The sequence below is a fragment of the Eriocheir sinensis genome, unplaced genomic scaffold (genome assembly GCF_024679095.1).
Source record: "Eriocheir sinensis breed Jianghai 21 unplaced genomic scaffold, ASM2467909v1 Scaffold464, whole genome shotgun sequence".
NCBI classification, from domain to species: domain Eukaryota; kingdom Metazoa; phylum Arthropoda; class Malacostraca; order Decapoda; family Varunidae; genus Eriocheir; species Eriocheir sinensis.
Genome location: NW_026111792.1, coordinates 225001 through 342500, shown reverse-complemented (window position 1 = coordinate 342500; position 117500 = coordinate 225001). Strand labels below are relative to the sequence as shown.

Genomic DNA, 117500 nt, shown 5'->3' with positions numbered 1-117500 from the left:
TGCAAGGTGTGTGTGTGGTGGGGGGTGTTGGGTGTGGTTCTTGCAATGTGTGTGTGTGGGGGGTGTATTTGGGTGTGGATTTCTTGCAATGTGTGTGTGTGTGGGGGTGTTGGGTGTGGATTTCTTGCAATGTGTGTGTGTGGGGGGGGTAGGTGGGTGTGGATTTCTCGCAATGTGTGTGTGTGGGGGGGGGTATGTGGGTGTGGATTTCTTGCAATGTGTGGGTGTGGGGGTATGTGGGTGTGGTTCTTGCAATGTGTGTGTGTGGGGGGTATGTGGATGTGGATTTCTTGCAATGTGTGTGTGTGGGGGGTATTGGGTGTGGTTCTTGCAATGTGTGTGTGTGTGTGGGGGTGTTGGGTGTGGATTTCTTGCAATGTGTGTGTGGGGGAGGGGGGTATTTGGGTGTGGATTTCTTGCAATGTGTGTGTGTGGGGGGTGGGTATTTGGGTGTGGATTTCTTGCAATGTGTGTGTGTGGGGGGGGTATTTGGGTGTGGATTTCTTGCAATGTGTGTGTGTGGGGGGGTGTATTTGGGTGTGGATTTCTTGCAATGTGTGTGTGTGTGGGGGGTATGTGGGTGTGGTTTACTTGCAATGTGTGTGTGTGTGGGGGGTATGTGGGTGTGGATTTCTTGCAATGTGTGTGTGTGGGGGGGGTGTATGTGGGTATGGATTTCTTGCAATGTGTGTGTGTGTGGGGGGGGGGGGTATTTGGGTGTGGATTTCTTGCAATGTGTGTGTGTGTGGGGGGTATTTGGGTGTGGATTTCTTGCAATGTGTGTGTGTGTGTGGGGGTTTTTGGGTGTGGTTTTTGCAATGTGTGTGTGTGTGGGGGGTGTTGGGTGTGGTTCTTGCAATGTGTGTGTGTGGGGGGTATTTGGGTGTGGATTTCTTGCATGTGTGTGTGTGTGGGGGGGTATGTGGGTGTGGTTCTTGCAATGTGTGTGTGTGTGGGGGGTATGTGGGTGTGGTTCTTGCAATGTGTGTGTGTGTGGGTGTGTTGGGCGTGGATTTCTTGCAATGTGTGTGTGTGGGGGGTGTTGGGTGTGGATTTCTTGCAATGTGTGTGTGTGTGGGGGGGGGGGGGTATTTGGGTGTGGATTTCTTGCAATGTGTGTGTGTGTGTGGGTGTATTTGGGTGTGGATTTCTTGCAAAGTGTGTGTGTGTGGGTGTATTTGGGTGTGGATTTCTTGCAATGTGTGTGTGTGTGGGGTGTTGGGTGTGGATTTCTTGCAAAGTGTGTGTGTGTGGGTGTATTTGGGTGTGGTTCTTGCAATGTGTGTGTGTGTGGGTGTGTTGGGTGTGGATTTCTTGCAATGTGTGTGTGGGGGGTGTTGGGTGTGGATTTCTTGCAATGTGTGTGTGTGGGGGTATTTGGGTGTGGATTTCTTGCAATGTGTGTGTGTGGGGGGGTGTTGGGTGTGGATTTCTTGCAATGTGTGTGTGTGTGGGGGGTTTGGGTGTGGTTCTTGCAATGTGTGTGTGTGTTGGGTGTGGATTTCTTGCAATGTGTGTGTGTGAGGGGGGGGTATTTGGGTGTGGATTTCTTGCAATGTGTGTGTGTGTGGAGGAGGGGGGGGGGGTATGTGGGTGTGGATTCCTTGCAATGTGTGTGTGTATTTTTTTCTTGCAATGTGTGTGTGTGTGTGTGTGTGTGTGTGTGTGTGTGTGTGTGTGTGTGTGTGTGTGTGTGTATGGGGCGGATGTCTTTCTTGCATCACAGAGGTGATTGTCTCTGGAATGGTGGCATACATTCCACGTACTTTCTCTACTCCTCATGCTAAAAATCCTTGGTTTAATCATGCTTGTTATCGTGCTATGAAAGATAGAGAGGCAGCTCACAAAAGGTTCCAGAGCCTTCGAACTCCCATTAACTTTAATCTATACATTTCAGCCCGGAATCGTGCCAAATCTATTCTCCGACTTACCAAAACTTCTTTTATAAATAGAAAATGTCAACACCTTGCTTCTTCTAATTCTTCCCGTGACTTCTAGCATCTAACCAAAAAGATCTCCTCCAATCTCACTTCTTCCTCTTTCCCTCCTATCTTTAACCCTGACGGCAGCACTACCGTCTCATCTGTCTCTAAGGCTGAACTCTTCGCTCAAACTTTCTGTAAGAACTCCACCTTGGACGATTCTGGGCATATTCCTCCTACTCATCCCAATCTGACTCCTTTATGCCTGTTATTAAGATTCTTCCTAATGATGTTTTCTATGCCCTCTCTGGCCTCAACTCTCAGAAGGCATATGGACCTGATGGAGTGCCTCCTATTGTCCTTACAAACTGTGCTTCTGTGCTGACACCCTGCCTGGTCAAACTCTTTCGTCTCTGCCTATCATCATCTATCTTTCCTTCCTGCTGGAAGTATGCCTTTGTACAGCCTGTGCCTAAGAAGGGTGACCGCTCCAATCCCTCAAACGACCGCCCAATAGCTTTACTTTCAAGTCTATCTAAAGCTTTTGAATCAATCCTTAACCGGAAGATTCAAAAGCACCTTTCCACTTCTAATCTTCTTTCTCATCGCCAGTATGGATTCCGCAAGGGGCGTTCTACTGGCGATCTTCTTGCTCTCTTAACGGACTCTTGGTCATCCTCTCTTAGCAGTTTCGGTGAAACTTTCTCTGTTGCGCTAGACATATCGAAAGCCTTCGATAGAGTCTGGCACCAGTCTTTGCTTTCTAAACTGCCCTCTTTCGGATTCTATCCCTCTCTGTTCCTTTATCTCCAGTTTCCTTCCGGCCGTTCTATCTCTGGGATGGTAGACGGTCACTGCTCTTCCCCTAAAGCTATCAACAGTGGCGTTCCACAGGGCTCTGTCCTATCACCCACCCTCTTCCTGTTATTCATCAATGATCTTCTTTTCATAACAAACTGTCCTGTCCACTCGTACGCCGACGACTCCACTCTGCATTATTCAACTTCTTTCAATAGAAGACCATCACAACAGGAAGTACACGACTCCAGACTGGAGGCTGCAGAACGCTTAACCTCAGACCTTGCTATCATTTCCGATTGGGGCAGAAGGAGCCTTGTGTCCTTCAATGCCTCAAAAACTCAATTTATCCACCTATCAACTCTACACAATCTTCCAAACACCTATCCCCTATTCTTCGACAACACTCAGCTGTCACCTTCTTCAGCACTAAACATCCTCGGTCTATCCTTAACTCAAAACCTCAACTGGAAACTTCATATCTCCTCTCTCGCTAAATCAGCTTCCTCGAGGTTGGGCGGTCTGTATCGTCTCCGCCAGTTATTCTCCCCCGCGCAGTTGCTATCCATATACAGGGACCTTGTCTGCCCTCGTATGGAGTATGCATCTCACGTGTGGGGGGGCTACACCCACACAGCTCTTCTGGACAGAGTGGAGGCTAAGACTCTTCGTCTCATCAGCTCTCCTCCTCCTACTGATAGTCTTCTAGCTCTTAAATTCCGCCGCGATGTTGCCTCTCTTTCTATCTTCTATCGATATTTCCACGCTGACTGCTCTTCTGAACTTGCTAACTGCACGCCTCCTCCCCTCCCACGGCCCCGCTGCACACGACTCATGCTCATCCCTATACTGTCCAAACCCCTTATGCAAGAGTTAACCAGCATCTTAACTCTTTCATCCCTCACGCTGGTAAACTCTGGAACAATCTTCCTTCATATGTATTTCCTACTGCCTACGACTTGAACTCTTTCAAGAGGACACCTCTCCTTCCGAATCTGACCTTGCTTTTGGCCACCTCTTCTGATTCTTTTTTTAGGAGCAGCGATTAGCGGGCTTTTTTTTATTATTGTTTTTTTTTGTGCCCTTAAGCTGCCTCCTTTGTTGTAAAAAAAAAAAAATATCAACTGTTGAAAATAAAGTAACAGCCCGAGGAGCAAGGGACGATGTTCCGTCAGTGTTCCCAGATAGCTTAGCTCGTCACAGTTATCAGTTATGTGTTCCAGCTGTATGTTATAATGTGTCAGACATCAGTAACATCAGTAGAAAAATCTCAACTGTTGAAAATGTGTGTGTTCTCACGAAAAAAATAACATATATTTGATAAAACTGTGTAAATAAAAGGTAAGTAATTTTTTTTTACAGCTAAAGAGACAGCTCAAGGGCGTAAATAAAAAAAATTAAAAAAAGGACCGCTACTCACTGCTCCCTAACAGAGGTTAAAGGAGTGTCCAAAATCAGAGGTCAATTTCGGAAGGAGAGGTGTCCTGATACCCTCCTCTTGAAAGAGTTCAACTCGTAGGCAGGAGGAAATACAGATGAAGGAAGATTGTTCCAGAGTATACCAGCGTGAGGGATGAAAGAGTGAAGATGCTGGTTAACTCTTGCATAAGGGGTTTGGACAGTATAGGGATGAGCATGAGTAGAAAGTTGTGTGCAGCGGGGCCGCGGGAGGAGGGGAGGCATGCAGTTAGCAAGTTCAAAAGAGCAGTCAGCATAAAAATATCAATAGAAGATAGAAAGAGAGGCAACATGGCGGCGGAATTTGAGAGGTAGAAGACTATCAGTAGGAGGAGGAGAGCTGATGAGACGAGGAGCCTTTGATTCCACTCTGTCAAGGAGAGCTGTGTGAGTGGACCCCCCCCCCCCCCACACACACACACATGTGATGCTTACTCCATACGAGGGCGGACAAGACTCCTGTAAATGGACAGCAACTGTGCGGGGGAAAAGAACTGGCGGAGACGATACAAAACGCCCAGCCTCGAGGAAGCTGATTTAGTAAGAGATGAGATATGAAGTTTCCAGTTGAGATTTTGAGTTAAGGATAGACCGAGGATGTTTAGTGTTGAGGAAGGTGATAGCTGAGTGTTGTCAAAGAATAAGGGATAGTTGATTGGAAGATTGTGTCGGGTGGATAGGTGGAGAAACTGTGTTTTTGAGGCGTTGAAGGACACCAGGTTCCTCTTGCCCCAATCGGAAATAATTGTAAGGTCTGCGGCTAAGCGTTCTGTTGCCTCCAGCCTTGAATCGTTAAGTTCCTGTAGGGTGGGTCTTCTATTAAAAGAAGTTGAGTAATGCAGAGTGGAATCATAGGACAGTTCGTTTTGGAAAGAAGATCATCAATGAACAACAGAAAGAGAGTGGGAGATAGGACAGAACCCTGTGGGACACCACTTTTAATAGGTTTAGGGGAAGAACAGTGACCGTCTACCACAGCAGAAATAGAACGATCAAAAAGGAAACTGGAGATAAAGGTACAGAGAAAAGGAGAGAAACCGTGGAAGGGTTGTTTGGAAAGCAAAGATTTGTGCCAGACCCTATCAAAAGCCTTAGATATGTCCAGCGCAATAGCAAAGGTTTCACCGAAACGGCTAAGACAGGATGGCCAAGAGTCAGTTGGGAAGGCAAGGAGATCACCAGTAGAACGTCCCTTGCGGAACCCATACTGGCGATCAGATAGAAGGTCAGAAGTGGAAAGGTGCTTTTGAATTTTCCGGTTAAGGATTGATTCAAAAGCTTTAGCGGTCACCCTTCTTAGGTACCGGCATACTTCCAGCAGGAAGGAGAGGTAGGTGTTGACAGGCAGAGGCGAAAGAGTTTGACCAGGCAGGGTGACAGCACGGAGGCACAGTTTCTAAGGACAATAGGAGGCACTCCATCAGGTCCATAATCCTTCTGAGGATTGAGGCCAGAGAGGGCATAGAAAACATCATTTTGAAGAATCTTTATAACAGGCATAAAGGAGTCAGAGGGGGGATGAGTAGGAGGAATATGCCCCAGAGTCGTCCAGAATGGAGTTTTTTTTTAATAGTTTCAGAGAAGAGTTCAGCCTTAGAGATAGATGAGACGGCAGTGTTGCCGTCAGGACTGAGGAGTGGAGTGAAAGATGAAGAAGTGCAGTTGGAGGAGATGTTTTTGGCTAGATGCCAGAAGTCACAGGAAGAGTTAGAGAAAGCAAGGTTTTGGCATTTTCTATTAATGAAAGAGTTTTTGGTTAGTCGGAGAATAGATTTGGCACGATTCCGGGCAGAAATGTAAAGTTCATAATTAGCATTAGTTTGAAGACTCTGGTACCTTTTGTGAGCTGCCTCTCTATCACTGACAGCACGAGAACAAGCGTGATTAACCAAGGCTTTTTAGCGTGAGGAGTAGAGAAAGAACGTGGAATGTATGCCTCCATTCCAGAGACAATCACCTCTGTGATACGCTGAGCTCACACCGAGTGATCTCTATCCTGGAAGCAATAATCATTCCACGGGAAATCGGAAAAGTACATCCTCAGGTCGTCCCACCGAGCTGAAGCAAAATGCCAGAAGCATCGCCTTTTCGGTGGGTCCAGAGGGTGTACAGGAGCGATAGGACAGTCAAGAGCTGGCAATACCAGGCCTGGCTGAGCGCGCGCTGTGATTGGTCCTAATTTCCCGTGGAGACGAGGTATTCCAGACTTGGCGAATATGCGTCCCATCTTGCGCTGTTGGGGTGGGCAGGTATCGGTACCAGATTCCTCGGTACCGGTACCAGATTTCTCGGATTTATTTATCGGATTTATTGATAACTCTTCATGTCCGATTCTTTTTTTTTTAGGTAGCTTATAAATATTGTTATTGTTATTAGACTATGATCGAGTACATCCATAATAACTATACATGCATTTTAAAAAAAAAATCAATTCATTCAGAGAGAGAGAGAGAGAGAGAGAGAGAGAGAGAGAGAGAGAGAGAGAGAGAGTACAACAGAAAATACATCCTAGTTTAGGGCAGAAATAAATGAGAGGAAAAATTCCACAGTGTGTGTGTGTGTGTGTGTGTGTGTGTGTGTGTGTGTGAGAGAGAGAGAGAGAGAGAGAGAGAGAGAGAGAGAGAGAGAGAGAGAGAGAGAGAGAGAGAGAGAGAGAGAGAGAGAGAGAGAGAGAGAGAGAGAGAGAGAGAGAGAGAGAGAGAGAGAGTGAGAGAGAGAGGCACTGCTTCAGGCTCAGGCTGTGGCACGGGCACTGGTTCAGGCTCAGGCTCTGGCACGGGCACTGGTTCAGGCTCAGGCTCTGGCACGGGCACTGGTTCAGGCTCAGGCTCTGGCACGGGCACTGGTTCAGGCTCAGGCTCTGGCACGGGCACTGGTTCAGGCTCAGGCTCTGGCACGGGCACTGGTTCAGGCTCAGGCTCTGGCACGGGCACTGGTTCAGGCTCAGGCTCTGGCACAGGCACTGATTCAGGCTCAGGCTCAGACACGGGCACTGGTTCAGGCTCAGGCTCTGGCATGGGCACTGGTTCAGGCTCAGGCTCTGGCACGGGCACTGGTTCAGGCTCAGGCTCTGGCACGGGCACTGGTTCAGGCTCAGGGTTTGGCAGGTGCACTGGTTCAGGCTCAGACTCAGGCACGGGCACTGGTTCAGGCTCAGGCTCTGGCATGAGCACTGGTTCAGGCTCAGGCTCTGGCACGGGCATTGGTTCAGGGTCAGACTCAGGTACGGGCAGAGTCTTCAGGCTAAGGCTTTGGCACGGGCACTTGTTCAGGCTCAGCCCTAGGGACGGGCACTGGTTCAGGCTCAGGCTCTGGCACGGGCACTGGCTCAGGCTCAGGCTCAGGCACGGGCACTTGTTCAGGCTCTGGCACGGGCGCTTGTTCAGGCTCAGGCTCTGGCACGGGCGCTTGTTCAGGCTTAGGCTCTGGCACGGGCAATGGTTCAGGTTCAGGCTCTGGCACGGGCACTGGTTCAGGCTCAGGCTCAGGCTCAGGCACAAGGACTGGTCCAGGCTCATGCTCTTGCACGGTTACTGGTTCAGGCTCAGGCTCTGGCAAGGGCACTGGTTCAGGCTCAGGCTCTGGCACGGGCACGGGCACTGGTTCAGGCTCAGGCTCTGGCACGGGCACTGGTTCAGGCATTGGCACGGGCACTGGTTCAGGCTCAGGCTCAGGCACGGGCACTGGTTCAGGCTCAGTGTCTGGCAAGGGCATTGATTCAGGCTCAGGTTCTGGCACGGGCACTGTTTCAGGCTCAGGCTCTGGCACGGGCACTGGTTCAGGCTAGGGCTCTGGCACGGGCACTGGTTCAGGCTCAGGTTCAGGCACGGTAACTGGTTCAGGCTCAGACTTTGGCACGGGCACTGGTTCAGGCTCAGGCTCTGGCATGGGCACTGGTTCAGGCTCAGGCTCTGGCACGGGAACTGGTTCAGGCTCAGGCTCTGGCACGGGCACTGGTTCAGGCTCAGGCTCTGGCATGGGCACTGGTTCAGGCTCAGGCTCTGGCACGGGCACTGGTTCAGGCATTGGCACGGGCACTGGTTCAGGCTCAGGCTAAGGCACGGGCACTGGTTCAGGCTCAGGCTCTGGCACGGGCACTGGTTCAGGCTCAGGCTCTGGCACAGGCACTGGTTCAGGCTCAGGTTCTGGCACAGGCACTGGTTCAGGCTCAGGTTCTTGCACAGGCACTGGTTCAGGCTCAGGCTTTGGCACGGGCACTGGTTCAGGCTCAGGCTCTGGCACGGACACTTGTTCAGGCTCAGGCTCTGGCACGGGCACTGGTTCAGGCTCAGGCTCTGGCACGGGCACTGGTTCAGGCTCTGGCTCAGGCAAGGGCACTGGTTCAGGCTCAGGCTCTGGCACGGGCACTGGTTCAGGCTCAGGCTCTGGCACGGGCACTGGTTCAGGCTCAGGCTCTGGCACGGGCACTGGTTCAGGCTCAGGCTTTGGCACGGGCACTGGTTCAGGCTCAGGCTTTGGCACGGGCACTGGTTCAGGCTCAGGCTCAGGCACGGGCACTGGTTCAGGCTCAGGCTCTGGCACGGGCACTGGTTCAGGCTCAGGCTCTGGCACGGGCACTGGTTCAGGCTCAGACTCTGGCACGGGCACTGGTTCAGGCTCAGGCTCAGGCACGGCACGAGTTCAGGCTCAGGCTCTGGCACGGGCACTCGTTCAGACTCAGGCTCAGGCACGGGCACTGGTTCAGGCTCAGGCTCTGGCACGGGCACTGGTTCAGGCTCAGGCTCTGGCACGGGCACTGGTTCAGGCTCAGGCTCTGGCACGGGCACTGGTTCAGGCTCAGGCTCTGGCACGGGCACTGGTTCAGGCTCAGGCTCTGGCAGGGGCACTGGTTCAGGCTCAGGCTCTGGCACAGGCACTGATTCAGCCTCAGGCTCAGACACGGGCACTGGTTCAGGCTCAGGCTCTGGCATGGGCACTGGTTCAGGCTCAGGCTCTGGCACGGGCACTGGTTCAGGCTCAGGCTCAGACACGGGCACTGGTTCAGGCTCAGGCTCAGACACGGGCACTGGTTCAGGCTCAGGCTCTGGCACGGGCACTGGTTCAGGCTCAGGCTCTGGCACGGGCACTGGTTCAGGCTCAGGCTCAGTCACGGGCACTGGTTCAGGCTCAGGCTCTGGCACTGGCACTGGTTCAGGCTCAGGCTCTGGCACGGGCACTGGTTCAGGCTCAGGCTCTGGCACGGGCACTGGTTCAGGCTCAGGCTCTGGCACGGGCACTGGTTCAGGCTCAGGCTCTGGCACGGGCACTGGTTCAGGCTCAGGCTCTGGCACAGCACTGGTTCAGGCTCAGGCTCAGGCACGGGCACTGGTTCAGGCTCAGGCTCTGGCACGGGCACTGGTTCAGGCTCAGGCTCTGGCACGGGCACTGGTTCAGGCTCAGGCTCTGGCACAGGCACTGGTTCAGGCTCAGGCTCTGGCACGGGCACTGGTTCAGGATCAGGCTCTGCACGGGCACTGGTTCAGGCTCAGGCTCTGGCACGGGCACTGGTTCAGGCTCAGGCTCTGGCACGGGCACTGGTTCAGGCTCTGGCACGGGCACTGGTTCAGGCTCAGGCTCTGGCACGGGCACTGGTTCAGGCTCAGGCTCTGGCACGGGCACTGGTTCAGGCTCAGGCTCTGGCACGGGCACTGGTTCAGGCTCAGGCTCAGGCACAGGGACTGGTACAGGCTCAGGCTCTGGCACGGGCACTGGTTCAGGCTCAGGCTCTGGCACGGGCACTGGTTCAGGCTCAGGCTCTGGCACTGGCACGGGCACTGGTTCAGGCTCAGGCTCTGGCACGGGCACTGGTTCAGGCATTGGCACGGGCACTGGTTCAGGCTCAGGCTCTGGCACGGGCACTGGTTCAGGCTCAGGCTCTGGCACGGGCACTGGTTCAGGCTCAGGCTCTGGCACGGGCACTGGTTCAGGCTCAGGCTCTGGCACGGGCACTGGTTCAGGCTCAGGCTCTGGCACGGGCACTGGTTCAGGCTCAGGCTCTGGCACAGGCACGGGCACTGGTTCAGGCTCAGGCTCTGGCACGGGCACTGGTTCAGGCTCAGGTTCTGGCACGGGCACTGGTTCAGGCTCAGGCTCTGGCACGGGCACTGGTTCAGGCTCAGGCTCTGGCACGGGCACTGGTTCAGGCTCAGGCTCTGGCACGGGCACTGGTTCAGGCTCAGGCTCTGGCACGGGCACTGGTTCAGGCTCAGGCTCTGGCACGGGCACTGGTTCAGGCTCAGGCTCTGGCACGGGCACTGGTTCAGGCTCAGGCTCTGGCACAGGCACTGGTTCAGGCTCAGGCTCTGGCACGGGCACTGGTTCAGGCTCAGGCTCTGGCACGGGCACTGGTTCAGGCTCAGGCTCTGGCACGGGCACTGGTTCAGGCTCAGGCTCTGGCACGGGCACTGGTTCAGGCTCAGGCTCTGGCACGGGCACTGGTTCAGGCTCAGGCTCTGGCACGGGCACTGGTTCAGGCTCAGGCTCTGGCATGGGCACTGGTTCAGGCTCAGGCTAAGGCACGGGCATTGGTTCAGGCTCAGGCTCTGGCACGGGCATTGGTTCAGGCTCAGGCTCTGGCACGGGCACTGGTTCAGGCTCAGGCTCTGGCACGGGCACACAACCTCATCCCGCACCGCAATTGAAACCAGAATCACATCATAATCCTCTTCACCCTTTCCATCCTTCCTTCAAGCCTTCCATCTCCTGCAACAAAATTCAGTTCACTCTTTCGTACTTGCTCCAATAATTGCGTTTTCTTTATTTCAAATGTAAAATACATCCTTGAAGTTTTTGTCGCGCTTCATTGCAACGTTACATACCACGTAGGGTGCCGCCTGACAACATACCAAGCCTAACCTATATGAGGACTGAACGTCTCGGAACACAACTCTGACAGTAGCTACTTGATGACATAATACATGATCAATGAAAGCGCACCCATCCATCCAAAACTGCCATGCTGACAGTAAACCAATCAACAGCACGGGGCTGTCAGGCTCCAGGTGGATCCTCCCAGAACGGGGGGGACTCTCGCCACTGAAGGCCGGCGTGACTATATATTTGCATTTTCAACTTTGTGACTGCGGGTTTGGCTTTAAAATATAGGAGCGGAGCGCGCGCGTTCTACTAAACTCACGGCGGCACCAATGAGTGTTTTCTATACTTTTGCACTTTAAACATTTTGTGTGTGATGGTCGAAAATATTATGTGTGGGAGCGAGTGAGTGAGTGAGTGAGTGAGTGTGTTTGAAGGCCAGCGAGAATATGGACATGTGTACATATTATTGCTGCCCTGTGAAAAATGAAAAGATAACAAAATAAACTTCAAATATAGACAATTACATTTTTAATAATCTTTGGTCACTAGGACGGCGAAAATTTTATGTAGGGGCGACCGAGCGAGTGTGTGTTTGAGGACAGACGGAAATATGTTAAAAAGAATAAAATAACAACTATACATTTTACATTTTGCCTCTTAAGCCATAGAGTGATTACAAACATTCATATTTATATAAACAAACAACTACATTTTACCTACATTTTAACTTTTATAACATATAGAAAATATTAACATTCATACTTATATAAACAACCACATATTTAATACCCTGAGTGACAGCGAGAACACCCGTAGCGTTAGGAATATATGTGTCCACCTCCTATTCATCTCCATAACAACTACATATTTAAAGTACAAGCGGCAGCGAGCAGGAACGGCCGCAGCGTAGCAACACACATGTTCAGCCCAGTTCTGGAATCCCCGTGTGACACAGCGGGTCGTTAGGGATTAAATAAGTATAACATATTATGTAAGGCAATACGTCTGTCCGCTGAGTGGCTCATAGTGACAAGTTGCTGATGCTCGCGAGTGTTGTCATCCGGGAATTGTTGACAGTGAAACAGAAATACAAGGATGGAAGGGAATGGCGCGGCCCTCGTTGGCAACATGGGTTAGTTATGAGAGAGAGAGAGAGAGAGAGAGAGAGAGAGAGAGAGAGAGAGAGAGAGAGAGAGAGAGAGAGAGAGAGAGAGAGAGAGAGAGAGAGAGAGAGAGAGAATGCTCTAATATATTTTCTTAAGCGAGTATGAAGCCGACAGCCGTAGCAAAAAGTTTAATTAAGAATACGCCGTTCAAGGGAGGCTGCGATGTAGTTTACTATTGGAAGGGACGAAAGAGTGAAGATTCTGGTTAACCCTTTCATTTGGACACGAAGAAGGGGGCGTGGTGTCGCTAGGGCAGGATAATGGGGCTGGACTAGGCTATATGGGTCCCAGCGCGTGGCGGCCATGTTCCACGTCGCCCGGCCCTCCTCCCCTCCTCTACCTCCCCGCTCTCTTCTCTGAGGAAACATCACCTCTTGTGATGTGATTGGTCCGCTCGCGGGCGACCCCGGCGTTGTGTTCTGCCTTCAGCGTCATTTTCCTGCCTCCCTTTATGCACGGACGAACCGCCAGCAGCCATAAGTGACTGTTAATGTGTCCCCAGGGCACTGACGAGGTCCAGAGGAGGCATGGGCCTGAGACTGAGAGTCAGGGAGCGGGGTGCGGAGCGAGGGAGACGGAAGGGTGTCGCCCGGCGGCGGGCAGGTCACCAGAGGCCACTTTGTGCTTTATATTTCACCCATTACTGTGCCGGTACTGGCGCAAATCACACCGAGACGAGGTAATGTGAGCTTCAGGCCAATGGTGACACCTCGCCGAGCAGCAGCAGAGGACGGGCAGGGCAGCGGAGGGACGAGGCGGTGTGGCGGCGGTGGCGGAGGGCGGGGCGACTGCGGAGCGGCAGTCGGTGACGTGACGGTGATGGCCGCTTCGCTGTGACTCAGTCACGGGTATACACTCGCCAATATATATATATATATATATATATATATATATATATATATATATATATATATATATATATATATATATATATATTTATATTGTGTGTGTTGCAGTAGCGTGGCGGCTTTCTTGTGGCTGCAGGCTTTTGGCACTCCTCCTAGTGGGTGTTGTGTTAAAAAAAAACATCAGCATGAAGATGACGGAGGACCGGTAAGCTTGTGAGTGCCCCTGGCATGGCGGGGCACTTGTGGGGCGGCCATTTTACAGTGTGAGGCAAGGCAGCGCGATGGAGCCCCGCAGGGTGTGCAGTGCTCGCCGCGCCCCGTCGTCGCTCCGGTGTTGGTCAGCTGACACGGTCATCTCGGAGTGTCCCGTGGCGTCCAGTGACTCTGTAATCTGCACGTTGATGGGGTGACACAGCAACAGCCTTTGAACTCTAATGACACCTCGTGAGGCGACACACACACACACACACACACACACACACTGTCCCCACCTCCGCCACACTCTTCAAAACGGACGGAACAGTAATAACAATAATAACAGGAAGTATGCCTTCGTACAGCCTGTGCCTAAGAAGGGTGACAGTTCCAATCTCTCAAACTACCGTCCTATAGCTTTACTTTCTTGTCTATCTAAAGCTTTTCAATCAATCCTTAACCGGAAGATTCAAAAGCACCTTTCCACTTCTGACCGCCAGTATGGGTTCCGCAAGGGGCGTTCTACTGGTGATTTTCTTGCCTTCCTAACGGACTCTTGGTCATCCTCTCTTAGCCGTTTCGGTAAAACCTTTGATATTGCGCTGGGCATATCAAAAGTTTTGATAGGGTCTGGCACAAATCTTTGCTTTCCAAACTACCCTCCTACGGTTTCTATCCGTCTCTCTGTACCTTTATCTCCAGTATCCTTTCTTACCGTTCTATGCCTGCTGTGGTAGACGGTCACTGTTCTTCCCTTAAACCTATTAACAGTGGTGTCCCACAGGGTTCTGTCCTATCTCCCACTCTCTTTCTGTTGTTCGTTGATGATCTTCTTTCCAAAACGATCTGTCCTATCCATTCCTACGCCGATGACTCCACTCTGCATTACTCAACTTCTTTTAATAGAAGACCCAACCTCAGTGGCGTACCCAAAAAAGTTGAAAAGGGGGGGGGCCAATATATATATATATATATATATATATATATATATATATATATATATATATATATATATATATATATATATATATATATATATATATATATATATATATATATATATATATATATATATATATATATATATATATATATATATATATATATATATATATATATATATATATATATATATATATATATATATATATATATATATATATATATATATATATATATATATATATATATATATATATATATATATATATATATATATATATATATATATATATATATATATATATATATATATATATATATATATATATATATATATATATATATATATATATATATATATATATATATATATATATATATATATATATATATATATATGGGTAGGTCGAAGTGATAGCGTACTGGACCCACATTCGCCGCGTGATGGACGACGCGGGTTCAAATCCTCACGCTACCACTGGGATTTTTCAGTCACCGCCGAGTGCCTTAAAACTTCCCACATGCTGTCCTGAAGACCACCCATCAACCCGGACTCTAGAGGAAGCCGTCCAAGCGAATCAAGAACGAGTTCGGGGGCAGTATGAACCAATGCAAGATGGCGCCACTATAAACACTCGCCTGCGCCAGAACGGGCTGGGCCGACCATCAGGCCCCACCTGGAAGAAGCCTTGGGCCGACCATCTGGCCCCACCGGGAAGATGCCTACCGGCGCAGTAGGAAACAACTTAAAAAAAAAAAAAAATATATATATATATATATATATATATATATATATATATATATATATATATATATATATATATATATATATATATATATATATGTTCTGCGTCTAGTATTTTTCAAAGCAAGGGATTCCATGTATACAGCTTGGGAATTCGGGTTAGACCGTTAGGCTAAATTTATTATTACATATACATACATATGATACATTTTACATTTCCGTTAGGCTAAATTACTAATCATTATTACATATACATACATATTTTATTATTACCTATACATATGTTTTACATTTACGTTAAGCTAAATTAATTATCATTATTACATATACATACATATTTCAGCATAACATATACATACATATTTTATTATTACATATACATACATATTTCATTATTACCTACACATACGTTTTACATTTACTCTAGGCTAAACTAATTATCATTACTATATATACATACATATTTCAGCATAACATATACATACATATGGCTGGCAAAGCCAACACCCGTTGGATTTGCGTTGGATTGGATGCTGTCTGTGCCCTAGATGGTGTCATGTGCAGTGTGCTCATTTGTCTGGAATTAAGCAGGAGAATATACCTAAAATTAATTGGATGTGCAACCCATGCCTCCATAAAGCGTCTCTGGCTACCATAATTGTAGAAAAACTGGATGAATTCAAGCAAGAATTAGCTAAGGAAATATCTGTGATTAAAAGGATGAGGCTGAATCAAGGGCTGTGAGGGTGCAGGAGGAGCTGGGATCAGTTGTTGACACCCAGGGGACATCTAGCTCATAATATAACCAGGCAGCTTAGAAGTAATTCTAGGGGAGTAACAGAGGACGGGCTAAGAATCTTCTATACTAACAGCAGGAGCCTCAGAAACAAGATAGACTCAAGTCATAGAACATTTTCACCAACACCCGCGCGTGTCGTAGCTCCTCACACTTTTTTTTTTACGTCTTGGCCTATTGCGCCGGTAGGCTTCTTCCAGTGGATCCTGAATATATATATATATATATATATATATATATATATATATCTATATATATATATATATATATATATATATATATATATCTATATATATATATATATATATATATTCATGGTTTTGAATGCCCTGCCTTATTCTGTTAGGCTATTATTATTATTATATTATCCCCATACATCGCTTACTCTTCCAGCCAGACAAATTCAGAGACAACCACTGGAAAGCAGAAATAACTGGCTGACTATCCTTATTATTATCATCATTCTTATTATTACAATGATAATTCTTCATCAGCTCTTCTTATCATTATTGTTATTATTATTATATATATGTGTGATACTTCAGTCACTTAACGACGATTTCGGTGTTCAATATAAAATGAGAATAATATTTAAGATAGTGATAATACTACTAATAATAATACACACACACACACACACACACACACACACACACACACACACACACACACACACACATAATAATAATAATAATAATAATAATCATACTAATAATAACAAGAATACTAGTATTTAGTATTATTATTATTATTATTATTATTATTATTATTATTATTATTATTATTATTATTATTATTATTATTATTATTATTATTATTATTATTATTATTATTATTATTATTATTATTATTATTATTATTATTATTATTATTATTATTATTATTATTATTATTATTATTATTATTATTATTATTATTATTATTATTATTATTATTATTATTATTATAAATTTTATCATTATTATTATTATTATTATTATTATTATTATTATTATTATTATTATTATTATTATTATTGTTGCTATTATTATTATTATAATAATAATAATACAAAAGCATGCGACGAAGACGTTTCCATGACGAGCTTGTTTTGTTTACGTCTCGCACTTAGGCGTCTCCCCTCTCACCTACCTACGATACCGTTCAGCGAGATTCATGCTACAACAAACACTTAGGCGTCTCCCCTCTCACCTACCTACGATACCGTTCAGCGAGATTCATGCTACAACAAACACTTAGGCGTCTCCCCTCTCACCTACCCACGATACCGTTCAGCGAGATTCATGCTACAACAAACACTTAGGCGTCTCCCCTCTCACCTACCTACGATACCGTTCAGCGAGATTCATGCTACAACAAACACTTAGGCGTCTCCCCTCTCACCTACCTACGATACCGTTCAGCGAGATTCATGCTACAACAAACACTTAGGCGTCTCCCCTCTCACCTACCTACGATACCGTTCAGGGAGATTCATGCTACAACAAACATTTACATTCAAGTTTTTAACGTCACGTGATAAAGTACAGTTCCTTAGCTTCAACATTATGCAAAAATGTGTTCTTTATAGTAAATAACGTCTGCTACAAGCAAAGCAATTCATCTGCTACAGTCATTTGAAACACAAGGCGCCGTCATTCACAGTACCACGCGTGGCTGGAGCTGGGTAATCAAAACTCCATCATTACCCACAGTGGCACTATATATGCCGGCATGGCTGGAGATCTTGTGGGCGGGGTCCCGGGGGTCTTGTCTCCTTGTGGGGTCCCCCCCCCCAACACTAGCTTCTACAAATGAGTATGGCAACAAATGGGGGCTTCCAAATGGACCATTCGAAGGACGGCGGGTACCTTTGTTGGGGGCCTGGTGGGCGTCTTCTTTTATAACCCCAACACCCCTTTCCTTAGATACGTCACTAAATTTAGCCATTAGACTTGAGCCTGTATCATGGCACCCCCTGCAAGCTTTCACCCGGGGAGGACCCCCCCCCATACTACTCCACTGTCCTTCCTCCTGGAAGTATGCCTTCATACAGCCTGTGCCTAAGAAGGGTGACCGTTCCAATCCCTCAAACTACCCCCCTATAGCTTTACTTTCTTGTCGATCTAAAGCTTTTGAATCAATCCTTAGCCGGAAGATTTAAAAGCACCTTTCCACTTCTGACCTACTATCTGATCGCCAGTATGGGCTCCGCAAGGGGCGTTTTACTGGTGATCACCTTGCCTTCCTAACTGACTCTTGGTCATCCTCTCTTAACCGTTTCGGTGAAACCTTTGCTATTGCGCTGGACATATCAAAAGCTTATGATAGGGTCTGGCACAAATCTTTGCTTTTCAAACTACCCTCCTACGGTTTCTGTCCTTCTTTCTGTGCCTTTATCTCCAGTTTCCTTTCTGACCGTTCTATTTCTGCCGTGGTAGACGGTCACTGTTCTTCCCCTAAACCTATACAGTGGTGTCCAATAGGGTTCTGTCCTATCTCCCACTCTTTTTCTGTTGTTCATTGATGATCTTTCCAAAACGAACTGTCCTATCCATTCCTACGCCGATGATTCCACTCTGCATTACTCAACTTCTTTTAATAGAAGACCCACCCTACAGGAACTTAACGATTCAAGGCTGGAGGCAACAAAACGCTTAGCCTCAGACCTTACAATTATATCCGATTGGGGCAAGAGGAACCTGGTGTCACTCAACGCCTCAAAAAAACAGTTTCTCCACCTATTCACTCGACACAATCTTCCAAACAACTATCCCCTATTCTTTGACAACACTCAGCTATCACTTTCCTCAACACTAAACAACCTCGGTCTATCCTTAACTCAACATCTCAACTGGAAACTTCATATCTCATCTCTTACTAAATAAGCTTCCTCGAGGCTGGACTTTCTGAACCGTCTCCGCCAGTTCTTCTCCCCCGCACAGTTGCTATCCATTTAGAGGGGCCTTGTCCGCCCTCGTATGGAGTATGCATCTCATGTGTGTGTGTGTGGGGGGGGGGGGGGGGTCCACTCACATAGCTGTCCTTGACAGAGTGTTCCACATAATGAAAATTAAAACGAAGGATTCGAACCCGGGCCTTCTGATCAGAAGTCAGGGCAGCAAACCGACCAGACCACCGATGGGCTAAAAGGTTACCGCGCCTGAGGCCACTTCTGCGGCCATTACCTGACGCCCCAGCCCCGCACTGTGGACATGAAGGTGAAGGTAACCCCGCCCACACCCGTGACTGACGGAAACGCATTTAATCAAACCCTTACGGTGTGTAAATACATTAGAGAAACTGTATTAACACAGTGATAAACATCCCAAATGAACAACACTGAGTGCCAGGATTCGAACCCGGGCCTTCTGATCAGAAGTCAGTTGTTAATACAGTTTCTCTAATGTACTTACACACCGTATGTGCCCTAAGGGTTTGATTAAGTGCGTTTCCGTCAGTCACGGGTGTGGGCGGGGTTACCTTCACCTTCATGTCCACAGTGCGGGCTGGGGCGTCAGGTAATGGCCGCAGAAATGGTCTCTGGCGCGGTAACCTTTTAGCCCATCGGTGGTCTGGTCGGTTTGCTGCCCTGACTTCTGATCAGAAGGCCCGGGTTCGAATCCTGGCACTCGGTGGTGTTCATTTGGGATGTTTTTAACTGTGTTAATACAGTTTCTCTAAAGTTAATCCTCAGTACAGTGTTTGAAAGGGACACTTTTATGTCATCTCTGACTCCTAGACATGACCGTAACTTGTTTTAATCAAGCACAGTGCTGAGAATCCCTGTTCACAGCGGTATGTAAAAGGAAACATCAAGAGGTTCCGAGCACATTTATTTGCTAGAGTACGGTAAGAACTTGCCATTGTTGATCAAAATCTTGTCAGTGACAAACTCTCAAAACTTATCTTTGCAGCTATAAATTAAAATGATAATATGATTCTTAGGATAAAGAACGTCATGTGCAGCTACATCTTTAATCTGGTAATATTTCGTAAAGAATCCTACCATTCTCCTCCTCTTTTTGTTTTTAAAGTCGACTTTGTAAATCCAAAACACGCACATTTACACACCTGTTCTGCACACAAGACGGAATAAAAAGTAATGTGACCAGCCGGTATTGTTGAAGACCTACAAATAAATTAGGAAAAAGCAAGAGAGCCAAACACCCGAAGAATCACTCTAACACCCGAGGAATCACTCTGCCGTCTGCGACGAATTCTAAATATTTATCTGGTTAAAGTTAATCGACGATGGCAGCTTTACAACTGAGCGAGCGGCTATGACACTTATGTTTGTACTAGACAACGTGAGCAGGTACCGTGTTGCTTAATCCTAGATTGGTCCAAGTGTGTTTGTGTGTGTGTGTGTGTGTGTGTGTGTGTGTGTGACCACGACAAATGCAGACCTTGTCATTTGGGAACACGTAACACAAATATATTTGGACGTACATCACATGTAAAAAATACAGACTTTGGTGGTAACAAATGCAGACTTTGCAGACTTTGGTCATTCTGGAAGTGTGTATAATAAATGCAGACTTTGGTCATTCTGGAAGTGTGCATAGCAGACTTTGGTCATTCTGGAACACGTGACGAACGTCACACATCCTTTAGACGCTATAAAATTAAGTCTCGAAAATGTTTCTGATTCTTGGTTGGCATCAGGTAAACCAATTTCATCCCTGACCTGCAAGGGAGAGCGCATCGCGAACGTAGTGTGAGAGTCGCCCAGATGAAGAACCAAGCGGCGGCTAAATTAATCTACGTGGTGGTGAACACGGACGTGTTTTACATGGACAACTACGATCTCGTTATTTGCCACCGCTTTTTCTGGAAAATGAAACCTCTTAAGAAACAATTTCCGCGCGTGAAGATATGTTTAATCGGTTTTGCAAATAAAAAAGAAAAGGAAGCGGTAGAGATAAAATTAATCAGATTAATCGGAATACTTAATTATTTGATTAAACGTAACACTTTTTTACAGTGCTCTAGTCACGTTCTATTAAACAAAGATCGGGGAGGTAAGCCATTTGACGCAACGACACCTCCTCCTGAAACACTTGAAGGCCCTTTACTGTTTTTGTCAGATCGCAATTGTCTGAAACGTGGAACAGACGCCTGCAAATCTAGCCAAAGTTGGATTTTATTACTTGGGTAATATTCCTTTTATATATTGGTTCAACAATATTTTTGGCAATATTAATGATTCAACATTTATTACTTCTATTTTTCAACATTTACTACTTCTATTATTACTCTTACAGGTGTGGGTGACAACGTGAGGTGCTATCATTGTGGTCTTTCGCTGAGAAACTGGCGTAAAGGCGATCCCTTAATAGAACACATATACCACAATCCAGATTGTTACTTCATGCAGTTCACCAATGATCCTCTCTTCATCGAACAGGTTAGTATTGAACAATTTCGTTCAATACACGCGTGTCAAACAACATATGTTACACGCGCTCGTTATTTATTTTAATTTGTTAAGTGTTCGTTATGCACGACAGCGTCTGATTCCGCTAACATCGTCGGCAGTGTGTTGGATGCATCGGACGGTTTAGGAATCTGTCGACGTGTAGAACAAAGTCTCCGATTCACTCTGTCGTTCAAAGCCAGACGTTCACCACCAGCCGAAGAAGACCTAAGATGCCACCATGACACGACAGAAGAATAAACTAAAACAATCTGTAAATTCTTATTTTATTTATTACACATAATCATTGCAATGCTTCTTCTTATCTTGTCAGGAGTCCATCCAACGGCTCTGTTTACTTGTGCATCAATTCGAGTATATTCTGAATCAAGAGTGAGATTTCTGGTCTGTGTTTAATTGCAGAGTTGGTCATCATGAACAGCGTCCGTTGAATCGTGTTGTCGAGCGCTAAGGTTTGAAAAGTGGATTTATCAACGCAGTCCCCGAATGTCGAAGAATTTGCAGAATAGATGATGTTGTAAACAATAACACATTCGTCGCACTCTGTACACTCTGCCGTAGGGTAGGAGTATAACAATCCTGTACGACTTGCCGTCGAGACAAAGTCACACTTTGTTCACAAAGATAGCAGACTCAGACTTCTGTTGTATGGAGAGTAGGGTGGGTCCAACACCCCGATGCGAGTAGCTTGAGTAGACTCCTTCTGTCGTCCCACTGCGAGCTTGAGTAAACTCCTTCTGTCGTCCCACATCAGTCTCCTTCAAAGTCACATTCACATAACTGTAATGCAATATGTCAATATTAGTTAATTATTAAAACAAAAGACTAGCATTCACCTAGATATACGAAAGCGAAAGGGATCAGCAACACGCAGCGCAGGCACAGGCCACAGCAGGCAGAGCGATGGAGAGCAGACCAACACCCCGAAGCCGAATGCTGATGGTCACTGTCGCTTCACACACTGCACTGGACCAAATGTTGCTAATGCGAGACGGACGTTTCCGACAAAGTCTCACACCCAACTTTCCGAATATACGTTTCCGACAAAGTCAAGCGACATCTCAGACAAAAGCACGCATTCACCTAACACTCAGCATTGAGACAAACTCAAACATCAACACACACCGGAATTGGTCACCGCTGTAGATAAACGGCCACATTTACCAAACGGAATCGGTCACCGCCTCCGAATCAAATCAACCACTCAGAATCGGTCTACGTTGCAGACAAAGTCACGCATTCACCAGCGTCTCAGAATTGGTCTATATTACAAACGAAGTCACGCATTCACCAACGTCAGAATTGGTCTACATTACACACGAAGTCACGCATTCACCAACGTCTCAGAATTGGTTTACATTACAGACGAAGTCACGCATTCACATTACAGACGAAGTCACGCATTCACCAACGTCTCAGAATTGGTCTACATTACAGACGAAGTCACGCATTCACCAACGTCTCAGAATTGGTCTACATTACAGACGAAGTCACGCATTCACATTACAGACGAAGTCACGCATTCACCAACGTCTCAGAATTGGTCTACATTGCAGACAAAGTCACGCATTCACCAACGTCTCAGAATTGGTCTATACATTGCAGACAAAGTCACGCATTCACCAACGTCTCAGAATTGGTCTACATTGCAGACAAAGTCACGCATTCACCAACGTCTCAGAATTGGTTTACATTGCAGACAAAGTCACGCATTCACCAACGTCTCAGAATTGGTTTACATTGCAGACAAAGTCACGCATTCACCAACGTCTCAGAATTGGTCTACATTGCAGACAAAGTCACGCATTCACCCATTGCAGACAAAGTCACGCATTGACCAACGTCTCAGGTGTGGCTATAGGGAAAGCTTTACCTTTTCCGAGACACATCAAGAAATTGTTTTTGTTCCCAAAACACTCGTTGCCGAAGGACAGTGCATGTAAGCATAGTAGCTCGCTGCTGCTGCTGCATGTGTGCTGCTTCGTAGCTTGTTAGTGAATGTAAGCATCTACTACATCTTAACTCTATTCTACATCTTATCTTCAAATATTCATAGGCAAGAGTTCAAATGAATTTATAATAGTACCCCCTGAAAAGCATACGAATGGTTGACTTTGTCTTATATATCGACCGATTCTGAGACGCATGAAAAAAACAAAATTGAATTTATAATAGTAAATCCTGAAAAAGTAAAATTGAATTTATAATAGTACTACGCGCACACTAAGTTTATGGACATCGTGTACTGCCCACGAAATGTCATGAACGTGAAGAGAAAGCGCGTCGTTTTCCGCCTGTCTTCCCACCTCGTGTTAATCGACGGTCTGTATGTACACAACGATAACACCGCCGCCACCGTCAACGAAAGCGGCAGCGGCACCGAGAGTCGAGCGTCTTCCGGGCAACACCGTCGCTGTTTCAAGCATCTCTCGTCAAATCCGTGTTGGAATCTAACAAAACCGATATTCAGACTTTTACGATTCTTTGGTAGAAAAGATAGGTTGAGTCGATATTACAACCTGAAAATAAAATATAACAATATAAAATTAAACAACTTCTCAACGCCATTAATCCTCATCTTAACAACAACAACAGAATTAAGAAACACTTGTTGGACAAATACAAAATTTCCAGTCAGAATTGGTTAATGTTTTGAGAACAAACAGAGGGACGGTAACGGAGATTACGAAATGTCAGATGCGAATGACACGCTGACGCCAAACGCAGCAGCCTACCTTAACGTTTTCTTCTGGAGTTCGGATATGGTCGTTTTGTACTTCAGTAATAGTTTTAGGTTTTCTTTGTAGTGTTGAAATAGACTGATTGAAAATGGATAGATTCCGTATCCTGTCGTAAAACACTCCGTCAGATACTGGCCCGACGAATTCTTGTCTGATTTGTCTGTTGTGGCGGCAACGTTGATGTTCTTGCAACCGTTGTGTGATTTCTTCACGAGACATATCGAATGATAGTCCACAACGGTTTTTATCGACGGTTCTTTCTTGATGTGTTGAACCAGATTAGAGTGTTCCTACCGTTACAAGTATATTTAGAATAGTATGCCCTAAGCATGCGAGTTTGTATGAATGTCTGACGACTCTGATGAATGTGCGACTTTGTCACGTACGTCGACCTATTCTCCAAAAAGTTATCATTGTTTGTCTGTTCTCTCTCAGTGTGACGTAACCGTGACGACGCCATGACATGAGGCAACGCAGGAGGCGGGGCATGGGGCGGCGACTAAAAAGGCTTGACAAATCAAGGAATCAATATTACAACAAAGTTATTACAATAACTAGACATTGCATAAAACAAAAATTCCAGATTAACTAAGTTTGCTGCTTGACTTCAATGCAATAGTTTATAAGTTTGCTTTGAAACGAGTTGTTTCATCGTATAGTTTTAAGTTTGCTTTGAAACGAGTTGTTTCATTGTATAGTTTTAAGTTGCTTTCAAACGAGTTGGCAGACAAAGTCACGCATTCACCAGCGTCTCAGAATTGGTCTATATTACAAACGAAGTCACGCATTCACCAACGTCAGAATTGGTCTACATTACAGACGAAGTCGCGGATTCACCAACGTCTCAGAATTGGTTTACATTACAGACGAAATCACGCATTCACATTACAGACGAAGTCACGCATTCACCAACGTCTCAGAATTGGTCTACATTACAGACGAAGTCACGCATTCACCAACGTCTCTGAATTGGTCTACATTACAGACGAAGTCACGCATTCACCAACGTCTCAGAATCGGTCTACATTACAGACGAGGTCACGCATTCACATTTACAGACGAAGTCACGCATTCACATTTATAGACGAAGTCACGCATTCACCAACGTCTCAGAATTGGTCTACATTACAGACAAAGTCACGCATTCACCAACGTCTCAGAATTGGTCTACATTGCAGACAAAGTCGTATATGTTATCATCGAGATAACGCTCTCCGTATTCCCTGTCGAATTCTTGGTCGTTCAGAACCGACATATTGTGAAGAATTTAACAAAAAGCATGCCAACCCGAACGAAGAAATTACCTTAAATCAACTATTAAAAGATATTCCTCATAACGAAGATGAAAATAAGAAAATAATAGTTTTGGTCAAAAAACATAGAAGAGTTTATTAAGGCATGGAAGGCATCGATCGGCGATGATAACTCTGATAAAAAAACGATGACAGAACTATATCTCAACGAAGCCGTAGACGCGGCATAGAATATTTATTTCTCTTTTTCTAGCAACGTTTCCTTTTACAAATCAACGCTGAGGAGTCTCAAAAATTTGAAGGAGTGTGTCAACACTTGTATGCATCTACTACATCTTAACTCTATTCTACATCTTATCTTCAAATATTCATAGGCAAGAGTTCAAATGAATTTATAATAGTACCCCCTGAAAAGCACACGACTGCTTGACTTTGTCTTATATATCGACCGATTCTGAGACGCATGAAAAAAACAAAATTGAATTAATAATAGTAACTCCTGAAAAAGTAAAATTGAATTTATAATAGTACCCCTTAGAGTGTAAATGAAATACACTGTAGACAAATTTCATTAGTGAATGCGTGACTTTGTCTGCAATGTAGACCGATTCTGACACATTGGTGAATGCATGACTTTGTCTGCAATGTAGACCAATTCTGAGACGTTGGTGAATGCGTGACTTTGTCTGCAATATAGACCAATTCTGAGACGTTGGTGAATGCGTGACTTTGTCTGCAATATAGACCAATTCTGAGACGTTGGTGAATGCGTGACTTTGTCTGCAATATAGACCAATTCGGAGACGTTGGTGAATTCAATTCTGAGACGTTGGTGAATGCGTGACTTTGTCTGCAATCTAGACCAATTCTGAGACGTTGGTGAATGCGTGACTTTGTCTGCAAGAAGAAGTCTTAACTTACATTTGCATGCGCGAAGAGAGACCCATGCAAATGTCACACACAACTAGAGAGTTGCTGCGAACAGATTCAGAGAGAACAGAATATAGCTAAGATACGATTCTGAATTCTGTAGTGTGTGACACATTCAAGATGTATAGTATTGGTGCTTGTCTGAAATCTGTTAGCACTGTACGACAAGGACGAGAAGGTCTCACATTCACTGGGCAACTTACTCTTCAAACAGATTCTGATAGAATAGATTCTGAATAGAGTTGTCATCGTCACGTTAGACTTTGTCATGTGAGTCTGTACATTCCGATGTTAGGTAGGCAAGAGTTCTTCAACAAAGAAGAAGTCTTAACTTACATTTGCATGCGCGAAGAGAGACCCATGCAAATGTCACACACAACTAGAGAGTTGCTGCGAACAGATTCAGATAGAATATAGTTAAGATACGATTCTGAACTCTGTAGTGTGTGACACATTCAAGAGGTATAGTATTGGTGCAGGTCATCTCGACTTATGCAAAACATGTAGAGATACATTGGACGGGCATGTAGCAATTACTACATCTTAACTCGAGTGAATGTGAGTTTGTTTGTCTTGTGTAGAGTTGCATTGCATTGTTGGGAGTTGCATTGTTGGACGCACTAGAGCGACAGAGAATACTCGGTTTTGTCATCGGACTCGAATATTGACAGACAGTGCAAGAGATAAACTTTTTAAGTTATCGAATTCAAAAGAGTAATAGACAGTGTAAGTGAAAATGTGTAGTCATGCTCGGACAACACTCACCTCCAATTCTCGGACAACAACGTGGAACGACCGTGTGTGACACACATACCCACACACGTAATACAGACATGTGTAAGTGACACAAATACACACACCAGAATCTTTTTTATAATGTAAAATAAAACAAATCATATTACACACAGAAATTTTATTTCTTAACCCTAGGTGGTCACGAACAGACGTGATCTGCAACGAGACGTTGGTGAATGCGTGACTTTGTCTGCAATCTAGACCAATTCTGAGACGTTGGTGAATGCGTGACTTTGTCTGCAATCTAGACCTCTGCAATCTAGACCAATTCTGAGACGTTGGTGAATGCGTGACTTTGTCTGCAATCTAGACCAATTCTGAGACGTTGGTGAATGCGTGACTTTGTCTGCAATGTAGACTCCTGACAAGATAAGAAGAAGCATTGCAATGATTATGTGTAATAAATAAAAATAAGAATTTACAGATTGTTTTAGTTTATTCTTCTGTCGTGTCATGGTGGCATCTTAGGTCTTCTTCGGCTGGTGGCGAACGTCTGACTTTGTACAACGGAGTGAATCGGAGACTTTGTTCTACACGTCGACAGATTCCGTCATGAGATTTGTTCTACAGAGTCTGAGACTTTGCTCCACCGATGTCTGTCATTTGATTGTCTAACTTAGTATGACGGAGAGTGAATGTGAGACTTTGTTCTACATGTTTACAGATTCCTAAACCGTGTGAATGTGCCGTCATGTGGCATATTAAGCCTTCGGCGAACGTCTGACTCTGTATGACGGAGTGAATGTGAGACTTTGTTCAACATGTCGACAGATTGTGGCATCTTAGGCCTTCGGCCTAAGATGCCACATTTTTGGATCGTAAGATCATCGAACAACGGCACAATGATATCTTTCAAATCGTTATTCAGAACCGATTCGTGACTGTCGTTCAATTTAGTTTCATTTTCTCGGTTGAGTGTGTATAGATTTGTTTTACGACGTCGTTCGATGATCCTGTTGACGCACTCTATCGTTTTAACGACAACGGGATGATCGTTTCGAAGGATGCAATTGTTCGTGTCCGATGTTCTGTCGTTGACGAATGCTTTGAGATCGATTCTAGCAGAGAAAATCATCCACGTGATAACCAGACGCGTCACACAGTCTCGCGTCTGAGCGGGAAAGTAAAGTTCACACTTGATGAAAATTAAATTTTTTATGCTTATGTTGAATCGGATCCTATCGTTCACTTCAACGTGTTTGTTAAACGCTCGTAACTTGATGTAGTCGGATTGAAAATTTGAAAACGTCTGTTCGGTAATCGAGGGGGAAGGGATAATTAATGTTTTGTCGGCAACGTACTCAGTCTAGACTTTGGTGGTGAGTTAAGATAAGGTGAGTTAAGAAGTCTAGTACAATCAACACTATTCAGAATCTGTTCAATCTGTGCGAACAGATTCGTGGTGTCTGTCAGTGTCAGATAAGATTCTGAGTTGCAGATGTTGCTAGTTGTGTGAATGCGAGACTTTATGTCAGCAGTAGACTGATTCTGAATACTATACGAGTGTTGCATGCTTATTCCCTCAGACTTTTCTGACTTGTCACTTTGTCTCAGAGAATGCTGCAGATGTTGTGTGAATATGAGACTTTGTGTCAGTGGTAAACGTATTCTGAATACTATACGTGTTGTTGCATGACTTAAACCCTCAAGAGTTGGTGGTGAATGCGAGACTTTGTGTCAGCTGTAGACGGATTCTGAATACTATTGTGTGACCTGCGTGATTCTGAATACAAATCTTACTTTGTCTCAGAGTTGGATCAAATGGGGAGAGGCCGAGAAACGAACGAACGTACGTACGTTTTTCCGGTAACGAGATGTCATGACACCGCTACCGCGTGGCGTGGCGTGGCGCATGGGCGCGGAAATCACGTGTGAGGACTCTTACGAATCTGACTCTAAAAATATTATCGCCTCATCTTACACAAAACCGAACGAATCTGACTCTAAAAATATTCTCGCCTCATCAATCTGACTCTAAAAATATTCTCGCCTCATCTTACACAAAACCGAACATACAATACTACCGTGTCGGAACACACGCGCGCGTGTATTGGAAGCCAGAATACACACATCTCTGAATATACATCACCGCGTGTATTGGAAGCCAGAACACACACATCTCTGTATATACATCACCGCGTGTATTGGAAGTCAGAACACACACATCTCTGTATATACATCACCGCGTGTATTGGAAGCCAGAACACACACATCTCTGTATATACATCACCGCGTGTATTGGAAGCCAGAACACACACAACTCTGTATATACACCACCGCGTGTATTGGAAGCCAGAACACACACATCTCTGTATATACATCACCGCGTGTATTGGAAGCCAGAACACACACATCTTTGTATATACATCACCGCGTGTATTGGAAGCCAGAACACACACATCTCTGTATATACATCACCGCGTGTATTGGAAGCCAGAACACACACATCTCTGTATATACATCACCGCGTGTATTGGAAGCCAGAACACACACATCTCTGTATATACATCACCGCGTGTATTGGAAGCCAGAACACACACATCTGTTTATACATCACCGCGTGTATTGGAAGCCAGAACACACACATCTCTGTATATACATCACCGCGTGTATTGGAAGTCAGAACACACACATCTCTGTATATACATCACCGCGTGTATTGGAAGACAGAACACACACATCTCTGTATATACATCACCGCGTGTATTGGAAGACAGAACACACACTACTCTGTATATACATCACCGCGTGTATTGGAAGCCAGAACACACACATCTCTGTATATACATCACCGCGTGTATTGGAAGCCAGAACACACACATCTCTGTATATACATCACCGCGTGTATTGGAAGTCAGAACACACACATCTCTGTATATACATCACCGCGTGTATTGGAAGCCAGAACACACACATCTCTGTATATACACCACCGCGTGTATTGGAAGTCAGAACACACACATCTCTGTATATACATCACCGCGTGTATTGGAAGCCAGAACACACACATCTCTGTATATACATCACCGCGTGTATTGGAAGCCAGAACACACACATCTCTGTATATACACCACCGCGTGTATTGGAAGCCAGAACACACACATCTCTGTATATACACCACCGCGTGGATTGGAAGTCAGAACACACACATCTCTGTATATACATCACCGCGTGTATTGGAAGTCAGAACACACATCTCTGTATATACATCACCGCGTGTATTGGAAGTCAGAACACACACATCTCTGTATATACATCACCGCGTGTATTGGAAGTCAGAACACACACATCTCTGTATATACACCACCGCGTGTATTGGAAGCCAGAACACACACATCTCTGTATATACATCACCGCGTGTATTGGAAGCCAGAACACACATCTTTGTATATACACCACCGCGTGTATTGGAAGCCAGAACACACACATCTTTGTATATACACCACCGCGTGTATTGGAAGCCAGAACACACACATCTCTGTATATACACCACCGCGTGTATTGGAAGCCAGAACACACACATCTCTGTATATACATCACCGCGTGTATTGGAAGTCAGAACACACACATCTCTGTATATACATCACCGCGTGTATTGGAAGTCAGAACACACACATCTCTGTATATACATCACCGCGTGTATTGGAAGTCAGAACACACACATCTCTGTATATACACCACCGCGTGTATTAGCCAGAACACACACATCTCTGTATATACATCACCGCGTGTATTGGAAGACAGAACACACACATCTCTGTATATACAACACCGCGTGTATTGGAAGCCAGAACACACACATCTCTGTATATACACCACCGCGTGTATTGGAGGACAGAACAGACACATCTCTGTATATACATCACCGCGTGTATTGGAAGTCAGAACACACACATCTCTGTATATACATCACCGCGTGTATTGGAAGCCAGAACACACACATCTCTGTATATACACCACCGCGTGTATTGGAAGCCAGAACACACACATCTCTGTATATACATCACCGCGTGTATTGGAAGCCAGAACACACACATCTCTGTATATACACCACCGCGTGTATTGGAAGCCAGAACACACACACACATCTCAATTCAGTTTAGTATAATCCAGAAAGTACATTGGCTATATGGTATGATCATATTTTTACAAGTCTAATATGTGTGTGTATGTGTGTAACGCGCGTACGGAGAGTGGGGTCCGAAATTGGATGGGGGTCGTGACATATGGCAGGTACCCGGTTGTGCATTTATGTTCCTGTAGGACTCAGAGGGAGGCAGTTAACGAGCCTGAGAGAGTGGGGTCCAAAATTGCACGGGGTCGTGACATATAGCAGCAGGTACTCGGTTGTGTATTCATGTTCATGTAGGGAAGGAGTTGACGAGCCTGAGAGAGTGGGGTCCAAATTTGCACGGGGGTCATGACATATAGCAGGTACTCGGTTGCGCATTTCTATTCCTGTAGACTCAGAGGGAGGGCCTGGGAACGGGGTCCAAATTGTCACAGGGGTAGTGGCAAGTACTCTTGGCTGTGTATTTCTGTTCATGTAGAATTCGGAAGTGATACTCAGACGTGTGTTTCTGTTCAAGGAAGGAGTTGACGCGTCTGGGAGAGTGGGGTCCAAATTTCCACGGGGGTCGTGACATACAGCAGGTGTTCAGTTGTGTTTCTATTCACGTAGGACTCGGGAGATTGGGGTCCAAATTTTCACGGGGGTCGTGACATATAGCAGGTACTCAGTTGTGTGTTTCTGTTCATGTAGGACTCGGGTCCAAATTTTCACGGGGGTCGTGACATATAGCAGGTACTCAGTTGTGTGTTTCTGTTCATGTAGGACTCAACGTGAAGGAGTTGACGAGCCTGAGAGAGTGGGGTCCAAATTTACACGGGGGTCGTGACATACAGCAGGTACTCATTTTTGTGTTTCTGTTCAAGTAGGACTCAGCGTGAAGGAGTTGAGGAGTATTTGCACGGGGGCCGTGACATAGGAGTCTGGGAGAGTGGGGTCCAAATTTGCACGGGGGTCGTGACATATATCAGACGAGCCTGGGAGAGTGGGGTCCAAATTTGCATGGGGGTCGGTCCAGCATTAAACGGGTCACAAAGACATGTCTAAAACGTACACTTGAAAAACGATTTAAGTATAATATACGACATACACTCTTCTCAGAACATGACGCACTTACTAATTCAGAGCGGTACACTGTGCACGTTCGTTCGGTATTCACATGTTGCTACTCATCACACACGATCACATAATTGACGGGATGTTCACTAGGTCCAGTGACGGACGGAATTCTTCACACTTCGTGCACTAAAGGTTTGAACAGATTATTGAATTTATATTTACAGACCTTATTGAAGTTCAATCGCAGGCCAGACGCCAGGAGGCGTGAGTTCAGTTGTGTGTTCACATGTGAGCGACGTCTTACTTACTAAAGAGACTTCTCTTCTTGCTTGTTGACATTTGCATCTGCGTGATGTACTTTGATCCATGTCTGTCATTTTAGATCGTATTTAATTGTCATGTCGGTAAACGAACCCGTGCATATGAAAGACCACACATCCAATTAAATAATTCAACCACACATGCAATCACATAATTCACGAGAAACTGCTCTTGACTCGTCATACGAAGCCGTACACGAAAACGAGAGCAATCTCTCAATTACAAAAGTAAACCCATATTGTAAAAATAATACACTGATATATTTTGTTTCATCTTTAATACACCAAGACATTTAAATTAACAAAACATCTCTAAATGTACGTAACAACGGCACAATGATATCTTTCAAATCGTTATTCAGAACCGATTCGTGACTGTCGTTCAATTTAGTTTCATTTTCTCGGTTGAGTGTGTATAGATTTGTTTTACGACGTCGTTCGATGATCCTGTTGACCCACTCTATCGTTTTAACGACAACGGGATGATCGTTTCGAAGGATGCAATTGTTCGTGTCCGATGTTCTGTCGTTGACGAATGCTTTGAGATCGATTCTCACACACATCCATGACCGAGTTGACAAATGAAGTCAAATTGTATTGGTGAAAAATAAACAATAAATACGGACTTAACATTTTATTTTACTCTTACTGTCCGATACATTCCCATTCAGTCTTTCATACGGAGACATTTCTTCATTTGTTTGATGATTGATTTTTTAATGCATGTCGAAGGTTTTGATCTGGCCTTACGAAACGAAAAACAAAACAATTAAAGATTACGTCAGCAACATATCCATCCAAGCATGCAACGAATCAAAAGAGGAACGGCGAAAATTCCAATAACTTACATTTTGATGAATCATCGTTTTTACATTTTGTTACCATAACATGTTTGATATGCTAGTTCTGCAATGTAATTTTTATTCTACAGATATTTCTGAGTTATGGTACCTGGTCCCCTCCTTTTCAAAGGATATTATACACTCGATGGTGTGGGTATCATGGGGCACCACCCCACTCATTGGAGATAGGTTTTTACTCAGAAGCCTCCAGGCTTATAATGTTTTTCTGCTGCCTTGCTGGCTTGTTTTCTTGTCTTTTTCTTCTTCCTCTTTTCGTTCTTGGTTCTGCTTGTCCTCTTTTCCTTCCACTCAAGATAATCTATGAAGTTGGAGGGCCTCTTGAACCCAAGCGAGGTCACTGTGCCCAAAGTTATGCTCCAGGATTGTGACCTGGGACACAAAGACAGTCCTATGTAGGCCACAAAATTTGTCTTTTGAAGCCTTCCTCCAGACCTTTCCGTGTAGTCGCTCATTTCTGTTCTGTGTCCTCCCCTTCAGGCACTTCTCCAGCAGCTCTGGTCTTGTGAGGTCACGGTACACCGTCCTGGTGAGGCTGAGGTTGTCGTATGATATGTGGGACAAGTAAATCCTCTTGTCAGTGTGTGGTGCTGGTCTCTCCCCTTGTGCCAGGCTTCTCTGCACCCAGCACCATGAGGATTGACTCTTGGGGCACAGCCCATGTTATTCATTTTTGGTGGCAGTGTGGTGATAACAGCTGGCCATTATTGCTGACCTCATGCTACCAACAGTCTCATGCTTGCCTCTGACAGCCTTTGTGTAGTATTTTTTTTTTTACAACAAAGGAGGCAGCTCAAAGGCACACACAAAAAAGTAAAACAATAATAAAAAAAAAGCCCGCTACTCGCTGCTCCTAAAAAAGAAACAAAAGAGGTGTCCAAAAGCAAGGTCAAGCTCGGGAGGAGAGGTGTCCTGATACCCTCCTCTTGAAAGAGTTCAAGTCGTAGGCAGGAGGAAATACAGATGAAGGAAGATTGTTCCAGAGTTTACCTGCGTGAGGGATGAACGAGTGAAGATGCCGGTTAACTCTTGCATGAGGGGTTTGGACAGTATAGGGATGAGCATGAGTAGAAAGTCGAGTGCAGCGGGGCCGCGGGAGGGAGGGGAGGCATGCAGTTAGCAAGTTCAGAAGAGCAGTCAGCATGGAAATATCAATAGAAGATAGAAAGAGAGGCAACATTGCGGTGGAATTTAAGAGGTAGAAGACTATCAGTAGGAGGAGGAGAGCTGATGAGACGAAGAGCCTTAGCCTCCACTCTGTCCAGAAGAGCTGTGTGAGTGGAACCCCCCCCCCCCCACACACACACATGAGATGCATACTCCATACAAGGGCAGACAAGGCCCCTGTATATGGACAGCAACTGTGCGGGGGAGAAGAACTGGCGGAGACGATACAGAACGCCCAGCCTCGAGGAAGCTGATTTAGTAAGAGATGAGATATGAAGTTTCCAGTTGAGATTTTGAGTTAAGGACAGACCGAGGATGTTTAGTGTTGAGGAAGGTGATAGCTGGGTGTTGTCAAAGAATAGGGGATAGTTGTTTGGAAGATTGTGTTGAGTGGATAGGTGGAGAAACTGCATTTTTGAGGAGAGCTTGTCAATAACTTCGTCAGTCAGCTGCTTTGCAGCTACATATATTGAAAAACTGCCTAAAAATCATATAAATAACGTAATAAACACATATCACCTTTGTTCTAGAGCGCGGTCTGGTAGCCTGGAAACATACACAGGTAACTCTCGATTTATGTGAGTATTGTGTCCTTGAAGAGGTCGCGTAAATCAAAAACAATGTAAATCAAACAAGAGGTAGGTTTCTATCGAAAAATAAATATTCACTTCATTCAGTGGAGAGAGAGAGAGAGAGAGAGAGAGAGAGAGAGAGAGAGAGAGAGAGAGAATATCCATATCACCAAGATATCCACTCAGGCACTCAGCCTCAGCCTCACTCGTGTGAGGAAGAAATGAGGGACACCATGAGCGACTGGCTAGTATTAGTACCGGTACCGAGCAGTCTGGTACTGGTACCGTACCGTATAGCTGGTACCGTTAGTACCGGTACTGGTACCGGTTCCTGCACACTCTTATTGTTGAGTAGCGTGGCAGCGTGGGTACTGTATCGTTGTTCAAGTGGTGCGTGGGAAGAACTGAGCTCAGCTGTGTGGCCACGGCACCGTGTGAGTCCAGTTGCGTGAGACAACTGGTGGCCACTCCATAAAATATCGCATATAAGCGGAAAAAAAACGTGTAAATTAAACATTTATTTGGATTTTGGACCCCGCGTTATTTCAAAAACGCGTAAACCAAACTCGCGTAAATCGCGAGTTACCTGTACGTATTCCCAGGTCTTTCTCTGCCTCTGTGGTGGATAGAGGAGTGTTTCCCATGTGGTATTGATGTGCTGGATATCCCCTTCCAAGGTGCAGGACTTTACATTTTTCTTCATTGAATTGTAGCAGCCACTTTGTTCCATTCCTGTATCTTGATGATGTCTTCTGGTAGGAAATCCACAGTCAAGGGGTTAAAGAAGTATTGATCTTAGAAAAACTCTTGCAGTGATCTGTGACACCCGGAAGGGGTGGGGCTCAGGGGACAAGTGGCCTGGTGTCTTCTGTGGTTATGAGCAGACACATGTTCATTGTTTTTCCCGGTGTTTCAGCTGCAGATCTAACCTCACGCTGCACCGCTGGGCCCACCACATGCGCCTACCACTGCACCGCCTGCAACAAACACTGGAAGTTCCACGCAAGCTACACCTACCACATGAAGAAGGTAAGGGAGGGCCAAGGGACCACTCACATCCACTGCCATGGCCTTGGAGAGTTAGGGTGTGGCTTGGAGACTGTTTTGGCACCTGTTTCAACTCATCTTAAATGAGGGTTCACATTTACCTGATTTGATAGACGTAAATGTGGTTGATGCATTAATAAAAAAGGGGAGTCTTGCAGCAAATGAATGATCTGTAATTTCATGAATAGATTGGAAAGAACAAGAATCATTGAGCAATCAGTTCAGTTATTGAAGAGTCTGTCAGTGATGTTTGTCAGCTTTGTAACCAGAAACAGTGAAGGTGCGAGCATTGTGTAATCCCTTGGGGCCTATTTATCTATAGGGACCCACAAATATTTACAAATTAATGAATAAAGAATATTGTTAATCACTATTGTCAGTTAATCTAATCAAAGTGTGTATATGCAGGAGGGCCACACTATTGTGCTCCTGAACATAATCCAGCCTCAGAATACATGAGGCGGCAGTGTTTGTAAGCTTCACTTTGTCTCGTCAGTTCCACGGGAGCAGCGGTGTGGCGGGTGCCGGCCGGTGGTGTGCTCTGCGTCAGCACTCCCTGACCTGCCGCGTCCACCACACTCAGAGGTAAACCAGGGGTGTTGTGAGCCCTAACAGTGGACAGTAAGATGAGCCGTTGCATCTTTAATGAAGACTGAATTTATTCAACAAAGTTTGTTCATGAATATAAATAATACATATTTTTTTCTTGACAATTCATGTTGTCCTTTGATAGAACAATATTTAAAACAATGGTTAACATAATTTTATTTTGATGAAACAAAAGAATATTAAACACTAAACAATGCCTTTTGCTTCTATTTGATACTAGCTATTGATAGTGTTACGAATGTGCTGTATGTGAATGATTGTATGTATAATGTGATGAAATTGTAGCATGATGCAATGTTAGCTCAGCATGGTGCAACTCTACTTGTTGGGACAAGAGAGACAGGAGGGGGCCCGGGGCCGCCGGGCCGCCGGGCAGGAAGTGCTGAGTCGAGCAGTGGGGGAGCAAGGGTGGCTGAGGAGTTGTAGTGGAGAAGACGCGTGTCTGGGCTTGAGAGAGTGTTGAGCTGCTCCGCTCGCGAGCTGTGTGCATCCGTGTGTGCGTGTCTGCCGTGCCCCTGTACTGTGCCTGATTAACTAACTGTTCTGTGCCTTGAAAGTTGCTGTACTCTGTACTGTGTGAGGAACCTGTCATTAAACTAGAACTTAGTGTTGAACGTGTATCCTTTGTGCCCTGCCTCGTTCCCTCCTCCTCTCGGTGTTCTGTGTGGGCCGCTGTGAGTGACTGGTGCCCGTGTGGTTGTTCTGGTGAGGATCACGCCACCCGCCTGCCCGTGTATGGTGTGTGGTAGGGGGGGTGGCGTAACATTTGGTGTCAGGAGTGGGATAAGTGAACAGTGAAGCGCGCCGAGTGTCATGGCGTCCCCCAGTGATCGCCGTGAGGGTGAGGAGACGGGCAAGGCCGAGGCTGACGTGGGTGAGGTGAAGCCGGGCCAGATGGACTTGTTCGCTGCCATGTTGGCCAGTCTGAGGCAGGAATTGGATCAGAGAACAGAGAGGGCAGAACAGAGGGCAGACGAGAGGGCACGCGAGCAGGCTCAGAGGACAGAAGAGAGGGCACGCGAGCAGGCTCAGAGGGCAGAAGAGAGGGCTCGCGAGCAGGCTTTGAGGGCAGAAGAGAGGGCAGACGAGCAGGCCCGCCATCTTGCCGAGGTCCTCCAGAGGTGTTTCTCGTCGCTGAAGGTGGAAACCCAGCAGTACACCGACCAGGGCTGCGACAGCGCGAGGAGTGAACGGCTGGAGGAGGTGCGGACCCAGGAAGGCGAGGTTCGAGGCCTGAGGGAGGCGGAGAGGCAGCTGCGAGAGGTGGCACCGTCGCACGCGGAGGAAGAAGGCTCAGTTCTGGCAGGTAGCGCCGGGGCGGCGGTCCTGCAGGGGCCTATCTGGGGCCCCTGGCAAGGACTCCTGGAGCCTGGTAGCGTCGTGGCGGAACCAGTAGCTGCCGCAGGAGGTTGGGGAGCCCCCGCCTCGTTGCCTCCCTCACCCCCTCCCTCTCCTCCATGCCAGCCGGCTCGCAGGTCACGTAGTCCGCTCTCTCTCCCATGGCAGCAGCGAGAGGTGGCAACGTGGTGCGGGGAGGAACAAGAAGCGTCACGTGTGCTGGTGGCGGGTGCACGGGTGGCGGTGGCGGACTGGCGGGGCTCCGCGTGGGGTCCCTGGCAAGGGCCCCTGAAGCCCGGTGGCGTCGTGGCGGAGCCGGTGGAGGCTGCAGGAGGTAGGGGAGCCGTCGGAGCCGCTCCCTTGGGTCCAGCTGGTGGTGGAGTCGGACCCATTAACCCTGCCTCGTTGCCTCTCTCACCGCCTCCCTCTCCGCCATGCTGGCCGGCTTGCAGCCCACGTGGTCCGCCCGCTCCTCTCTGCGGCCCCTCGGCCTCACCGTGCTCAGGGAGGCTTAAGCCAGCGGGGCACGACGGGAAGTTGGCATGGGAGGCCCAGTTCAAGATGCCAGCTGCTGCCCAGGGCTGGGGCGAGGATGAGAAGGCGCTGCTGCTGACGACAGCGCTACGGGGCTCAGTGGACGAGCCAGGCCGCTTGGTGGGGAGCGCCGAGAGGACCTTGGGGCGGCCTGACATGCTGGCCGCTACGCGACTCCAGGACGCGCCACAGAGGCTGTGTGGCGTCACGGGGCACTGCGTGCAGTCTGAGGGCCCAGTGGAGGCTCGTATCGGCGTAGGCAGCGCTGTGGAGCGCCGGCCGATGGACGTCGCCGATCGAGACGAGCCGTGCGTGCTGGGCCTCGACTACCTGCCGCAGGGCGAGGCCTGTGCCGACCTTGGACGGGAGCTGGAGAGGCTGCGCGGACAGGCGCCTTTGCTCCCGAAGGTCGGCTGTGCAGAGGTAGTCGCGGCGGAGCGACTGCACCTTGCCCCGGGGACGGAGGCCAGGGTCCTGTGTTGCCGGTCGGATGCGATGCCAGCGGAAGGCACGGTGGAGTCCACGGAGGGCCTGCAGCTGCCTGATGGTGTGGCAGCCGGACGGAGTCTCGAAGGAGCGGGGGGGGAGTCAGTCACGGTGCTGGTGGCTAACTCCTCCGACGAGGCTCGGAAAGTACCCGCTGGTGCCAAGCTGGGCACCTGTGAAGAGGTGGAGCAACAAGAGGAGGCGTCGGGGAGTGCGGAGTCGGCCGCTGTGAGGCCGCTGCCCGACTTCCTGGAGGATTCGGCGCACCGGAGCGCCGCTCACCTGAAGGAGGCGCAGACGGAGAAAATGCGCCACACCCTGGCCCAGTACGCGGACGTGTTCAGCGGGGGTGGATTGGTTCTACTGGGCTGCACGGGGTTGGTGAAGCACAACATCAGCACGGGAAATGGTGCGCCCACCAGGTGCCCGCCCCGACGTGTCGTGCCGGCCAGGCGGGAGGAACTGCAGCGCGCCGTCAACGAGCTGGCGGCGCAGGGGGTGATGGAGCGGACAGACAGTCCGTGGCCCACAGCAGTCGTCCTGGTCCTCCTGGATATGAAGAAGGACGGCACGCAGCTCTTCTGTGCGGACTGTCGGGCGCTGAGGGACGAGACTGGCGAGGACTCTCACCCCCTGCCGTGGACCGACGACGCGCTGACGAGGGCCTTGGAGTTCGGGGCATTGACGACGATCAGCGGCCTAGCGGCGGCCGCCCCGCCCTGCCATGACCTCCGGGGCCGGATGGCGAAGGTGAAGATGAAGGCAGCGTCGATGAAGGTGAGCCCGGAGGGTCTCCGTGGCTCGTGCGGGGGCTGTGGCAAGAGGGGGCATAGTTGCAGTCGGTGCCTGGGGGAGCGAAGGACGCGTTCCCTTGACCGGCCGAGCCCCGATGCCCACCAGCCTCGCTGCAAGGACTGTGGCCAGTCTGGCCACCGCTCGAGCGCCTGCCCCAGGCCCAGGGACGCGGCGCGGGCGGAAAGCGCGGACGGGCTGGAGAAGGGAGCCGACTTCCAGCCGTCTCCCGCCCTCGAGCCCCGCCTTGAGTAAGCTGCCGCCGCCCGACCAGCGTGTTGCCAGTGGGAGGCTTAGCGGTTGTAGCCACGACGCGTGACAGTATACACCGGGGGCTGAGGAGTGCTCGGCACGGCCTGACCCGGGGTAGTGTGTGCTGCTGGAGGGGCCAGTGGAGGCTCGTATCGGCGTAGGCAGCGCTGTGGAGCGCCGGCCGATGGACGTCGCCGATCGAGACGAGCCGTGCTTGCTGGGCCTCGACTACCTGACGCAGGCCAGTAAGGCTCGTGGTGGCCTCGGACGGGAGCTGGAGAGGGTGACCGGAGAGGTGCCCTTTGCTCCCAGGAGGTTTTCGAGCATGGCTGCGTGGGGAGGTAGTCACGGCTGAGCGAGGGCACCTTGCCCCGAGGGTGGAGGCCAGGAGCCGGTGTCGACTGTCCCGAGCGTCACTTGGAGTGGATGGCGTGGAAGAGCCCACTGAGGACTGGCGGGTGGTCGACGGCGTGGCTGACAGGCGGAGCCCCTTGGGGGCGCGAGAAGAGACTGTGGAGGACGTGGTGGAGGACAGACTGATTTATGTGTATTGCATGTATTTTTCTGTGTTCAATGTTCGGCCGGGAGCTCAGGCTACCGGTGGATTTGGCCACGGGGCGGCCCCCCGACGTGAGCTTGCCCACCGTCACCTCTGGCTTAGCAGCGGCACTGCAGGAAAGCCTGGCTGAGGTGCACCGACGCGTACGGGGCAAGCTCAAGGTGGCAGGCCAGGCCATGAAGGAGACATACGAGCCGATACGACCGGCGCAAGAGGGACGTGAGCCCCAGCAGCGGCGAAGGGGACGTGTCAGAGGTCGACCAAGGGGCGAGCGAGAACATGGGCGGTGCGGGCGAAGCGGCAGATGTCAGTGACGACCCTGAGCAAGTACTTGGGGCCGACGACGCGGCTCTGGGTGCCACCGCCTGCCTGCCGCCGCCCGCATCCCAGCGGCGCCCTCGGCGAGAGAGGCGTCGGCCGGGATGGTTAAGAGACTTTAGTGATGTCCCAGGGGACTGATTAGTTTGATTATTTCATGTGTTTTGTTGTTGAATGTTCGGGCAGCCGGGTCGACTGCCTTCTGAAGGGGGGGGATAGTGTTACGAATGTGCTGTATGTGAATGATTGTATGTATAATGTGATGAAATTGTAGCATGATGCAATGTTAGCTCAGCATGGTGCAACTCTACTTGTTGGGACAAGAGAGACCGGAGGGGGCCAGGGGCCAGGCCGCCGGGCAGGAAGTGCTGAGTCGAGCAGTGGGGGAGCAAGGGTGGCTGAGGAGTTGTAGTGGAGAAGACGCGTGTCTGGGCTTGAGAGAGTGTTGAGCTGCTCCGCTCGCGAGCTGTGTGCATCCGTGTGTGCGTGTCTGCCGTGCCCCTGTACTGTGCCTGATTAACTAACTGTTCTGTGCCTTGAAAGTTGCTGTACTCTGTACTGTGTGAGGAACCTGTCATTAAACTAGAACTTAGTGTTGAACGTGTATCCTTTGTGCCCTGCCTCGTTCCCTCCTCCTCTCGGTGTTCTGTGTGGGCCGCTGTGAGTGACTGGTGCCCGTGTGGTTGTTCTGGTGAGGATCACGCCACCCGCCTGCCCGTGTATGGTGTGTGGTAGGGGGGGTGGCGTAACAATATGTTTTGATGCAACAAACATTGGTGTGTTGAGCAAAGTGTTCACTGTTACCTTGTCTGCTCCCCTGAAGACCACCGGAGTGCTCACCGCTTCTTCTTGTTACCATTTAAACTTGTTTTTATATCAGACTATTCTGACTCCTACAAGTGGTGGGTTAATAATAAAACAGTTTTCCTCTAGAAAGGTTTCAGTACATTTTCTGTAACCAGCTACTCTTTACTCTTGGCCTTGAATAATAATAAAATAAATATACTTTTATTCAAGCATGTATGGTGGGAAAAGTGGGCAAATTCTTAGTACTCTATTTGATCAATAAAATGTTAGTATGAATTGGAGAGCGGGAAAATGCTCAATAGTTGTCACTTTTGCAGCACAGGGCAGGAGGCAGCTTTGGAAGACATGCAGGGGGTGGCAGGGAGGTCATGAAGCCACTCCCTGACAGTGCACCAGGTGAGTCTAAAGTGACAGCACCACAGCTCATCAAGGTGTTATAGGTGTGTGTGTGTGTGTGTGTGTGTGTGTGTGTGTGCCTAGGCTGGGTGCAACAGGGTGAGATGGGAAGCGAGCATCATGGTCATCATCATAGTTAATTTTAGGGTACCTTCAAATACATGACTGGCAGCAACTAATAGTGAAAATCAATAAAGGAAGGGCTGAATAAATTAGACATAACCCATCTGCTGTGATTGGTACAGACTTGCTTTTCACCGTTAGCCTGGTATCATATACTTCCAGGTCTTTCTCTGTCTCTGTGGTGGATAGTGGAGTGTTTCCCATGTGGTATTGGTGTGCTGGATATCCCCTCCCAAGGTGCACGACTTTACTTTTTTTTTCATTGAATTGTAGCAGCCACTTTTTGTTCCATTCCTGTTGCTTGGTGATGTCTTCTTGTAGGAAATCCGCACTCAAGGGGTTAAGCCGGGAGTGGAAATTTGAGGCTCAGGAACGTGCCAAAGCTGCAGTTCAAACTCTTGTCTTCAGTGGCCCAAGCTGCTACACCTCCTTCCTCTTGGAGCTGATGCAAGGCTGTGATGAGAAATATTGTACACCCATGTCATCACCAAGTCACCCGCAGGTTGTGGCTCCCTGCTCAGCCCTGCCCACCTCAGCAAGCAAGGAACTGACAGCCTTGTCCTGCTGTCAGAGATGAGGAAGATTCAAGTGTACCCACCTCCAAACACCTCCCACCAGGCGCCTCCTGCGGGGGAGATCATTGTGGAGGTGTTGGAGGACACGGATGCAGAGTACCAGTGCATCATCTTGATGGAGGACGCTGCCGTGGCCCACTTCACCATGACGGACACTGCTGCCATATGGAACACCTCAGGCCGCCAGTGTAAGTGTTCTCTGTCAGTGTTGTAGTTAGGTTAGGTTAAGTTTGAGGTATCTTCAAACACATGATAGCCAGCACCTTATGGTATTAATCAACAAAGAATAACCTCACTTTGTTGTATAGAAAGTGGGTGTTCATCACCCTGGCATTTGTATCTGTCACCTCACTTCTTGAGCCTGTGGTGGGTAGAGCTTGGTACCCAGAGGTACTGCTAGTGTGACATCCAGGTCACCACAGTTTACCTTCTCTAGATTCTCCCAGGTGTTCATTTCCTGACCTTCCTGAAAGGGGAGCATGAAGAGTTTGGTAGGCTGGGTGCCGACTGCCCCAGGCTGGGATTGAACCCAGGCCTGCTGGCTCATAGGCATGCCAACCACTACACTGCTAAGGTGCCACTAAGTAGGCAAGGGTAAGAATAAGCAGCAAATTATCACCATATCTATAATACTTGGTTTTATTCATAAAAACTACAAAATTGGTCATCTGTGTAAATGAGTATATCATAACAATAACCTTTATAGAATATACATAAGGGAAACTTAAATAGCAAAATAATTGTTTAGCATCAGTTATTCTGGCCCCAGTGATGCCTTGTAGCACATGCCTCTCTGTGTCCTCTTTAGAAGTCCAGTAGTCGTGTAATGCCGGGATGTGAAGGCCGGAGAAGAAACTTAGAAGTATAAGGAAAAGACGTAGCTTAAGTCATTATAAGTGATAACAAGTAGTTGTAAGTGAGCATAAGTAGTTGTAAGTATTTATAAGTCACTGTAAGGCCATCATAGATGTGTAAGAAAATGTAAGTAGGTATTCTTGATCACAACCTATAACAGAGTACACCCCCCCCCCTCAGACAACAAATACACAATATTGCGCAATGCCACGCCAAGACTTCCCGCCAGAGAATTTAGCGTCTGTCGTCCCTCCCTTTCCCCCCCTTCCCCCTACCAGCCCACGCACCTCGGAATTGTTACCAGCCCTTGCTTGTCAATCCCCTATCAGTTAAAGTCATCCACCCTTACATAGATTTTTTCCGCTGCTCCACATTAAATTTCGTCACCTTGCACGTTAAGTGACCGTACCCATATATAAACTACCCTAGTTTTCCCTTCATTTTGAATTAAAACGTGATAGATTATAAATCAGCTACTTGGCCCCCTTGTCTGCGCAACGGGGCTGCCCCAGGACGGGTATAAAAACACGGGGCAGCGTTTCCCGGGCAGACTCGAGGCTCACCCGCTGTGTTTTACAGGTATGTACGTGGCTCTCCCACTTTCGCCCCCCATTTGTTCCCCCCTACGTGATCCCCAGTTCAATTACCATCTCCCCTTTAGCCAATGTGTATCTTAATTACCCTGTAAATGCATTTCTGATCCCAGTAAACGAAATAAGGAGACTCGAGGCTCATCCGCTGTGTTTTACAGGTCCGGGCGACCCACTCCCTCTGCCACACACACCCCACACACACCTACACGAACCCGCGTATCCATCCCGATGTGTTCTTTTAGTTGTTGATCTCAATAATTCTCTTCTTTCCGCAGTAGGAGCTGTAGGAGATAGCCCTGTATGCGTTCTTGGAGCCATACCAGGGGTAGGAAATGGGGAGTCGAGTCCCCCTTAAAATTCCCTCCTGTACTCCTATTGCGGGAAGAATTGTGGGAGTATATAGGCCAGTAATCTGTGCTTTATCTGTAGTGTAGGACGTGTTAGTGAAATAAGAGGCTGTATGTTTGTCTTTACGACGGAGATGGTTCTCGTCGTGTATGGGCTGTAACGTTCCCCTTCTCTGAGTCTCTTTCATACATCATATGTACCTGGTTTTACAACAATTGTACACCCGCCCAAGGGTAAAGATTTCGTGGAGAATCCTCAGCCTTATTCTGGTTACCATTGTGATAGGAGAAAACTACAAATCAGTCGTGTGTCCATTCGCCCATTTCCGTCAGTTTCGGGTAAATCATGCCTTCTATGAGGAATTAATTGTAAACCATGTCGTCAGGTATGCCTATGTATTACCTTCTAAACTAAGTCACAGGAATAAATGTAAGCACTCCTATATATAGGCCTTTATTTCTTGTCACTCCCCGTTGTGAGATTTGTCCGGCCGGCTGTGAGTTAAACTAACCATTTACCGCCCCCGAGTCTGCCCCGCTCACCTCGCTACCCTGCCCAAGGGATCAGAGTCTCACTCTGGGTCATTTTAATCCCTTATTAAATCCTTAGTCCTTTATATACACATACTCTTAAGGCTCCCAGTGAGCTACCGGTGACATAGTTCATCGGTAGATCTCTGGGTGGTAACAAAACTACCCCAGGGTGAGTCCCCCTTGTTTTTCCCCAGATATCCATTAGTTGAACTTCCTTTTTTTTTACATCATTTAGTGCCCCGAATTTCCGGGCACGACAGTCAGTAGTCAGAAGTGTGGTACAAATAGACAGAGGAGCAGCTTTTTTGACATTCAGCAAGTCTTCTGTTCCAGAATATTTGCACCCAGTAGCTGCCACACCATTACCATTTAAGTAATACTTGACACCATGAGTGGTTAGGTTGGGAAACTGGCCTTTGAGCTCTGGCACACTTCAGGTTGCTGACTGATGGTGGTATTGAGAAAGAAGGGTGACAATAATAACCAGGCAGCTTAGAAGTAATTCTGGAGGAGTAACAGAGGACGGGCTAAGAATCTTCTATACTAACAGCAGGAGCCTCAGAAACAAGATAGACTTACTAAGGGGTGAAGCTTGTTCAGAAAATTTTGACATAATAGCGATCACTGAGACATGGATAGACTTTGCTAATAGAAATTTTAGGTCAGAATTTGAAATAACGGGTTATCAGATGTTTCACAAAGACAGAAGGGGCAGAAAGGGAGGTGGAGTTGCGCTATATGTTAAAGACTCACTTAAATGTTTAGTTAACAACTCAGTCAAAACTAACATGGATTCAGAATCAGTTTGGGTGGACGTTTACAAAGGGAAAGAAAAACTAACTCTAGGAGTTATATACAGGCCACCCAACCTTAACAGGCAGGACACGAGTATATTACTACAGGAGATTGGCAGGGCGAGTATGAGTAGAAATGTCTGCGTAATGGGGGACTTTAATTATAGGAATATAGACTGGGAAGATCTAGTGGGTGACCTGGAAGCCGAGGACTTTCTTGAAGTTATACAAGATAATTTCCTTAAGCAGGTAGTTACTGAGCCTACCAGAGGAGATAACATATTAGACTTAGTCCTAACCAATAATGGGAACTTGCTACGTGAGTTGGAGGTGGGCGGAGGTTAGGAAATAGTGATCACAGAACGGTTCGTTTTAGGTTAGACTGGGCGGTAACCCGTGATCCAAACCCAGTGTTAGTGCCAGATTTTAGAAGAGCAAACTACGAGGGCTTCGAAGATATCTTGAAGGGGTAAACTGGGATAATTTAGGGATTCATGAGGGCCAGAACTGCGGATTGGAGAGCCAGGAGAACCAGGTAGAAATGTCTTACAATAATTTAGTTAGAGTAATAGTAGAGGGGCAAGAACAGCATATACCACAGCGAACACTTAGAAAAGAAAACAATGATCCTAAGTGGATGACTCGTGGACTAAAACACGAGATTGGGTTAAAGAAGGGAATTTATCAGAAAATAAAGAATGGGAAACACATCTCAGGGGCCGGTACGTCGAACTATCTAGATTAGTTAAGAAAAACACCAGGATAGCAAAAAAGAACTATGAGATCAAAGTAGCAAATGAGGCGAAAAGTAATCCTAAGGGCTTCTTTCAGATGTATAGAACAAAAACACGGGAGAAAATTGGACCGCTGAAATCAAACACAGGGGAGCTAGTAGAAAATTACGAAAATATGAGCACATTGTTGAACGACTACTTCCTTTCAGTATTCACACAGGAGGATCGAACGACTATACCGGAAAGAGTTCAGGTGTACGAGGGCGGGATGGCGATAAATTGAGGGATATAATCATTACCAGGCAAGTAGTTCAGGATGAGATAGATAAGCTTAAGAAGAACAAGTCGCCAGGTCCTGACGGGATATTTCGAGGGTATTAAAGGAGCTAGGTGATATAATCAGTGATCACCAACCGACATCTTTAAGATGTCGGTAAATACTGGCTATGTGCCGAGCCTATGGAAAGTAGCTAATGTGACGCCGATTTTTAAAAGGGGACAGGTCAGTTGCTTCAAACTATCGCCCAATTAGCTTAACATCGGTTATAGGAAGATGCTGGAGTCCATAATAGCCAGGAACATTCGGGAGCATTTAGAGAAACATAGCTTAATTCACGACTCGCAGCATGGGTTCACAAAGGTAGGTCATGCCTCACCAATCTCTTGTCCTTCTACAATAAAGTATTTGAGGCGGTTGACAGAGATGAAAATTATGATGTAATCTATCTTGATTTTAGTAAAGCGTTTGACAAAGTTCCTCACCAACGACTGTTGCTTAAATTACAGGCTCACGGAGTAGAGGGTAAAGTTTTGAACTGGGTCAAGGCGTGGCTTAGCAATAGGAAGCAAAGAGTGCAAATCAATGGTAAAAGATCTGACTGGGGATGTGTTACGAGTGGGGTCCCACAAGGTTCGGTATTAGGTCCACTTTTGTTTATTATTTATATCAATGACTTAGACACAGGAATTAGTAGTGATGTTAGTAAATTTGCAGATGATACCAAGATCGGTAGAGTAATTGAGTCGGATCAGGACGCTAGTATTCTCCAAGGTGAACTCAACAGATTATATGACTGGGCGGATAAATGGCAGATGGAGTTCAATGTAGGGAAGTGCAGTATTCTGAGTGTAGGTAGGAACAACCCTCACATAACTATTGCTTAAATGACACTCTCATAAGTAGGTCTGGGTGCGAGAGGATTTAGGGTCTTAGTGAGCTCTGATCTCCGTCCAAGGGCACAATGCATTCAAGCTAGAAATCGAGCTAATAGGGTACTGGGATTTATTTCAAGGAGCGTAAGCAACAGAAGCCCCAAAGTCTTCCTCAAACTATATTTAGCATTAGTTAGACCTCATCTTGACTATGCGGTTCAGTTCTGGTCACCCTACTATAGAATGGATATCAAAATGTTAGAATCGGTGCAGAGGAGGATGACTAAGATGATTCAGGGGTTGAGAAACTTGCCATACGAGGAAAGACTCAAACAGTTAAACTTGCATTCTCTAGAAAGGCGAAGGGTGCGTGGAGACATGATCGAGGTTTATAAATGGATGAAGGGCTTTAATAAGGGAGACATTCATAAGGTTTTGTTGGTAAGAGAACCGGGTAGGACACGAAGTAACGGGTTTAAACTGGATAAATTCAGATTCAACAGGGACATAGGCAAAAATTGGTTTACTAACAGGGTGGTGGATGAGTGGAATAGGCTTAGCAGTCATGTGGTGAGTGCCAATACAATTGTCACATTCAAAAATAGACTAGATAAATTCATGGACAGCGATATTAGGTGGGGTTAGATACACGGGAGCTTAGGGTCAAAGGAGCTGCCTCGTACAGGCCTACCGGCCTCTTGCAGACTCCTGCGTTCTTATGTTCTTATGTTCTTATGTTCCCTTTGAATGGTCCTTACAGATGTTGTCTATTGTCTGGTACTGTTGTCCTGATCAGCACTGGTGACAGGACATGTAGACGAAGCTAATACTCATTCTTGAGCTTGTAAGATCTCTTCTATATTTCACAGAGGCAGACAGTGACATGGAACGGGTATAAGATGGCGAAAGGCAGTAATGTATGGGAGATGATGATCCAGGCCGAGATGCCGCAGAAGTTGAGTTGTGTCTGGTGGGCGGGCATCAACGATGGACGTCTGGAAGGAGCTGACCGTCCACACGGCAAGACTTCACACCAGGAGGAAGGTAACCTGGAACAAAGCATGCCAAGATGAGATGTCCTCGCACACAGATACCTATTGTGTTTTTTTATTCATATATTATTGCCAGAATGACATTTAAGAAACCCCATTGATATCTTAATTGTAGTTTCCATTTCACTTTATGCATCCTCCTCAGAAAAGTAACCCTAGTTTAAAATGAGAGCTGCCAGAGCTCACAAGAGGTATGATGGAGGAGGCAATATAATGTTGTCACCCTGAGTGGCCAAATGTACAGCAAGGGCAGAGTGGGAAGCTAGATAAAGCCTCAAGAAAGGTAGACTTAGGGTAAGGTGGGGTAAGTTGCCCCCTTTAAGAGAGATTGCCTGTTGTAGCCACATTTTTTGCAATAGAATTTTAAAAAAAGTTTGTTGAAAGTTTAGTTTAGTATATATCTATGGTATATATTATATCCACTCATTATGATTTACACCTTATTATGATGACAATTTAAAAAAAATAATAAAGGGGGCTTCTTACCCCGCATGTGGGGTAAAACGCCCACTGGGTAGGCCTTTTACCCCACTCTGGCTTACAATAATAAAACTCACAGAAACATAAGGAAAATAGTTTTTTCACATTATAGAAATATAATATGTGTTCCCTTTTTGAAAACTATACCCTATAAATCTCTCTTGATGTGAAATATAGGAACACAATCAAATTTGTGTCTCCTAATGAACAGAATGTAAAACTAAACAGATAATTAATATATAAAAGGTATCCCCTTCTTTTAGACTAGTAATATTAGACTAGCTTCCCTTTCTTCTGAATTTTTGTAACAAAAGGAACATCTATTTTCATGAAAAATATATGGAACTAAATATTCAATTAGTTTGATAAAGTATGTCCTTTCTGTTGCATATTGATATCTGAAACAGTTAAAAACACCAACATCCTTATAGACTCAACTCTCAAACTCAAGTGTTCACTTATGGATGCCTTTCAAAAACTTAAACAAATTATATTTATAGCAATACTGTAATGCCTAATCAGACTCGCAGTTTTGACATACGTACAGATCTAGGCCTACTCCAGTTGTACATTCTGCATGTGGCCAATTTCTACAACCCTGACATCGGACCCATTTTTCTGAAGGTCTGCTATTAGCAAATAGTTCCCCACACACCAAACAAAGCCATTTGCCAATTTCCTGATAATGCGGTAAAAGGCCCACATGTGGGGTAAAAGGCCTCCCTGTGAGCAACTTACCCCAAAGGCACAGGGGGCCTTTTACCCTGGAAACTCATATATATACACAAAATGTCACCATCTTTCCTACAAGTAAGTAGACAGAGTATAATCACATGCAATATGGTCTAGACATCTTATTTAGAGCAATTATCCATAGCCATCAGGCTAACTCTAAAGTTCTTTGTTGTTAATTAGGTATCATTAAAATCACTGAAAACTTACAAGAAATTAGTCAAAAAGAAGAAATGTCCCATTGTGGCCAGAGCAACGGTCCATTGTTTACTCCAGTAGTTCCTGTGAGCACAGAGAGTTGGCGTTGCCTACTTGATCATGTGACTGCTTGAGAAAAGAAAGAAAGACAAAACCAAGGGAGGCCTTTCACCCCAGGGGGGCATCTTACCCATAGCTGGGCGTTATCGCGATAAGTTATCGCGATACTTTATCGCTGATAACAAAATTGGGTTATCGGCCATCCGCTACTTATTTGAATATATATCGGTATCTTCGTTACTTTTGTAACCAAACTAGCGATAATCGCTACTTTTTTTCCGCCTCCCAGAAAAAAACGTTGTCTCCTCCCTACTGCGCATGCGTGGCCGGGCGCCCGGTGTTGTATGAAAAAACTTCGGGGTATGAAATATCTTCGGTGAAGAGATTTCATACATAGATCATCAACATTAAAACACTAGGTTATTTTTTATGTTAGACTAAAAAATCAATATATCAAAGAGAAAAATCAGTTAACTTTGCCCAAAAAATTATTATTCACTCTCAAATTTGATATTCCATATTCGTTTGTGAGCATGCCATAGTATTGAAGGCACCCGGTGTTGTGTTATTTGGTGTCCCATCGTCAAAAGCTGGCGCTTTTGTTTACAAACACTGGTCCCTCGTGAACTGTGCATGTTCAGACCAGTAAGCGTAGCCCTAGTACGTCTCATAATGCTTTTTTTAACACATTAAGAGTTGCTGGAAGGCTGAATCAGACATACAGTACCACCATCTTTGCTGTTTCTAGAACGACACTCTGTACATATAAATACAACTCGTACAGGGTGTTGTTCTAGAAACAGCGGAGATGGTGGTAGTGGTACTGGTCTGATTCGGCCTTCCAGCAACTCTTAATTACGGTTATAAAGCTTTGTAACACTGTACAGGTCTACGATTGCTGGTCTGAGCATGCGCAGTCCACGAGAGACCAGTGTTTTGACGGTGGGGACGCCAAATAATACAACACCGGTTCAGGCGTTTCTAGTATTACCGTCCATAGGTACGTACGTGTCAATGTGTGATTTTCAGGTTTTGTAAGTTTTCTAAAATACAGATAATGGAAATTTGAATTCATGTATGTTTTTTATTTGAAATATCAATATAGTATCGTTTTCGCCTATCGGACTTCTCGCTAGCTAGTGTCGGAGCTGTGGATTTATATCGGGTATCGGTTATCGGTTATCGCCTATATTTGTGTCTCCAGTTAACGAATATCGGTTATCACCGATAAGGTTTTCCATTATCAGTTATCGGTTATCGGGAATAAGGTTTTCTGTTATCGTGCCCAGCTATGATCTTACCCCCCCAACCTTACCCTACTAAATATTGAGGTCACCAGCCTGAGTCTTGGGTGTCTAGCCATCATGGACTGGACTAGGTGATAGGAGGAAGTTATGAGGTTATGGAGGAGAAAAGTAATGCTCATTGAATTGGAATAGTTTGTTAAACATTTATCTACTTTCCACTAATATGACAACTTCCTGTTCCCACCTAGCCCAGTTCAAGGTAGCTTCTAACATTCGGTATCTAAGTTAGGGCCGGCAGTGTGAATCCTTCATTAATAAGAGAATCATATTTGCATATCTCTGTTGTACATTCTCACTGACACAAGCCAGCAGGTGTAGATGTGTTTGTACATTGCTGGACCATTGAGTTTATTTTCATTAAGTGGTGCAAAATTGTTTTCCAGGCCATCCAGGATGAAGGTGGTCTGCAGGGTGGTCTGACGGCACAGCAGCATCATCAACTATCAACCCTGAGGAGAGATGCGTCATTAGCTGGCAGGGCTCACAGCACGGACAGTGGACAGCCAGTGGGCATGGCAATCAATTTTGAAGTGTTTCCTACAACTTGTAGCTGTGTCACCGATGAGCCCAACACCCTGAAAACGTTTCTTGCTTTAAAAGATGTAAATGGTAATGTCTCAAACAATATGGAGGATGCAGTTATTTGGGATGGAGAAAAACTACATGGAGTCATACAGTTATCATGAAGAGGTCACTAGTGAAGAGAATGAAGTGCTAAGCTTGGAAGTTCTCAGTGTAACAGCAGATGAATTAAATAAAGCTGTGCAAGGAATGAGTGAAGGAAAAGCAGGAAGAGGAGATGGCCTAGTTAAAGATGCTAGTGATTTCATACCTATTAAATTTAGTAGAAGTTCTGCATTGTAAGTAACACATCAAACCAATCACATCAATACACTTTACCATTTGGTGCTGTAAAATTAAATAAACCTTAAAGACAGTATTTGATCATCTTAAGGAACCCTCCTGGCAGAAGCTGTAGAGGAACTGTGAATGAGGAGAGCTGAGCCATGGGGAGCAGTGAGTATGTGGCTGCCTGTGTACTTGGCTGACAACCCTCATCCATGCTGGCTCCAGTTTCCTATTATATATGTGAGGGTTAGAATAGCTTCCTTTGTGCTAGGGGGGAGGGTGGACAGTGCTAGGAGGAAGGAATGATAACTTTAATGTGTTGTGTAAGGATGGGAGGGAGAAAGGAATGAAAGCTTGTATCAGAGGTTTGGTGTGGGTGTAACAGTCATGGATGTATATTGTGGAATGGTTGAATGGGTGAAGTGTGGTGCTCTGAGATGGTTTAACCCCTTGACTGCAGATTTCCTACAAGAAGACCTCACCAAGCTACAGGAATGGAACAAAAAGTGGCTGCTACAATTCAATGAAGAAAATGTAAAGTCCTGCACCTTGGGAGGAGAAATCCAGCATATCAGTACCATTTGGGAAACACTCCACTATCCACCACAAGGCAGAGAAAGGCCTGGGAGTATGTGTTACCAGGCTACCAGTGAAGGCGAAATATGTGCCAATTGGGTTAAACATGTGATGGGCACGAGGGAGGGTGTTAGAGGCGGACCACTAGAGAAATGGATCAATAGAGTGTGGACAAGTATGAGAGAGTTGGTAGATGAGGGACTAAGTGTGCTGAGAGATATAAAAGGGAAAGCTGGAGATATACTGTTGTGGCCACCCCCTTGAGGGAAGCTCTCATAGGGGAACAAACACTGTGTCAGATACAGTAAAAAAAGAACTCAAATTTGATAAGAATGTAAGGAGTTTCCAAGAGGCCGCCACCACTGACCCTTGTGCTGAAGCCTTGTGAATTGGTGTGAATTTATATTAGCTTAATAGCCTACATGTGCACTGTGTCCATACACTTAGCAATGATTAGGTTCAAGCATTGGAGCAGTATCATGACATTAGTGAATCCTACTATGGTTAAAATAACACTAAAATAAACTTCCATTAGTGAGCAGGTTTTAAAGTTAGGATAAGTGTCAGAAAATAAGTGTCTGCAGCCATGGATCAGCAAAGGAAGAGATCGCCTGGCTGCTGCTCGCCTGGTAGTTCCCAAAAGGTCTATAGTATTCTTTTTACAGCATAGGAGGCAGCTGAAGGCAAAACAATATGACGAGAAGCATGCAACTCACTGTCCCGATAATGTTAGCAAAGGGACGAGCTTGAGTGGAAAATCTTGTGCTGTGAGGGGAAAAATCTTGCAGTAGTCAAGTCTTTTTCAATGGAGTTACACCATTTATCTTTCCTCACTATGATACAGAATAAGGGCTGTCCAATGGAACAAGCTGCCCACCTCAATACTACTGCTATATATGAGATATTTTTAAGAAGTCAACAAAGTCACAGCCCATGCATACTGTCTTCCAAGAAAGTAATCAAATTTCTGTACAGTTCTAGTTCACAATGAATTATTCTTCATATTTATTTTGCAAGTAATTATTCTTATACATTGTAACATCACCTATAGGATTGAATTAAATCTACTCCATGTACATATATACTATATATATATATATATATATATATATATATATATATATATATATATATATATATATATATATATATATATATATATATATATATATATATATATATATATATATATATATATATATATATATATATATATATATATATATATATATATATATATATATATATATATATATATATATATATATATATATATATATATATATATATATATATATATATATATAGTCACTCTTGCTCATGTGTCAATCACTCTTTTGCGGATTCGCACTTATACCCAGATTCTCTAGATACACGCGGGATGCAGCTGACGCTAAATAGGGAAGGCAGAGAGGAGGGAGGGAGGCAGAGGAGGGGGAAGGGAGAGGAGGGAGGAAGGCAGAGAGGAGGGAGGGAGGCAGAGAGGAGGGGGGAAGGGAGGGAGAGGGAGGAGGAGAGGAGGGAGGCAGGGAGGAGGGAGGGAGGAGGGAGGAGGGAAGGAGGAGGGAGGAAGGCAGAAAGGAGGGAGGGGAGGCAGAGGAGGGGGAGGGAGGAGGGAGGGAGGAGGCAGAGAGGGGAAGGGAGGGAGGGAGGAGAGAGGCAGAGGGAGGGAGGAGGCAGAGAGGAAGGGGAGAGGAGGAGGAGGGAGGAAGGCAGAGAGGAGGGAGGAGGGAGGCAGAGAGGAAGGGGGAAGGGAGAGAGGAGGGAGGAAGGCAGAGGAGGGAGGGAGGGAGGCAGAGGAGGGGGAAGGGAGAGGAGGAGGAAGGCAGAGAGGGAGGGAGGAGGGAGGCAGAGGAGGGGGAAGGGAGAGAGGAGGAGGAGGGCAGAGAGGAGGGAGGGAGGCAGAGAGGAGGGGGGAAGGGAGAGAGGAGGGAGGAAGGCAGAGAGGAGGGAGGGAGGGAGGCAGAGAGGAGGGAGGGAGGCAGAGAGGAGGGGGGAAGGCAGAGAGGAGGGAGGGAGGGAGGCAGAGAGGAGGGGGGAAGGGAGAGAGGAGGGAGGCGGGGCAATGGACGTTAGGTTGCTCCTGAGTGACGTCACGGTTAGACTGTGACGTCATGCTTTCCTATTGGCCAGCAGCTCACTCAGGGACGACTGCTATTGGTCGAGATTTTCTCATAGCAACATTATCCTAAAAAAAAAAATTCACGCGCCGCCACACTGCAGTGTTGCCAGATTGGGCTACTTATCGCAAATTGGGCTACTTTTGGGTCTTCTGTGCTACTAAATTTTGACCCCAGGGTGAGTGTTGATTACATATTGTTGTCTAACAAGGTCTTGTCTCATTTCAGTCATTAAAAAGAACGAAAAAAACATGTTTTATATGACGTGTCAGAGGTGACTTCCCCAAATGCATATTTTCCCATAGGGTTATAGTCCCGCCGTTCGCGGTTTCGCGCATCGCGCCGAAGTCCGGGAACGAAATCCCTGAACGGCGGGGATGACTGTCTATATATATATATATATATATATATATATATATATATATATATATATATATATATATATATATATATATATATATAGATATATATATATATATATATATATATATATAGATAGATAGATAGATAGATAGATAGATAGATAGATAGATAGATATAGATAGATAGATAGATAGATATAGATAGATAGATATAGATATAGATATAGATAGATATATAGATATAGATAGATAGATAGATAGATAGATAGATAGATAGATATAGATAGATTATATTAGCAGGACCACAATCGAAATACGTCCTTTCTTGTGTTATCTGGGGAGTGTGCAATGTAGGCTGTGAAATACAGTCAGGTATAACTAACCAATAATAATAATAATCAATCAATCAATCAATCAATTCTTCGGTGGCCGCTGGGAAATCCGTGACGTAATGTGTTAACCATTGAGGCAGCGACCTATTACTGGGCATCCAATAATTGTTTGTCATTGTTCAAACTTTTATTTTCCTCTTCCAAAATATTTCTACGTGATATATACATGCACAAGAAGGGAGGAGAACGCCTTGACAGGAGGAAGGAAATATCTCTGGTCCGTATTCTCAGTGACAACAAAAACATTCATTGGGTGCGCGGTAGATTAATCTCAGTAATTGTTTGTTTTCTTCATATCCACACTGCAGAACCCTTGACACACTACTGCTATCGGCTCATCAAACTTCTCAATGGTTTGTGGTCATTTCGTCCACACGTCAATTCGCCCACATGTAAGAGTCAGTTCGCCCACATGTAAGTCAATTCGCCCACACGTTTCACGTCACGTCTACATTGTTGAAGTAGTCATATAGTACCATGTCATTGGTGGGTACCGCGAGAGGCCACCACCAGGGCAGTGCAGCAGTAGAAGTCTTGTAGGTGCTTTTAACGAGTGGTAAATAGAGAATTAAAAAAAGAAAAGCTATATGTAAGTTTATTAAATCCATGTGCCGAATACAAATATATAATTAAAACCTTTAAGACCTACTTAAATAACCTTTACTAATACATGCAAGATTCAGCTGCACACTGGGCCATTGAGATGAGCGCAAGCTTTCAGCAGTTGATCATATGATGACCTCTCGCCCCTTACATGCTCATCCCAAAGGGTGAATATTCTACATTGCACTATTTTCTCTCGTTTACAAATAAATAAAACAGCGAGAATGATCAGCTACATTTTTATTATCAACAGTGTTACTCATTGTATTGAAGTGTAATTGTTACAAGTCCCAGTGAAACACGGGTAATTTACGATAACTGAAAGAATATAGCTCAAGATTTTTGGGCACAATAGCTTATTCACTGCATGCTGAGAATGAGAATACTCCATCGAAACGCGCGGTAAACGAGTGAGAGGTAAATGAACCATCGGTAACCTTGGGCGAAATGACTCCATAGTGTGGGCGAAATGACTCCATAGTGTGGGCGAAATGACTCCATAGTGTGGGCGAAATGACTCCATAGTGTGGGTGAAATGACTCCATGGTGTGGGCGAAATGACTCCATGGTGTGGGCGAAATGACTCCATAGTGTGGGCGAAATGACTCCATGGTGTGGGCGAAATGACTCCATGGTGTGGGAGAAATGACTCCATGGTGTGGGCGAAATGACTCCATGGTGTGGGAGAAATGACTCCATGGTGTGGGTGAAATGACTCCATGGTGTGGGAGAAATGACTCCATGGTGTGGGCGAAATGACTCCATGGTGTGGGCGAAATGACTCCATGGTGTGGGTGAAATGACTCCATGGTGTGGGTGAAATGACTCCATGGTGTGGGCGAAATGACTCCATGGTGTGGGCGAAATGACTCCATGGTGTGGGTGAAATGACTCCATGGTGTGGGCGAAATGACTCCATAGTGTGGGCGAAATGACTCCATGGTGTGGGCGAAATGACTCCATGGTGTGGGCGAAATGACTCCATGGTGTGGGTGAAATGACTCCATGGTGTGGGCGAAATGACTCCATGGTGTGGGTGAAATGACTCCATGGTGTGGGCGAAATGACTCCATGGTGTGGGTGAAATGACTCCATGGTGTGGGTGAAATGACTCCATGGTGTGGGTGAAATGACTCCATGGTGTGGGTGAAATGACTCCATGGTGTGGGCGAAATGACTCCATGGTGTGGGCGAAATGACTCCATGGTGTGGGCGAAATGACTCCATGGTGTGGGCGAAATGACTCCATGGTGTGGGCGAAATGACTCCATGGTGTGGGCGAAATGACTCCATGGTGTGGGCGAAATGACTCCATAGTGTGGGCGAAATGACTCCATGGTGTGGGCAAAATGACTCCATGGTGTGGGAGAAATGACTCCATGGTGTGGGCGAAATGACTCCATGGTGTGGGCGAAATGACTCCATGGTGTGGGCGAAATGACTCCATGGTGTGGGAGAAATGACTCCATGGTGTGGGCGAAATGACTCCATTGTGTGGGCGAAATGACTCCATGGTGTGGGCGAAATGACTCCATGGTGTGGGCGAAATGACTCCATAGTGTGGGCGAAATGACTCCATGGTGTGGGCGAAATGACTCCATGGTGTGGGAGAAATGACTCCATGGTGTGGGCGAAATGACTCCATGGTGTGGGCGAAATGACTCCATGGTGTGGGCGAAATGACTCCATGGTGTGGGCGAAATGACTCCATGGTGTGGGCAGAAATGACTCCATGGTGTGGGCAGAAATGACTCCATAGTGTGGGCGAAATGACTCCATGGTGTGGGCGAAATGACTCCATGGTGTGGGCGAAATGACTCCATGGTGTGGGCGAAATGACTCCATGGTGTGGGCGAAATGACTCCATGGTGTGGGCGAAATGACTCCATGGTGTGGGCGAAATGACTCCAAGGTGTGGGCAGAAATGACTCCATGGTGTGGGCGAAATGACTCCATGGTGTGGGCAGAAATGACTCCATAGTGTGGGCGAAATGACCCATGGTGTGGGCGAAATGACTCCATGGTGTGGGCGAAATGACTCCATGGTGTGGGCGAAATGACTCCATGGTGTGGGCGAAATGACTCCATGGTGTGGGCAAAATGACTCCATGGTGTGGGCGAAATGACTCCATAGTGTGGGAGAAATGAAATGACTCCATGGTGTGGGCAAAATGACTCCCATAGTGTGGGCGAAATGACTCCATGGTGGGCGAAATTATAGTGTGTGTGGACATTAAAGTGTGGAAATTATAATATTAATAACAATAATATGATAACATGATATAAAGGAATATAATAGAGATAAAAGCAACAATAAACCATTATATTCTCCTAACCATTATATTCTCCGTATTTTAAACCATTTTATTCTCCCGTATTTTAAACCATTATATTCTCCCGTATTTTAAACCATTATATTCTCCCGTATTTTAAACCATTATATTCTCCGTATTTTAAACCATTATATTCTCCCGTATTTTAAACCATTATATTCTCCCGTATTTTAAACCATTATATTCTCCCGTATTTTAAACCATTATATTCTCCCGTATTTTAAACCATTATATTCTCCCGTATTTTAAACCATTATATTCTCCAGTATTTTAAACCATTATATTCTCCAGTATTTTAAACCATTATATTCTCCCGTATTTTAAACCATTATATTCTCCCGTATTTTAAACCATTATATTCTCCCGTATTTTAAACCATTATATTCTCCCGTATTCTAAACTGTTATATTCTCCTGTATTTTAATCCATTATATTCTCCCTTTTCTCTTTCTTTAATACGTACAAACTAAGGTAAATATCAATCAACAAAGAGAGGCCAAGTTCATCATCTCTTCTCTAGTGTTCCTTTTCTTTTCCTTCGTTATTATATACAAACAAATAAGACAAACAACAATCAACAAAGACACGAAATCACTACCTTACATTGAGATCGTCGTCGTTGCTGTTATTTTGGTATTTAGGTGCAAACACAACAAGAGTTAACTCGGTTTCGGAGTCTACGTACAGTTAGTAATATAAGGGTTAGTTTTTTACGTTTAATTCTACGGTGTTTCCCTGTTAGTTTCATTACTGGGGACGAGGTAAGGAAGGAATGAAGGAGGGAGGGAAGGGAAGGGGGAAGGGAAAGGAGTAGTGGGGAGGGCAAGTGAAAATAGATAAGATAAAGGGAAAAGAAAGGAGAAAGTAGAGAGAAAGGGAGAGAAAAAGGGAAGGGGTGAAGGAGAGGGAATTGGAGTGAAAGAGAAGGGAAGGGGAGCAGGGAGGGAAAGTGGAAGGGGAGGAGGGAGAGAAATGGGAAGTGGAGAGAGAGAGCGAGAAAGGAGAGAGGGAAAGGGGGAAGAAAGGGAAGGGAAAGTGGAGGAAAAGGGGGAAGAGATGCGGTAAAGGAGAGAAAGGGGAGAGAAAAGGAAGGGCAAGGGAGAAAAGGTGAGGGAAGGGAGAGGAAAGGGGAGAGAAAGTGAAGGGAAAGGGAGAAGAGGTGAGGTAAAGGAGAGGAAAGGGGAGAGAAATGGGAGAGAAAGTGGAGGGAAAGGGGGAAGAGGTGAGGGAAAGGAGAGGAAAGGGAGAGAAAAGGAAGGGAAAGAGGGAAGAGGTGAGGGGAAGGAGAAGAAAGGGGAGGGAAAGGAGAGGGAAAGGGGACAAAATTGGGAGGGGAAGGGGTGAGGGAAAGGAGAGGAAAGGGGAGATAAAAGGGAGAGAAAACGGGAAGAGGTGAGGAAAATGGAAGGGGAAGGAATGAGGGAAAGGGAAATGGGGTGAGAGAAAATGGAAGGAAAGGAGAGGAAAAGGGGAAAGAGGCAAGGGAAAGGGAAGGGAGGGAAGGAAGGGGAAGAGGAAGGAGAGGGGAGAGAGAAGGAAAGGGAGTGGTGGTGGAAAGGGGAGGGAAAGGGAAGGGAGGGGTGGTGGAGAGGGGAGGGAAAGGGAAGGGAGGGAAGGAAGGGAAGGGGAAGTAAGGGTGAGAGAAGGAAAGGGAGGGAGGGAGAGGGAGGGAAAGGGCAGGGAGGGAAGGAAGGGGAGGGGAAGTAAGGGTGAGAGAAGGAAAGGAGGGCGGTGGAGAGGGAGGGAAAGGAAAGGGAAGGGAAGGAAGGGGAAGAGGAAGTAAGGGTGAGAGAAGGAAAGGAGGGGTGGTGGAGAGGGGAGGGAAAGGGAAGGGAGGAAGGAAGGAAGGGGAAGTAAGGGTGAGAGAAGGAAAGGGAGGGCGGTGGAGAGGGAGGGAAAGGTAAGGAAGGAAGGGAAGGGGAAGTAAGGGTGAGAGAAGGAAAGGGAGGGGTGGTGGAGAGGGGAGGGAAAGGGAAGGGAGGGAAGGAAGGGAAGGGGAAGTAAGGGTGAGAGAAGGAAAGGGAGGGGTGGTGGAGAGGGGAGGGAAAGGGAAGGAAGGGGAGGGGAAGTAAGGGTGAGAGAAGGAAAGGGAGGGGTGGTGGAGAGGGGAGGGAAAGGTAAGGGAGGGAAGGAAGGGGAAGGGGAAGGAAAGGGTGAGAGAAGGAAAGGGAGGGGTGGTGGAGAGGGGAGTGAAAGGGAAGGGAGGAAAGGAAGGGAAAGAGGAAGGGAAAGGGGGGATGAAAAGGGGGGAGTTTGATTAGAGAGGAAAGGGTAAGGGAGGAGGGAGGGGGGAGGGAAGGGAAGAGGTGAGGGAGAAGGGGAGGGGGAAGGAGAAAGCAAGAATAAGGGAGAGAAGAAAAATTAGAGAAAAGAGAACAGGAAGAAGATTAAGAGAGGAAGCGAGAGAAAAAAGGAAGAAGAGAAATATTAGTAAACAAAGAGGAAAAAACAAAAACCAAAACCTCACCTTTCCGATCCCACAGGAGGAGGAGGAGGAGGAGGAGGAAGAGGACTGAGTGATATCAGTGTTGGAGTTGATGGTGGTGGTGGTGGTGGAGGTGAAGGGAGTGAGGGTGAGGGTGGGGGTCGGTGGGAGGGGCCGTCCTTGGGTGGAGGGGGCTGAGGGGGCGGGGGGGGGCTGGGGGGCGTGGTGGGGGTAGCTCTTGTCCTCCTTGGCGATGCATTTGGGGGGCGTGAGAGGAATCTGTGAGGGGAGAGAAGGGGGGGGGTTGGATAGACTCTCTCTCTCTCTCTCTCTCTCTCTCTCTCTCTCTCTCTCTCTCTCTCTCTCTCTCTCCTCACTCCTCTCACCTCACTTGTTTTCCTTCCCGTTTGATGTTTTCTATCCCCCTTTTCCTCCATTTCCTCCCCCTTCTTTCCTCCATCCCTCCTCTTCTCCCCCTCCTCTACATCACTTCTTGCTTCTTTCCTTTTTCAATCCTACTTTTTTATTCGTTACTTCCTTACTCTTTTACCTCCCTACTTCCTTATTCTCTTTCTCCCTTACTTCTTTACTTCCTTCCTCACTCCCTGGCATTCCTCTTTCCTTCCTTCCTTCCTTCCTTCTTTACCCCCTTCACTATTCCTTACCTCATTTTTTGTCTCCTACTTCCCTTTTATCCAGAGTCTCCTTTTCCTAGTTTCTTCCTCTCTTTTCCTTTTCCTCCATTTCCAGCTTTTATCTCTCGCTCTCCGTTATTGCCGTTCCTTCTTTTCGTTTTCGGTTCTTTTATTCCTCTCTTTCTTACACCCATCTTTTAATTTTCTCCATCGTTCCATCGCTCCCTCTCTCTTCCCTCGACTTTTTTTCCTCCCTCCAAACACACAGTTTTTTCATTAACTTTCTCTTTGTCTTCTCCAATTTTCTCTTCTTCCACTAACAGATCCCTTTTTTCATTCCCTTTCTTTTTCTTCCTCCTCGCATTTACACTTTCCCTTTTTACCTTTCCTTTCAGACTCTTCCCTCCACTTCCTCTCTCTCCTTCCACCTACAACTCCATTTTTTCTCCTTCCCTTTCCATTAGTCCGTAACCTCGGGACAAATACCAGTGTTGTTATTCTTATTCATCTATTTCGCGTAATGCTTTAAACAGTGGGATTAAACAATTATTGAAGGGAAAAAACGCTCACTTCTTAGAGTACCTGGAAGGAAGACAAGTTTCAGTACAAGAGGTGGAAGGATTAATGGAAGGTCTGGACGTGAGGAAGGCACTAGGACCGGATGGTGTGTCAGGCTGGGTCTTAAGGGAGTGCAGTAAGGAATTAGCTGATAAGATCCAATGTGTCATAGTCAGCTCTCTAGCAGAAGGTAAGGGCCCAGCAGACTGGAAGTGAGCAGACATTATGCCAATTCACAAATAAGGATGGTGGGAAGACTCTGGGAACTACAGGGCAGTCTCTTTGACAAGTGAGGTAGTGAATGTCTGAGAAAGGTTGATCAAAGATAAATGGATGAACTATCTGGTGAGACAACAGATTGACGGACAAACAGTATGGCTTTGGAGGAGGAAAATCTTGTACAATGAACTTGATGTGCTACGTAGCCACCACTACCCTCTCGCCTCACCTGCACGACCACGGTATAGTTGTCTTGCGTGAACTTGGGTGCATTGTCGTTGACGTCGCCCACCTGGATCACGACCTGAGCCATGGCAGTGTTGCTGGGTGTGCCCAAGTCCCTGGCACCCAGCGTCAACTGGTACTTTGTGACCTGAGGAGGTGATGAAAAAGAAGAGGAGGAGGAGGAGGAATAAGATGAAGAAATGAAAAGAAGAGAGAAGGAAAGAGAAAAGGAAAGAAGAAAAGGAAAATAAAGAAGGGAAAATAAGGGGAGAAGAAGAAAGGAAATAAAAAAACAAAGAAGAAGAGGAAGAAGAAAAAAGAAGAATGATGAGGCAAGAAGAAAAAAACAATAATAATGACAAGAAGGGAAAGAAGAAGAAAAAGAAAAAAAGTTCAAAATCAATTAAATCAGCTTTGTATGATAATTTAGGAACTGTCTTGACATGCCTGATTTAAATTTCCAACAACACAAAGGATTTGATATCACAATTATTTCTTACTGGGAATATATGTAACCCAAGGCCAGTAAAAACGAAAGGCAAAAAGGAGCTGCCATTAAGCTGCTAAGGGCATAACATCAACAGTCTTGGAAGGTCACAAAAAGAAGATGGAAGAGGTATTTGGCCTTGGAAGGTATGAGGAGGGAGGTTAAAGGCCACTATCAACTATATTTGGGTCGCAAGGCAATGAGAACAGAAAGAAAAAAGGAGCTATAAGGGTATAACATCAAGCCTCGGAAAGTAACAAAAAAGAAGAGACAGAAGAGGTATTTAGCCTAAGAAGGCATGAGGAGGGAGGTTAACCCGGTAGCAGCGACGGGCCAAATTTGTGCCATGATATAAACCCCAAAAAATAGATGATACATAAACTGATCACAAATGCTTTGATATATATTATGAAATGGTTTGTGTGAGTGATGATTTTTTCTCATTTTTCTCGCTTAGAGGGACCATTAAGAAACATGATCCCCACTGCTACCAGGTTAAAGGTCACTATCAACTGTAATTGGGTCACAGGGCAATGAGAACAGGAAGGACAAAAGGAGCTGTGAGTTGCTAAGGGCATAACATCAAGTCTTGGAGTAACAAAAAAGAAGATGGAAGAGACATTTAGCCAGGAGAGATAGGAGTAGAAAGGTGCAAAGCCACTATCAACTGAATTTGGGTCACAGGGCAATGGCAACAGAAAGGAGCTTAGAGTTTTGAAAGGGTATAAAATCAACTGTCTTGGAAGGCAACAAAAAAAGAAGATGGAAGAGGTATTTAGCCAGGAGAGACATGAGTACAGCGCTGCAAAGCCACTATCAACTACATTCAGGTCGCAGGGCAATGAGAACAAAGATAAAAGGAGCTCAGAATTGCAAAAGGGCATAACATCAAGTGTTGGAGGGTAACAGAAAAGAAGATGGAAGAGATATTTAGCCAGAAGAGATATGAGTAGAGTGCTGCAAAGCCACTATCATCTGTATTTGGGTTGCAGGGCATGTTAAATTATACAACCAACAGGACAGAAACTAGCAGACAGCAATATTATTTGGATGAGGAAAGTTATTACATCATGAGAATGCTATACCTAAAAATATGATCCATAGTTTCTTACCTTTTCCCTATCCAGTTTCTTGATGACAGTGATGATGCCAGTGTCATCACCAATAGTGAAGCAGTGGTCTTCGTTTCCCGCCCTGACGCTGTAGCGGACGAGGCTGTTCATGCCATGGTCCACATCGCTGGCTGAGACCTGCGGTGAAGGGAAAAAATTGTCATTCGTAAAGTCATATTAGTGTAGTTGTGGGTCGCTTTTAGTTTGTTAACACCTTGACTGTGGATTTCCTACCAGAAGACATCACCAAGCTACAGGGATGGAACAAAAAGTGGCTGCTACAATTCAATGAAGAAAAATGTCAAGTCCTGCACCTTGGGAGGGGATATCCAGCACACCAATACCACATGGGAAACACTCCACTATCCACCACAGAGTCAGAGAAAGGCCTGGGAGTATATGTGTAGTGCGGCGACTAGGTCTGAGCCTCCCATAACCCACTTGGCGAGTGGGGTACCTCTTTGGCCGACTCGGTAGGGAGTGGCTCTCCCGTCACGCTGGTCGCGGGTTCAATCCCAGGCAGCTGGCGAATACCCTTTCCTGGTCTTGATTAATTTCTCGTGTGTTTTGATACACGCAGAGGTCATGTTGGAGAATAGGAAAAAGGAAAATTATGCTCTCGGGGCATGACATATGTTACCAGGCTACCAGTGAAGGGATATCCAGCACACCAATACCACATGGGAAATACTGCACTATCCACCACAGAGGCAGAGAAAGACCTGGGAGTATGTGTTACCAGGCTACCAGTGAAGGCCAAATTCGTACCAATCGCAGCAGATGGGTTAATGAGAGTGCAGAAATAGTTTTAACATTAGCAATAACCTTATGAAAAGTTGTGGATATGAATGTACTTGAGAAAATGAGGAGAAAAAGGAAAAGGAGGTAGAGGAAGAGGAAGGAGGAGGAGAGGGAGAAAAAAGAAGAATATGAAAGGAGAAGCAAAAGAAGTAAAAGAAGAAAAAGAGGAAACAGAAAAAGAAAAAGAAGAAGAGGAAGATGAAGAAAATGAAGAAAAGAAAAAGGAAAAAGAAGAAAGAAGGAAAAAGAAGAAGGAAGGAAAAAATAAACTATTCCGGAACTCCTAAGAGGCAGTGGTGAGTTGACAGTGTGACGGCGCCGCGTTCAGGAGGATGCGAGTTCAATCCCCGCCCGGTGCCACCAAGCTGAGATTTTTCAGCCGCCGCCGAGTGGCTTAAAACTTCCCACATGCTGTCCAAAAGACCACCTATCAACCCGGACTTCAGATTCTAGGAGGGCAGCATGAGCCAATGCAAGATGGCGCCACTATAAACACTGGCCTGCGCCACAACGGGCTGGGCCATACCATCAGACTCCTCCAAAAACAAGCCTACTGGCGCCACAGGCGAAGATGTAAAAAAAGAAAAAGAAAAAAAAAGTGTTGGTGACTAATGTCACCATCAAGTGAAGCGCTGCACCAGGTGTGTCATGTTCCTCAGTATCATCCGGCACACACACAGAAAGGATGCTTTTGATTCCCACCTTCACTACTCTGCATAAGCCTAGTGACACCAGCAGCAAGTAAAGACATCTGGGTTCAATTTTCTACTTAAACAGGATATTCATTCTTTTATCCTGCTCACTGGTTCACTCTGCAACAGCCTTTCTTTCACTGTATTACCTCCTTCCTGAGACCTATTCAGTAGTTAAGGATTTAGTGGTTAGGGTAACTGAGGAGGTTGTTGGGTACAGGGTGAGTGGAAAAGGGAACTAAAACATTGCACCAGGTATGTCAAGTTTCCCACTATCAGACGGTGCACACAGAGAGAACGATTTTGATTCCCATCTTTACTTCTCTCCATAAGCTTAGTGACACCAGCAGCAAGTAAAGACATCTGGGTTCACTTATCTCCTCAAGCAGCATATGCATTCTTTCATCCTGTTCACTGGTACACTCTGCAACAGCCTTTCTTTCACTGTACTACCTCCTTCCAGACCTGTTTAGCAGTTAAGGATTTAGTGACTAGGGTAACTGAGGAGGCTGTTGGGTACAGGGTGAGTGGTGGAGGGAGTGCACGGAGGTCAGATGAGACGAAGGAGGCACTTGCTTACCTGCACCACGCTGGCGCCTTGCAGAGCGTCTTCCCTGACTGTGGCGGTGTAGGTGGGCAGCGTGAACACCGGGGAGTTGTCATTCACATCAGTGATTGTTAGGTTGACCAAGGCCGTGGCGGACAGAGGCAGCACACCCCCGTCTGTGGCCACTACTGTCACCACCACCTGCTGTATGCGCTCAAAGTCCACCTCGGCGCCAATGCTTATCACACCTGTGGCAGTGGTGGGTCATGAGGGACTTGCAGGGAATGAGAACATCACACACACACACACACACACACACACACACACACACCAGCCAAAGAGACTAATTCAATTTTCAGCGGTGAAATCAAACAATCGTCTGACACCAGTATGAAGTCAGTCTGGGTGGGGCCCAAACCTCCTCACAGTGCTGCCGATCATCCCAAATACATCACTCCTCCCTCGTGTGTTATCTACATACTATTTGAAATTGTGTATCAAGTATTCAGTATACAGTAAATAAGATTTGATGCTATGGCCAGGAACTCCCGAACATCCTGCCCAAACTGACTTCATGGCTGAGTTGAACTGTAACAACCTACTGATATATATATATATATATATATATATATATATATATATATATATATATATATATATATATATATATATATATATATATATATATATATATATATAAAAAAAAAAAAAAAAAGGGGTGTTGATCACAAGTGTACCAGTCTTTGGGTGGATGTGCAGGTACTCCTCCAGCGTGGTGTGCTGAAGGGAGTAAGAGATTTCTGCATTGATGCCGATGTCCCTTGAGGTGGCCATGACCCGCAGGACTTCTGTCCCCACGGCCGTGTTCTCTGCCACGGAAGTTTCGTGGAGTTTCCTCACAAACTCAGGAGCATTATCATTCACATCTGTGGGGGACGGAGCTCACAGCCTTGCTTTGAAGCATTCTCGTACAAGAAGAGATCATAATGCAGATATACGGGACAGAGGCTCAAAAATATATGGAGGATGGACTCATTATCTAAAATACAAATAAACTTGGCCTTCCAAATGATATCAGTGAGACTAAGTTTGAAGAATTGATTATTCCTTGAAATTTTAAACATCAAAGCAACTATTTTTTCATGCAAGTAAACTCTGATTGCTGTTGATTACTGTTGGCAGGACACTTTATTTTGTGAGGACTCAATGGTCAATCTAACGAGGGCATGTTGGAATGGTTCCTTTAAACATATCTTCTCAATCGTGACTTATGGATAGAGACTACCATTAGGAAAATCTGTCTGTCTGGTCAGGGCAGTTAAGGTAGTGCTCTGCTACTGGTAACATGTAACACAGTACAACCAGCCGCAGGGTCGGGTAGTCAGCGGCTAAACCGGCAACCCCGCTGGTTTTGTTTTGGACCAGTGAGGAGGGTGTGCTGGACCCCCAGGTGGATTAAAATCAAGACCATTCTAAGGGCAGATGAACTCATGTTTATTAGAGTCAATGGCCATCCAGTTCCAGCTACAGGTGAAATAGCGGGTGGTAAACTTCATAGCCCCCTGCTCCTGCTGCCTTGTAGGGTTTGCCTGTTTCGTTCAGGCAGAGGCTTGGGCCACCATTTAAAATAAGTGGTTGGGTGTGCAAGGGCATGCACCCAGAAAATCTTGCGCCAAAAACTGAAAATGGTTTGATTTATGAGCCATAAACCGCCCAACCACTCATGAAGAGTGAAAACGGACTTTAAACGAAATGATGATGATGATTAGGAAAACCTGTTTGAGTAAATTGGGTAATATAAAACATGGATTTCAGCATAAATCTGATCCTCTGTTGGAATCCACTCTTGTCTTAAACAAGCAAGGCTTAGGACATGAGAACCAATGTAAACGCATGCTCCATTAGCTCGGTAGCAGCGACGGGCCAAGCTTATGGTTTACCGCGTACCAGCGACGGGGCAAATTTTTGCCTTGATATAAACCCCAAAAATAGAGGATGCATAAACTGATCACAAATGGGTTGATATACATAATATAATGATTTGCATGAGTGATGATTTTTTCTCTTTATTTTGCTTAGAGCGGCCTATAAGAAACATGATCCCTGCAGCTACAGGGTTAGAGACAAAAAAAATATCCTAAACTTCTTAGTATTTTTTGATAGATTTGTTCTGTTTTGGGTACTAGTTTGTGCATGACAGATTTCTGTAATAAGTGTGTCTCTAATGGCCCATGCACCTCCACTGGTACCTACTTATGCCCCACAAGACACTTTGGGAGGGCAGTGCAGGGCAGCGGCACGTCACAAACCTGAGACTGTGACGATGAGCTGCGTGGTGGATGACAGCGGTGGGCTTCCCTGGTCCACGGCGCACACTGTCAGGCTGTAGGAGTCCCTTGTCTCACGGTCCAGGGGCCGGGCCAGGCTGACCACACCCTCCATCTCGTCAATGGTGAAGTGGCCCTCCGCTGAGTCCACAAAGTTGTACAGCAGCCGTCGATTGATGCCTGGGGGTACAGAGGAGACGTTCTTCTTCTTATTATTACCTCCGCCAACGAAGTTGGGAGGAGGTTATACTTTCGGTCCGGTCGGTATGTTTATTTGTTCGTTTGTTCGTGAGCAGTCTCCTGTGCACAATTTTGTGAATATTTCAACCAATTTTTCAGGGAAGCTTTGTGTCCATCCAGAATAGAACCCATTAATTTTTTTATGTCAAAGGTCAAGGTCAAGGTCGCACAAAATGTCAGATTTACATATTTTTGGCCATAACTTCAGTTCTCTTCATCACAGACTTCAGACTTGGTTCATATTTTAGCGTATGGAAAGATGCACCTTGAACGGCCTTGATCTTGACCTTTGACCTTGACCTCAAAAAGTTTGCTCAAGGTCAGTTAAAAAAAAAATAAATAAATAAAATCAAATTTCGAAACAAATGCTTTCACATGATGGCCTTGACCTTTGACCTCAAAAAGTTTGCCTAGGTCAGAGTTTAAAAAAAAAAAAGAATTTCATCAAATTTCGAAACAAATGCTTCCATATGATGCATAAGGTCACAGTTGATGCCCATACCAATTTTCAAGATGATCTTTGGCGGAGGTGTGCACTCTCCGAGTGCTATGAGTCTAATTATTATGATCATTATTATTCTCATTATCATTATCACACATTACTGATCATGGGCCTCACAGAACAGCATAAAAGCCCTAATACCCGTGTCTTTTGTGAGGGGCATGAACAGCAAGGAAAAAGGGAGTGAGATTTTTGCCCTTGAGCTGCCTCCCTTGATGTAAAAAAAAAAAAAAAAAAAAAGAATCACCCAGACCTGATCCCCTGCCACAACAAAGCCTTTACCGAGGTCAGGGTCCGTGGCAGACGTCTTGAGGACGATGGTGTTGATGGGCGCGTCCTCCAGCAGGGTGGCGGCGTGGGTGGCCAGGGAGAAGGACGGGGGGTTGTCGTTGGTGTCCGTCACCAGGACCTCCACCACCACCTCACACTGCCAGGCCTTGTGCTCCCAGTCCTCCACCACAACCTGGACAGTCACACCCAGAGTTTTGGGCTCATCATAGGCACCATTACCCTAACCTGGCTACAACTAGTATTAATATTGTTATTACTATTATTACTGAGCCATGAAAGGCCAGTGTGTGTTTGTGTGTGTATTTACCTATTTGTAGTGTACAGGGCCTGAACTCAAGCTCGGATAGTCCTGTCTCCCAATCTATATTTGTCCAACGTTTCCTTCATTTTTTGGACACTGCCCGCTTCAACAATGTCTTTGTTTAGTCCCTTTCATATATATATTCACACTTCAGTATGGAAAACTGTACTTCTTTATGTCTTTCAAACAAGTCTCCTTTCTCAATTTCTTGCTATGTGTGTGTGTGTGTGTGTGTGTGTGTGTGTGTGTGTGTATTTACCTATTTGTAGTCTACCAGGCCCGAGCTAAGCTCTAACAGTCCCGTCTCCATATCTACATTTATCCAACCTTCCCTTCAATTGTTGGACACTGTTCGCCTCCACCACTTCTCCCCGCAAACTGTTCCAGGTGTTAACACTTCTATGTGGAAAACTATAATTGTTTTAAGTCACTCAAACAGGTTCCTTTATTAAGTTTCTCCCTATGTCCTCTCAGCCCCTGCATTCTCGCAGTTAAGAAGATATCATCTCTATCCACCTCATCAAACTTATTTACCAACCTATAGCCTACAGCATGATCAGATCTCTCTCCCTTCTTTGTTCCAGTGTCGTCAAGTCCATCTCCTTCAATCTGTCTTCATACATCATAAATTATTTGAGAGTTCTGAGACCATTTAAGTTGCAATTCTCTGTATCCTTTCCAGCTTTGATAGCCCTTTTTTTTTTTTTTTTGTGTGTGTGTGTGTGTGTGTGTGTGTGTGTGTGTGTGTGTGTGAATACCTACAGTGAGGTGGTAGTGGTCCCGTGCCTCTCTGTCCAGCTGGGTGGCTGTGGCCACGTGGCCATTCAGCTGGTCAATACTGAAGTGGTGGGCGCTGTCCCCGGTGAGAATGTAGCGGCTCCAGGCAGCAGTGCCTTCATCGGCATCCCAGGACACAACAGAGGCCACCTGGGTGCCTGGGGTGGCATCCTCAGAGATCTCCCGACGGTAGATTGGCTCCTTGCACACCGGACCGTTGTCTGTCGTGAAGCACACCAGTGTGAGTCACAGAAGTGCTAGACACTCTGCTTACTTAATTCATGACCTATTACCATACATTATCCATTATCATTTCAGGCAAGACTATACTGTCACCAACCGTTGATGTCAATGACTGTCACAGTAACAGTCGTGTTGGCCGTAAGCTTCCCGTCGGTGACGGTGACGGTGAGGGTGTACTCGGCCTGCCTCTCCCGGTCCAGCTCACCGGCCACGTACACCTGGAATATGGACCACAGCACCGTGACTCTCTCGTTAAGGAACAGTTTCGTTGTTGGCAGGTCACCATTGTTGTTGTGTCTCACCATCCCTCCCACCCACCTCCCCTGAGGCGTGCACCAGGAATTGGCCGTCAGGGTCGCCGCCGGTGATGAAGAAGTCAAGTTCGGCCACAGACTCGGCGGCGTCCGTCACGCTGAGCTCCACCACCGCCGTGCCCGTGGCGGTGTCCTCAGGCACTGGCGTCAAACAAAACTAATTTGGCAATGTAGATATATAAAACCTTCACAGCCAATGACATATTACAGAGAAAATCAATTTCCTGTCAATCATTTATCTACAAAACCCTTGTAGTGCCTCACCAGCAGTGACGTAAGTGTCTTAGGTGAACACTGGAGGGTTGTCGTTGTAGTCCTTGACCAGTACAGTGACTCTTGTGCTGGTGGACAGAGGCTTGGGGCCCCCGTCAGTGGCAGTGACGGTGAAGGAGTACTGGGCCATGGTCTCGCGGTCCAGCGGGGCCGCCAGGGTCAGCGTCCCGGTGTGTGGATCAAGTCTGAAAGTTGACTTCTCTACCGCGCATTCATCGGGTCCGAGGCTGTACTGGATCTGAGGAGGGAAGAGCAGAGAGCAGAGCAGACATTTAATAATTTATTCTGGAGAATGTTTTCATGGACTGAAAATAACATGGAGACACAGGCAACATTTACCTGGCCATGGTTTCCTTCATCGTCATCAGCGGCCGTGAGGATGGTGACGGTGGCGCCCACCTCGCTGTTCTCGGCCACCAGGGCTGTGTAGCTGGACTCAGAGAAGCGTGGAGGGCAGTCATTCACGTCCATCACCTGTTGGTCATTCCAGAACAAGACCCAACCAATTCAAAATCCATAAATTAAAATGTCTTTCTTTGACTGTCATTTCAGCCCAAAATCCAAACCGTAATCAACCATAAGGATAAGAGATCAAAACTTCATGCACTCTGCCATCATTCACACCCATCACCTGTTGGTCATGCCAGAGCAAGACCCAATCAGTTCAAGACCAATATATTAAAACGTCTTTCATTGACCCTCATTTCAGCCCATAATCCAAACCCTAATCAACAATACAGACAAGAGACCAAAACTTGCTGCTTCCTGCCATAAACTCACCACCACAGAGATGGTCATGTAGTCCACCGTGGGCGGCGTGGTCAGTGTACGGTTGGTGACGCTGATGTGATGTGTGCGTCGCCGCTCATGGTCCAGGGCCCTGTGCACCACCACCAGGCCAGTGGAGGTCACGGTGAAGGGCCCTGAACTCTCCCCAGACTCCCTCTCCTCACTGGCTGCCTTCATGCCCTCGTCCACCATGATCAGGTACTGCACTGACTGTGGCCCCGCCATCCACAGGGACGTGATCACATTGCCTGCCAACACAAGGCAAGACTTTGAGCATACAGAAGGTGGCTAGCTGGGGCCAGAATGTTATGAGGTGCAGATTGTGATGTGTGCTAGTATGTGTTATCTGAGGAAATGAGTGTATGATTTCAGTACTGTAATGTGTCTGTGTGTGTATTTACCTATTTGTATTTACTTATTTGTAGTATACATGGCCAGAGCTCAATCTCAGTCAGTCCTGTCTCCCACTCTATATTTGTCCAGAATTTCCTTCATTTTACGGACACTGCTTGCTTCAACAACGTCTTTGCTAAGTCCATTCCATGTATTCACACTCCTGTATGGAAAACTGAACTTCTTTAGGTCTTTCAAACAAGTCCTCTTTCTCAGTTTCTTACTGTGTCCTCTTAGTTGCCTCCTCCCTTCAGTCTCAATTAAATCATTTCTATCCAACACTTCCATTCCACTTTGACCCGGAAATTTAATGCCTACGGAGAGCCAAAGTTGCAGTGAAACTCGAAAATATTTTTGTAAATTTTGTAGTTTTTTCATTCTGGAATGAATCTCATTGAATAAAAGTTGTAAAGAATCATCCGTAAAATTCAACTGTGAAATCAGATTATTATTTGGACAGACCGTTTAGAAACTGGAATTCCATATTCCCCAAAATTACAACTTCCGCCCCACTCCTTTGAACTAGATACATCCATCTTGAACACACATCGAATCAAGTGGTGAGGTGACATCGCCTACGCACGTAACAAGTAGAAACTAAAAAGAAGACCGCCAAAAAAGGACGGCTGAGGGAACAGAATTGCTCTACAGATGCCATGATGTGTAGGCAGGAACTGTAGACTATTTTTTGCACGGAATGGTGGTGGGGGACATCGCAGGAACAAAAGAGGTGCCAGTTAGTCACTCAGCATCAACAGAGACCTATAGTTACACGCACCCTTCAAATTTTGGAAAGCTTCTCACTCTCCAGCGCTGGCGTCATGCTCGTTGCCCATGTCTGATATAACTATATGATGCCAGCGGCATCATCGTCATTAAGGGGTTAATCAACATCTATTTCTACTTGAAAGTAGGTATACAGTCCCTGAAAGTCAAGATCAAGACCAAGATGGCCCATCGAACGTAGCATCCCCGTGTGATTAGTTCCTTCAGTAGCACAATGAAAGTTACCGCCTGCACACTGTGCAGTGAGTGAATTTACCAACCAACCCTTTTGTTTACCATTTCAAAGTCACAGCTGCTCGGGGTAAGAGCACTGTAATTCTTCAACAAACAGTGGAACACTTTGAACACAGAGATGGACACAAAGCAACATACGGTATCATAGTCATAATTGTAAGTAAGGTGGCCAAATGTAATACTGCACACACATTAAGTTCAGGGAATTTTTTTTTTTTTTTTTTTTTTTTAATATATCTTGCCAAATTATAGGTGTCTTATACGTCGGTGCGTCTTATATGGTGGGAAATACGGTACATATGTTTCTCCGAATATCTTATTTATGTGCTTCTCAGATGTCAGTGTATCTTGTATTATAATTCTTAAGTCTTTTTCTTCCTTCACTGTATCGATGATTGTCCCTCCCATCCTACACACTCCACTTGCTCTATTTTTACTCTTGCCCATTTTCATTGTGTGACAATTCTTTTCATTGAACTTCATTTCCCATTTTTTACTCCATTCATGTATCTCATTGGAATCTTCCTGTAGTTTATTACAATCATCATCTTCATCTCTTATTTTTCTAAGCAGTTTGGCGTCATCTGCAAACATACCCTTGTAACTCTTTACTTTTTCTGGCATATCATCTATAAGTATTAAAAACATAATATTCGCTAACACTGACCCTTGTGGAACGTCACTTGTGACCGTTCTCCATTCTGATATCTCAACTTTCAACACGGTTCTCATTTCTTTGTTTGTCAGGTAATTTTTCATCCATAGTCATTTTTCTCCCAATCCTCCTCTATTTTCTAATTTCCACATCAGTCTCTTATCAAATGCCTGTGTGTGTGTGTGTGTGTGTGTGTGTGTGTGTGTGTGTGTGTGTGTGTGTGTGTGTGTGTGTGTGTGTGTGTGTGTGTGTGTGTGTGTGCCAAGTGATCTGCATATTGTTTCCTTCCTTGTATTTTCTTAAATAATATGCATTTTACCAGTGACTTTTTAATTTTATCTTATTTTTTTATGTGTGTGTGTGTGTGTGTGTGTGTGTGTGTCATATTACTGATAGCTGTGGGTGCTCACCGATGGGGGCGTCCTCCCTGATGAAGAACTGTGCATACTTCCTGGCGCAGTGCGGGGGGTTCTCATGAGGGGGCAGCAGGAAGATGGTGACGGGCACGTCGGAGTGGTGCTGGGGGGAGCCGCTGTCCTCGCCACGGATGAAAAACTGGTACACCTCATTTTCTGTAACATTTGGGAGTTCACTGATACTTATGGAACTAATGGAACAGTCTCTCTATATACGATAATCACTTGTGCATCCAAACTCACACTTTTTAGAGTAAAGAAAACAGCTCAACAAAAAAGTCAAGAAAAGATACAAAAATTTGGGAGTTCACTGCTACTCATGGAACTAATGGAACAGTCTCTTTAAACGAAAACCACTTGTGCATCCAAACTCACACTTTTTAGATTAAAGCAGAAAAAAAAAAAAAAAAAAAAAAAGGTACAAAAATATGAAAGTTTACTGCTATTTGTGGACCTATTTTTTTTTTTACAGTAGAGAAAGCAGTACAAGGTAAAAAAAAAAAAAAAAAAGCCCGCTACTCACTTGTGCATTCAAGCTCAATTTTTTTACAGTAAAGCAGACGGCTCAAGATATAAAAATGCTCGCTGTAGTAACTATCCTAACCCAGACACGCTCCGGACCCCCATCAGTAAAGAATATAAAGAAAGCATGCGTAATTTTGGAGAGGTAGATGTAGTACTTGTGCACGAAGATGACACAGCCTGGCAGAGCATTAGCAGACAGCAGGAAGTGTAAGGCGCCTCAGATCAGTATTATACACTTCTGACTCTCACATCAGGTATTTCCAAAGGCTGAGAAAGATTAACCCGGGAAGCAGCGGGGATCATGTTTCTTATTGGTCCCTCTTAGCGAGAAAATTGAGAAAAAATCATCTCTCACACAAACCATTTCATAATATATATCAATGCATTTGTGATCAGTTTATGTATCATCTATTTTGGGGGGGTTTATATCATGGCACAAATTTGGCCCATCGCTGCTACACGGTAAAGCCAGAAATTTGGCCCGTCGCTGCTACCAGGGTAACCCCTTGACTGCAGATTTCCTACCAGAAGACATCACCAAGCTACAGGAATGGAACAAAAAGTGGCTGCTACAATTCAATGAAGAAAAATGTAAAGTCATGCACCTTGGGAGGGGATATCCAGCATACCAATACCACATGGGAAACAAACACTCTACTACCCACAGGGAGTATATGCTACCAGGCTACCAGTGAAAGCCAAATCCGTGCCAATTGCAGCGGACGGGTTAATCAGGTTCTAATGAGTAGCTTTGTAGGTCCACATTATAAAAGCTTCGTCATTCTACCACTAGTATCCATGGAAACACCTAGGAATCCTACGAAAGCCTTGTCAAGTATGTGAGCTTGGGCATTTAAATGTATAAAAATACAGTCCTTAGGTTGTTGGAGGAAATGTTTTGAGGCAGCAGGAAATACTAAATGTTACAAAGGAAACTGATAACACAGAGGAAATGGAGATAGAAAATGAACAAGTTAGAGAAATAATAAGACTCAGAAGACTGACATACAAACTGTTACAAAGAAAAATGATGACTGAGAAAATAGAAATGGAAAATGAACAAGTTAGGGAAATATTAAGACTCAGGTTCGACTCTGGTGACTCGACTTCGACTCTTCACCCATGACCGTGAGTAAGTGGATGAATTACCTCGGCTGTGGATGGTCTGTGCCACGGTGACCTCGCCGGTGGTGGGGTTGACCGAGAAGAGCTCCAGCGCCTCAGAGCTGTTGGCTTCATACATGCGGTACCTCACTTCACTGTTTGCCCCTTCATCTACGTCACTGGCCTCGACCTGTGATGGTGAGCATGGGGAAAGTATAACAAACGAGATCCATAGCTAGGTAAAGGTAATCTGGAACCACTGCATGTATTCTCAAACTATTCTTCACTATTAACTCCTTCACCTCCATCACTGGCCTCTCTAACTAAAGAAGTGAGCAGGGAGAAAGTATAACAAACGAGATCTATAGCTAGGTAAGGGTAATCTGGAACCACTGCATGTATTCTCAAACTATTCTTCACTGTTAACTCCTTCATCTGCGTCACTGGCCTCTCTAACTGTGATGGTGGGCAGGGAGAAAGTATAACAACTGAAATCTGTAGTTAGGTAAGGGTAACATATGGAGCCACTGCCCGTATTCTCAGAGCATTTTCCACTGTTTACTTCTTCACCTGCGTCACTGGCCCAAAACTGTGATGGCAAGCATGAAGAAAGTATAACAAACAAGATCTATAGCTAGGTAAGGGTAGTCTGGAACCACTGCATGTATTCTCAAACTATTCTTCACTATTAACTCCTTCATCTGCGTCACTGGCCTCTCTAACTGTGATGGAGAGGTCTAGGAACGATCGCCAGATGCTGAGATGGCACAGTGTGAGCGGGGCCTAAAAGTCACTCAGTTGTCATGGTCCAGAGTTGGCACAGTGTGAGCGGGGCCTAAAAGTCACTCAGTTGTCATGGTCCAGAGTTGGCACAGTGTGAGCGGGGCCTAAAAGTCACTCAGTTGTCATGGTCCAGAGTTGGCACAGTGTGAGCGGGGCCTAAAAGTCACTCAGTTGTCATGGTCCAGAGTTGGCACAGTGTGAGTAGGGCCTAAAAGTCACTCAGTTGTCATGGTCCAGAGTTGGCTGGTGAACGGGGCCTAAAAGTCACTCAGTTGTCATGGTCCAGAGTTGGCACAGTGTGAACGGGGCTAAAGTCACTCAGTTGTCATGGTCCAGAGTTGGCACAGTGTGAACGGGGCCTAAAAGTCACCAGTTGTCATGGTCCAGAGTTGGCACCGTGTGAGCGGTGCCTAACCGTCACTCAGTTGTCATGGTCCAGAGTTGGCACAGTGTGAGCGGGGCCTAAAAGTCACTCAGTTGTCATGGTCCAGAGTTGGCACAGTGTGAACGGGGCCTAAAAGTCACTCAGTTGTCATGGTCCAGAGTTGGCACAGTGTGAACGGGGCCTAACTCCTCCCTGCCCAGTGTTCCCCACCTTGAGAATGGTTGTCCTGGGAGCCACGTCAGTGTTGATGTTCGCCTGATACTCTAGCAACATGAAGACTGGTGGGTAGTCGTTCTTGTCACGGACCGTCACACGCACCGCCGTGAGCTGGCCCGGCCCCTCGTCCATCACAGACACATTGAGGCTGTGCATGGGCAGGGACTCCCGATCCAGAGGTGTCTCAGTGTATAGGTTGCCTGAGAAGGGGTGAAGTTTGTATGGTATAAATTGCAAAGATGAGGAAGCAGCTGAAGGGCATAGAAGAAAAGTGTAGCAAAAAAGCCCGCTAAATGCTGCTCCTAAAAAAAAAAAAAGATAAAAGTAACGAGTGGCCAAAAGAGAGGCCAATCTCGGGTTACATAGAGTCTCATTAATAAGGACGCATATGTGATTTTTCCGAGTCAAGACATATGGTAATTGTTTGGTAATCGTCGGCATTTTGTTAGGTTAGGGTAAGTTTAGAGTATCTTTCATTCAAAGCCTCACAACAGTATGCTCTAGTGATGTGGTTCCTTGAGGTTTAAAATGTAGGTAAATATACAAGCTATTGTAATGCTGTCTCAGGGAAAACTTCAATAAAATATGACTGGAAGAGCAGCATATTTTCCATTTTTTTTTTTTTTTTTATCTCCTTAACCTTCTATTGCTACCATTACAGTTACTACTATGACTACAACTTCTTTTACTACTCCTACTAATACTATCAACAACAACATTCATACATCAAACCTTCAAATGAAATCTCTTACTGCAGGAACCTAACATTCAAAAGTATAGTACAAGCAAATTCAAAGGGGTCAGACATTACTAAACATTTTGTCTCCCAAGTTCACATATTTGGCAAGGCTTTCGTAGGAGTTTTGCTCATTTCCAGGGGTAGTTTTAAGAACCCGGTGTTAGTTTGACCCTTCTTCTGTACCGTGAACCTAAAGAAACACTCATTAGAACCTGATTGATCCCCTCTTTGACCTTTAGGAAAGTTGATGTGAGAAGCGAAAGTGTCTAAGAATACCAACCAATGTCTCTCTCTACCTTCTTTGTCCACGGTGAAGGCTCCCTCTGAAGTCTGGTGCAGGATGGTGTACTGCAGCTTGCCCAGGTCCGAGGCATCAAGGTCCGTGGCCACCAGGTTGATGACTAGCTGGCCAGGAGATGAATTCTCCTCCACGTAAGCTTCATATAGAGTGCGATTAAACCTGAGGAATATAAACAGACACTGAGGTTGTATGATGTATGATAGCTAGTGCAATGTAGTGTGTTCCAATGGTTGATGATAAGGTTAAGGAGAAGAGTTTTCCTCCATGTAGTCTTCATAGAGAGTGCAATTAAATCTGAGGAGGATATATGGACACTGAGGTTATGCAGCTACTCTTTTTTTTTTTTTTTTTACAAGGAAAGTACTCAAAGCTAGGTAAATAAAAAAAAAAGCCGCTAAAAAAATGTACTGCACTGCTTTTTTTTTTTTTTTTTAAGGCAAAGGACACAGCTCAAGGGCACAAAGTAAACAAAAATAAAAAAAAAGCTCCGCCCTATTAAAAAAATCCAAAGAGGTGTTGAAAGATAGCTCCAGGAGAGGTTTGATACCTTCCTTGAAAGAGTTCAAGTCGTAGGCAGGAGGAAATACAGATGAAGGAAGATTGTTCCAGAGTTTACCAGCGTGAGGGATGAAAGAGTGAAGATTGCATAACGGGTTTGGACAGTATAGGGATGAGCATGAGTAGAAAGTCGAGTGCAGCGGGCCCAAGGGGGGAGGCATGCAGTTAGCAAGTTCAGAAGAGCAGTCAGCGTGGAAATATCGATAGAAGAAAGAAGAGGCAACATTGCGGCGGAATTTAAGAGGTAGAAGACTATCAGTATGGAGAGGAGCTGATGAGGAGAGAAGAGCCTGCACTCTGTCCAGAAGAAAAGAGCTGTGTGAGTGGAGCCCCCACACTGAGATACTACTCCCGAGGGGAGGGCGGATATGGCCCTGATATATGGACAGCAACTGTGCAGGAGAAGAACTGGCGGAGACGGTACAGAACCAGCCTCGAGGAGAAAATGATTTTTAGAGAGATGAGATATGAAGTTTCCAGTTGAGATTGAGTTTTAGGATAGAGACCGAGGATGTTTGTTGTTGAAGAAGTAGCTGGGTGTTGTCAAGGAGTAGGGATTGTGTTTGGAAGATTGGATGATTGTGTCGAGGAGGTTTTTAAGTTTTTTTTGACACCAGGTTCTTCTGCCTCAAAATAATATTGCCCCAATCTGAGAATAATAGTAAGGTCCAGCCTTGAGTCGTTAAGTTCCCTCCAGCCTTGAATCGTTAAGTTCCTGAAAAGAAGTTGAATAATGCAGAGTGGTAGGATGTGTGGTAGGTAGTGCAATGTAGTGTGTTCCAATGGTCGATAAGAAGGTTGAGGAGAAGAGTTTTCCTCCAGGTAAGCTTCGTAGAGTGCGATTAAATCTGAGGAGTATAAACAGACAGTGAGGTTGTATGGCACTGCTTGGTAGGATGTGTGGTAGCTAGTGCAATGTAGTGTGTTCCAATGGTTGATGAGAAGGTTGAGAAGAGTTTCTGCCATGTAAGCTTTGTAGAGAGTGCAATTAAACCTGAGGAGGATAAAAATACAGTGAGGTTGTATGGCACTGTTTGGTAAGATATATGATAGGCATTGCGATGTTGTAATATGTTACAAGGATAGTGCTCATTTCCTGCTATAATGCCTAGGTAAGGTCTGGGTGTTTGTGGCTGACTGGGCTGCTTGAGGGCTTTGCTGGTGTTGCTTATTATACTACATGCTGTCCACCTATCAGTGCCTTACTAGGTGAGATGGGAGAGAACAATATGAAAACTTGAATATAGCTGACTGTCTTGGGCCTCCTTAAAATCTGCCACACTGAGAAGAAGGTATATCCCTTGCTATCTTTTATTACTGTTTTCATATTGACTGCTCTTGTGAAAACTTAAAGGTAACTGACTGCCTTGACTCTTTCAAGGATGCCATATTGATATTTCTCTCACTGTCTTTTATAATTATTTTCATGCTGACTGACTGGTGTGATAACCTTAACCCCTCTGCTGTGATTGGCACAGATTTGGCCTTCACTGGTAGCCTGGTAACATATACTCCCAGGTCTTTCTCTGCCTCTGTGGTGGATAGTGGAGTGTTCCCATGTGGTATTGGTATGCTGGATATCCACTCCCAAGGTGCATGACTTTGCATTTTTCTTCATTGAATTGTAGCAGCCACTTTTTGTTCCATTCCTGTAGCTTGGTGATGTCTTCTGGTAGGAAATCCGCAGTCAAGGGGTTAAGATAATTGAGTGTTTTCAACCTCTTTGGTCTCTGCCACAGTGATATTTCCCTTGCTGTCCTTTATCAATGCTTTCATGCCAACTGACTGGTGTGAAAACCTTAAGATAAGAGACTTTCGGTTGACCTTTTTGACTGTCTCATATATCGTAAAAAAGATGACGTTAATGTTAGCGGCTTCATAAATTGCCATCACAGCCTCAAAAACTGCCATCACAGCCTTAAACACGGCCATCACAGCCTTAAACACGGCCATCACAGCCTTAAACACGGCCATCACAGCCTTAAACACGGCCATCACAGCCTTAAACACGGCCATCACAGCCTTAAACACGGCCATCACAGCCTTAAACACGGCCATCACAGCCTTAAACACGGCCATCACACTCAAACACGGCCATCACAGCCTTAAACACGCCATCACAGCCTTAAACACGGCCATCACAGCATTTGTACCCAAAGACCATACTAAAAGGTTACCTCCGCGCGGTGGTTGGAGGCCAGCCCCGAGACGTGCAGGCCGGTGAAGGCCGTGCACCCGTCACTCAGACAGGTTCAGGGTGAGGAGGCCACGTCCTTGAGCTTGTGTGGGGCCGTCACCACAACACACCTGGGGAAAAGATCCACCTTTCAATAGTTAAAATTCACCATTCTCAAGCCAACACATTCCATCTCCTCTTCCTGCACCACTCTGGTCACTGCAGGAGCAAACAATCGTGCCTTCAACCCTTCATCAAAACAACGGCTTTTCTTTCCAACACGTATCCCTGAAAATGTCAAAAAAAATTCCTCCAAACTTCAAGCTTCCTTAACCCTTAAACGACGGGTATTGTTTTCACTAAATGGTCCCTGGATACGGGTAAAAACAGCTGCTATTTTGCTGTTGTTTATTCACATTGTATGAAGCGTCTTAACTCCCTGAAGACAGCGGTGAAATCCAAATTGCGATACGTTGTGTAATAGTCACGCTGGAGCACTTGCTGGGCTAGAGTGCAGCACAGATAATGAAATTACACCATCACTCTCTAGGTCACTCTCACTACTGCATGCTTTCACTATTTTTATTTATTTACATCTTATAGTGCAATTAAGTACAAGTATGTCGATGAGCGGGCAACGGCCTGCCTGTCACTACTCACAATGTTTTCGTCACTGTTATCCTTGTACTCAGAATGATCTTCACTCTCTATCCTGTCCTGTGTTTCCCAGTGTTTTCTTATCTTACGGTTCCAGGGCTGCTCAGTGAGGACTAATGATCTTATTTCAAATATACGAGGGTCAGATAGTTATGCTGGCAGACACCTCGGCAAGTCACAGAACCTGCCAAATTTGATCTAAACATTCAAATTAGTGGCGCGAAAGAGTCTGATTAAATGAATGATGGCCGTCTGTGCGGACCGAGACTTGTTTGATTAAATAAACGATTGCCATTGTTGAAGGTTTAAGTCTAGTCATCTGTACGCGTACATGAACCTTACCAGTCAGCTGATCCATTCTGAAGATGGCGTCTCGGTCTCCCGAGTGAATGGCATAACTGAGCGGCGTGACCTGACCAGCGTCTGGGTCAGTGGCAGACACCGAGGTGACCACATGGCCGGGCTGGGCCTCGGCCGACACGCGGCAGGAGTAGCTGTCCTGGCGCCACGCTGGAGGGTTGTCGTTGAAGTCCACAACTGTAGGCAAAGAAAACATCTGGCCAGGCTTAACAAAACACGACTATAGGGTCGGTGTGGTCTGAGGCTTCCACCCCTCACATCAACTATTTCCAAAGGCCAAAATGGAGCTAAGTCGGTTTCCTAGGAGTGTTTTTCAGGTTCGAGGCACAGAAAAAGGGTCGACTATTATCGGGTCATAAAACTACCCATGGAAATAACCACAACTCCTATGCAAGCCTAGTCAAACATGAGCGCTTGGGTGCTGCAATGTTTAAGAATATGACCCTAGATATACTGTAGTTACTGTTGTCCACTTGTTCTGTCCCCTCCTTCATGCGTGTCCTGCCCAGAGTTGGCAGGATGTTAATCAAATATTTATAATCGAAAAAAGTGGTTTTCTATATTCATATTTTTTCTATTACTTAATTTACTGTCTGGATGCATACCAAGGTTGAGAACCCACTCTAAAAACCAGCTGGTGTGGGAATATACCTTCTTTGTCAGCCATAACGTTCAGTACCTCAAGCATATGGAAACTTCATGCATACAACTTGCCTTTGGCCCAACTAGTCTGGCTACATAAGTGTTTACTGTCTACATGTAATTTACCGTCAATAACCACTGTGGCGGTGGAGGAGAGCTGGGGTATGCCTGAGTCCGTGGCCAGCACAGTCAGCACGTGTTGAGCCTCAGTCTCTGCATGCAGCTCCTTGGCGAGTGTGACGGCACCGTCCAGGGCACGCACCTCAAAGCTGCCACACTCCATGACACACGAGTAGCGCACTGAACCGCCCGGCCCCGTGTCCACGTCACTTGCCGAGACCTGTACAAGGCAGAGGGTGAAGGTGTCTTGACAATGCAAAAAGAATTCAAACTTTTGATTTTTCGATCAGCTTATCAAACTTATGCATAAGATCCATTTTTGATTGATTAACAATGAAATGTTACTAGGCAGTGAATGGGAATCAATATTTATGAAAGAGTTTATGGTCAAATTTTCATATTAAAAAAAGTGGAAAAACCTGCAATATTTGCTGAAGTAATTTACCTGCAGCACCACGTGGCCCGGTGATGCAGCCTCCGACACGCCTCCCTTGAAGACGGAACGGCTGAACTCCGGCGGGTTGTCATTGACGTCCGTGACTGCGACTGTGACGTGGGTGTCCGTGTGGCCCCCGGTGAAGGGGTCCTGCGCCCGCACCGTCAGGTTGTGGCTGGCGGAGGCCTCGTAGTCCAGCAGGGCAGTGGTCTGGACGACGCCTGGACACAGGGCGACACCATTACCTTTGTGTGCTAAGACCAGTGAGGGAAGCAGTGCTGGACCAGTAAATGCCAACACACTCAGACTAAACACCTCACCAGTACCATATAAAAACTGTTTTATATAACAAGGTTCATGCAAGTGCATGGAGGGAAAAATGAAAAAAATGTGTTGGCAGGGATAATGAATAATGCAAACACACACACACACACACACACACACACACACACACACACACACACACACATCTTATGAACATCATGAGAAATGTCTGTGTACATGTTTTCTAGTGATAATTTGTCAAGGCAGGGAAACAGAAGGCAGCAACCACTTCATGTACTTCTGATCAACAAAACTGGCAGACATTCATTAAGTGTCATGTCAAAGTGTTAATGGTTCAATAATGTATCCAGAGTGCATAAGAACATAAGAACGTAAGAATGTAAGGAGTCTGCAAGAGGCCGGTTGGCCTATACAAGGCAGCTCCTGTACACTCAACCCCACCTTACCTCACCATCCATGGCTTTATCTAACCTCTTCTTGAATGTATCTATGGTATTGGCACCCACAACATGGCTCCCAAGCCTGTTCCATTCGTCCACCACTCTATTAGTGAACCAATTCTTGCCTATGTCTTTATTGAATCTGAATTTGTCTAACTTAAAACCATTGCCACGCGTCCTACCTTGGCTCTTTTACTTTCAAAATCCTATTGACATCCCCTTTATTAAAGCCCTTCATCCATTTATAGACTTCGATCAAGTCTCCTCGCAACCTTCGCCTTTCTAGAGAGTGTAGATTGAAATGCTTCAGCCTGTCTTCATAAGGCAAGTTTCTCTTCCCCTGAATCATCTTTGTCATCCTCCTATGAACAGATTCTAACATCTTGATATCCATTCTATAGTAGGGGGACCAGAACTGAACTGCATAATCGAGATGAGGTCTAACTAGTGCTAAGTAAAGTTTGAGGATGACTTCAGCGCTCCTATTGCTTACGCTCCTTGAGATGAAACCCAGTACTCTGTTGGCCCGATTTTTAGCCTGAATGCATTGAGCCCTAGGACGGAGGTCTGCGCTCTAGTCTAGGATAATTCCTGACCGCCAGATGACGGCTCTAGTCTCACTCCGCGTTGTAAACTCGTAGAAATAGCATCCGTGCGCTCGTGTCATGTTTTCAGCACTACAGTGTGTTTTCAGCACTACAGTGTGAGTTCTTTGTGCTTTAACAATGTCCCCCAGAAAGATGGTTAAAAGGCACGGTGCTGCAAAGAAAACAGGAACGGTGGCTACTATGCTCGCAACAGGAACGGAGGGCGAGCCTCGGCATATTGCATGCTCTCCTGGACGTGACAGACTCCCGTTCACACTCCATCTCGGACGATACGTCGGGTTAACTTCACGTTGGTGGTCGCAAAGTCACTTACAACAAGTCAAGTCACTCTGCCTTCAAAACTGCGACCAGTACGCGCAGGGGCGGTTTGGGGCGGAGCAGCGGGATGACGTCACTTGATTCCAAAAACCCGCCAGTTCACGAGTGACTAAAATTGCGGCCGGGTATGCACTTTGGATGTGCATGTTTGCCTTCTTTCACCGCGCGTTCAGGCAAGCCACTGATGAAAATATATGCCTTTTTATTATGCTATGCGTGACTGTAAATCCAATGCCTACAAACGGTGGTGTGGGGTGTGAGGGGGGGGGGGGGGATATTGAAGTGCTTGATTTAAATTAGTCCGCCTTCCTTCGTTTTCTCTAAATCCTATATTCTACATTCTCTGGTTTGGCACCAAGCAGCGTCACGCATAAGCCACGCCTCTGCCGTGTCTCCTCCCACAAAGCTGCGTATGACTTGACTTAATATAAGTGACTTTGGGTGGTCGAACGTAGTTCCGGTGCCTCGAGAATAGGGAGACTGCGGCTACTAAACCCCCGGGCGAAGCCTACCCCTCGGGCGTAGCTAGCGGTTGCAGGAGTCTCCGTAACAACCGTAACACATTGATTTGTGTTCCATATTATTAATCATCGCTATTTTTTAGAAAAAAATTACTTAATTCTGTTAAAAAATAACATGTAAAATGATTATATAAATATTTTTTTGAGATATGGGACGCATTAGGGGATTTACATTAATTCAATGGGGAAATTCGTTTTGGTTTACGAGCGTTTCGGTGTGTGAACAATATTCCGGAACGAATTAAACTCGTAAACCGAGGTTATATATATATATATATATATATATATATATATATATATATATATATATATATATATATATATATATATATATATATATGGTCATGTGGTGCAAAGTCGTCAATAACACACTGTTCGGTGGCATCAAGGCACTTGGTGGCAGAAGGCATTACATGGAGGGCTTGGAAACTATACTTTCTGCATCATGTTTAATATATAAATATATATAAATATATATATATATATATATATATATATATATATATATATATATATATATATAAAAGCTGGGTGGGTGGGAGCCCTCTCTGTGTGCGGCAAACAAGCGTCTGGCTGCCCGAAACACAGGCGGGTAAGCTGAGGAGTTTCTGATTGCAAGGGTTTGCACTTCATGGCGGGAACACATCAACCAGGAACATGACCAGGCATGTTTAGGACACACACTGCATCTAAATGAATCATAATCACTGATATTACAAGGCAATGATGAAGCACAAATGTGTAGCATGAAAGGACTCTCTCTCTCTCTCTCTCTCTCTCTCTCTCTCTCTCTCTCTCTCTCTCTCTCTATATATATATATATATATATATATATATATATATATATATATATAGACACCATACACCGCAACAGACTCGTAACATTGAACCCTCCAGTACCTCTATTACCAAGCTTCAAGATAACCTAAGAGTCCTTAGTTTCAATGCGCGTAGCCTAAGAAACAAATTTGATGAACTGCGATGTCTTGCTCTGACAGAAAACTTTGACGTAATTGCTATAACCGAAACATTTATCGACACCACTAATATTGATTTAAGTTCCGAATACAACATAGATGGCTACAGATTCTTCAACAATGATCGTGTAAACCGTAGAGGGGTGGTGTCGCCCTTTTTGTCAAAAGCTACTTGCAACCTACTGACAAAACACCAAGAAACAGTAACGTTGAACATTTGTGCGTGCGAGTAAACATTGCACAAGTCAATTTAAATATATCTGTCACTTACAGGCCTCCGGGGCAATCACTTGATGGCGATCTTGAAATGTACAGCGTCTTAAGGCAGTCACTTAATAACAGCGACTCACTGATACTAGGAGACTTTAACCTCCCCCATATCGACTGGGCGACACTGTCGGGTACAGAAGGTGAGTCCCATAGAATGATCGAATTTCTAGAGGAAAATTATCTAAGCCAAATGGTTTCTGAACCAACTCGACAAAATAACATACTTGACCTTGTTATAGCGACCCAAGATAACCTAGTCAGTAATGTCACGGTAGGAGAACACCTCGGTTCCTGCGATCATAAACTAGTGCGCGTTGACATTAGAGCTCAAACATCGGTGACTGAAAATAAAGTTAAGGTGCCCAATTTCAAAAGAGCCAACTTCGTAGAAATCCGACGAAAACTAATAGAAATGCAACAATCAGATGACGGCAATGCAGAGGACGCCTGGCTAAACTTTAAAAATCACTTACTCACTCAGCAGGACACATTTGTCCCCTTGTGCGAGAAGCGAATTAACACTAATAAAAGTCCACCTTGGTTTAATAGCGAAATTAAACACTCAGTCAAGGAGAGAAAATTGTCTTACAGGTTAAAGAAAGACCAAAGCACGCCCGAAAACATTAGACTTTACAATGATGCAAGGTGACGAGTAAAAAGATTAGTGCGTCAGGCACTTGTAGATATGAAGAAAATATTGCAGCCAACTGTAAAAATAATCCGAAATCCTTCTTCAGTTACATAAACAACAGAAAGGCGATCAGAAGTGGAATTGGACCTTTAACAAACAGCGACGGTGCACTAGTGACTGACAGCCAACACGTTGCAAACCTATTAAATAATTACTTTTCCTCGGTGTTTAATAAAACAGTCCTCCACCACCACCACCAACACCAGTACTAATGTAAATCCCGAGCATGCATTGTCTAACTTTGAAATAAAACCCGATGAAGTCCTTAAAGCCCTCAAATCACTTAAAACAAATAAAAGTCCTGGACCTGATAAAGTATATCCAACTCTGCTGAAAGAAACAAAGTGCGAAATACTCTCCTCCCTCACAACCGTATTCAATATGTCCTTGCGACAAGGCATTGTCCCTTCAGATTGGAAAAAGGCTAACGTGACACCAATTTTTAAGAAAGGAGACAAACAAGGACCAGGTAATTACAGGCCCATTAGTCTAACTTCGGTTGTAGGTAAGCTACTTGAGGGCATAATTAGAGACAAAATTGTGAGTTACCTTGAAAGCCACTCATTAATTGGGGACTCACAACATGGCTTCCGAAACAAAAGATCCTGCCTATCAAATCTATTAACCTTTTATAACGACCTCTTCACTGTTTATGACGTAACCAAATCACTGGACGTAGTCTATCTTGATTTCCAGAAAGCGTTTGATAAAGTCCCGCATCATAAATTACTTTACAAATTAAAGCAAATAGGTATTGACGGTCAGGTAAACCAATGGATCGCGAATTGGTTGAGCAACAGACAACAAAGAGTAGTGATTGACGGATTTAACTCAGAGTGGGCGCCGGTCACTAGTGGCGTCCCTCAGGGCTCGGTTCTTGGCCCAGTGCTCTTCATTATTTACATAAACGACGTGGATGTTGGACTCAATAACCGCATTAGTAAAGTTGCAGACGACACAAAGATTGGTAACTCGGTTCTCACTGACGAAGACAGGCAAAGCCTCCAAGAGGATTTGCACAAAATTTCAGCTTGGTCGGATAGATGGGAGATGCCCTTTAACGTAGACAAGTGCCAGGTCCTTCAAGTTGGAACGAGGAATAAGAAGTTTGATTACGAAATGCGCGGCGTTAAACTCAAAAGCGTTCAATGCGTCAAGGACTTGGGGGTCAAAATCGCGTCAAACCTCAAATTCTCACAGCAATGCATCGATGCAGCAAATAAAGCGAACAGAATGTTGGGCTTCATTAAAAGAAACTATATATTTAACAATAAAGATCTAATACTCCCGCTCTACAACAGTTTAGTCAGACCCCACTTGGAATATGCGGTACAGTTTTGGTCTCCCCACCATGCAAAGGATATTGCTAAATTAGAAGGTGTTCAGCGTCGGGCAACGAAAATGATCCCTTCCTTGCGCAAAAAATCCTCCGAAGAAAGGCTTTCTACCCTTAACATGTTCTCTCTTGAGAAACGTCGCCTCCGAGGAAAACTGATCGAATGTTTTAAAATACTTAATGGTTTCACGAATGTAGACAGATCAACATTGTTTATGATCGATGACACTTTGCGCACGAGGAACAATGGCGTAAAACTCAGATGTAGACAAGTAAATTCAGACTGCACCAAATTTTTCTTCACCAAAGTTGTAGTGCGAGAATGGAATAAGCTCCCATCATCAGTGGTCCAGTGTAACACGATTGACTCCTTCAAAAATAAGCTCGACCGTCACTTCCTTCAACTTAATATCAACTAGAGTAGAAATGCAACGTTTTGGAGTCTTCTGATTAATGTAAAATCACTTAGGTTTAAGGACAGACCACCAAGTCTGGACCATGGGGTCTGTGTGGTCTGATTTTCTATGTAAATCAACTTACAACCCAACTCAATTTACAACTCAACTTACAACCCAACTCAACTTACAACCCAACTCAATTTACAACCCAACTCATTTTACAAGTCCCTCAATTTACAATAAACCAGGACGGACGCTGCTCTGATATTTACCGCTCGGGAAAGACTACTCAACTCGTCGTCTAATTAGGGATATATACTTTGTACGTACTAATTAATCACATTCATACTAGCGAGATGATTAAATATGAGACGTGTGTGTTTGACATTAGATTAATTAATTTCAACAAGGGAAAAAGAAAAGAAAAATCCTCGCTTTCGACACGACTGAAAACAAATTCAATTTTTATAACATTACTAATCTTTTTCGGCTTACTTATTTAATGATATGTTCTACATTTCAGTTACTTTGTTAGATATCAAAAACATATTATTTTCTGTACGTGTGTGTGTGTGTGTGTGTGTGTGTGTGTGTGTGTGTGTGTGTGTGTGTGTGTATAGCTATCTATCTGAGGGTATCTATCTATCTATCTATCTATCTATCTATGCGTATGAATGGCAAATGTGTGTGTGTGTGTGTGTGTGTGTGTAATTCACCACGGCCTGATCACGTGTTGGACTCGTAATCGCCAGCATGTACCCTCCCGACATGAGCAAGTGCTCTTTATCGTCGATCTTTAAGTACTGGCAGGACCTCACACACCACACACCCCATCCCCCTTGCTCAAGGGGAGACAGTAACCACTCCTAGTCAACGGAAAGAATCCGGCCTGAGCGGGCTTCAACCGCCACCCTGTCAGCTCGTGAAGCCTGGCAGCGCAGCGCTCTAATCAATTGCGCCACGGATTAGTGTGTGTGTGTGTGTGTGTGTTGCATTATATACACGCGCCAGACAAGTGATTGGGGGAAAATCCTCGTAATGGCAGTGACCGTCGGCGGTTCCGCGGAATCCGTAATTTGTGTTCGGCTTTCGGGGCATCGCGGCGTTTTGCCCTCGCTGATAACACGGGCCCAGGAAAGTGGTTTTAGGATAATGAAAAGATAAGATGATGTAATTTACCATGGACCAACTATTTTTTTAATACTAATAATTTTAAATTTTGAAGAAAAAAACATGAACATTGTAACCAAAATGTTCGGTAAGTTCCCACGTGCTGGCTGTACACTCTCAACATTAGACCTTGAGGCGACACTTCCCGAACACACCACAACACCTGCCCCCAAAAGCATTAGCTAAGTACACAGAAGGAGCACGCACACACGCACAAGCACTCTGTCTTTCTCTCTCTCTCTCTCTCTCTCTCTCTCTCTCTCTCTCTCTCTCTCTTGCTAATGAACATAAGCTCCTTCACAGTACAATCAGCAACTCCGTACAAATTACCTTGAGACAACTTCTGGCCTGCAAGACTTCTGAGGCTGACTTTATACTTCATACGCACGACTGTTACATTTTCAAGTTCAAGCAAGAAAGGCCACACAGTTATCCCCCTCGAGTCATTCTCCGCCAATACTGTACAAAGGAATAACTTAATTGTAAAGTTGACACAGGTAAGTTTATGCATGCAAAGCGAAATAGTTCAAGCAAGAGGAGAGTACCGAGACACCTCTCCTCCCGAAACTGACCTCTTTTGGCAACTCTTCTGAACTCTTTTTTATAGGGACAGTGATTAGCGGGTTCTTTTTTATCATCATTATTTTTATTTTGCCCTTGAGCTGCTTCCTTTACCGTAAACACACACACACACACACACACACACACACACACAATGACACCCGACAGGAAACGCAGAGAGCGGCACGCGGGAAGGAGCCAGGCGACATCGGGAGGGCTGCCTGTCACTCCACAAAGGGCTGACTAATCTGGCTGAGGCGAGGGCGAGGCCTGACAATATGTTTATAATGTATGCCATTACGGCCTGACACACCGCCTGCATAACACACACACACACACACACACACACACACACACACACACTTAGCATACATACGCACAGATAGATAGATAGATAGATAAATATATACACACTCAAATATATATAGTTATACACACCCAACCGACCACACACACACACACACACACACACACACAGCTGCAAGACCATAATATTTCACAAACACGAGTAGGAATTTGTTTTGAAAATGACAACTTTTTTTTCACCTTGTCGCTCTTCCAAAACAAAACAACAACAACGGTAAAAGGAAAGCAAAAGAAGGTGAACAATGGGAGGCAGCCAGGCAGGTGATCAAAATAGAGTTGAATGAATAATTATTAGCCACCAACACTGAACTTTTATGGAGTAATTTATTTTTTATTTCAGTGATGGCGGTGGATTTTTGTCTTGCTACGATGCGAGGCTATTATTTTGTTATGTTTTTACTGTTCTATTGACGTAGTTCCTCCTTTTTCTATCATAATATTTTCGCACTGCCATTGTTGTTGTTATTGTCTTCTTTTATTGATTTTTGTGAGAACATAAAAAACAACAACCCACTAAATCATTTCTCCCGGGGCATGAAAATAAAATAAAAAGCAAAACACGATTAGTAAAAGAATGTAAAAAAAGTCAGAAAGGAATAAATGAGGGGAGGAAACACAGGAAAAAAATTAGGAAGGGAAAAATGAGAGAAAAAATAAGGTAAAAAAGTGAGGGATGGAAAAATGAGAGGGAAAATAAGGGAAAAATGAGGGAGGGAAAAATGAGAGGGAAAATAAGAGGGAAAAAGGTGAGGGAGGGAAAATGAGTGGGAAAATAAGGGAAAAAGTGAGGGAGGAAAATGAGAGGGAAAATACGGGGGAAAAAGGTGAGGGAGGAAAAAATGAGAGGGAAAATAAGGGGGAAAAAGGTGAGGGAGGAAAAATGAGAGGGAAAATAAGGGGGAAAAAGGTGAGGGAGGGAAAAATGAGAGGGAAAATAAGGGAAAAAAATGTGGGAGGGAAAAAAATGAGGTAAATAAGGGAAAAAAGTGTGGGAGGGAAAATGAGAGGGAATATAAGGGAAAAAATGAGGGAGGGAAAATGAGAGGGAAAATAAGGGAAAAATGAGGGAGGGAAAATGAGAGGGAAAACAAGGGAAAAAAGAGAGGGAGGGAAAATGAGAGGAAAATGAGGGTGGGAAAATGAGAGGGAAAATAAGGGAAAAAAGAGAGGGAGGGAAAAATGAGAGGGAAAATAAGGGAAAAAAGAGAGGGAGGGAAAAATGAGAGGGAAAATAAGGGAAAAAAGAGAGGGAGGGAAAAATGAGAGGGAAAATAAGGGAAAAAAGTGAGGGAGGGAAAAATGAGAGGGAAAATAAGGGAAAAAAGTGAGGGAGGGAAAAATAAAAGGGAAAATAAAGGGTAAAATGAAAGGAAAATTAAGGGAAAAAATGAGGAAGGAAAATGAGAGAAAAATAAGGTAAAAAAGTGAGGATGGAAAAATGAGAGGAAAATAAGGAAAAATGAGGAGGGAAAAATGAGAGAAAAAAATAAATTAGCTACGATGCGACGCTGTTATTTTCACTGTTACGTGTTTTTTTTATCATTATTCTTATCATCGTATTTTTCATTTTTCTATTATTATATTATCATACCGTCATTGTTGTTGCTGTTGTTCTTGTTTTTCTTTTAGTGATTTTTGTGTAGCTACGATGCGATAATGTTATTCTCGTGTTGCGTTTTTCATTATTATTTTTATTATTATCGTTATATTTCCTCCTCTTTCTATCATAATATTTCCTCCTCTTTCTATCATAATATTTCCTCCTCTTTCTATCATAATATTTCCTCCTCTTTCTATCATAATATTTCCTCCTCTTTCTATCATAATATTTCCTCCTCTTTCTATAATAATATTTCCTCCTCTTTCTATCATAATATTTCCTCCTCTTTCTATAATAATATTTCCTCCTCTTTCTATCATAATATTTCCTCCTCTTTCTATCATAATATTTCCTCTTTCTATAATAATATTTACTAAACTTTCTATAATAATATTTCCTTCTCTTTCTATCATAATATTTCCTCCTCTTTCTATCATAATATTTCCTCCTCTTTCTATAATAATATTTCCTCCTCTTTCTATCATAATATTTCCTCCTCTTTCGATCATAATATTTCCTCCTCTTTCTATCATAATATTTCCTCCTCTTTCTATAATAATATTTCCTCCTCTTTCTATCCTAATATTTCCTCCTCTTTCTATAATAATATTTCCTCCTCTTTCTATCATAATATTTCCTCCTCTTTCTATCATAATATTTCCTCCTCTTTCTATCATAATATTTCCTCTTTCCCCGCCCACGCCGGTTCCAGCGACCCGTCTCGATCGCAAGGTTATGACCAACGACCCGCAACCGACTAAATGATAGTCTGTGCATCTCATTGGTCTGACCGCGGCGTTTATAAATTTCATGAACTGCTAGGGCGGGATTTAATATATTGTACGTTTGTCTTCTAGACGACGCTGAACTGGCAACTGATTGTCTCAAAGTTTGAATGCCTGTTACAATATCATCAACAGCCACATTAATCAAATTCAGTATGTGTTTACTTGTGGGTGTATTAGTCGCCAAAGTGAGCCTGACGGCGTGCGCCACGGGTCATCCAGCACACCTCGTCTCTCCGCCCACACTCGCCGGAAGAGTTTCCTCTGTCTTGCTATTACTAAGGATTTTAGTGGCGGATACCCGAGCTCCAAGTAACAGATGTCTGTACACGTCGTCATGCGGACCCCAAGCAGCTGCTTAATACCCCAGCTATACAGTTTTTCTACGGGTGTCAGGTCTCCATTGAACCAGGACTCACAGCCATACAGGATGGATGACATCAAAGCTGCCTCAAACATTTTCTTTTTAACGTAAAATGGTATGTCAACATTTTTCCTTAAAAATGACACAAATTTCAAGATGTGGCACATCTTTGCTTGGGCGTGGGCGGCAATAGCAGACACAGGGTTCCCTTACTCGTAAACACACTGCCCAGATACACGTAACTATCGCACCACCGCACCTCCATCTCGCCGACACGGAACGGTTCACGATGGAACAACTTGACACAGACACAGACAAACAGAAGGAAAGATAGATACACACACACACACACACACACACACACACACACACACACGCCGAAAGACACAGACAGCTATAGAGATACACACACACACACACACACACACACACACACACACACACACACACACACACACACACACACACACACACACACACACACACACACACACACACACACACACACACTCTCTCTCTCTCTCTCTCTCTCTCTCTCTCTCTCTCTCTCTCTCTCTCTCTCTCTCTCTCAGTGCGGGGAGATAATTAGTCCATTTACAGTTCCCTCCGCGCGGGGAAATCATATTAACAGGAAGAATTTGCCTCACGCCTCACACGGCATCGACCTAACGCGATTTAGCTCCGAGCACAGGGACATAATATTCCCTGCCAATGAAAGACGCGAGTGTGCGGAATAATGATGAAGAGAGGAGCGATGAAGAGCAAGCACACACACACACACACACACACACACACACAACACACACACACACACACACACATCCTTTCCCACAAGCGCATGGTGACATATCTAAAGGTGATAAATGATAATAAAAAGGAATTTAATATCAGAGGGAGGAGGTGAAGTGTCTTTCCGCGCCTCACACAAAACACACGTTCCCCGGGGAGGCGGTTTTGGTGCCCCCTTTCATCTCTTTTGCTTCCTTTGGCCATTTCCAGGCAACACGAGGATCTAAATAATTATCCGTTTACGTTATAGAAGTCTATCTATCCGTCTGTCTACCTACCTACGATCACTGTATCTATCTATCTGTCTATATATCTATCCATCTATATATTAATCTATTTCTGTATCTACTTATAAAAAGAAGAAGAAGAAGGGAAAAAAAGCAGAAAAAATAAAAATAAAATAATGAAATAAAGGAGAATGAAATAATAAAATCAATAGGTAAGTAAATAGAAGAAGAAGAAGAAGAAAGATAAAGACGAAGAAGAAGAAGGGGAAAAGAAGCAGAAAAATAGAAAATAATGAAATAAACAAAAAATAAAAAATAAAATCTATAGTTAAGAAGAAGAAAAAGAAGAAGAAGTAGAAGGAGAAGAAGAAGAAAAAGGTGATGATGATAATGAAGAAAAAATGAAAATTAAAAGAAAAAAGAAAATGGAAACCAAAACAAGTGTAGAGTCCAAAAGTGCAATAAGAACCGGAATAAGAAATAAAAAAATATAAAAAAATAAATAAAAATAATAAAACAAAGTTCAGTAAATGGCAAGAAAAAAGTTCCCTCCTTCGTTATAAAAAGAAGAGCCTGATTCCCTTCGTAATAGCCTTTCGGAAAAGTGCAGGAGAGAGGCGGACTTACTTATATGCCAAAAAAAGCCTCCATAAGTTTTCGAGGCTCCTCCATTCTCATAACTCATCTTCCTTTCTCTCTCTCTCTCTCTCTCTCTCTCTCTCTCTCTCTCTCTCTCTCTCTCTCTCTCTTATTTTTCATTATTTTACTTTTTTCATTATTATATTTCTTTTGAATTATTTACTCTCATCATATATTTATTAATCCGTTCATACATCAGTCGAAATATCTATCTATCTCTATCTTTCTCTATTTATGCATCCGCCTATCTATACCTATCTTCTTTCTTATCTATCATCATCTATTTGCTAATCAATTTCTATAACACTCGAAAAATTGTTTTATCTATCTATCTATCTATCTATCTATTTATGTGTAAGCACTTAATATACTTTTGAATCAACCTATCTACATTTATCTATCTGTTATCGGGCTATCTGTCTATGGCTGTCTTTCTATCCATATTTTTTAAGCGCAATGTGTAGGTACAAAAGCATTCTTTCGACACCCAAACAAATGAACAAAAAAAAAAAAAATAGCAAATAACTAAACTCTATGAAAAATCTCTCGCGAAAAATGCGGAGAAAGCAAAATTACGAGCGAGGTGCATGAGAGAGCGGGTCACCCTCCTCCCTCCTCCTCCTTCCTTCTTTCCTCCTCGCGCTGAGAATATTCAAGACTCGCTGGTAGACTTCCCCTTCATCAACATTCTCGATATGGTCTTTATGAAATATTCGACGCGGCTCAAATTCCAACGAACCCAATTAAAAGGTGGAGCAGCGAGTACCTATTCACCCCTTTTACCAACATCCTATTCACTTAAGATCTCTCGGACTGGAAATCTAAAAAAGGAGAAAAAAACACCTCAGGCCTCTATCAATCGCTCCTCTGCCTTCACAATCGGCCACTCGCTGAATGGGTTTAGTTCGCGGCAGACGTGCTCAGGCAATGTCCCAAGAGCGTCTTTAAAAGCTGCTATAGCGACCTTCACCGAAAGCTTCTTATTTTACCACGCACGGAAAGAGGAAACACGGATTTTTTATTATTTCTTTTTCTTGTTTCCCTTATGGCGCGCGTAGGCTTTCTTGGTCGGGCCTAGTACTAGTACTTGGCCCCAGACCGAGGTTGAGGGATTTATAAGGATGAATGAAAAAAAAAAAGAAAGCGAATGGAAGCAAGATTTAGGGGTTGAGTGTTTGGAGCGACGAATGAAGAAGGAAGAGGGGTTAGTTATGCTGGTAAGGGCTTGATAGCAGTGCAGCAGAGTGTTTAAGTAGCCTGGGGTGTGACCTGGTAAGAAGTCTTCAGGCCACAGTCTTCAGCGAGGGGTTAGTTATGCTGGTAAAGGCTTGATAGCAGTGCAGCAGAGTGTTTAAGTAGCCTGGGGTGTGACCTGGTAAGAAGTCTTCAGGCCACAGTCTTCAGCGAGGGGTTAGTTATGCTGGTAAAGGCTTGATAGCAGTGCAGCAGTGTTTAAGTAGCCTGGGGTGTGACCTGGTAAGAAGTCTTCAGGCCACAGTCTTCAGCGAGGGGTTAGTTATGCTGGTAAAGGCTTGATAGCAGTGCAGCAGAGTGTTTAAGTAGCCTGGGGTGTGACCTGGTAAGAAGTCTTCAGGCCACAGTCTTCAGCGAGGGGTTAGTTATGCTGGTAAAGGCTTGATAGCAGTGCAGCAGAGTGTTTAAGTAGCCTGGGGTGTGACCTGGTAAGAAGTCTTCAGGCCACAGTCTTCAGCGAGGGGTTAGTTATGCTGGTAAAGGCTTGACAGCAGTGCAGCAGAGTGTTAAGTATACTGGAGTGTGACCTGGTAAGAAGTCTTCAGGCCACAGTCTTCAGCGAGGGGTTAGTTATGCTGGTAAAGGCTTGATAGCAGTGCAGCAGAGTGTTTAAGTAGCCTGGGGTGTGACCTGGTAAGAAGTCTTCAGGCCACAGTCTTCAGCGAGGGGTTAGTTATGCTGGTAAAGGCTTGATAGCAGTGCAGCAGAGTGTTTAAGTAGCCTGGGGTGTGACCTGGTAAGAAGTCTTCAGGCCACAGTCTTCAGCGAGGGGTTAGTTATGCTGGTAAAGGCTTGATAGCAGTGCAGCAGAGTGTTTAAGTAGCCTGGGGTGTGACCTGGTAAGAAGTCTTCAGGCCACAGTCTTCAGCGAGGGGTTAGTTATGCTGGTAAAGGCTTGATAGCAGTGCAGCAGAGTGTTTAAGTAGCCTGGGCTGTGACCTGGTAAGAAGTCTTCAGGGCACAGTCTTCAGCGAGGGGTTAGTTATGCTGGTAAAGGCTTGATAGCAGTGCAGCAGAGTGTTTAAGTAGCCTGGGGTGTGACCTGGGCCACAAGTCTTCAGGCCACAGTCTTCAGCGAGGGGTTAGTTATGCTGGTAAAGGCTTGATAGCAGTGCAGCAGAGTGTTTAAGTAGCCTGGGGTGTGACCTGGTAAGAAGTCTTCAGGCCACAGTCTTCAGCGAGGGGTTAGTTATGCTGGTAAAGGCTTGATAGCAGTGCAGCAGAGTGTTTAAGTAGCCTGGGGTGTGACCTGGTAAGAAGTCTTCAGGCCAGTGTCTTCAGCGAGGGGTTAGTTATGCTGGTAAAGGCTTGATAGCAGTGCAGCAGAGTGTTTAAGTAGCCTGGGGTGTGACCTGGTAAGAAGTCTTCAGGCCACAGTCTTCAGCGAGGGGTTAGTTATGCTGGTAAAGGCTTGATAGCAGTGCAGCAGTGTTTAAGTAGCCTGGGGTGTGACCTGGTAAGAAGTCTTCAGGCCACAGTCTTCAGCGAGGGGTTAGTTATGCTGGTAAAGGCTTGATAGCAGTGCAGCAGAGTGTTTAAGTAGCCTGGGGTGTGACCTGGGCCACAAGTCTTCAGGCCACAGTCTTCAGCGAGGGGTTAGTTATGCTGGTAAAGGCTTGATAGCAGTGCAGCAGAGTGTTTAAGTAGCCTGGGGTGTGACCTGGTAAGAAGTCTTCAGGCCACAGTCTTCAGCGAGGGGTTAGTTATGCTGGTAAAGGCTTGATAGCAGTGCAGCAGAGTGTTTAAGTAGCCTGGGGTGTGACCTGGTAAGAAGTCTTCAGGCCACAGTCTTCAGCGAGGGGTTAGTTATGCTGGTAAAGGCTTGATAGCAGTGCAGCAGAGTGTTTAAGTAGCTAGGGGTGTGACCTGGCACAAGTCTTCAGGCCACAGTCTTCAGCGAGGGTTAGTTATGCTGGTAAAGGCTTGATAGCAGTGCAGCAGAGTGTTTAAGTAGCCTGGGGTGTGACCTGGTAAGAAGTCTTCAGGCCACAGACTTCAGCGAGGAGTTAGTTATGCTGGTAAAGGCTTGATAGCAGTGCAGCAGAGTGTTTAAGTAGCCTGGGGTGTGACCTGGTAAGAAGTCTTCAGGCCAGTGTCTTCAGCGAGGGGTTAGTTATGCTGGTAAAGGCTTGATAGCAGTGCAGCAGAGTGTTTAAGTAGCCTGGGGTGTGACCTGGGCCACAAGTCTTCAGGCCACAGTCTTCAGCGAGGGTTAGTTATGCTGGTAAAGGCTTGATAGCAGTGCAGCAGAGTGTTTAAGTAGCCTGGGGTGTGACCTGGTAAGAAGTCTTCAGGCCACAGACTTCAGCGAGGGGTTAGTTATGCTGGTAAAGGCTTGATAGCAGTGCAGCAGAGTGTTTAAGTAGCCTGGGGTGTGACCTGGTAAGAAGTCTTCAGGCCACAGTCTTCAGCGAGGGGTTAGTTATGCTGGTAAAGGCTTGATAGCAGTGCAGCAGAGTGTTTAAGTAGCCTGGGTGTGACCTGGTAAGAAGTCTTCAGGCCACAGTCTTCAGCGAGGGTTAGTTATGCTGGTAAAGGCTTGATAGCAGTGCAGCAGAGTGTTTAAGTAGCCTGGGGTGTGACCTGGGCCACAAGTCTTCAGGCCACTGTCTTCAGCGAGGGGTTAGTTATGCTGGTAAAGGCTTGATAGCAGTGCAGCAGAGTGTTTAAGTAGCCTGGGGTGTGACCTGGTAAGAAGTCTTCAGGCCACAGTCTTCAGCGAGGGGTTAGTTATGCTGGTAAAGGCTTGATAGCAGTGCAGCAGAGTGTTTAAGTAGCCTGGGGTGTGACCTGGGCCACAAGTCTTCAGGCCACAGTCTTCAGCGAGGGGTTAGTTATGCTGGTAAAGGCTTGATAGCAGTGCAGCAGTGTTTAAGTAGCCTGGGGTGTGACCTGGTAAGAAGTCTTCAGGCCACAGTCTTCAGCGAGGGGTTAGTTATGCTGGTAAAGGCTTGATAGCAGTGCAGCAGAGTGTTTAAGTAGCCTGGGGTGTGACCTGGTAAGAAGTCTTCAGGCCACAGTCTTCAGCGAGGGGTTAGTTATGCTGGTAAAGGCTTGATAGCAGTGCAGCAGAGTGTTTAAGTAGCCTGGGTGGTGACCTGGTAAGAAGTCTTCAGGCCACAGTCTTCAGCGAGGGGTTAGTTATGCTGGTAAAGGCTTGATAGCAGTGCAGCAGAGTGTTTAAGTAGCCTGGGGTGTGACCTGGTAAGAAGTCTTCAGGCCACAGTCTTCAGCGAGGGGTTAGTTATGCTGGTAAAGGCTTGATAGCAGTGCAGCAGAGTGTTTAAGTAGCCTGGGGTGTGACCTGGGCCACAAGTCTTCAGGCCACAGTCTTCAGCGAGGGGTTAGTTATGCTGGTAAAGGCTTGATAGCAGTGCAGCAGAGTGTTTAAGTAGCCTGGGGTGTGACCTGGTAAGAAGTCTTCAGGCCACAGTCTTCAGCGAGGGGTTAGTTATGCTGGTAAAGGCTTGATAGCAGTGCAGCAGAGTGTTTAAGTAGCCTGGGGTGTGACCTGGTAAGAAGTCTTCAGGCCACAGTCTTCAGCGAGGGGTTAGTTATGCTGGTAAAGGCTTGATAGCAGTGCAGCAGAGTGTTTAAGTAGCCTGGGGTGTGACCTGGTAAGAAGTCTTCAGGCCACAGTCTTCAGCGAGGGGTTAGTTATGCTGGTAAAGGCTTGATAGCAGTGCAGCAGAGTGTTTAAGTAGCCTGGGGTGTGACCTGGGCCACAAGTCTTCAGGCCACAGTCTTCAGCGAGGGGTTAGTTATGCTGGTAAAGGCTTGATAGCAGTGCAGCAGAGTGTTTAAGTAGCCTGGGGTGTGACCTGGTAAGAAGTCTTCAGGCCACAGTCTTCAGCGAGGGGTTAGTTATGCTGGTAAAGGCTTGATAGCAGTGCAGCAGAGTGTTTAAGTAGCCTGGGGTGTGACCTGGTAAGAAGTCTTCAGGCCACAGTCTTCAGCGAGGGGTTAGTTATGCTGGTAAAGGCTTGATAGCAGTGCAGCAGAGTGTTTAAGTAGCCTGGGGTGTGACCTGGTAAGAAGTCTTCAGGCCACAGTCTTCAGCGAGGGGTTAGTTATGCTGGTAAAGGCTTGATAGCAGTGCAGCAGAGTGTTTAAGTAGCCTGGGGTGTGACCTGGTAAGAAGTCTTCAGGCCACAGACTTCAGCGAGGGGTTAGTTATGCTGGTAAAGGCTTGATAGCAGTGCAGCAGAGTGTTTAAGTAGCCTGGGGTGTGACCTGGTAAGAAGTCTTCAGGCCACAGACTTCAGCGAGGGGTTAGTTATGCTGGTAAAGGCTTGATAGCAGTTCAGCAGAGTGTTTAAGTAGCCTGGGGTGTGACCTGGTAAGAAGTCTTCAGGCCAGTGTCTTCAGCGAGGGGTTAGTTATGCTGGTAAAGGCTTGATAGCAGTGCAGCAGAGTGTTTAAGTAGCCTGGGGTGTGACCTGGGCCACAAGTCTTCAGGCCACAGTCTACAGCGAGGGGTTAGTTATGCTGGTAAAGGCTTGATAGCAGTGCAGCAGAGTGTTTAAGTAGCCTGGGGTGTGACCTGGTAAGAAGTCTTCAGGCCACAGTCTTCAGCGAGGGGTTAGTTATGCTGGTAAAGGCTTGATAGCAGTGCAGCAGAGTGTTTAAGTAGCCTGGGGTGTGACCTGGGCCACAAGTCTTCAGGCCACAGTCTACAGCGAGGGATTAGTTATGCTGGTAAAGGCTTGATAGCAGTGCAGCAGAGTGTTTAAGTAGCCTGGGGTGTGACCTGGTAAGAAGTCTTTAGGGGCCACAGTCTTCAGCGAGGGGTTAGTTATGCTGGTAAAGGCTTGACAGCAGTGCAGCAGAGTGTTTAAGTAGCCTGGGGTGTGACCTGGTAAGAAGTCTTCAGGCCACAGTCTTCAGCGAGGGGTTAGTTATGCTGGTAAAGGCTTGATAGCAGTGCAGCAGAGTGTTTAAGTAGCCTGGGGTGTGACCTGGGCCACAAGTCTTCAGGCCACAGTCTACAGCGAGGGGTTAGTTATGCTGGTAAAGGCTTGATAGCAGTGCAGCAGAGTGTTTAAGTAGCCTGGGGTGTGACCTGGGCCACATGTCTTCAGGTCAGTGTCTTCAGCGAGGGGTTAGTTATGCTGGTAAAGGCTTGATAGCAGTGCAGCAGTGTTTAAGTAGCCTGGGGTGTGACCTGGTAAGAAGTCTTCAGGCCACAGTCTTCAGCGAGGGTTTAGTTATGCTGGTAAAGGCTTGATAGCAGTGCAGCAGTGTTTAAGTAGCCTGGGGTGTGACCTGGTAAGAAGTCTTCAGGCCACAGTCTTCAGCGAGGGGTTAGTTATGCTGGTAAAGGCTTGATAGCAGTGCAGCAGAGTGTTTAAGTAGCCTGGGGTGTGACCTGGGCCACAAGTCTTCAGGTCAGTGTCTTCAGCGAGGGATTAGTTATGCTGGTAAAGGCTTGATAGCAGTGCAGCAGAGTGTTTAAGTAGCCTGGGGTGTGACCTGGTAAGAAGTCTTTAGGGGCCACAGTCTTCAGCGAGGGGTTAGTTATGCTGGTAAAGGCTTGATAGCAGTGCAGCAGTGTTTAAGTAGCCTGGGGTGTGACCTGGTAAGAAGTCTTCAGGCCACAGTCTTCAGCGAGGGGTTAGTTATGCTGTTTCTTACCTGGTTCTTACCTGGTTGGGCTCCCTTGGAGGGAACCCCACAGTGGCTAGCACGCCAGTCTTGTGCATTAGAGAACAACAGAAATCCAAGACAAAGAAAGATAAGACTGGAAAGTGTGCTAAAAGCCTGTTTAGAATGTTAATAAGTAGATTGAGCTCAGTAATGAAATAAAGTGTCTCCCAGGAACAGCAAGTCCCTTCTTGAAAGAGTTTAGGTTGGTTGACTCTGCTACCTCTGGGGGGAGTGAGTTCCGCAGCCTCACCACACGAACTGAGAAAAATCTATGTCTGGTTTCGGAAGTGATGTGAGGAACAAAAATTTTGAACTTGTGCCCTCTAGATATCCCTTGTTGGTGCCATGGTGAATAGATCTGTAGGTGATATAGCTGACATACCACTGAAGATCTTCCAACATTTAATAATATCTGCCCGCAATAGTCTTCCTTTCACAGAGTAAAGATCTAAAGTTTTAAGTCGCTGATCATAAGACATAGTCTCACAACCTGTGATAAGCTTAGTCCATCGACACTGAACTGATTCTAGAAGAGATAAGTCAGTAACATAACCTGTGTTCCATACTGGGGATGCAAATTCAAGAAGTGGACGTACATGTGTAATGAATAGTTTAACCATAAAGGAAGGTGAGCGACACAAGGTTGACTTAAGAAAGGAATATGACAAACCAGCAGCCTTTGACACTACAGATTGGATATGGTGATGGAATCTTAATGACGGATCAGTGGTTATGCCGAGATCTACTGCAGCAAAACTGAAACTTAGGGGATTGCCTTTAACAGTATAAAATGAGTACGGGCCCAAATCATAAGACTGACGGAGGTCGGTGCCAAAGCTCATGAGTTTAGTTTTGTCAGCATTAATCTTTAAGTCCCAAGATTCTGCAACTTTAATTAAAGAATCAATATCTCTTTGGACAATACTAATGCCCTCCAACACTGTATTAAGGCTCTGAGGCTTTATCAGAAGATAAAGTTTTAGATCATCAGCAAATAATTTTATGTTTGATACTAAAGTATTGGAGATGTGATTTATGTAAATAAGGAAAAGAGTAGGACCTAACACAGAACCCTGTGGCACACCGCTAATTACTGGAAATGAAGAACTGATCTGTCCGCCCACTACAACTTCCATAGTCCTATGGGATAGAAATGTCTTGATCCAAGATAGAATAACACCATTAATGCCCACTGAATTAAGTTTAGTAAATAGAATCTGGTGATTAACAGTGTCGAAGGCTTTTGAAAAATCAAAGAGAATAAGATCAACCATATTGCCCGTGTCCATCCACTCAGAGACTGCATCATACGTAAGTAAGAGCTGATCCTCCACAGACTTGCCAGAGCGAAAACCAAACTGGTTGACATTCAGTATTGAATTGGCTTCCAAATAATTATGCAGTGCAGCAACAATTATTCTCTCTAAAATTTTACAGCTAACAGAAGTGAGGCTTACTGGGTGATAGTTAAGAGGATCACTTCGTTTACCTTTCTTGAAAATAGGTATTACTGAAGATTTTTTCCAAATTTCAGGAATCTCCCCCGAATGTATAGATGAAACGAATATTTTAAACAGAGGATATGCTAAATTAGTGGAGCAATGTTTTAGTAATACTGGATGAACAGAGTCAGGTCCCATTGCAGTGGAAGGGTTAATAGCACCGAGTTCCCTAGCAACATCATGAACTGTGAAGTGTATCTGGTGAAAGGAGCCATCATGTACTTGGTGTGGTGACTGTGGAAGACCAGAGGGTATGGTAAACACTGAGGAAAAAGCACCACCTAAGAGCTGAGCCATCTCTTTAGGGTCGGATACTAAGTTTTCTGCATCACCGAGAGGACCAACGGAAGGACAGCCTACTTTTTTCCCGCGTATGTACGAGTGAAATAATTTGGGCTTAACTGAGTAATTATTAAGGATGTCCTCCTCATAAGAAATCTGTTTCTGAGTGGAATAGTTCCTGTACTGGTAATTTACATCCAGAAATGTTTGCAAAGCTTCAAAAGCGAGTTTCTAGCATTTACTGCTCTCATCTGTTTGTAATGGTTCCAACTATTCTTTCGGATGTTTATAAGAGCTCTAGGAGGTTTGTATTTCCATGGTTTGTAAGGGGCACTTGATGAGGAGCGAAGAGTTTTTTGTGGAGCACATGTTCTTCCAAGATAGTTTATATAGGACAAAATTTATTGTATGAATCATTAGAGTTCATATTCTGGAATTCAAAGTCCCAGTCTACAGTGGACAAGAATTGATTAATTTGCTTAAAATTGGCTTTAGGCCAGAAAGGGGATGCAGCGCTGACATTTGACTTCACAGGTTTGTACTGGAAAATATAGCCACAAAGTATAACACAGTGATCACAGTTGGGAAATGGGGGAAATACATTAGAGGAGACTACTCGATCAGTTTCAGTAGTGAGAAATAGATCTAAAGTATTGCCTGCCCTGATGTTTGTTGGCTCATCAATCCACTGAGTGAGGCCTAATGAGGTGAAACAGTCTAGAAAAAGTTTATCAGTATTAGCAGTTACATTATTTACACCGCCTAGTAACCAAGAGATAGAAGGAAGGTTAAAATCACCAATCACTATTACTTCCCTGTTAGTACAAAAATCTGTTAGAAAATCTGTGAGTTTATTATTGTCTTGAAGAGAGTAAGAGGGAGGTCTATAAACAACTACAATAAATATTTTGTAATCTGGAAGAAAGACTGAGCAGACGTTAGGTATTTTGATGTTCATGTTGAGACATCTGTAAGAATTATGTACATAAATGCCAACTCCATGTTTATGAACTGAACCAGAAACGTCATTTCTGAATACGTTATAATTAGTAATTGAAACTGCAGCATCTGGAATAGTACTAATTAACCAAGTCTCAGTAACCCCTAATACATGTGCATTATTTGAAAATAAGAAGTGCTTAACAAATGCAACCTTATTGATAAGACTATTTACATTACACAAACTAACATTTAGTTGGGTAGTAGGGGGGCAGTTGAGCCAAGAGAATCAGAACTGGCAGGCTGGGCTACAGGCTGAGCTGAGGCACCAGCTAGCCTGTTCCTTTGTCGCCTCTCATACAGTTCTTTTCTTTGTTTGAATGTTAAATCCCTATTAACATAAATGCCATTGAACTCGTGGTTGTTTCTAAGATTTTTTGCTTCCGTCACTAGCTTCCTACGCGAGTCATCATCGGCAATTTTAACTCTGTAAAGACCCTTGATTCTATCAATACAAAATAAATCAGACATAGATGGAGTGGTATTCAGAAGATAGCGAGTGATGTTTGCAATGCTAGTCCTTGCATCTTCATTAGACTCGACCTTTACACCCCTGAATATGACTGATTCTTTCCTTTTTCTTCTCGTCCATCTCTACTATTTCCTCCCGAATAGACATTCTCAAATCATCCCCAGAGGCAACCTGAGTCGGAGAGGCAGAAGATGAATGCGAGGCAAGAGAGTCCTCAAGAGTGAAAACCATCGTGCACAACAGCTTCACCCACACTGGAGCACGCCTATTCAATGCAGTGCCTCCCAGCATAAGGAACCTGACTGCAGTAGCACCCGACACCTTCAAGTACCACCTGGACAAGTGGCTGTCAACAGTACCTGACCAGCCACCAGCGCCAGGTTATCCCAGTGGCAACGGAAATCGTCTTGGTAAAGATTCGTTTTAGGTCCGTGCCAGTATCTCATAATCTACTTTATGAAACATCACTATCTCTTCATATATCTTTTCTACAAACCTTCAGCAAGAGGAGAGGAGCCAGTGGGAAGCAGCGGAGGTCCACCTCAGCTGTGTCCGTAGTCGACGAGATTCAACAAAGTAAATAACCTTGGCATCACCATAGTCTGCCTCACTAAGCCTCTCCCTCCCCCAGCCTCTTAGCACTGACAACAACACAGCCATAGAACAACACATTACAGGGCAACACAAGAATCTTTGTCTTCATTTTATGCGGTAAATATGGAGGAACACACCTTGCAATGAACGCTGCTCACCAACACACACACACACACACGTCAACACGCCCCGCCAGGCACTCCTCGGCCTTGGTCTGGGGCTCGGGTCTCCCTTCCTCCCATGGAGGTATATAATAATACCTCCATGCTTCCTCCCTCTCCACCATTACCAAAACAGAATAACGATTTCTGTCATAACTACAAGGGAATCTCATTACTGGGGCACGTGCGGCTGGGTGTTGTGTGGTGGTGGAAGGTGCAGCTATATGTTTAGCGTCCGTGGCTATATATATATATATATATATATATATATATATATATATATATATATATATATATATATATATATATATATATATATATATAAATCATAGGTACTGTACCGCTGTACCGCTACACTGCTTTCACAAGTGTGTGTGTGTGTGTGTGTGTGTGTGTGTGTGTATTTAGCTATTTGTAGTCTAGGTGGCCCGAGCTAAGCTCTAATAGTCCCGTCTCCATAAATACATTCATCCAGCCTTTCCTTCATTTGGTGGACACTGCTCGCCTCCACCACCTCTTCCCGCAAGCTGTTCCATGTGTTAACACTTTTGTGTGGAAAACTATAACCTACTTTTTCAAGTCACAAACAGGTTCCTTTATTAAGTTTCTTTCCATGTCCTCTCAGCCCCTGTGTCCTCACAGTTGAGAAGAGATCCTCTCTATCCACCTCATCAAACTTACTTACCAACTTATACAGCGTGATCACATCTCCTCTCTCTCTTCTTTGTTCCAGTGTCGTCAAGTCCATCTCCTTCAATCTGTGTGTGTGTGTGTGTGTGTGTGTGTGTCTGTGTTTACCTGGTTGTATTTACCATGTCTTTATCTGCTGTCCAATTAAATAAAGCAAAATAGAACGTGCAAAACAGTCAAGCAATGTTTCATATCCATTATTATTATTAATATTGTTATTATCATTAGTAGTAGTAGTAGTAGTAGTGTAGTGACACGACTTGCCTGATGGGCGAGCCTCCCATAACCCACTTAGCCAGGGGGTTACCTCTTTGGCCGACTGGTAAAGGAGCGGCTCTCCCGTTACGCTGGTCGCGGGTTCGATCCCCGGCGCCGGCAAAACTTCCCTTGTCTGGATTCATTTCTCGTGTGTTTCGTTACACGCAGTGGTCGTGTGGGAGTATAGTAAAGAGAAAAATTCAGGCATTTCAGTAGTAGTAGTAGTAGTGGTACAATTAGCATATACCCAGATAGAAGGAGAAAGTATATATTGAACAAAAGACATGTATGAGCTAGGAGAAGGAGGAGGAAGAGGAGGATTGGAGGAGGAAGAAAAGAGGAAAATAGAGAAAGAGAAGAAAAACAAGATGAGAGGAGGAGGAGGAGGAAACAATAAGAGAAGATAGAGGGAGAGATGGAGATAAAAAGAAAAGATGAAACGAGGAGGAGGAGGAGGAAACAATAAGAGAAGATAGAGGGAGAGATGGAGATAAAAAGAAAAGATGAAACGAGGAGGAGGAGGAGGAAACAATAAGAGAAGATAGAGGGAGAGATGGAGATAAAAAGAAAAGATGAAACGAGGAGGAGGAGGAGGAGGTGGAGAGGGCAGAATGAAGCGGATAGATAAAAATAGCTAGACAGACAGATAGATTTACACAGGTTATTGCATGCTAACATAATAAACCAACAGATACTGAGGTTATTGCACAGGGATGGATAGATAGATAGGCAGAAATATAGATGAATAGACAAACAGATAAACGGATATAGATAAGTAGATAGATAAACAGATAGACAGACAGACGGGTAAATACACAAGAATTAGACAATAGATAGAAAGAGGTTATTGCACAGTGATAGTTAGACAGATAGACATACAGATAGGTAAATAGATACATAGATATAGACTCAATATAGTCGTAGAAACACTCCTTTGTTAAATTTCCCTCCCTTGATAAAGTAACTCCTCCCCCTCCTCCTCTTCCTCCGGGTCTCAAGGTCAAAAGATCAACCCCAAAACGCAACCCCGATGTAATTTTTGGAATGTTTGTTTCCATTATCGCGTATTGAGGCGACAGGAGTTATATTGAGGTTGATTTATAGGCCTACAGCACCCCTAGGATCCAGTATAGGCCTCACCGGGAGTGGCTGTACGCCCGATGCGGCCAGGTGCCATTCATTCTGCCTGGTTGATTGAAAAAATGTGGAGGTGCCGTCAAGTGTATATTTCTCCCTTTTTCAGGCAATGGCGGGGACTCTAGTGTGGTTTATGTTTATCTTCCTGGTACAATAGGCTTAGTTATGTAATATTCACCGCACTGTGCAGGTATATACGCCCTCGTAGGCCTGTGAGAGCGTTACCTGTGTTGAAAAGTGTTGCCGTTTGGCCGAGTCGACTTGCATATTTTGGGTACGAATCGTGTGTTGCGGCGTGAGGGTGTCATGTGAGGATATATTTAACCCTATTTTTAGGCCATAGCGGTTATTGCAGTGTTGTTCCTGCATATCAAAGTGGTTAGTTATCTTGTTCAGTCTGTTGTTAAGCACACTGAGGAATAGCAAAGCCCCGTACAAGCCTGTATATGTGATGGGAGGTGTTGCCGTGGGCCCAAAGTCTTGTTGAATAATTTCCTTTTTGCTGCGTGAGGTGCCATAAGCTGATATATTTAATCCTGCTTTTAGGCAATACCGATCATTGTGTTGTTGTTCTTCAGTATTGCAGTGGTCAGATATCTTCACTAGTACACTGTTAGCCACGCTGCGTGATAACAAAGCACGGTATAAGCCTGTATACATGGTAGGAGGTGTTGCCGTCTCCCACAAGTTGACCATTTTTTCCTTATGTGTGTATATGAGCATTTGACGCTTCAATATGTCTTTCTATGCTAAACAAAGCCTAGGTATTGCAACAGACGTGTTTTGTACCAGTGTGGGAGCCCCTGAAGCCGTCTATCATTGAGTTAAGTGACCTAGTTTTGGGGTCATTGAGGTCGCCAGCTGATGGCAGTCGCTATCAGATTTAAGTATTCCCGGTGTCTTTCTATGCTAAATAAAAGCCTAGGTATTGTAATGGACGAGTTTTGTACTAGTTTATGAGCCCCTGAAGCTGTCTATCACTGTGTTACGTGGTGCGAGTTACGGGTCATTGGGGTCGCCAGCTGACGGTCGATCGAGTAGCTGTCATATTATTTCTCCACGTTCTGAGGCTTTACCGGCCATGCTGGTGTTGCTAATGTTTGTTTTAGTGATGAGATATGTTAATCAACGTTCTGTTTATCATACTGTGTGTTCTGTTTATCATACAGTTATTGCCTCTTTGAGCTTAATTTTGGAAGTATGGAGACTGTAGGGTGTTGCCATTCTTCACTACCGGATACATTTCTCCATATGTTAAGGCTGTACCGGTCCGTATTATGTTGTGTAGGGTTGTTTTAGTACTGAGATATGTTCAGTAATCTTCTATTTATCGTGTCATTCAACCTCATAGTGTCTGAACCCTCACAGTGTCATTCTACCTCACAGTGTCTGTCAACCTCACAGTGTCTGTCAGCCAAACCGTGTCATTCAACCTTACAGTATCTGTCAACCTCACAGTGTCATTCAACCTCACAGTGGGTCAACCATGGCGTCTGTCAACCTCACAGTGTTTGAACCCTCACAGTGTCATTCAACCTCACAGTGTCTGTCAACCTCACTGTGTCAACCTCACAGGGTCTGTCAACCTTAGCGTCTGTCAACCTCACAGTGTCTCAGCCTCATACTGTCTGTCAACTTCGCTGTGTCAACCTCACAGGGTCTGTCAACCTTAGTGTCTGTCATCCTCACAGTGTCATTCAACCTTACAGTGTGTCAAGGTGAAGGGTAGGAGGGAAGGGTGGGAGTAGGGGAAGCCAGGGGCGGACCATCGCTGTTTAAGACACTTGAGGGAGGGGTGTGTTGGGGTCATGTGGGGTTGTAGGGGTTGGCAAGGCCTTATATATGCGGTTGTGGTGGGTTGGGGAGGGGTTACGTGGGGTTGTGGGGGAGTTGTGTGGGTTTGAAAGTGGGTTATAATAGGTTTAGGGAAATTTCACAGCATGACACCCCCGCTCCTAGCATGAAAATTGCTCTGGTCTCGTTAGTAAAACATAACCATAACAATGTGCGTATGTGGGTTTTGTGGGGTTATGTGGGGATTTTGGGGGCTATGTGTGGTTGCCGAGGGGCTATGAGGGGTTGGGAATGGTTACAGTGGCGACTCCTGGCAACTATAGGGTGCCATTTCTAAGCCCTCATAGTCACTCTATTAGCTTATGTCAAAAGTATAAGGATCCTCTGAAAAAGTATAAACATGCCCCGCTATGTGCTGCCCCCTTTTGGCAAGCATGCGCTGTATAAGGGTATTATGTCATCGTTATGAGGGTAACCACGTCTACTATTTCTAAAGGTCTAATAGGAGCTTATTCAGGTTCTATTGACTGTTTTCTTTGGTTCAGAGTAAAGAAGAAAGGTTAATCTATCACCAGGGTTGTTAAGCTACTCTTGGAAACGCCCACAACGCCCACGAAAGCCTTGCCAAATGGGAGTAGTTGGGCGACGTAAGGTTCAGGAACAGGTCACTGGGTCCATGCGAGGAGACACACGGCCGGCGGGGTGACCACGTCGAGTATTTCTAAAGGTTAAATAGGAGGTCAATCGGGTTCGCGTTAGTATTTTTGCACATTCATGGTAAACAAAAAAGGTTAAACTACCACCAGGGTCACCAAACTACCCCTGGAAACGCCCACAACGCCCACGAAAGCCTTGCCAAATGTGCATACGTGGGTGCCAACGGGTTCAGGAAGAGACACAAAGACGTCGCGGGTGACCACGTCGACTATTTCTAAATGCTAAAAATGAGCCTAATCGCGTTCTCATGACTGTGTTCTCAGGTTCATGGTAAAGAAGAAAGGTTAAACTATCACCAGGGTTATCAAACTACGCCTGGAAACGCCTACAATGCCCACGAAAGCCTTGTCAAATGGGCGTATATGGCCGACCGGCAGGTCCTTGGGTACAGACGAGAAGACAGGGACAGGGACGGTGGAGGTGACCAGGTCGACTATTTCTAAAGCTCAACTAGGAGGTCAATTGGGTTTGCATGAGTGTTTTTGCACATTCAGGGTAAGGAAGAAAGGTTAAATCACCACCAGGGTCATCAAACTACCCATGGAAACGCCCACAACGCTCAAGAAAAGCTTGTCAAATGTGCTTATGTGGGGGCCGAGCTCGACATGACAGAAAGACGGCGGGCCGCGGGGGCGAACATATCCACTATTTCCAAAGGCTAAAAATGAGTCTAATCGCACTCTATGGACTGTTTTCTTAGGCTCATGGTAACGAGGAAAGGTTAGTCTTCCACCAGGGTCATTAAGTTACCCCAGGACACGCCCACAACGCCCATGAATGCCTTGTCAATAGGGCGTTCTTGAGCTCCGAAAGGTTAGCCAGAGGTCACGGAGTACGCTGTGAGGTGGCTGGTGACCGCTTCATCTATTTCCCTTGTGGGCGGTTTTGTGGATTTTCTGCTGCGTTTTATTCGTTTTGGGCGTGATAGAGTTGTTTTCTTAGACATAGGGAGGCTGTGTGCCTAAGAGAGCAAGTAATTGGTCTTCCCGTAGCCATAGAATAAATAGGTTGAGTAATATATGAATGGGTGATGCACTCTTGCAAGATGCCCCGCCCATCCGCCTCCCTGCAGGGCTCAGACGCCTCCGCCTCGCAAAATAACTATTTTCAAAGGCCAAAAAGTAGATTAACTGGTTCTCATGACTGTTTACTTAGTCTCAGGGTGAAGAAGAAGGGTAAGACTACAACCAGACTCATTAACTACCCCTGGAAACGCCCACAACGCCCACGAAAGCCTTGTCAGATATGTTTCCTCAGACGCCTCCGCCCCTCACATTAACTATTCTCAAAGGCCAGAAAAGAGGTCAATCGGTATCTATTGACCATTTTTTAAAGTTCACAGTAAAGTGGAAAGGTCAAACTACCACCAAGGTCATAAAACTACCCCTGGTAACGCCCACAACGCCCATGAAAGCCTTGTCAAATACGTATTCGCACATCACCTATTTCTTAAGGCCTAATAACATCTTTTTCCTTATTTTCCCTCCATGAATCATAGTAATAACATCAATAATAATTAAAAAATAATTATAACTTTGTTTATAGTAATCCCGTGGACTCGGCGTACAAAACCATCGGCGGCTCAGTCCCCATCAGTTCCCGCGCGGCGTCCCTGGTGGTGGTCGCGTGACCCGTGATATTAAATCCTTTTTATCGTTTTCCGACAAATTACGCGGTGCCAGCGAACCACAGTGCCAGGGAAGAAAGAAGAGGTGCCAGAGATTACACAGTGTCAATCCCATCCCTGGAAAAGCTTATATCATGCGGAAAATTGGGTGAGAAGTGGAGGGGAGGGAAAGTGCCACCGTGGGTAAATTTCAACCTTGTATTTGTACATTTTTAGGCGAATTACGTGTTCCCGGAATGTTGTGGTGCCATAGAAAGGAAGAAGTGGTGCCAGTGGTTATACTGTGCCATTTCTAACCCCCTGGAAGGCTGAAATAAGATTGAAATAAGAGAAAAGATGAGAGAAGTGAAAATGGCGGGGTGTCATGTCTGACACCCCTCTTCAGCACCATATATATATTTTTTCTCATTTTTAAAGTAAATTGCGTTTCCTCAAAGTGCCGCAGTGCCATGCAAAGACAGAGGAGGTGGCATAGATCATACAGTGCCAATCTTAACGCGTGGGAATGCTAAAATAAGGTTGAAAAAAGAGAAAAGCGGAGGGTGGAGGGCAAGACAGCGGGGAAGTCGTGTTGAAAAGGAAAATTAACGAAAAAAATAGAAAATGATAGCAAGGAAAAGACAAGGGAAGAGCGTGGAAATGCTTAGAAAATAATGAAGTAAGATTCGTGTGAAAATTAGTGAGAAATAGCCTAGAAAATAATAGTAAGGTAAAGTCATGTGAAAATTAGTTAGAAAATGCTTAGAAATAATGGAAAGGAAAAATAAGGTCCAAAATATAAAGTGATACTCAAATAATGAGAAAAGCTTGATATTAATAATAAGGAAACATTAGTTAAAAATAATGTGAAAGTAAGAAAATGCCTAGAAAATTCGAAAAAATAAAATAAGGTAAAATAATGTGAAAGTGTTAGGAAATCCTTAGAAAATTATAATAAATTAAATTAAGGAAACATTAGTTAAAAATAATGTGAAAGTAAGAAAATGCCTAGAAAATTAGAAAAAAGTAAAAAGGTAAAATAATGTGAAAGTATGTTAGGAAATCCTTAGAAAATTATAATAAATTATATTAAGGCAAAATGTGAAAATTTGTTTCGAAATGCTTAGAAAATTAAAATAAGGAAAAATGAGGTAAAATAATGTGCAAATAAGTTAGAAACATCTTAGAAAATAATAATTATAACAATAATAATGATGATGATGAAAATAATAATAATAGATAATGGTGATAGTGAAAGTGTCTGTGCATGTGTGTGCGCGTGCGGTTATATCGTTAATATTTTGTCACGAATTTAATTATATAGGTATATGTTGCAAGAACAGGAAGAAGAAAAAAAAGAACTACATCTACATCATGGGTTAGGTGAGTGTTATTATTATTATTATTATTATTATTTTTCTCAATTCCTCTACTTCCTCTTTTTATTCTTTTTCTATTTCTTCCTCTTTTTTTCTCTTCCTCTCCCTCTTTTTACTTTTCGACCTACTTTTTTCTTCTTGCTATTCTTGTCCTTTTCTTTTACTTTTTTCTATTGTTATTATTATTATTATTATTATTATTATTATTATTATTATTATTATAATTAGATGATGATGGTGTGTCCTTTTCAGCTGACTGAGAAGGGGAGAAGGGGGGGACAGCTGACTCTCTCTCTCTCTCTCTCTCTCTCTCTCTCTCTCTCTCTCTCTCCTTTCCTTCTCTTTTCATTCGCCTTCTTTTCATTCTATATTTTATAATTTCTTCTATTTCATTCTTTCTTCCTTTACTTCCTTGTTTTCTTTCAGAGAGAGAGAGAGAGATAGAGAGAGGAGGAAGGAAGAAGAGGGAGTGTGTTGGGGATGTACCTCCTCTTCCCCCTCTAGGCGGTTACTCCTCCTCCTCCTCCTCCTCCATTCTTCCCCATCCCTTCTTCCCTCTTTCATTCATTCTCTATATGATATCTTGTTATTTGTATCATATTTCTCCTCTTCCTTCCTCTTTCTTTCTCTCTTCTTTCGTTCTCTCCCTTCCTTCCTTCCTTCCCTCCTTCCTTCCTTCCTTCCCTTAATTAATACCTCCATGTACGTTAGTTTGCTATAAAATTACTTATGAATTGTCCACCACCACCACTACTACTACTACTACTACTACTACTACTACTACTACTACTACTACTACTACTACTACTACTACTACTACTACTACTACTACTACTACTACTACTACTACTACTACTACTACTACTACTACTACAACTACTACTACTACTACTACTACTACCACTACTACTACTACCACTACTACCACCACCACCACCACCACTACTACTACTACCATCATCACTACCACCACCACCACCACTATTACCTATACTACTACTACCACCACTACTACAACCATCACCACTACCACTACTACCACCACTACCACCACCATCACCACCACCAATCAATACCACCACCACCACCACCACTACTACTACTACCACCACCACTACTACCACCACCAATTCACTACCACTACTACTACTACTACTACTACCACCACCACCACCAATAACTACCACCACCACCACCACCACTACTACTACTACTACTACTACTACTACTACTACTACTGCCACCAGCACCACCACCGCCACCACCAGTACTACTACTACTACTACTACTACTACTACTACCACCACCAGCACCACCACCACCACCACCACCACTACTACTACTACTACTACTACTACTACCACTACCACTACTACTACTACTACTACTACTACTACTACTACTACTACTACTACTACTACATAACAAGTTGATTGTGTTACTGTCGGTGTTAATCTTACCTTCAGAAAGAGGAAGATAGATGATGAGGAGGAGGAAGAGGAGGAGTGTTTTAACTGGATGCATTGAAAGGGTAGGAGAGGAAGAGGAAGACGAGGAGGAGGAGGAAGAAGAATGAAGAGGAGAAGGAAATGTATGTAGGAGGAAGAAGAAGAGGGGAAGGGGGAAAGTTAGGAAGGAAAATATATGGAAGAGGAAGAAGAGAGAGGGAAGTTAAATATTTGAGGAGAGAAAGAAGAATAGAAGGAGAAGGAAATTGGAGATGGAAGAGGAAGAAGAATAGGGGGAGAGTTAAGAAGGAAAATGAGAGAAAGAGGAAGAGGAAGAAGAGGAGAAAGAGGGAAAATACATAAATATGTAGAAGAGAAAGAAGAATAGATGGAGAAGAAGGAAGAGGAGAAAGAGAAGGAAAGTTAGGAAGGAAAATAAGAGGAAGAGGAAGAAGAGGAAAGAGAAAAAATAGGAGGAGAAGGGAGAGGAGGGAAGAAAGAAGAAAAAGAAGCGAAGAAGAGGAAGAGGAGGAGGAGGAATATGGAAAAAAAAGAGTAGGAGGAGGAGGAGGAAAAAATAGAGGATTCCCCTATGACATCATGTACTTTTAAGAGAAGGGAAGGAGGAGGAAACATGGAAATGCCGGCAACAGAAAACTATTGGGTATTGGCTCATTATGAGGTTGCCCGCTTTTGTGAATCAATCTGCTCGGCAGCCACTCTGGACCTCGGGAGCAGATGGAAGCACCTCGATATTCTTTTTACTCCTGACGCAACGAAATGACGGTCGACTCGATTTTTGAAGTTGATGACTTTCGCATTTACACTTCTGAGGGAAGATTGTTCCAGTGGCGGATGACTCGGTTTGAAAAGAAACTCCTTCAAATGTCTGTGTTACATCGACTCGACTGAATGGGTAAACCGTTACTTGTAGTTCTTGAGATGGTTTGCAGTTCAAAGAATTTGGAGTAATCGACGTTATTGACTTTTCTTAGGTACTTGAAGACTTGAATCTTATTCCTCGTAGGCGTCTTTTCTCCAATGTAAAGAGATTGAGTCGCTTAAATACTTCCTCATACGGTTGAACCCTTAAGGTTGGAATCATCTTCGTGGCGCGTCGTTGAATCCTTTCCAGTAAAACAATGTCCTCTCTGTAATTAGGAGACAGAACTGTACTGCATACTCGAGGTGC

General features: G+C 45.0%; 3 protein-coding genes across 5 annotated transcripts; 1 reads left to right on the top strand and 2 right to left on the bottom strand.

The window, feature by feature from the left end:
* Window positions 1-35790: 35790 nt before the first annotated feature.
* LOC126992444 (uncharacterized) lies at window positions 35791-52485 on the top strand. 2 transcript variants are annotated; one of them, XM_050851195.1, is made up of 6 exons: window positions 35791-35900; window positions 36415-36503; window positions 41931-42009; window positions 42635-42895; window positions 48586-48760; window positions 51929-52485. In XM_050851195.1, coding segments are annotated over exons 1-5 (504 nt in total). In that variant the 5' UTR covers window positions 35791-35827; the 3' UTR covers window positions 48588-48760; window positions 51929-52485. The 2 variants fall into 2 exon arrangements, 1 of the variants encoding a protein (XP_050707152.1); XR_007746556.1 differs by having other exon boundaries at window positions 35886-35900; window positions 36415-36539.
* Window positions 52486-62216: 9731 nt separating this feature from the next.
* On the bottom strand, window positions 62217-71481 carry LOC126992443 (protocadherin Fat 3-like). 2 transcript variants are annotated; one of them, XM_050851194.1, is made up of 7 exons: window positions 70905-71481; window positions 69833-70013; window positions 68791-68988; window positions 67219-67407; window positions 66515-66729; window positions 64442-64579; window positions 62217-62990 (listed from the first exon to the last, which is right to left on the bottom strand). In XM_050851194.1, the coding sequence occupies exons 3-7, from the start codon at window positions 68921-68923 to the stop codon at window positions 62718-62720; spliced, it is 948 nt and encodes a 315-aa protein (XP_050707151.1). In that variant the 5' UTR covers window positions 68924-68988; window positions 69833-70013; window positions 70905-71481; the 3' UTR covers window positions 62217-62717. The 2 variants fall into 2 exon arrangements, with proteins under 2 accessions (XP_050707151.1, XP_050707150.1); XM_050851193.1 differs by lacking the exon at window positions 70905-71481 and having other exon boundaries at window positions 69833-70540.
* Window positions 71482-71950: 469 nt separating this feature from the next.
* Window positions 71951-85618, bottom strand: LOC126992442 (protocadherin Fat 3-like). Its single transcript, XM_050851192.1, has 11 exons — window positions 85612-85618; window positions 84034-84245; window positions 83595-83808; window positions 82809-83003; window positions 82246-82315; window positions 79071-79234; window positions 78030-78235; window positions 76697-76841; window positions 75017-75178; window positions 72530-72786; window positions 71951-72223 (listed from the first exon to the last, which is right to left on the bottom strand). Exons 1-11 carry the CDS (start codon window positions 85616-85618, stop codon window positions 71951-71953), a joined length of 1905 nt encoding a protein of 634 aa, XP_050707149.1.
* Window positions 85619-117500: the final 31882 nt, after the last annotated feature.

Excerpts from the sequence above, each read along its gene's own strand:
- LOC126992442 (XM_050851192.1), bottom strand. Across the intron at positions 83,809-84,033 it reads CGGGCCACGTGGTGCTGCAG|GTCTCGGCAAGTGACGTGGA; the intron begins GTAAATTACTTC and ends TGCCTTGTACAG. Across the intron at positions 72,787-75,016 it reads CAGGGAGGACGCCCCCATCG|GCAATGTGATCACGTCCCTG; the intron begins GTGAGCACCCAC and ends TTGTGTTGGCAG.
- LOC126992444 (XM_050851195.1), top strand. The coding sequence starts at position 35,828 with ATGCGCCTACCACTGCACCGCCTGCAACAAACACTGGAAGTTCCACGC. Across the intron at positions 35,901-36,414 it reads ACACCTACCACATGAAGAAG|TTCCACGGGAGCAGCGGTGT; the intron begins GTAAGGGAGGGC and ends TTGTCTCGTCAG. Across the intron at positions 36,504-41,930 it reads CGCGTCCACCACACTCAGAG|CACAGGGCAGGAGGCAGCTT; the intron begins GTAAACCAGGGG and ends TCACTTTTGCAG.
- LOC126992443 (XM_050851194.1), bottom strand. The coding sequence starts at position 68,923 with ATGGAGGGTGTGGTCAGCCTGGCCCGGCCCCTGGACCGTGAGACAAGG. Across the intron at positions 67,408-68,790 it reads GCTCATCGTCACAGTCTCAG|ATGTGAATGATAATGCTCCT; the intron begins GTTTGTGACGTG and ends CGTCCCCCACAG. Across the intron at positions 64,580-66,514 it reads AAGGCGCCAGCGTGGTGCAG|GTCTCAGCCAGCGATGTGGA; the intron begins GTAAGCAAGTGC and ends CCTTCACCGCAG.